We start from the raw sequence: 144,179 nt of genomic DNA on the forward strand, positions 1-144,179 counted from the left end.
GTTAAATTTTTCATGTCTTGCCATAAAATACGGGTTTTATCTCACAGGTAGGAATTTATCAGGTTGAATTGATACATGTACATGTTTTTTAGATTTTACAGTAGAATAGCAATTTATACACGAACACAGGTATATTTCGGAACCAATTTCTTATTTCATCTTATTAGAATCTGTGATTGTTTCACCAGATGACATGTTCTGTTGGCCACTGAAAGGTGTGATGCTGCGATTTAGAATGAGAAATACATAGATTTGGTCTTAGTCTGCATCTTCAGTTCTAGCTCAGGGCTCCTAAAACCCTAGGAATTTCCTCAGTGATGAAAATGACAGTGTCTTTTGCGTTGATGAGGTGGTTCGGGGGCTGCACTTGGGGGTGCGGGTTCCCAGGAGAACCCACCTTGAGATTAGAGGGTTGGAACTTTCAGTCCCACCCTGACCTCTGACATCTGGGAGGGAAGAGGGTCTGGAGGTCAAATTGTTGCCAATAGCCAATGATTTAATCAAACGGGCTTCTGTAGTGAGGTTTCCGTAAACCCTGGAAGGTTGGGAGAGCTTTCGGGGTGGGGAACACGTGGAGATGCAGGGACAGAGGTGTGCCCAGGGGGCGGGGCCACGAGCTTCCTCCCTCTGGCTTTCCTTTTATGACAAGCTGATCATCTAGTAAGCCAAAGGGCTCTTTGCGTTGGTGATCCGCTCTAGCAATTTAATCGGCCCCAAACAGGGAGTTGGGGGAACCTTAGCTCTATTGCCAGCTGGTCAGAAGCACAGGTGACAACCTGGCCTTGCCACTGAGCTCTGACAGCCTTGTAGGACTGAGCCCCACCCTGAGGAATCAGGAGCTAGCTTTGCATAGATGGTGTCAGAATGGAGCTGAACTGGAGGACACCAGGTGGGGTCCTGAGAATTGCTTTGTGGTTGGGGGGGGAACACTCTACATAATACATGGGTGCAGAATTCTTAAAGGGGAAAAATAATCCCTTACCTGCTTCTCTTTAGAGGTCTCTTTGCTGCCCCGATGAGTGGCTCTGGGAGCCTCTAGAGGGCAGCAGAGAACGCTGCTTATTATCTAAGGGGTGGGGGGAGCGGGGGAACGGGGAACAGGGTCTACCCTGGAGGTGCAGCTCAGTACCCTGGCTGTCAGCTGAAGACCCTTCCTGTCCTTCCTGTGTGCAGTCTTGAGTTTATCCCTCCACTCTCCCCTATGTTCGAAGAACTGTCAGGAAAATAGTTGTTTCTAACCTGATAGACATTAAACATTTGCATACTGCAAAATCTGTTCACACATATCCTGTTCAGAAATGTCACCCAGATTTTTCCTGCTAATTCTGGAGGAAGCTGTGTACATTGGTTAAAACAGATAATTGGTAACAGAAGCTGTAATTCTGTACAGAACTATTATAGACAAACTAAGTTGCATCTAGCTCTTGCTGAAAGCTGTCAAATACACGTGAGAAAGCACTGCTTATTCACAAGGAGAAAACTGGAAAGCCCCATGTTTTGCATTAATAAAAAATGCACTTGAATGATTCGTTCTTGCGACTTCTACTCTATCGAAGAGAGGAAATAGTATAGGATAAATTAACAAAACAAAAAAAATCACTGTACAGTCGGGAACTGGAATCCAGTCCCGGCCAAAAACCCAAACTTGCGTCCTGACAAGTCATTGGACCCTTTAGGATCCAGTTTCCTAACCAGTGAAAAGGAGCAGGACCAGACGATTATCTAAAGTTAATCCTTGCCCTCAAATTCCATCATTCCTTGGGTGAGCATTTCAGGGCAGGGATACTATGACTTTGGACTGGACCTTTGGGAATTCTGAGACACTCTGAAGTCTCGGCTGGACTCTTTTTAACAGTCGAGGAACAATGAGTGGATGAGCTGAGAGATTTTAAAGCGAACGCCTACGAAATACACCACTCTGAGGCAGACACCTGGTGAGGACTTTTGACTTAAGCTAAAATCAGAATGACTAGGTCGTATTAGGATGTAAGAGTCTTGCTGTATGTGTTTCTATTCAACATCAGCCCTACAACATTTATCTAAGTACGTTACTCACGTTCAAATCCTCGAATAAAGAGCTGTGTTTTCGATGCACAAAAAAAAGGGGAGAAAATGTACCTCTCTTTCAAGCAGTAATCCTTTTGAAGTGAAAATAACCCCTTAAACACTGAAGACAGCAAGTATCAGTGAGTGTGACATGTAAATGCTTTTATTATTCAATTAAAAAAAAATTGGCGGAAGGGGGAGCAGGGAGGTAATTGAGTTTATTTGTTTCTGGAGGAGATGCTGGGGGTTGAACCCAGGACCTTGTGCGTGCTGAGCATATGCTCTACCACTTGAGCTATAATGTCTTCCCTAATGCTTTTATTATTACTAATAAAACGTATTGCCCACTTTGTGTCAACTTACAAAATATTTCCCATGAAATAAAGAATTCCGTAGCAAGACATGGAAACAACCTAGGTATCCATCAGTGGATAAATGGACAAAGTAAACATGGCATTGCGGGAGGGGATAGCTCAGGGGTAGAGCGTGGGCTTAGCATGCACAAGGTCCTGGGTTCAACCCCCAGTACCTCCGTTTAAAAAAAGAAAAGAATATATATATATTATATATATATATATATATAATATATATATATATATAATGAAATGTTACGTAGTTTATAAAAAGAAGGAAACCCTGCCATTTCCAACAATAGCAACGGACCTTGAGGACCTTACGTGAAGTGAAATTAGCCAGACACAGAAAGACAGCTGCTGCATGATCTCACTTCTAGGTAGAATCTAAGAAAGTTGGACTCACAGAAATAGAGTGGAAGGGTGGTCGCCAGGGGACAGGAGTTGGAAGAAGGGTACAGGTTTTCAGTCATAGGATGAATACGTTCCGGAGACGAATATACAGCATGATGTCCCCAGTGAATGACGTATACTAGAAATAACAGTGTGCAAACTGACATGCTAATTAGCTTGATCGTGGTGCTCATTTCACAAGGTGTACATACACCAAAGCAGCCCAGTGTACACCTCAAATAGGTATAAAATTTCCCTTTCGTGGTTTTCTGCATCACATGAATAAACTTCAATGTAACATTTATGTTTAAATACCTTTTAAAAAAGAATTTTTACATAATTTATTTTCCTTAAACAATAATTTGCTACAATCTTGTTGCAAATTTTTAAAAATTTTAACACTGTATTAACAGAGGTAGAATTCTTTAGGACAATCAAAATCATGGTGTACTTACAATATATTAACATCAAATTGTGTATAAACAGATAATCTGATCCTCTCCTTTGAAATGACACGGAGACCATTGTAACTAAGAGTGAATGCACGCATTTGTTCCTCTGTACGGAGACTCATTATATAATCACAACTGTAATTTGAATCAAGTTAGGATTCCTGAGAAATACCGACCCGTGGGCACACACACACAACAGACACACACACACACACACACCAGCCACACACATTCACAGGCAATTTTTATTTGTCATTTATACATAATAAAGCTGAGAAAAATATTTTTACCAACTTTAAAAATAAAATTTTAAAAATCCCTAAATACTTTCCCTTTTGTGGTTCTCCACATCACATGAATAACCTTCAATATAATTTGTATAGACCCATGATTATAATACAATTATAAAGTTCTGGCAACCATAGCACCGCAACTTGACACTGTGAGCTCACATAGCTTTGACTGTATTAGAACAAATAACGTCACCAAAGACGTTTCCGTTGTCTTGATGCAAAGACCATTACAGTGAAGGCCCAGGATGAGTCGGAGACTGATTCCTCTGCTTCTGAACAGGCAGGGGCCCTGAGTGGGGTAGGCGGGGTCTGTGTCCTGGAAGCAGAGACACAGGAAAGTGCCAGTCTCCCAAAGCAGTCAGAATTCAGACTGAGGTCTGAGCAGAAAGTCTGGAGGGCTGTCAAAGGAGCCCCGTGGGGAACGAGCTCTGTGCGGGACAGACTGGGAGGGAGATGTGTCTGGAGCCCAAGGCCTCTTGCTGGTGCCCAGTGTGTGTGCAATGACGTTTTGCAACATATCTGTTTAATAGTTTTATATCTTCAATTTCAAGTACAGAACAAGATTTACATAGGCGAGTGGTTGCAATTCCTGGATGGACTAATACAGCTGTTTTTTCCTCCAAAGCACAATTTTTTAAGCCTCTTTAGAAAACAGCAAGGGTGGGCTCTCTCAGCAGCATGGAGCAGCAGTAGAATTGTCCGACAGAGATGCAAGTCACCTAGGAGGTGAACTTTTAAATTTAAAAATGTCTAGTAGCCACACTTTAAAAAGTAGAAAGAAACGGGGACATTGGTTTTAATTATATATTTCATTTAACACAATATATCCAAAATACTATCATTTCATCAGGTAGTTCATACAAAAAATTATTAATGAAACATTTATATTCTGTGTTTCATCCTAAGATATGCATTTTCTATCTGCAGCACATCTCAGTGTAGACTAATGTAAAAGATAAACTGAGGCCTGTCAAAAATTCTAAGGTTTATTTGAGCAAAAATGCAGCACCGACCGGAAGTGGTTAGAAGACATCTTCCTAGCTCGGGAGAGAATTTCATGGAGAAAAGGTGGAAGCAAAGTAGAGAAATTGTTGATAGGCTGCAGGCTAAAGGCTAGTTGGCCGACTATGACTGGCTGTCCTCACATTTCAGTGTTCTAACCATGAGGATTTGCAGTGTCAGAGTTTGGGTTGTTTATGTCGACCACCTCCTTGTTTAATTAATGTAACACCAGCCACTTCTCAAGTGCTGGCTGATTACGGGAAGTCAGTGGTTGTCGTTGATACACAGGATGCTCATGGATACAACTGGAAAAAAACTGTAAAAAGCGAATCACCATTTTAGGTATTTGTTTTGTTTCCTCCTTGCCAGCACATTGAGTCCTACTTCGTTATTTATAAAAACAAAACAAGAAAGGTAGATGAATAGTTGAAAGTGGTCATTGAATAAAGGAAAAAAGTGTATTTTTTCATTTTTCAACATTATACTTTCCAATTTTAATTTATAACATGCAGTTTTGAAAAGAGCATTTCTTTTGAACTTAAACACAATTTAAATGGTGATCAGCAGAGTAATAAAGAAAAATGAGTTCTATCTGAGAGATTTTTAGAAAAATATTTAAGGAAAAAGAAATTGGACCTTTTTGTAAGTCGCTAACATTAGCAACCTAAGGTTTTGAGATGACACAGGACCTTACATTTTCACTTGGCAGTTCTTTTGCAATTTCTGCATAAGAAGCAATTACAAAGCACCAGCAGCACTGATTATCTTCTGACAAAGCGAGACCCTTTCTAAAGATCTTGCTCGTCATCACCACCCACGCTCCTTTCTCCTTTTCATCTGTATTCTTGCTGAAGCTTGTTCTTTCCCCCTCGACCCAACCTGCTATTTTTGTACTTTGACAAGAATATTACCAAAGCATTAACTAAAAATGAATACTGCAGAAGACTACCACTAGAAGTTTTGCACACGTATATACACGCAGGATTCTGGAGGGGGAGGGTATAGTTCAGTGCTTAGCATGCATGAGGTCCTGGGTTCAACCCACGGTACCCCCATTAAAAATAAATAAATAAATAAAACTAATTACTGGTCCCACCAAAATAAAAATAATAATTTAAAAAGTCTTAATTTTTTAAAAATTTGTGCTCAACAAAATGTCCCAGAACTGCAGGAACTCTTCAGACTAGCCACAAGACTTTCTCTGTGATTTTACCAAAAAGTTGCTCCTGATGTATGAATTTCTGAGATTTGAAACTCTTTAAATCCAGGTCCTTTCATTTCTTAACACATAAAGCCTTTTTAAAAAGGAGTTCTTTTTAAAAACGGTGTTAACGCTACAATAAAAGTTACAAACCCCTTTTGAAAAATGTACACTTCTTTAAATGCTGTCTGTGCTGTAACTGCTAATGTGAACAGGTTCAGATAAGGGGTGATCAGAATCCCCGCTTTCCCTGAAGCTTATGCCAAAACCCACACCTCCAGGCGGCAACAGGGGGCAATACTACAGTCACTACAGCATGCCCCCATTGCCCAGCATTATTTGAAACATTCTGCATGTGTTTAAACCTTGTAGTAACCCATTGAGAAGATATTCTTATCAGCTACATTTTACTTAAAAGGAAACTGGAGCACAGAAAGTTTGGGTTACTTTCCTAAGGTCAAACAGGGGCCGAGTGGAACAGCCAGTGATTATATGTGGTAACCGGATGCAAAGGTCTGCACTTCCAACCAGCCTGCTCGGCAGCCTCTCAGATTACAGGTACATACACAGAGCGATTGGCCAGTGAGGAACTTCTGCTGTGTGTCTTGACACCAGAGGACTGTCAGTTTTAGCTGGACAGGTGGAGAAGGAGTGAGGGAGGGGGATATGACAGGTGGTTTTGGCCCCGAATCTTATGACCAACGCTGGAGAATAGGGTTTGGAGGCCTGGGGCACAGGCAGGGACCAGAGTAGGTCTAGAGAAGGACATAAGGCAGCAGTCGTGAGGATGGCACCCACGTGGAGGCATGTCCTACTGGTAATTGGCCCCACTATGCAGAAAACCAAATTGGCCTTAGGGTTTCAGGTTGTGAGTTTGCTTAATCCCAGAGTGACCTCTGATGGGCTGGTAAAGTAGAAAAAGAAAGTCATTGTTCTGTTCCCAGAGGCATAGCTGTACCAAATATATATATATATAAAAAGAAAGATTAAAGCTTATTGTCCTCAAGGTTCCACATTCCACTGGCAATGCTCCACCGCAGCGAGCCCCGGGCCCCCAGATCCCTCCTGGCCCACCTGCTGGGGCCATCAGTTTCCCTTAACCATGGTCTCCAGAAGAAAAACGACAATTTATCATGAACTTGAAGAAGTTTTAAACTGTTAGCAATTATTCTTAAAATCAGATCAAATACTCTGTATGCATGTGAACAGACTTCAGCACTCAGGAGCATGTGTGCACTTTCTTTTAAATGGTGTTCTCAAAAAAGAACTTGATTAGCAAAATACACACACACACATATATATATATATATATATATGATGCGTTCATCTTTATATAGGTTCAATATATGTACTCAGTTTGCCTGCTGTAGTAAAATGCCGTCATTTGAGCATAATTTTACAATGTTTTTTAAATTTAAATTCACCTGGACTTCCCCATAAATACCTTCACCCACCCACCCACCAGCACAAGTGTGTATGAAAGTGTGCCGATGTATGAGTGAATGTATTTTAGAGAACTTATACGATGTTACTAACCAGATTCAAGATGACAACTGTGTGTACATGAAGAAACCCAAATCACACTTAGATACAGAGATCTGAATTTGAAAGTCTTGAAAATTTAAGGAGACTCAAAAGCTGGATTTTCCTTTACTTTTTATTTTTCCTTAAATAGAACTAAAATTAATAACAACCTGATTTGTTTGACTGTTAACTAAGTGATAATATATGGACTGGACTTTACTTTTTCATAGAGTTATAAAAGTTGAAAAAGAGATGCTAACGTTCCTTGATCTCTGGGCTCCAAATAAGCAAGTGCAAGGCAGTCCTGCACATACTGCTGTCTGGTGCTGACCCCGGGGTCACAAGTTCTTGGTGACACCCTTGGGACCCCCAGTAAACTCGTGGGCGTGAACACAGACCTCACTGCTCAGCACCTGCTGTGGTGCCGAGTTAAAGGCTTGCTCAGTTTTTGTTGCTATATTTTCCCTCTTCGTTTTAAAGGTACTTGATTAGGAACAATTTGCACTGCATCAGAAATCTGTATTTAACATAGAGACCAAGGGACTAAAAGGCAAAGTGATGTCTTGTCCCCAGCATTTCATTACCTTTAAAAATACGAGATTCACTAGGCTCTCTGCTACCTGGTTGGCAGTTCAATGAATATTTTGTGTATGTTGAATATTTTATACTATTCAGCCTCTTCTTTTTGTCCAAAGCAAAACACCAACCAAGCAGAAACCAATCCAAAAAAGCCAAAACCCCAAATTATGCTGACTTTCATTCTGAAACTAAAGTGTATATTAAAATATCTCAGACATTTAAGTTATCCATGATCTCAAAATTTAAAAATGTGATGAACTGAGTTTGCCAATTTACTTTGTCTTTCCTTGGGAATTTTTACAGATTTTTGCCACAAGCAACCATCAGTTTAAGTGAAAAGATAAAGCCTGTCACCCTCCCAGGTCTCACTGAGTAGTTTAGAAATTACATGTTATTTACATGGCACTGTTGATCTTTATCTACATCTTAATTACTGACTTAAATCAATTATTAGATGACTATCTACTGTATTATGTTAATTGTTCAAAAAATCATCAAATTGTTAAAAATCATTTTTAAAGTTTTGCTACATTTCAAATTAAATCATGAGTTAATCTAGATAACAATAAAAACAAAAGTATCAACTTTTAAACATTTCTACCTTGAATAATATTATTTCCATAACACGAAAGTTCTATTTTTTTCACCATAAGTTATTTATACTGCCAAACTGGACTAAAAACAAATATCTCCATGACACCAAAATATAAAATCTTCACTCATCCTTGGGGTGTTTTCCAAGAAAAGGAGGGCCCTGACTTCTCCAGTGTTTCTTATTATGAAACTGATTTGAGCAACAAAATAAATAATGATAATATTAGATTATAACCCAAAGTATCAAAAACAAAACAAAACAAAACAAAACAAAAACCTTTCTGAATCCATGTTGATTTAAATAAATGGTTAAAAATTATTAAATATATGAGGGATTTAGGACAAGTCTTCCTTATGGAATAATTTTGACAGGAATAATTATGAATGAATTAACTCCTTGGGGATAAAAGGGAGAAATCTGGAGAGTCGGAGTAATAGATCTAAAATGAAATCAAATTAACTAACAAGTACCTGAAACTAACCTATTGCATATTTTCGGCTAGGAGATTTGTTTGCTGTATAAAGTAGCTGGAGCACTTCAGAATAACACTGTGCTACACTCTGTTTAGTATAACAGGAAAGTTACTTTTTCTCAAAATATGCTCAGGGAACAACCCTACACTACACGTGTATTCATAGTATATTTCCCCGTTTATTGACTTTGTTGTATTAGATTGTACACAATTTTGTATTCTCCCCTTTTGGCTCAATATTCATATGTAAGCATTTTTCCGAGTCTTTGAAGGCTTCACCGAGTGGCTGTCGAACTGGTGGGAAATGTCATCTGGTGGGTACGCCCGTGTTGTTCTCATCCAGGTTAGCAGGGCCGGGAGCCCCACTCAGTTAGACGCGGGGGCGGGCTGAGCGGAGACGCGGCCCCCGGGGCCTGGGGGGGGTGTGCGCACCTGCGGGGGCAGCCCTGCTCCCGCGGGGACCGGCTCATGCACGCCCCGGGAGCCCGCAGTCCAGCCGAGGGAGACGGTAAACCCCACATTTAAGATGAAAGTAAGTGAAATGATAGAAGGTGATGCGTTCTGTGGGGGAAAAGATAAACAAACAACAGAAGGAGGAGGAACTGGTGTGCAGAAATGGGGGTGGTGTTGCTTGCAGTCTGAAAATGGGTCAGTGAGAGGTGAGTGAGCAAATCCGTGAATGGTGCCAGGTGATCAGTGCACATATTTAGGGGAGTGCAGCCCAGGGAGGGCACCGACAGGCCTGAACCCTGGGCGGGTTCACGTGACATGCGTCTCAGAAACCGGAAGGATGCTGTGCCCCGAGCAACCAAGCCTTCGGACACGGCCTCGTTTCTTTAGAGAAAGAACTGTCTGTCCCAGGAAGTCTGAGACGGTTCGTAATTACCCCTTAGGTCAACGTGATGGACAGAAACGTGAAGCACCCAGCATACACTGCTACCCTCAAGCATGAACTTTGGGTGCTTTCTGCAGCTGCCTGTTCCCAATTTCCTAGGCATGGTCTTTAAAGATTAATTATTATTTCATTATGTAGCTGATCCGCAATTTATTCATAATCCTTCTCTTGCCGGACATACAGTTTAATTCCAATTTCCATTATAAATAATGCTGCAGTCCTTGCTTATAAATTATTGTCTTTGTCGTATTTGTGGCAGATTTTTTTCCAGTTTCTTGCTTGTTATTGAATGATCTTTATCATATTTTTGACCTACACAATTTTTATGTTGCGAAATATATTATTTTTACCTCTATTATGATTTCTTCTTTGCCTCTCTATATAAAAAGCTTTTAAGCATCTGAGGACTATAGACATATTTTCCTGTATTGCCTTTTACGTTTCATGGTTTCTGCTCTTCTATTCATTTTAATTCATGCTGAGTTTATAATGGTTTGTGGTGAGAAATAAAAAATGAGCTTGTAAAATCCAAATAACTGCCTTTAAAATCAAAGAGCATTTACTCTCCCAATGCTTTGTAAGGCTAATTTATTCCATGTTGATTTTTCACACATAGTGGGGTTTGTTTTAGGGTTATCTAGCTGTACCGTGTGCCTGTTGGCCATTTGTTGACCTAGAACTGAGGTGTTTTTTATTATAATATATTCTTTATAATAATTTTTTAATATTTGGTAAAAATATTAATTAATACATATTAATTACTATGCAGTGTTTCCCCCCCTAATTTTTATTTCCATTCCTTTTGTAATGTTTATTTTGGTTGAACATTTACTGTTAGTATAGGAACCCAAGAGGTGGATTTCTCTTTCTTGTTTTCAGACCTTCCAACAACCTCTGACCATGGAGAGTCATACATCTGTACAGAAGTATTTTATGTGCATTTTTATTTTATTTTATTTGACCGGGATGCCCAGGTCACAGAGATTTCTTTCTTTTACAGCTGCCTGCATCATACCTGTAAGAACATGCATCCCCTGTACAGCATGCAGCTGCGTGTCCTTTCTTTCTCTGAGTCATGTTTAAATATGCCTGTTGTACACATCTTTAAATGAGTCATGCATGCAGTGACGATCGTGCTGCTCCCACGTAGTGGGGGGTAGTTACCTCTTTCTTTCCTTCCTCTTTCTCTCTCTGTCTCAAAACAAGAACAATAAAGTGCATTTTATTTAAGAAAGCTCCTTTTTGGACTCAGGAGGTTAAGGGGACTAGCTTCAAGGTGATTTTGATTTGCTCTTAATAGAGGCAGAAACCTTGCCAGGGCTTTAGAAAGATGTACTGATTTATTCAGACCATTGGAATGGTCACTGACAAAAGTCATGTTTAATTGCATGGTGTACTATGGTTTGTTAGCATATGAAAAATCTGAATGTCATTTAAAGTTGACCTTTGAATCATCCAAGCTGCTCCTTCCTCTTCCTATGGGGTATTTACTTAATGCAGATGCGTAAGAACTCTTAGTTAGAATAATGGATTTGCATAAAAGTTGCCAGATATTATTGTATGGATAGTAACTGACCATATTGTAGAAATTTTTGAGCAACTTTTGTGGGGCTTAATCTTCTTTCTTATTTTCTCATAACCTCAAATTCTGGGAAAAATCTGTCTCAGTTGATTCTAATTGGATTTGCAGATTTGAATCCCTTTTTGTGTGACTTGTGATTCCTGCCATTCTCCAGTTTTTATTCTGATTTTGGATACAGGCGTTCCATTAAGACCACTTTCATTCTTGCTAAGTCTTAGAAGAAAATTTTCTAGCACCTCACATCTAAAAGTAATTACTCACATGCCGACAATCACTTTGCCATCAGAGCTACAAAAGCTGCAGGAAGCTTTCACAATTTTAGTAATGAGATGACTTAGCAGAAGTAACAAAGTCCTTACAGTAGATACATTTTTCCAAAGTCAACCAACCGTTCATTTCTTGCCGGCTAAATGAATTTACTCGTTTTCTGAATGATTTAAAATAACTTTTCTTTCTTTCTTTTTTTTTTTTTCTAGACAGAGTTTTTCATTTACTTTCTTCATGACAAGAAAAATTGTAATTAACCTTGGGGGGGTGACTGCTCACAGAAGAATGGTCAGAACATGAAACATTGGCCAACAATGTGGGGGAGTAAATTCTCATTTAGAACTGGTTTTCCCCCAGGAAGTGTCACACTCACCCTGATTACTCACCACGCCGGAACAACCCAACATTGGCCAGTAGGCGTACTGACTTTAACCTGAGCACCGAGCAGCACGTGCTTCATCGTGTGGAGCGGCGCGGAGCTTAGGTAGGACTCCCGCCCATCCTGCTGACTCTTTGGGCATCACTAGCTCCCCAGCAGCTGACTTTAATTCTCAGGTCCAATCAAAGCTGCACAGGCACCTAATTCCATTTCTGCTGCCACCTCTCCTTGCTGTTCCATAATTTCCTGTTCTCTGGTGCGTCTCAACTTCCATCCTACGAAAATGAGATACCTATGCATATATGTCAGATTGGTCAAAAAAAAACCCCACAAAAATCTCACATTATAATTTGATGGGAAATACAGTATAATGGGGAACTCAATTCTCTTGCTACTGTTTTCTGTATAAAATGCTAGTTTATGTCAGAGATCAATTTGGCAATAGTCAAGGGGGAAAGCATATTCCAAACAATTCCATGAGTTTCACTTCTAATAACCAAAGGAAATGTACACAGAGTTTCACTGCAATATCTTTGCTATAGATAAAATATTGAAATTATGTAAACACAAATTTGGGGAAAAAAATCAGTCAGTCATGGTGCATTTATTGATGTAATTTTGTGTAACAGATCAGCTGGATCTTCATGTTTTAACATGAATACACAGTAAACATGTGACATAAAAAAGCAGGTTTTAGATTAACATATATAGCATGATTAAATACATGTAAAATATGAGGGAAATAGGACGAAATATAATATTAGGTAAATATGAATGGTAGACATATGACTATTTTCTTATTTTCTTAAATTTCAATTTTTCATTATACTTAATAATCAGACAAAAAGAAAAGTGTCAGTTGCATGTACCTCATTTTCTATGTTAACTTCTGTGTAAAGTGTTTAATTATCTTCTTTCGCTACTGATTTATTGTAATGTTTAAGTAATTAAAAATGTGTGCTGAATAAACATTTTACTGTGTTTAGACAAAAAGGAACTAAGTAGAGATTGAAAAATCTGGGAGAAAACTAAACAAAGAAGGCATAACCTTGAAGAATGGGAAAGGTTTCAGAATCTCCCTGAAAAGGAAGGATATTGCTGTTAAAGAGGAGAAGGCGGTGGGGCGTTACTGAGGAACAAATCCTCATGGCAAAGCTGTGGGTCAGAGAAAGAACTGCCCGGATTAGCCGAGAGAAGGAAGTTTAAAATTGATGCTGAATTTGTAAGATGAGTGGATAGCTTACAGAAGGCGAGGGGAAAATAGAAACTCTGAAATCATTTGGGATAAGAGAATGTCACAATATAAGAAATAGGTAAGAAACATCATTGTGCTGTAAGTTGTTGAAAGATGAGTTCCAGGAGACGCTTGTCCAGTTTCAGGAATGAAGGCAGGGTTTGGGGACAAATGACAGAAAGTGAGAAAGGAGAGCAAATATCCGAGGAGAAATGCCAGGATTCTGTGCTTAGAGGTGGAACACTTACTTGGCAGCAACAGCATTGTCAGAAATCCAGAAATAGCAAAATTAAAACCACCAACACAATAAATAGTATTTAGTGAGTATTCAGTGTACAGAGAAGGACAGGTCAAGAACAAGGAGTCTGGGGGGAGGGTACAGCTCCGTGGTAGAGTGTGTGCTTAGCATGCACAAGGTCATGGGTTCATGTGCCTCCATTAAAAAAAGGTTAAACAAATAAACCTGATGACCTGCCCCACCCCCGCCTAAAAAAAAAGAACTGGGAGCTTTACAAGAAATAAGGAAAGTTTCACTTTTGTTCATGAAATAAACCAGCTGAGTTTTGGTTACCTAGTTTAAATGGTTTTGTCTGTTCAGTGAATTCTCCAGTTTAGTTTCCATCTTGTATTTAATTTTAACAGTGTTCATGCTAACGGCATTGAAGACATCTCGTGACTGCCAGGAATAGTTTCTCACGTGCCCCAGTCTCTCTGCACTCAGGATGTGCAGTCACACAGGACAGTTCTGTGGTTTTGCCCACATTTACACTTCACGGGTCATGGAGGGTCTCAGGTGAGTGAGTTCCTGGCCCTACTTCTGGTGCAGCTCTGCCTTATACACTGTTTCTCGTTGCTCAAAAAACCATCCCAAATGGAGGTGCAGGTGCTTGCTATGATTCACAGTACTTGCCATAATTCTCAGTTTGGGTCTGCGCTAAGGATACTCCCATATACTTCTTGAGTTTTCAAAGTAATGTGTCCCTGAGGCTGGAGGAGAGGGTATGAAACCAAGACTGAGTCCTTATTCATTCTTTGTCAGAATTCCTACAGAGATTTCTAAAATTGCATTCCCCATAGAGAGATATTGTGACTGTCCAGTTATTGGCAGCCCATTTGATTGGCCATAGAGCAAGGCCTTTGGCGAATCCCATTAGTCCATAAATTTCCAAACATTATTCTGGAGGTGGATTTCCAAGCATCAGTGTTCCCAGACATGCCCTCTAGAATGGCCATTGTGTGAACTCACTCTTACCTGTGCAACCAAAGTGTTACCATTTGCAGGGTGAAGGGTGGCTGGTTTCCAAACTGACTCATCTTTAATTTCTTTTTCTTTATTTTTTCTCTGTTTATTGAAGTACATAGTTTCAATGTTGTGTCAGTTTCTGGTGTACAGCATCATGTTTCAGTCATACATATACATACATACACTCGTTTTTATATTATTTTTCATTACAAGCTACTACAAGATATTGAATATAGTTCCCTGTGCTACACAATAGGACCTTGTTGTTTATCTGTTTTATATGTATTAGATGGTATCTGCACACCTCAAATTCCCAATTTATCCCTTCCCACCTCCTACCCCCATAACCATAAGTCTGTTTTCTGTGTCTGTGAGTCTGTTTCTGTTTTGTAAATAAGTTCATTTGTGTCTTTTTTTTTTTTAGATTCCACATATAAGTGATATCATATGGCATTTTTCTTTCTCTTTATGACTGACTTCACTTAGTATGATGATCTTCAGGTTCATCCACATTGCTGCAAATGGCATTGTTTTATTCTTTTTTATGGCTGAGTAGTATTCCATTGTATAAATATACCACAACTTCTTTATCCAGTCATCTGTTGATGGACAGTTAGGTTGCTTCCATGTCTTGGCTATTGTAAATAGTGCTGCTGTGACCATTGGGGTGCATGTGTCTTTTTGAATTAGAGTCCCCTCTGGATATATGCCCAGGAGTGGGCTTGCTTGGTCACAGGATATGACTTACACCTTTCAGTGTATCAGCAACTTGCTTTGCTACAGCAGAGAGAGCCATGGCATTTAGACTGATCAGCGATTTTGTCATTGGTTTTAAATGAACAGCTACCACCTGTTTTTGGATTTAATTTTCTTCCTCCCTTCTCCTCCTCCAGAGCTGCCATCAAGTATGCTCCCATAAGAACCACTTCCATTTTCTCAGTTTTCTCAGGATTTCTACTGAGTTGCTCTGTCTTTGCTGGAAAGTCTCTCTGGTACTGCAGTTATTTTGGGGAGTTTGAATTATTTGATGTCTTAGCGACAGGATCTGTCTTCATAGAAGCTCGGTAACAAATAATTAATTCCTTAAAGGATTAGATGTAGTTGCTGCCCCCAGTGACTCCCAGTCCTCAGTGTCCAGTGCTTTGTGCCGAGGTGCAATGTTAGGTTTCTGCCAGACACTCTAATCTGCATACGTCCACTTGATGATCTATCTATCCAAAATGATGTGTGCTTTAATTAAAGTTAAAATATTCAGCGTGGGTGGAAAGTGGGCAATCCTAGAGGTTCTCATTTAGCAGGACAAATTACAATTGAGTGAAAGGTGAAACTGCCCTAGAAAGCTATCAGCCAATGATGGCTATCAGCCAAAGCCATAAATGCACTGCACTTACGGGCTCAGGTGCACGTGGGGTCACGACAACAGGACTTCCCTGCTTTCTCTCCTATCTGCAGCTCCTTGCTAACCCTAATGGCTCCCCTGCAGCTGGGCTGTAGCCCCCCAGTTGTCTGTCTGGTTGTCCGACATGGCCTTCCGCAGCTCCTGGTTCTCATATGGCCCCATCCCTCCGCAACAGGAGATTTATACCAGAGACCCAAACCTTTATTGGCACCTGCCGTGACTTGCCTCAGTGTCGTGTCACTTGAGAGTGACCCACTGCTGGCTTTCATGTCACAAGCCTAGGGCTGCTTGGACCCTCAAGATTCAAATCCCTCAGAAGGATGATTCCATTTTTCTGCAGGTGACAGAAACTCGCTGTCTTCCTACCTTGGTCGATCCCAAATGAAGTAGCATGCCTACCTTTAACATTCTGGAGAATTGGATGCTGAATATGGCAACGAAGTGAAGATTAATGCTCATCCTGAGCATCTTCTCCATTGCCTTGTGTTTACCATCCAATTTTCCACCCTTTGATCGTTTATGCAAAGAAACGAGGACAAAGATTCACAGGCAGTTGATGGTCTTTTCAGCCAAGTCCAACTCTTCCCTGGTCTGTCTGTCACCATCTGTGGTATTTAGACGGTGCATTTAGTAATAAAGAATCAAAAGAAGTAGCCTCGTGAGGGAACACGCTATCTTTCCAAGTTCCCAAGAGAACTTTTGGTGAAAAGATATCCATTTTGTCTGTTTCACATTTGTCTCAATTTTACCTTGTTTTGTGTTTCGTTTTCTTTCCTGGAAGTGTCACTAGCACTTGTGCATAATTAAGCTTGAAAACAACATCTTTAGATTTTCAGAAGTTAGTCTCATGTGGCCGAGAAGGGAATGAGACCCAGTAATGCTAGACAGAATGAATTTGGGGTTAGAATTCTGTGACTTGATGGTTATTTCTTCAATGTGTTTGACAGAATTTCTGGACAATTCATCCTTGATTGAGTATTCTCAGAGACTGAAAGTAGGCTGATTGCATGAGGGGCAATGAGAACATTTCAAGTCTGGAATTTCCTCTCTGGATTAAATAAGAGGAAAAATGATAAACGCTGTGTACTCTCAGTATAGCACAGATTTATCTTTGCTTTCACATTGATTTATTTTAAGTATCCACCTGTCTAGGAAATGGATACAGATCCTACCCTTCCCTTCTAGAACTCTCTAGACAAAAGAAAATAAGTCACGTTGAATTTTCCTGGAAATAAAAATTCTCAGAAATTTTCTAAAGCACAAATTCTATGTATTATTTCCTGCATAGAAGAGTATCTTGTCTCCTCAAATACAGTTCATTGATCAGGTCTAATTTATACAGTTAGTCATAAAGAATATCTTTTACTATTATGCAAATATTCATTTATTAAAGAATAGTTCTGAAATGCCTTCTGAGTGAGCCTCTACTGTCTTAGGGGCTGGGAATTCCATGGTGAAAAAAAAACACAAGATGGTGCTTTTTTCTTTTTTATATATAAATTAATATATATATATATACACTTGGTACAGACACAGACAAGATACCTATGAAGAGATATATATCCACAATGGATTTTATTGAGTCCCCAAAGCTACAATGTAAAGTTACTTAACAGTGAGTTAGTCATGAGTAAATCTGTGGGTATTGTGCAGAGAAAATCAGAAGCCTTTGTCCCTAGTGGACCTCAGCATTCCTCTATGCCATTTTTATTTCCCAGACAATTCTGAGGTGGAGAAGTCCCCTGGGTCATGTCCAGTATCTTCAGGAGGAACAAAATGCAAAGCCAGTAGACATTGGTGAATATATACTCGATAATTTCTATGATCGTAATCACACTGGCCCCACAAAATAGCCCCAGCTGGCCACCGACATCTGCTGTAATAAAGCCAATACAGAAAGTGAATAAATCGTGTTTTTTCCTAAAAAGGAAATTAAATGTTATTAGATTTTAAACTGTAAGCTAATAAGTTAATAACAATGGGTATTATACGAATATGAGTTAATGGCATTATTTTAAGTTTGGTATAACGGTGTGACAGCAATTAATACCTTAAATATCTTAAAATAATATTCACATAAATTATCTCAAAAAAAGAGAGGCAAAAAACGTAACATTTATTTTCAAAAATGTACCTCAAAGACTTTGGGGGATATTAAATCTAGGCAAAATCATAAAACATCCTATAAATTCATTTCTAAGTGTTGCATGTAGATCAGAAATTGTACAACAGGATGGCATTATTAGGTAATTATGTTTTCCACAAACGAATTTCCAAGCAATTTGTGGCTTCAGGTGTCCAAACCATATCTTTTTTAAGCATTTGCAGTATTTCATTAAACTAAAATATAGCACTGCCTTTTTTTTTTAAAGAAGTTTTAAAAATCTACATGCCTTTATTGTTTGCGCCTTTTTGTGGTAAAATGTACATAACATAACATTTCCCATTTTCACCAATTTTAAGCGTGCCGTTCTGCGGCATTACGTACATTACGTTGTTGTGCAACCGTCACCACCACCTCCCGTGCCCAGAACTTTCTCATCTTCCCAAACTGAAACTCTGTCCCCATCAAACACTAACCCTTTACTGCCCCCTCCCCTTGCAACCTCTATCCTACTTTTTGTCTCTATCAATTTGACTCCTGAATCACTCCCTCTGTAAATAGATAATGTTATTAATCCTTTTCTCCCCATCCAAGGCCATTCTTAGGACGATGCTATTTTTGTAACTCATGGCGACGGAGTTCAGGCTTCTGCAAGAACTTTGACGAATGTGTGTGTTTCCTCCCTGATCAAGGGCTCAGCTGCCAGCGTATGATGGCGGTTGCCTGACTCTGGTACCTGCTCCTGTCCCTGACATGCCCTGCTCTAAGATGCAGTCAGAACTGGGAAATCGGCGGTGACGTTTGCTAAGGACCGAGTGACGGAGGAGCGCTAGCAGGCAGTGGTCGCATCGGCAGTGCCAGATTTTGCTTGCCTGGTCTCTTTCAACCCATCTGGGTGGAGCTCTGGGTGGAGTCTGAGAAACCTACGCCAGAACTTCGACCCAGAAAGTGCAACACGCAACAATAGTCCCTTGCCGGGGCGGTGTCGGAGGGGAGGCGGAATGCTGAGTGTGAGTGTGACAGACACAGCCTGTTCTCTGTGAGCGCTTCTGCAAGTTTGCTGGAGGGTGCCCAGGGAGTGGAAAAGTGTCAGATTTAAATGGCAGGTGGATGACAATCTCTATTGATTCTTTTCCTCCACTGATAAGCTAAACCTTAAAGATGAAAATAAAAAATCTGATAGAATATTTTTTAAATTGAGGAACGACTTACCAAGTAGCTCAGACACACTGACTGCTTTCTGCTGTTGGGTAATCTTATAGTTTAAGTCACCATAGTTTATTTCAATGTTCACAAGATTCTCCCTGGGGGTAAAAACAGAGTTAGTCTAGCTCAAGATTGTCAGCACTCCTTTCAATTCCTCTTTGGCAAAAGTAGCATTTATTTTTGGTTCAGATGCTGTTTAACATCAGATTTGAGAAACATCCTTGTATTCAGTACTAATCACAAGAGCTTCGTTTGGAAGGCGTTCGTGTTATGTTGGTATTTAGGGAAAAGAATTTTTCCTCTGATCCAATCATTTTTCTATGCCTCATTCCTGAGAAACTGGAAAAAGACATTAAATGTAAATATCTCCTGAGTATATTAGAATATTTACAAGCATCTGAGTGTGTGTCTCATTTTAATTCAAATCTTGGTCCTGTCCCGTGTTACTTCTGTGACTCCTGCAGAAACCAGGGGGATCTCCTGGGTATCAGCTGTCTTATCTGTAGTCAGGATTTTAGAGCTCTCCAAGACGAAATTAAATAATATATGAAAAGAACTGGCATAGTGCCTGGCAAATATTGGGTGTTCAATAAATGGTAGTCATTTATCTCAAATCATTAATATATTATTTAGGGCAGAGTCTGCTTTCTTACTGTGACCAGAAGAGCTAACCACTGTTTTAAAATGATAACTCTCTGTGCCATCTCATGCACCCTCACAGGAGCCCAGAGTTCCACCTTGAACTTCACTGATATACTGAATTGCCTCTGGTTAGTGCTACTTGGATGTTCAATAGGTATTTCAAATCGAACATATTCCAAGTCAAACTCTTGACATTTCCCGACTTATAATACAATAACACTGCACAGCCAACCCATCCATCAGTAAATATTTGCTTTACCTTCAAAATAAACCAGAATCCAAGCTCCTCTCACCCCACCCACCGCTACCACCTTTGCCTAAGCTTCCATCACCTCTCACTGGATTCCGCAGTAGCTTTCCAGCTGGTCTTCCTGCTTCTGACTTTAAGGTAATCCACCCCACGGATACACACCCTTTGTTCTTCACACAAAAAGCAAAATAATACTCATACAACTTGCAAATCACCTTACTCACCTGCTCAGAACTCCCCAGAGACTTCCCATTATTTGCCAGTGAAACCCCTCCATGGCCCTTATGGGGTTTCCATCGGCCACCACCTCTTCCCAGTGACTCACACCCAGGCAGTCTTGGCCATCACTTCCTCTGCCTCCTGACACACCAACCTCATCCTCAATGAAGAAGGCAGAATGGCAGCTTCAGTGTTCCTCTAGCCATGCACGGGGCGTGCTGTTGGCCTATGACCTCCTTCTGTGTTTGGTTTTCCCTCCTTCTGAAATGTTCTTTCCTCGTGGAGTGCTGAGGCCCCCTTTAGGGAAGCAGCGTTCACAGTGTGGTCGCAGGACCCTAGGGGCCCCATCATCCTTTCTGGAGGGTCACAGGGTCAACGTCATTCTCATAAAATACTAACACATTATTTGAGATTTTCACTAGGCTTGTTGTTTCACGGAAGCTGCAGTAGCCACTTGTTAGACGGAATAGCCTTTCCACAAGAATGAATGAATGACAAACTGTGGTTATTCAGACTTTGGTATCTGGCAGACATTTGCAGCAAAAATGAGCAAAACAGCTCTGTGGCATTGAGGAAAACAACAGATAAGACTTGTAGTCAATGATAAATGTCAAGCTTTGATTTTACACTGCATTTAGAATTTTGGAAAATTTGTGTCTGCTATAATGAGCTCAGCTCCCCACTTTTTAAGGACTTTTATGATAGGATAAGTAATGCTATTAAAATGAAGTGTATATTATATAACAAAGTGGACTGATATTTGGAAAATGTGCCATAGCTCGGAGAATTTTTCGAACGTCCGGTAAATGATGCTCTGCATCACATGTTCGAAGTGCAAGATCAATCAATACAAATACAATTGCGTCTGAACAGTTCACTGATAGGCTTTGACGTTCCAGGGCGGACAGCTTGCAAATGCTCCCCTTCCCTCTCCTCGTTCCCCAAAGAGTTTGGCTGATAAGAAAGTACAGGGTTTCTCCTTTGATACCTGGGAAGATTCCAACCACACGAACTCTGGTCCTCATCCGGGACCACTCACCCAAGCCCTGCCTTATAACCACATGGGAAGGCAAAGCCATCATCCCCTTCTGTCAGACCCACAGAGGTTCTACTTGGGAGCGTGCCCTACTCTTCCCAGAAAGTGTCATTACGGGAGCAATAAATAAAATTTTCATATCCTCTTGATGCACCTTTGGCATCATAAATCTCACTAGTCTAATCAAATTTTGAGTGGATAGTTGGTCCCAGTCCCTGTGGGACAACTGTAAGAAACAAACTGCAATGAACACTGAAGAGAGCACACTCAAGGTTGGATGTGTCATCAAGGAAAAAAATCACAGTTATCCGTAAAGGCTATTAAAACATACCCCCCCTTTCCAGCTACACATCTGTTTGACACAAGCAACTGTTCTCCAACCAAGCAACATAAACCAACAGGTTAAATGCACAAATGAGAATCCAGCTTGCTTCTACTAATTAAGCCAGACTCTGAAGCAGTCAACAACCTTCTGAACCAATACCCCTTCTCTTCCAACATTGATTTTGCCTTGGAAAATGTTACTGTTTGTAAAAAGCTTTCACTTACATTACCATGCAGTACAAGTATTATTGCTATTTTCAGTGAATTAGTCAAGAAAAGAATTTCACAGCTTAAATTTCGAAAATGGCAATTACTGCCACTTACGTCTCACACGAAGAAAAGCTCAGTTGGACTCAGTGATTTTTTTAAGAGTACAAAGTGACCTTGAAGCTAAAAAGTGTGAGAGTATAAATACAGTTGAGTCTGAACAATTCACTGACGTGTTTTGACGTTCCAGGGCTGACAGCTTTCAAATGCCACCTTTCCCTCTCCTCATCCCCGAAGAGTTAGGCCGATAAGAAAGCCTAGGGCTTCCCCCTCAGGCACCTGGTTTAGGGCTTTGCTCGGCTGTCACCTCCCAGGAAGACCTCGCTGGATCATGCTCCTTGGTGCCGAGGACCACCTCCGCCTGACCCGCCTGTACACGCTCACCGTCCATCCTCACCCGGGGGGGAAATGTATCAGGGCAGGGCTTGTGTTTTACGCTGACATGTCTCTAGCTTTGAGAACACCCTGGAGCCCTGACACACAGTAGGCCCTCCCTGCATATTTGTAAAATGGACAAGTAAGGGAACATGTTGAAGATGAAACCAATGAATGAACAGATAAATATTAATCTGTCTTATAAGCCGAGGTGGAAACCAACCAGCTGATGACTTTCAGAGGCAACAATAATTATCATTACGAATAGATCCTATTAGCAAAGTTTCCTGGAATTAGGTGGTGTCAAAATACATCTCAGAAGCATGGCTGCAAATCACTGTCTTGATTATTTACCATTTCAGAAATCAATATCCCCAAATAGAATTAATTCAAAATTTATCATTAATGTGTTTACTTAATTTCTATTGGTTTAACCCTGGGCAACAGGAGAATGTCCTGTCTTTAAGTAGATAATTGGAGGGTATTGTAATATTTGCAAATAATAAAACAGTTTGCCAAAGTGGAAGAACTAATAAAGTTGTCTTAGGAGCCCAGAAATTTTAGTAATATTGCGATCTTTTTGTCCTCCACGGTGCTCCTAATTTGCATGTAAACTGATAATTCTGTTTGATTTCCCTAGCACAAAACTTGTAGCCATTTCCAAGCATTAGTCATTTGTGTTTTTGAGAGAAGAGAATTTCATTCTCTACAAAAACACTGTGACGTGTATTTTCTCAGGCAGGTTACTTGTCCCGTCTACACCTCATGGTGATAGTGAAACTGTTCAGGGTTTTAGCCCAAGAATATTTGTTTATGTCAGGAGAGGCACAATTATGAAATAAATCTGGATTTTAATAAGGATGAGAAAATCAAAGAAAAATAGTTCACTGCGTTTACAAAACAAAAATACTTCTGGGTGCTTGAATGTAACTGCTGTATTTAGGGGAATAAATTTGTTTTGCATAAAGTAAATAATTTTATACAAATTTTACCTAAGAATGTGTTAAATTAAGGCCAAAAATTTTTTAAAGTTCATTTGTTTTGCTAATGAAATTGACCTAAATTCAGCCACAACTGACCGGTCCATTCACTCCCACGTGGCCTGCTTCTGTCAGGCTAAATTCTTATCTTCGTCTTAATGGAATTCAGTCACCGCTGTGTGGGGCTCCGGACTGGTCCTGGTCTGGTGTTGCTTTGTTTCAAATGTTCGCAATGCTAAGATTTTATATCTGCTTTCCTGACAAACTACTTGTATTTTCTGATTTACCACTCTTTGATTTCTGGTCCCCGTGTACAAACTGGTGTTTTAATTTATGTGTGACTTCTAACCACCGGCTCTGACTAGGATCTGGTCACCCTTGAGTCCAGCTGCGCCGATCCACCACCTGCCTAGTGGCTTCCCCTATCCCAACCATGTATGGGCCACACATGTCAGTTACATGATGAGATTAACCAGATAACTACTTCTAATAAAAGTTTTAGGAAAAAACAAGCTATGTTCTCTAGGACCATCTTGTTTCACAATGGATTTCTTTTCTGATTCACCAAAACGTCTCCAACATCACGCCTACATTCTCTGCATGCTAAATAGGAAACTCAGGGGCTCTCTCAGCCAAAAATCACACAATGTGCTCTTCTCAGTCACAGTTAAATAAGGAGTCATACTGTAATAGAGAACAAACCTGACTATATTGGATCTGTTCCTTTAGCTTTAACCACTGTGCCCTGCTTTCTAGGCTTAGCTCTGTACCTTCTGTAAAACAATGTTGCCTTTAGCCTGAAATGTCCAGGAGAGCCTATTCTCAGGGCTCTGAGCTTTAAGGATGTTAGGTCTTAAGCACTTATGTAGCAATGGCAAGTTGCAAAATAGAGAATAACCTCTGTTTTGTTAGAAGTTTACAGGGACATCATGATCTGGCCCACGTGGACGGCTGCAAGAACAAAGAATGCCTGCAGCAAGAAGTTTGCAACAACCAACCACTTGTATTTTTGTATAGAAGGAGCCCATATTCTGACTGGAGCAGGATGGTTCTCCAAGACATTAGTCTGCCATCCTGTCAGTCTGTAAGCTTTCCGAATAAACTCACTATTCCTTGCCCCGACACCTCGTCTCCTGATTTATTGGCCTGTCGTGCAGCGAGCAGAACGAGTTTGGACTTGGCAACAATACTCTAAGTACACCAGTTTCCATATTAAAGTGAAATACAAATAGATATCTGTACTGGAGATCAAAGTGTTAACAAAGATATAATTGTGATTTTTCTACTTTACATCTTTTTATCTGCTAAGTGTTTGAAATGATACCTTAGCAACCTTGTCTTGATGAAAATACTTTTTCTTCCTGATTTGAAAGAATGCTTTACTGTCTAGGCATTTACGCAGGAGAGCGTTTTTAGTTTGTTTGTTTGTCTCATTAAAATAAATACCAGCTTAACACTGGAATCAAAGCATGCTTTCAGAGTTGGAGCCTTGACTGCATAAAAGTAAATCAGCTTTTAATTAGTTAATATACTTTATTATAATAGCTGTAAGTACAAACACCAAATGTACTGTGCTGCTATTTCAGGTTTTCAGCTTGAAAATATAAATAAAATACAAAGAGAAATGTTAAGGTTGCTCCCCGACTTAAAAATAGAGAGTTCTTTATGACGTTTGGTTTGTAATTTCTAAGAGGCATGGTGTAGCAGAAAGAAACCTAACAGAGTCCTCAGTTCATCAAAACTGCCATATGTCTCGGTGGAAATATATTGAGTCGTGGGCTTTGGGCATAAATTCCTTGTGTGAACTACCTTCACAGGATGGTTTCTCAAAATGCCAGGGTCCTCAGTCCCCTCGTCTGTAAAATGAGGCTACTCCATGCTCCGTCTACCTTAAACAGTTCTTAGAAGACTCAACTATAATAATAGACAAGAAAGAGATTTCATGTTTACACAAGTGAACTGATATTAGTCAGCATTATTCCCGGTTGGGCCAAAAAAAGGTAAGATCATAAGCAAATTACTCAGGCTGGCCTCATTTTACCTTTCGCTCAATTCAATTAATTCAATTTTCTACTTTTAGAATTCTAGGCTTCCACCGATCATTCACTAATGTAAGTCATAGCTTCCTTCGGTTGATCAGGATTTCATGTCCCAAGTCTTTGAAAATAAAGAAAATATGTTAATTACAAATAATTTACCAGACTGAAAAAGGTTACCTGATGTAGTCCCAGCTTCGATTCAACTTCCTGGAAAGATGTTTCAAAGCTTGGTGACTTGGAAACATTGAGTAAGAAACAGTAGCAGGGTACTCCGTTTCTTCACAAGGGACAGGGCAGCTGGAATTATGTGTTCCCTTTGTACACAGTCCCTTAACTTCAATGTGGTCTGAAATGAAAATTAACCCAGGAACTCAGAGAAGAGGACTACTCTATTCACAGTGGGCGGAAAGAGCTTTTTAATATTTTGTCATTTCACTTTCAATGCTTAAAACTGTGGTTAACAAGTTCTATCACTACTTTAACAAATGATATTCATATTTTATTTATATTTTAACTTAATACAGCAAAACCTGATTAATGACCAACTTCAGGCTTGTTTTCCAGACTCTATAACATTGCTTCCCCTTCAGGCCCTGACTTTTGTATGTATCCTCTAGTTAGACTACTGGCAAAACCCACCACACTTTACTACACACACACACACGTACACACACACGTACACACACACACGTACACACACATATACACGCACGGATGCACACATACATGTATACATGCACACACATACACGCACACACGTGTACACACATATGTACACAATACACGATATACATGTACACACACAAACGTACATACATGTACACACATACCCAGTACACAATACACATACATATACACACATACACGTATACACATGTACACACATACACACTTTCCTGAGCCCACTATTCCATAATACGTGCATGATTTGTTTCCCCAAACTTCCCCCACAGCCCCCGGCAGGGGTGTGAAATTACAAGAAATTGACAACGTAACTTTACATCAGTGGTCGGTGATAGGACTTACACGTATTCAGCTTGCGAGCTATTAAAACCATAAGATCTCTCCCACCCACACCCGTTCCATGAAATATGTTACCGCCCTTGAAAAGAGCCTGTAAGTCTATTCCTGTGGCCCTGGAGACGTTTTCACGGTGCGTTAGAGCAGCAGGTTTCATAGAAGGGGATATAATATGATTCCATCTCAATGAAATAACCAGGGACCTAAAGTCATAAATATGAAGCTGCATTTGTGGAGAAAATTAGGGCTGAGTATTCTAGAGTGTTAACACTGGTTGAAAGTTAAGAGAGATATAAGCAAAAAAATGCTGTTTAAGAAGGTAAAGGTGGCATGTATGGTTGTGACTCCACTTATGTAAAATTATATCTGTGCACCTAATTATGAAGCACATGTAATGAAATGAAGAGTAAAAGAACAGTCACCTAAGCTGTGACAGTAACTCTCAAAGCGGTGCTACGTCTGCTGACTCCCACGTGACTCTTTCCTATTTGTGACGTCTGCACTAGTCACAACAAGCATGCTTTATTTATGTGATGAGAAAAATCAATGAAGCTATTTTGACTGTAAAGTTTAAATTAAAAAAATTAGAAATAAAACCCAGAGGTCTCTTGCTGTTACTTTGTCACTGCGTACCTTTAATTCAGATGTATCTTGAAATCACAGGGCTTCCTGTTTCGTTTTACTGTCTGTGTCTATGTAAGCTATAGTTGCTAATTTTAAGGACGTTGAAAAATTACCCCTTATAGCCTCTCCTGTTTCATTTCTGAACTATCCACAGTATGATGTAGAGTCTTGTATTGCTCTGAGCAACTTTCATATAAATCCTGAAAATAAAGGAAGAAATGAAGCCACTTACCGAGTACGGGAGACACACAGTTGTAAAACTTTTGCAGGTCACACTCTACCCCGTTTCCTTAAAAATAATAAGTGTAAATATAGACTTTACATTTTATGAAATAAGTGGCATAATGACAAAATACCTTCCATCCATCCATCCATTTATTCTTTTGCAAAAAAAAACCCCGTGAAAACATAACACCCCGCGGAAATCCACACTGAGAGGAAGGATAACCGTGGTTTTTTTTTTACTTCCACGTTTCTTTCCATCTGTATCATTCTAAAATCTTCTTAAGCAGTAATAATAATTTTAAACTGCCCCTAGTTCTGAAATTTAAAATTGCTTTTGAATTTATCATCCCATTCTTTTTCTACTGTAGTCCAATGATGTGGAAATCATCGTTTTACAAATGAAGAAACCCAGGTTCAGAAAGTGGCCTGAGCAGTTAGGGACGAATGTCCTGTTCATTCTGTTCACCTTCCACCCCACGCCCTCTGCTCACTGATTTAAACTGATACGCACTCGCACACCCAGTCGGCTGCATTTCCAGTGGCAGGGTGGGCCAGGGAAGTGCCAACAGTTGTTAAGCACCTGCTGTGGACCTTGAGACAAAATCAGTATGTACCAGAGCTGGGTTTAATCCCGGGCTGACTTTAAAGACTTAGCCTCTGCATCTTTTTATTGATTTTGGGGGTGGGGTGGGAGAGAGGAGGTAATTAGGTTTACTTATTTTTCAGTGGAGGTACTGGGGACTGAACCCAGGACCTCGTGCATACTAAGCACACGCTCTACCTCTGAACTATACCCGCCCGCTGCATCTTCATACAGTATTTGTCCATTGCTATAACCCATGTATCACAGGTTAGCCTCAGTGTGTAGTTAATGGCCCTGAAAATGACCAAAAGAGATCGTCCACTTACAACTTGTGGGTAAGTTCAGTGGACTAAGAGGAAGTGTGCTTTGTGAAGAAGTGAAAAATGAAAAAAATCTACCTCCACCATTGTTGGTAAATAGCTCTCTTTTCCAAAATGTTCCTTCTTTCTTGCAATGGTATTTCCCCCACTACAAAGAAGGATGGAATTCAGGAAATGGCCCATAGCTGAGAGGCTGGCTTTGACAACGTCCTCTACAACGTGTTGGTGGAGATTCTGTAGCGAGTCCGTGTAATAGCTGTAAATCTCAGTTTCCTCACCGGTAAGTTGACTTAGACGGATGCGTGAGGACCAAACCAAATGACACATTGTCCTGAAAACACTTGATCGACCCTGAAGTTTGTGCAAATGTCATGCCTGTGTTTCATACTTTCTCTTGCCTAGTTTCTGGTCCATATTACTCAGCTTTTGTTTTGTAAGAAAGGAGACATTTTAAAAATATAATATCATTTTCCATCTACCAGTTCAGACTTTTCCCCAGTAACTTTGGAAAGATAATTAGGAATGAGGTCACACTGAGGAAACCCTGATAAGCAGCTTTAGCTACTCGAGAGCACCCAGCTGAAAATGTGGAAAATGAGACCTGGGGACCAGCTCAGACAACACAGGGCTCTTTCCTTTTCCAGAAATCTCTACTATGAGTCCATGATGTACAGTCTGCCGGCTGCCATTTGTCAAATGATTGACTTTGCAGCGTAGACTTTCTTAAGCATGGAAAAGAGTTCCATGACACGTTTATCTCCGTGTCTTGGGTTAAGCACCTAGAAGTCAAGAGGGGACGCAGCCGTTGTCTATTTACCAGGAAGCAGGAAGGGGACGCATCCACACAGCTGCTCTATGTGCCGAGCTTTGCATTCCTTCAGGCACCCACAGGTGCTGTATGTCCTGAAATTCTGCAGCTGGATGTGAGGGTTGCATTCTCCCCAAGGGTATTCTTGATGCACTGTCTTAAGACAAAGTCAACACATGGTTGAGGAGATTTTTCTGAGCTCACTCACGCACCTCCTCCCCAAGAAGAGATACACATCTTCACTTTTCTCTCGAAGGTCACTGATTTTTTTTTTTCCAGTTGACTGCATTTGTGTATTTTGCCTACTCTGTTAACCTGAAAATCCCTGGAAGTGAGTCTAATCGTTGGCCTTTAACACACATCCCAACTGCTCTGTGCCTGCAGTGAGTCGATAAAATCAGACCGACTGCTCTAAAAATTAACTCCCACAAGGAAAAGTGGTATCCTTTATGGAAATGATATTTTAGCATCTCACTCAACCCACGCACAAACCAGCAACCAAAATCACAGAGAAAACCCTGCACTGAGGACCTACTGTGTGCCAGGCAGGATGCTTAGCGCTTTCTTCGTGTCATTTCACTTGAATTTCCTGATAGCTGTGAAAGGAAGTACCCCCCACCTCCCAGTGTGCAAATAAACGTCCCCTGCTCCGCAGCCCCCAGTGTGCAGAGAGGAGATGGAAATTCGGGAGGTGAATCGAGGAAGTTACAGGGCAGGGATCTGGCAAGTGGAAACCAGCCAGACACTTCTGACCCCAGAAACCCTGCTCCTCCTGCAGACTTTCTCCTTCTCGAATGCCCCTCTGAGAAAACGCACAGTTCAGCCCCCTGGGCATTTCCTCAGACACTGTCCCTTCCAACTGGAATGACAGTCAAAGTGTAGCTGGACTTGGTGAGGCTGCCAGCGTTCAGTTATATTGTGCATGTGAATTCACTGTTTCATGACATGTGAGCCTCCCTGTAAGGGATCTGAATGGAACTATGGAATTTCTGGGGTGTCAGAAGGCCTGGGAGAAGGGTGTGTCCACGCAGAGGCATTAGGGATGTCCCTCGGGCACTGCGTCTGCAGACGCTCACCTTCACCTGGCGGATGGTCACCCGCGCGTGCGTCCCCACTGGCGACAACAAGCCTAAGCCGTCCAGCTGTGGCACCTTCACGGGCGAATGGATCGCAAAGACGATCCCAGCATCCACAAAACCAAGGGTGGGGTCATCCGTGAATTCCTCCTGAAACCAAAATGTGCTTCTTGTCAAACTGCAAGTAGACGTCAATGCTGCATGATTTTAAGATTGCATGTGGTCATCTCAGGAGAGCACTTGCCTTGCTTAAAATCAGGTATCTCGTATCAGGATGCCATCTCTTTTTATAGGAAAGCGGCGAAAGTTAAACCCCTAAGACATACTTTTCAAGGCTGATTCCCACTTCTAAGCTTGGAAGGTTTCACACGGATGTTTGTCACCTTAGGGGGCAGTCACAATGCACATCATGACTGCTCCTCGCCTGATGTCCCCGGGCCTCTCCTCCCCTGCTTGCCTGCAGTTGCTTCCTCCTTGGCTGTTCTCTTTGCTTCATTTGCTTTACAAAATTATTCACCCCACTTCTTCTCTTTGCAACAAAAATATCTGGTCTTACTTAAAAGGCAATTCATTTTCCCACAAAAGTGAAGACTCACACTACTTCCTTAATGCTTTTATGGGAAAATGAATTTAAGTTTTACAAAACAATTTTTTAAATCATTTTTTAGTTGATTTACAATGTTGTTAGTTTCTGATGTACAGCACAGTGATTCAGTCATACATACATATCAATTCTTTTTCAGTTTCTTTTCCATTATATGTTATTACAAGTTACTGAATGTAGTTGCCTGTGCTCTACAGTAGGGTCTTGTAGTTTATCTAGTTTATATACAGTAGTGTGTCTGCAAACCCCAAAGTCCTAATCTCTCCCTCCCCTCCCATTTCCCCTGGGGAGCCACAAGTTTGTTTTCTATGTCTGCGTATCTGTCTCTGTTTTGTAAATAAATTCATTTGTGCCATTTTTCAGACTCCACATATAGGTGATATTATTTGATGTTTTTTTCTCTGACTTAACTTCATGTAGTATGATAATCTCTAGGTCCATCCACACTGCTACAAATAGCATTATTTCATTCTTTTTATGATTGAGTAGTATTCCATTACATACATACATATATATATATATATGTATGTATGTCACATCTTCTTTATCCAGTCATCTGTTGATGGACATTTGGGTTGTTTCCATTCCTTTTATGCCCAGGAGTGGGATTGCTGGATCACATGGTAGGTCTATTTTCAGTTTTTTAAGGAACCTCCATACTGTCCTCCACAGTGGCTACACCAATTTACTATTTACATATACCAAGATTTTCTATAAACCTTCTGTCAGATGAGCCAATTTAAGACTAAACTTCTGGTGCCTTTGCTATTAGCTGTGATTTCAGGCCACAAGGAGGGGGAGTGGCCTTGCGAATGGGGTGGTTTTTCTTGTCAATGAGTCAACTGCACATGAGATTGCATTTAATAAATATGCTTCATCTTGCATCTGAAACTCCGGACCCTATTTCCCCTGGTCCTGTCATGACCCTCCAAGGAACACTTAACTGGCTAGTCTGGAGAAATATTTCAGTTCTATTTACTTGTGGAATGTTGCGTTGAATTTGCGGATTTTAATTGTATTCTAAAAATATTTGAGAAACTTCAGCTTGTAAAATTAATCATATAAAATTCAAAGTGACCATCTGGCTAATTCTTAAATAACATGAAAATATTGATGAAGTAGACACAGGAGCAGGGTACCTGCACTGCTTCTGAACATGAAGGAAAGTGTCTTGAATGGATGCAGGTGGCAGTTACGAAGCACACCTTAAGAGAGATTCCTGGCATGTAACCAGTGGCTTTGTTCACTAGGATTGGGGAGGTGGGTACCTTGCTGGAATTCAGGGAGGCTAGTTTTATTTCTCATCTTTGCCATCAATTTCTTGTGATTTTGGATACTTCATTCAACAGCATTTCAGACTTTTTGTTTACAAAACCGAATACCTCTAAGTGTGTAATGCTAGAAATGATTGTGCAAGACAGAAGGTAAGAATTAACCTTGGGTGAGAGCTCTACCAGGAACTCCTGAAGCGAACACCACTGCATTCTCAGGTGTCTGGACACATGCTTCCTTAGAACTTCTTGGACCAACGACACACAGAGCTAGGCAAAGTCCAGTAACACAACACTTTTGCAAAGCAAGTTTGTCATCAGCGTTTTGGAGTATGGATCCTAGGACTTGCCAAATGTCTGTGTATGGCTTCTTTCTAAACATATTACCTAAAACCTAAGAATTATTTTTAAAATGCATAAGGTTGTCTTAAATGAACTATGTGCATTCTGATTTAGAAATCTCTAGTTTCCTTGTTTTGTGGCATGAACATTTCCAGAGTCCTAATGATGATAGTAAGTAGTACAGCTAAAACTATCCAGGTTCTGCCTCTCAGTTGTGCCTTTTTAATCTCTAAGCCAGTAGTTTGTTCATCCATAAGACTCTTGGCTAAACTAACAAAAAATGAACTCATGAGAACATCTCCCAAGACAAACGGTTCTGAAACTCCCACACATTGTTCCTGTCCTGAACCCTGGTTCAGTTTAAGAAAATTCAATACCTGATTGATGTTGAAGAGCAAGCTTAAGCCTCTTCCAGAAACTCCCACTTTTCCCTTTGCTTGGAGGTTGTCGCCATGATTAAAAGTAAAACAGTTTCCATATTCAGTGAAGACGTGCACAAAGTCCTCAAATACGAAAATAAACCGAAGAAACTACAATCAGCGGGGTGCTCTGGCCACTTTGGAAGTTTGCATTGCTCTAAAATTCTTTTCTTAATCACAGGGCCTGAAGTGAGAATGAAGAAACAGCAGAAAACACGGCTCACCTGGCCCTTTGGGTTTGTATCCAGTAACAGTTGTTGGGTTTCGTAAGCCACACTTGTCAATCTGTGCAGGAGTATCTAATTGAGACATTTTCATGCACAGATGGCTCCTGAGCAACAGGGGAGTGACCTGCATGGGTCCCTTGTTTTCAATAAATGTGCACTAAGTACTCCCCGATCCGGGGTTGGTTGACTCCTTGGCAGGATATAGACAAATGGATAAGGTTTTCCTTCCAGAAGGACTATCACCAGAGATGTCTGTTCCCTATTTTTCCCTTTCAAACTGCTTGAAAAAGGCAGTATGTCTCACGTGTATGCTATGCCCCTGGTATCATAAGGCTGAACTAATGAAATATAATGAAATATAATCTTTGGTTGATCAAATGCAGACTGATTCTCCATAGGAGTAAACTTTATCTCAGTGTGAAATGGTGCAATGAAGTAGCTTATTATATTGACGGTATTTGAAGAAATATGGAATCCTTACCTCTGGGCCACATGGCTTTCCAAAGAAGTCGCATTCTAACAAAGTGCTCCTGTTGAGATAAAAACCTTTTTTCTTGACGAACTCCGTAATGCTGAAGTTTTGGTGACTTGCGAGAAAATCAATAGCCTCTTTAGAGCCAGTGGAATTGGTACTGATTTCTTGAAGATGAAGGACTTTGGATACAATGTGCCATAAGAAAAAAATAATGCCAAATTTGGTGGCAGCTTCTGTCTGGAACCTATTAGTGGAGATAAAGGCGGTATTTAGAGGACTCTAGCAGACCATGCCTGGACCCCGTCGTCTCTTCCATCTTATCTCCTCATTTATAATACTGTGATAAAAAACAGGTCCCTAAGAGGTCTTTGTCGCCTTCTGTAAACTACCTTGTGTTTCTGCACATTGTTTCATTTGCCTAGAATGCCTCCCAGCCCTTGATCTGGGTACTTCTAAAGGGACCTTCAGGACCCAACATCAAGAGTGGTGGGAATGGGTCACTGCTAAGAATGAGGACTTAGGAGCAGACTTCTAGGTTCAAATCCAAGCTGGACCGGAGGTGGTGACACACATCTACCTTCCTTCTAATCGCCAGTCCTGCTGACTTCGGGTCCAGCCCCAGAAACAGAGGCAGCAGACCTACAAGGACTTCTTTCCAGCCCCTGTGATTTAGTGGGGCTCAGCCCCCATGATACATTCTTTATGCTTTGTCCCTCATGGTGGTTCTGCTCGTCTGATCAAGGCCTGATTTTTACAGCCACTTCACAGGGTGACTTAGTACATATTTTCGTTTCACTGTGACTCAGGGTCCTCATGTGTAAATCTAGTGTATGTTAATATATGGTACACATCATTCCACTGGTAGGTTTTAATATATCCCATCTCAAAATGTTACTTGTATGGTCAAATTATTTTTTTCCAAAACATTTAGAAGAGTGCCTGGAATATGGTGAGTGTAAGGCAAATATTTATTCAATAAATGCCTCTTTATTGTCAAAGTGACTTCTTGGCAGTTAAAGTAGAAGTAGTCCGTTTGCTTAATAAGTACTTTGTTATTTTATTTTGCTGAGCAATTTCTGCCTTGCATTATGTATGGTTCTTTATTTTCATAACTTACATTTCTTTTATTTCTTTTTTATTTTTTTAATTGACGTGTATAGTCAGTTACAGTGTGTCAGTTTCCAGTGTACAGCATAATGTTTCAGTCATCCATATACATACCTGTATTCCTTTTCATACTCTTTTTCATTATAGGTTATTATAAGATATTGAATATAGTTCTCTGTGCTATACAGAAGAAGTTTGGTTTCTTAAATCTATTTTTATATATAGTGGTTAACATTTGCAAATCTCAAACTCCCAAATTTATCCCTTCCCATCCCCTTCCCCCACTAACCATAAGATTGTTTACCATGTCTGTGAGTCTGTTTCTGTTTTGTAGATGAGTTCAGTAGTGTCCTCTTTTTTCTTATTTTAAATTTCACATATGAGTGATATCATATGATATTTTTCTTTCGCTATCTGACTTAACTTCACTTAGAATGACGATCTCCAGCTCCATCCATATTGCTGCAATATTTTATTCTTTGTTATGGCTGAGTAGTATTCCATTGTATAAATACACCACAACTTCTTTATCCATTTGCAAACATTTTCTCCCACTCCATAGGCTGTCATTTTGTTTTGTTTATGGTTTCCTTTGCCGAGCAAAAGCATATAAGTTTATTTAGGTCCCATTTGCTTATTTTTGCTTTTATTTCTATTGCCTGGATAGACTGCCCTGGGAAAACATTGCTAAGATTTGTGTCAGAAAATGTTTCACCTATATTTTCTTCTAGGAGGTTTAGTGTCTTGCCTTATGTTTACGTCTTTAAGCCATTTTGAGTTTATGTAAATCAATGAAGTTAGAACACTCTCTCACACCATACACAAAAATAAACTCAAAAAGGCCCATTTTTAAATCAAGTTGCTTCTTTTCTAATTTTTAAGGTTTAATCACTCTTTGTATGTTCTTGATGAGTTCTTTACCAGATACATCTTTTGCAATTATTTTTCTCATTCTGTGGGTTGTCTTTTCATTCTCTTCAGTTCTGTTGTCTTTAATAATATCCTGGGGCATAAGTTGCTTCAGCGTGTAAGGTAGTTAAATTTGGGCCTTTTCACAGCAGATTTTCAGACCAGTCTTCGAACATTCTTCTGACCCCAGGAGGACTCCTCTTTCTTGGATTCCCACTGTAAAACTAGCTAGGCTGTGGTTTATCTTGTTCTTTTTATGGACTTACTAGCCTCATTTTGGTTGTTTACCATCAACATCTGTGGTGTTTTTGAGAGCACCCTTGGACTTGAGCTTTACAAGTTCTCTGTTACAGGCCAAGGCGAACTTCGCCACGCTCTGTTCTAAGCGGAATTCCCTTAGGGAGAGCCTCATGGCCTGCCTTTCCCTCCAGGCAAAATATTTACAAGGAGGGTTCTGAGCAGGGGTGTGGCATATGGTCTTCTGACTTTGTCTCTCTCAGTGCAGAACCTCCATCCTTGGGCAGGTGGAGATGAGGGTGATTATTTCAACCTACCACACCCTAGATAGAGCTTCTGCCTCATAAGCAGGGGTCCCTTAAGGAAGGGAGCCTCCAGCCGCCTAACTGTACTCGTCTGGAATTCAGCCTCTGCGACACAGAGAGGGATTGGATGGGGAATGTTGGCAGCCTGCATCCGCCAAGGCACAGGGAGCCCTCGACTGGAAACTGGGAGGAGAAGGAGCCCCGTCTTCCTGGTCAAACCCACCTGGAGTGGAGCTTCTGTCACACTGAGACAGAAACGGGGAAGGAAGGAGTGGTTTGTGACTCAAGTTCTGTAGACTCTGCATGTTCTTGTTGCAATTGCATGCATTTTCTTGAGTAAGTATTTCTGCATTCTCTGTATCCCCTGAGGACAATTTCCAGATACTTTAAGTGGTTGTGTATACATGCACACATATATATATGTACACTTTATGATATTCTAATTATTGTAGTAGATATAATAATTTTCTCTTTTTTCTGCTAAATTTTAAAAAGGGTTACCTCCTGTGATAAGAATACTTAGCAGATCGGTCCTCCTAACATTGGAAGTGTGCAGTGCAGTGAAGCTGAGTGTGGGTACAGTGCTCTACAGCACATCTCTAGAACTCATGCGTCCTAATTAACTGAAACTCTGTGCCCTTTGACCAGAAACTCCTTGCTTCCATTACCCTCGGCCCCAGGCCCTGGCAGCCACATTGCACTCTGTGGCGCTATGAATTTGACTATATCCAACACCTCACATAAGTGCAGTCACGCAGTATGTGCATTTCTGTTACTGGCTTATTTAACTTAGCATAACATCCTGAAGGTTGATGCACATGGTCTCATTTTACAGAATTTCCTTTGTTCTAACAGCTGAATACTATTCCACTTTGTGCACATTCGACTTTTCTTTTGTCCATTTGTCTGCCAGTGTGCATGTAGATTGTGTCTAGATCTTAGGCAATGCCTATGGGAGTGTTAATATCTTTTCAAGATCCTGATTTGAATTCTTTTGGATAAAGACTTAGGAGTGAGATTGCTAGATCATATGGTAGATCTATTTTCAATTTCCTAAGGAACCTCCATCCCGCTTTCCGTAGCAGATGCACCATTTTGCATTCCCACCAACAGTGTGCAAGGGTTCCAAGGTTTTTACATCCTCCTCAACATTTGTTGTCCTTTTGTTTTTTTGATAATGGCCGTCTGATAGGTGTGAGGTGATATCTAATTGTGGTGTTGATTTGCATTTTTCTGATGCTTTGTGACCCTGAGCATTTTTTCATATACCTGCTGGCCATTTGTAAGCCTTCTTTGGAACAGTGTCTATTCAAGTCTTGAGTACATTTTAAATTGAGTTCTTAGGAGTTTTGTTTTTGTTTTGTGCTATTGAGTTGTAGGAACTCCTTCTATATTTTGGTGATTAACTTCTAAATGGTTGATTTTTTTAAATAAAATTCACCAATTATGGTTGTTTCTCTGGGAAAAGACCTCTGAGGGCCCTCATACCGCCATTCACAAAATAACACAGGCCTTTCCCTTTAATGAAGGATATTTTCAACGAATCTTTGCTTTTTTTAATGGCTATGGATTCTTTTTTTTTTTTTTTAACACCTTTATTGTGTTATGGTTCCTGTAAACTACACATATTTCAGATGTGTAATCTGATGGATTTTGATAGGTGTATATACACCAATGAAACCACTACCACAATCAAGATAGCTAGCATTTCCATCACTCTAACCAATCTTTGCTTTCGTTAGAACACATACCATTTAAAATACCATGGGGCAATAGCATTGAAACTCTTTAGGGAGGCATTTGATTGACTCTTTGGGACCTTGATATATACCTTGATACATATCTAACGACCACACAAACAAGCTGTAGTATCTAGTGCATATTGAACACCTGTCCAAAGAACTCCCAGGATGGCACAACTGGTGTCTGTATCACCTCATCTCACGGAACAGCAAACGTGTAATGTAGATGACATCATGTCATTTCTTACCTACACAAATTGATGCTTAAAAAGCTGTAATGACTGGCCGATGGTCAAAATAGCCCATTAGTGGTGGATCTGAAGGAAACCACGTCCCTGCCCCAAGGCGCACCTCCTACCTGTGGTTGTTCAAGTTGACCACAGGCGGTTACAAGGCTCTTCATGGAAGATCTCGTGTGGGAAGGCTGCCCTCCCCACAGGAGACCTGGCGCACAGGCAGCAAACTGCACTCTTCTGGAGGGAGCTGTGGTCAAGGCCCCCCAAACAGCAGAGCACTGAACCAAGTGCGTGCACAGGTCACACACCCTGGGAGCTGGCTGTGCTTCTCTTTGAGTAAGTACCTTGTCCCGAACACATCAGAGATCTCATGTCTCCATCCTTTGCACAGCGGTTCCCTCTTGGTCCCCCCTGCACACTGGTCATCCTTTGACACCCAGACTTCCAGGACATAGACAGAGACTGTCCCCTGTCCTCTGTTCTCTCAGAGCCCCTGCACACACCTTGAGTGTAACGAACAGTTACCACACATATCGCCTTGTGATTACTGATATTTCTTTCCTTTTTACTAATTAACAAGCTTTTTAAATGCAAGGATGAAGACTTATACATCTGTGTAACCACAGGGTTTGGTGCTTTGCCTAGCATAAAATTGTGGGAGGAAAGAAAGAAGGAAAAGAGGGAAAATAAAGAAGAAATCAGTCAGCTTCTTTGCCCCTGAATGTGTGTTTTTAAGGACAATATAAGAACTTCAGTAGTCTTATGTATATTAAATATCACATAATAAACTCTATTTCAGTCATCCAAGAAAAGTTATACTAGTGAAGTTATGGAGACTTGTTATTATTGAAAGAGTAGTTTTTACCTGTTTAAATTGCAAAACGTCACAGCCGGGAACTCTATATTTTCCACGTACTGAACCTCCACGGACGTTGTGGTGGGCCAGGTGAAATAGTTGATCAGGCGACCGTAGATCTGCCAGACCAGCAGCAAGACCGAGCCCAGGACCACCGCCAACCAGACCACCTTGCGAATTTTGCTCCGGTTGTGGACAATGTTGTGTACACCATGGAAGGAAGTGGAGGTGGCAAAGTCGTGGTCCAGCTTCTCTCGGTCACTGGGAGATGATAGAGATTTCTCTGAAAGGTAGAGCCTTATCTTTTGCAAGAGTCCTGAGATTTAAAAATAATAAAACAAACAAAAAGGTAATGAGTTAGGAAACCCTAATGCTACATGCGAAAAACAAGACCCACGTAAGTTTAAACATGTTACCCTTTTATGTGCCTGCATGAGGACTCAGAATTCACCTTGAGTTGCATGGCTCATTTGGGGTCAAGAAATAGAAGTGCTGACTGCAGGGGTCTAATGAGAACATGCCGATGCTCTTCAGAGGATGCTTCTTGCTGATGCAAACCTCTTGGCGCCATCGTCTTAATGTGCTGGTGTTTTCGGTTTCAATCAATCCACCCTGAATGGGTTGCTTTCGACAGCTCTTAATCTTTAAAAACTTAGCTTCTGGCCCAGGCACAGTGACATGTGCTACTTTAGCCAATTTTTCAATCTTCCTAAGACTCCGTTTCTCTTCTGTCAGATGGAAGTAACAGCCTCTGCCTCACGAGTTTGTTGTGAATATTAAATGAATGGGTGGGTGGCTTAGCATGTTACCCGGGCCAGGACAGATCCTCAATTCCTATTAGATATTTTGTCACTCTGCTCATTTAGTAGTGATGTGATAAATGGCAAAATACTCAAGGATTTTTAAACACTGTCTAAAATTCTCATCTAAGAGTTGAGTTCTTAATGGTCTCACAAATGCTGGTAACTTGGTGAATTAACTTGTATATCCTTTACTTCAATTCAGAAAGTATTGTTTCTGTCAACTGCTCAGCATGAATGCACTTCTAAAGGGTTTCATTAAATCATCATCTAATATTTCATAAGTCTAGTCAATTAGCTAAAGTTAAGTCATGAGATATATAGTGATACATACAAGATATATACGTTTCCTAAGGGACTCCGTTTCATCTGCAAAGTGCTGGGACGCAGTTACAAATTATATTCTGATTATTTTATAGAGGCTGTACACCAAGCAGGAAATTGTGTGTTAATCTGGTTAGCTTGACTTTGAACTAAGATTTTATACTTGCTCCCCATACTGGGTTCTTAAAAATTTAATTTTTATTTTTTATTGAAGTGTAGTCAATTTACAATGCTAGCTTCAGGTGTACAGCAAAGCGACTCAGTTATACATGTACATACATATGTATTTTTCATATTCTTTTGTATTACATGTTATTACAAAAAACTGAATACAGTTTCCTGTGCTATAAAATAGGCCCTTGTTGTTTATCTATTTTATATACAGTAGTGTGTGTCTGCTAATCGCAAACTCCTAACCCATCCCTCTCAGCTCCTTTCCCTCTTGGTAACCACAGTTTTTCTTCTTTTTTCTGTGAGTCTGGTTCTGGTTTGTAAATAAAATTTGCATATACTGATTTTTAAAAAAAAAAATGAATTAAGAGATATATATGTATAAAGTAACTGCACAGTCCCAGAGCAAAATCAGAAATGTAAGAAAAGTTATGGTTATTATCCATAAGCAAAATAAATTTAATAATGCTCTTTTATGTATAATTTAGCCACTGGCTACAAAGACCTGTGAAGAACTGAGTCTGACAGAAGGCCAACCCGGCCTCTCGGTATCTGACACCCTTCCCACCACAATGGAAGAGTAAATGAGTCATCAGTAATTGATCAGCCAAAGTATGGCTGGTTGGAAGCATTACCCTGAAAATATAGATTTCAAGTTGATCTGTCAAGACCCAGCTCCTTGAATATAAATTTACTCCTTGACGATTACCTTGGCTTTCCCGGCATGTTCTCAATCACTTGCTAAGGGTTTCGAAAGAGTTCTTAAAACAATATTGTTTTAGGTGGAAGGTGAAGAGACAAGGTGATGTGCTGTTGGGGAGATCAGGATTGGTGTAACGCAGAGCCTGCCAGCCTGCGAGCCGGCGACGCCTCACCCTCCCGGCTGGAAGTGTGTACTATGCAATCACAGCCAGTGCTCTGGAACTGAACCCTCTTCTTCACAGAAGCACTTCGGGGAACATGAAACAAGTTCTGCTGTATTTTAAACCGAAAACTGTAGGCACATGATAAATAGAAACCAACAAAACGCAACAAAATAAAACCAAAAGGCAGCCTAGCATGGAGTAACACTGTGAAACTACATACACGCGACTCCCTCGTACACATTACTCTCCTGCTGTTACTCATACTATACCCGAGCAATATCGGAGATCAAATTTCCACAGTGACAAATAGAAGTCCCCTTTCTGTTGCTAATTTCTAGCTTTTAGGGATGCAAATTGTAACTGTTCTGGGGATTTTACCCTTTACCCACCTTCTCCAACATGAGCTTTTGATTTCTCAGTATGCTCCATTTCCAGTTTCAGCAAGCTGGAGTCCTGGTGGTGTAACCAATTTTCGTCAGTAACTGTACTCATTTTGTGACCTTTATATAAAAGACAGCAGTTGAGGTTGTAAAACTGGGGCAATTTAAATGTTTGTGTTGCTGTGTTTTACCTCATAAAACGCATAATCGGCAAACCAAAAATGCGGGCCAAACCAGCTATGGGCATTTATTGACCAAGGAGAAGCTCTCACGGAGGGAAATCAAAAAAACGTAATTAAGGAAATTGGTTTCTCAGAATTAAAGGGACGATTCTTACAAATAATTGTGGTTCTAGAATCACCTCTAATTGACACTCAGCTAACTCACCTGGCAGAAAGTCTCCTTGGTTCTTATCTCTCCTCTCGCTTTGTATCACTTTGAATCAAAATGCAGTTGGAATGGGATTTGGGAGGTAGAGACGTCTTGTCTTTGTTGAAGTTTATAAATGGCAGATGAAGCTGTTTTAAACAGAAATGATAATCGATGAAAATGACAAAATAAAACACCAGAAAATATCTCCTGGCGAAGAAATGAGTGCTGCAAGGATTCAAATTCAATAAAGCACAAATGCTAACCATTTATTCACAGGAACAACTTTTGAGAAATTACTAGAATTCATTGTATTAACAAATAAACTGGAGAATGTACATTATGGTGTCTGAAGGGCGCCATCTCTTGACTCGATTAAGGAATTACATGTATCTCTGCTTGGAGCCTTTTAGAGTTGCTGTGGTCATGTTTTATAGATAACATCGCTACTAACTAGTAACATGGTTATGTGTGTTGCGTATATTTTCTTGGAAACTCAGGACTCTGAGTTAAAACTAGTCTTATATGGAAGCAAACTAAGAGACTTCAAGGGATGTAAGTGAAGGTCTGGAAAGACGTCCCCAACCATCAAGTTACAGATTTCAATCCTACGATGGATGAATTTCTCCCTTAATAAAGATCTCTTCTTCAGGGTTAATTATGACCTTGGTAACAGTCTGAAAACCCGGCATCCTCTCACTCATCTGTCCTCCCTCCCTTCCCTTGCTGGTCCTCCCTTCCTTCTTCTCAGCATCTTTCTGCAGCATTGTGCAGGTGACACAACAGTGTCCTGTCCCGTCACTTACTCACTATTAGAACTTCTTGGGTGGAGTCCTTAGCAGAGTTCAGAGCAGGGCAGGTGGGGACAGGGGTGCCCTGGGGGCGACATCCGGGGAGGGAAATCAAGACAAAGACAGAGAGCCTCGAAAGCTGTATTTTATCCACATCCCAATTTAACCGAGGCTCAGGCGTAAGTAGAAATTTTCTTACCAATGACGTCATGTTTTCTCTTCTCTCTTCTTGACTCTATTACTTCCGTATTAGTGCAAAGAGGGGAAAGAGTGGAACAGGTAGAAAGGAAAGACCGCTCCTTCCTTGTTGGCCTCTGCTAGACAGAGAATGATATTAAAGAGCACCTTGTCTTTGCTCAGTTGTCCTCTCTTCTGTGACTTTCAAACATGGTGCTTGCAGCCCGGTGCTGGCCCTGCTCTGATACCCACCACCTCTCTTCTACTTTGGAATGAATGTCCCGACATCTCTTCTTTTTCTCCTTATCTCCTCAGTTTCAAGCATGCTTCCCGGTCAGCTCCACCCCATTGGCGACTTTTAGTAAATTCAAGCCGCATTTTTGTCTAGCGAGGACACCCCGCCCCGCGTTTGCCTTCCTCGTCCCCGCTGGGACTCAGAGCCCTGCATCCTTGTCATCTCAGGCCCCTAAGATTTCTCATTAAGGACCACAACCTCCCACCTCTTCCTTGTGCCTCCCCCACCCACAGCCCTGGATTTGCACAGTGAGTGCACTTGGCAAAAGACAGATCATCAGATTTCTCCCTTCACCACTCCTTAACGTGCACGCAAACATAAAGGCTGGGGACTCCGTGACAAAACCAAATCCAGTGAGCATCTAGAGAGTTCTGGACAATTGTCACCTACCACCCTTGCCCAAGTAGCACCCACCACAGAAAGCCACTCATGAGTCCTGATTAAATGTAAAAGATGAAGGAAAGAGAGCAGATGGGGAAAACACTTTCTCTGACTTTGCTTTTGAATCCAGAGCATGAGCAACATTAAGAATTTTATGTAGTATCTAGAGACATATATTCTGGTCCAGTGTCCGTTGTACAAACACATTTTTATTCTGTTCTTCAAAAAATCTTATTTTTTTATAAAAATTTTGATCTGATTGAATTAGCATATATCTAAAGATATAAAAAAGGTCCTCTTTAGCTACGACTTTTAAATTCAGCTCTGAATTAAAATTAATAAATTCTTTCTATTTGGGGCAATGCATTAACTGTTAATAGTGATGCAATTTCTTTTTGATTTAGACAGATTTGATAGAGAGTACAGAGTCTGCAAAGAAGACAGGGTAGAGGATACTTCTGCTTTTATTGGAGGTAGACATTTTTCTTAATCATCTTGGAAAGAAAAACAAAGCAAACTCACAACTTAATAAATAAATAATTAGTAATAAATAATAAATAATTCAGTGCTCTTAATAAATAATTCAGTGCTGTCTTACTTTGGGTTTGTAAGAACACAAAATCAGAACTTTTTCTGTTATGTCATAACGATTTTCTGTTATGCTTTGTGGATTAGTGTCGTGTGTTCATGACAATATATAAAATACTTTTTAATAAAATACTAAGTGGAAGAAATTAGCCACTGCATCATATCTATACGAGGCAAATGGTTCACAGATCTGAAATGACAGCATTTAGTGCAGAAAGGGAGCTTGTGTTACTAGAAGTCCGGCCCTTCTGCCACCCCCACTTCACACATTTAACAGCAGAGGAGGCTCAGACAGGAGGAGAAAACATAGAGTCCACGAAGGCAGGGCTCTGCCTGTTTTTGGTTGATCTACCCAACTGGGTAGAAAAATATTTGGCAGATTGGAGGCAGTCAATAAATATTTGTTGATTGAATGAAAAGTTTGTCCTAACCTTGTATTTTTTCATTATGCACACTCTATCATGACATAATAAAATTACTGTAATTTTTCCAAACTTGTATTTTGAAAAGTGCAAACTTACAGAAAGTTGACAAAACTGAGTGATGAACCCCTATATATGCCATACTGTGATTGTCTAATTTTTATTGTTTTCCCACATTTCCTTTGTCTTCACGTCTAAATGAACCATCCTCGTATTGCTTAAGGAAAAGGTTGTCCTCTTATGGAAATATATAAAAATCTCACTCAGAAAACTTAGTTTTGATACAGCACCATTATTTAGCATATATTCCGTACTGAATATTTCCAGATTCTCCTCAATCAAACCTTATGTTTTATGTCCCAATCCAAAATCCCATCAAGGATGTGGACTACACACCCCTGTCATTTCTGTTTATTCACTTTAAATCCAGAACGGTTCCCTAGCCATTAATTTATTCTTGTTTTTTTGTCTTCTCATTACACTGCTATTTTTGAAGACTCCCTGTCAGGCGTTTTGCAGAATGCTCCTTGATTCGGGGTTGTCCGGTTCCTGCGTCATAATCAGGCTCAGGTCAAGTGTCTGAGGTCCCTGGAGAACCATGCAGGCGACGTGTGTCCTCAAGAGGCTGTGACCTCACTTTCCCCTACTGTTGGTAACAGTTAAGTCTTATCTCCTGGCGTAGGTGGTCAGTCTGAGTTCTCCTTTGTAAATGTGCCTTTTCCCTTTTGTAATTAATAAGTAATCATTGTGATTAGAGTATCTTTTTCCCAACCTTTCACCCAGTGATTTTAGCATAAATCACTGAATCCTATCTGAATCAGTAATTGTTATGACCTTCACAAAAGCATGCTATTCTCCATCTTCCTTCTGTATTTTTGTTGGCACTCGTCTGTACAGGGAAATATACCCAAAATGTTATGATAACTCAGAGAGAAAAAAATGTGACAATGAGTGTGTATATGTCCACGAATGACTGAAAAATTGTGCTGAACACTAGAATTTGACACAACATTGTAAAATGATTATAAATCAATAAAAAATGTTATAAAAAAAGAGCTTAACTTCTGATCTCTCTTATTTTTTAAATTAATGAATTATTTTATTAATCTGTACATTAAAACTTATCCCCGTGATTGCTATTTTAAACAGTTCTTTAAATTGGCACCCTTTCTGGAGGGACTAACGGAAATAAGTTTACTGTTTCTACTACTGTCAGATTTTTCACAGTTAGCTATTAAAAGTTCGTAACTCAAAACATGAATCTTAGAGGAAAAGCATTGTTACTTTGATGATATAAACTTGCGATGCTTTCCACTCGAATCATTCAGTTCCAATCACCAAAATACTCAGCTGTGGAAGAGAAGGTCTGGTTTACGATCATTTTAGCGATCAGTTATTTGGGTGGCTATTTATAAAAAGTGGGGTAAAACAACATGCAGACATGCTAACTTTTGGATTTTCCCTTTAAGTAACTCAATTTCCTTCACTATGTTTATTTCATACTTTTTTAGCAGATAATCTAGAAACAAAACTTCTTGAGTCAACACGAAGGTGACCCCCAGACTTTCTGTTTATCCTGTTTCTGAGTGTCTTCAATAAGGTGTTGGACTTGTTAGCCAAACAGAATCGCTCTGATTTGTGTTTTCATGGGCTGACTGAATGAATGTTCATCCTTGGACCTTTAAGTACAGGAAGCAACTGTCTGGTAACACATATGGGAGAAATATACACAGGAAAATGTACATATCTGTAACACCCTCATTAGCGGACGTATATTAAATGAACATCGGATATAGCCTAACTGTTTACACATTCAAAAAGCCCACCCCAGCTGGTGTGTTCAGCCTTCTGAGAATGAAAGCCCTGGGGATCCTGCCTGCGCGCTCCCCGCTCCAGTCTCTGCTGGAACCGGCTATTGGCCGGGGCTGTGGGAGGTTTCTGTTTGCCCTCCTGCTGCCACACCATCAGGGAAACAGCCTCTGTTTAAACACCTCTGCGGTATTCCTCATGGTATTGAAAATGTTCCTGTAATTGGCCTAGGTAGGGGGAAGGACTCCACTAATGCTTAACCTGCAGGCCCCGGAGGTTGCAAAATCCTGTGTCTGCACCGTACATGACACAGTGGGTCAAGGTTGCCGGGAAAGGGTCAAGTTACCCAAACATTCTACTGGCACTTTTATGTTCCTGTCTGTTTTCTCAGCTCTGAACTCTTACCTGTTTGTGCCACAGGACATTTGGGGGAAATGGGCCTGCCTTCCAACTACTTAGAACTTGATTTGCCATCATTTTCCTACCTCTGGGGACTACACTAAAGAAGGATTAGAAGTTGTGTGCTCAGTGCATCTTCCAAAAAGAAAGCGAAGTGAACTCCAAGGTGGCACATGTTTAAGGTGGAACATTCCAGAGGCACAGACCGTCAGAGATCATGTAACGTAAATGACTGAGTTTTCCCATGTGGATTTCACACGCTGCAGTGGGATGAGCAGTGTTCCCCCACACTCAGGTCCCCCCACAGGACCTCAGATGTGACCTTATTTGGAAGCAGAGTCTCTGGCAACGTGATTAGTGAAGTATCTCAAGGTGAAGTAGTCTTGGATTTGGGGTGGGTCCCAAGTCCAGTGACTGCTGTCTTTACAGAGAACAGAGAAGGAGATTTGGACACGGACTTGCAGAGAACACAGCTGTGTGGAGATGGAGGAGCGACTGGAGTGATGCTCTCATTAGTCAGGGAGCTCCGCGAGCCACCAGATGCTGGGAGAAGCTGGGAGAACCTTCCCTGGAGCCTGGGGGAGTGTGGTCCCGGCAGCACCCGCATTTAGGACTTTGGGAGAACTGGAGGAGAATACATTTATTTCTATTGTTGTAAGCCGTCACACTTGGGGTAAATCGGTATAGCAGGAAACGAGGAAACGAGGCCACACACTGGAGGGAAATGAGGTGTATTTTTAACTGAGGTTTTGCTAAAAGCTGTGGGTTTCCTTGGCAACAGAAAGGAATCTGAAGCCTGATGACAGAGTCTAGTTTTCAAAAGTGAGTTTCTGTGGGAGATGGAATTTTTCCGCAGCTCTATGCAGAATACATATGACCATGAGGAAGAGTTCCAGCACAGAGGCAGAAGGTGGCAGAAATAATTCATGAAATCTGTGTCACCACGTAAGGCCCAAATCTTTGTCATGTTTACAGCAGGTCAAAAATCATGGGCAATATTTTTACGCTGTACTTGGGTTTAGCGTTAAATTCCTGGGGATAACTGTCTTCATCCAATGAAGACAGAGTACCTCACGTGGTCCAGACGTGCTTCGAGCTGAATAGGCTGCATCCACGAGCAAGACAGAGATGCTGATTTTGTGGATCTGCTAGTTTGGCAGGAGGGGACAATAAACCTACTCAGCAAGCAGTTACCTGATGAGTTACAGAGTGAAATGTGCTAGAAAAAGAAAAGGAAGTAAAACGTGGCAGGAGAGGTCAAGGGTGCTCAGTCTGAGGAGACGGCATGGATTATGGTAACGAATGAGGTGATCAGTGCAGGCGTCCTTGGGAAGGTGAAATGCAAACAGAGTCTTGAAGGCAGGAAAGGAGTTACTCAAGGAGAGAAGGACGTTCCAGCCACTGCGTAGCTACAGCCAAGGTCCCGGGTGGAAGCTCCTTGCTCCAGGGAGAAAGCAGAGATGAGAAGGCTGGTGGCGGACACACAATGCTGTGCTTGTAGGCCATTGTCAGGATTTCGTCTTTTATGTTTATGAGATAGAGAATTTTCACAAGTCTTTTAAAAAATGAGTGGCATGGTCTAATTTGCATTAATTCTCCCTTAAGGTACAGAGACTTTGTGAGGAGAGGAACAGGTGGTGAGTGGGTGATGGAAAATGTGCAAGATGTTATTAGATTCTTCATACATATTTGAAGGTCGAGCCGAAAGGGTTTCCTTGTGAATTGCACGTGAGTTGTAAGAAAGAGATCAGAGTTGAGGATGATGTGAGGATTTTTGACCTGAGCAACTAGAAGGATGGAATTGCTCCCACTGAGATCAAGAAGGCTTCCTGTAGAGTAGATGTTGTGGACAGGGAAAGCCCAGCTCTGTTCTGGATCTGCTGAGTTTGCAATGTCTACGAGACATCCATGTAGAGATGTTGAGTAGGCATTTGAGGACTGGAGTCTGGAGTTCAGAAAGGAGGTCTGGGCTGGAGATAGACATCGGCAATCAGTGGCAGATGGGTGGTATTTAAGGCCATGAGAATGAGTCACCCAGGCAGGGAGCTTCTCTAGAGAAGATAGGGTGGCCCCCGAATCTCCAATTTTAAAATTTGTGGGGACAGGGAAAGGCCAACAGGGGTGACCAGTGAGAGTGAGATAATCTTGATGCCAAATGAGGAAAGCTAATCCTGCTGAGAGAGTGACAAACTGTGTCAGATGCTGCTGATGGTTCCGGCAAGATGAGGCGTGAACACTGACCCCTGAGTTTAGCAACGCGGCAACTCTAGAGAAGCGATGGGGCTACCATTCCAGTAGTGCCGAGAGAATTCAAGGAGAAAAGATGAGACAGTGCACATCACCAACTCTCTTGGGAACTTTTAGTTTCAGAACAATGAAAACAGTGAAGACACGCAAGGTGTGATGGATAAAAATTCTCATACGTTTCAGAAATAATAGCACGCTTGAAAGCTTACAGGTACCACACACAGGAGTGAGAACGTGAGGATGTGGGAGAAAGAGGGCTTGACAGTTGGAGCAAAGTTTGTGAGGAGTCAGGGTGGATGACGACGGAACATGCATGTGGAGAGGCTGGTAGGACTCTGGTCTGGGCAGCAAGGGGCGGGGACAGAGTGCGTGGGAAGACACGTCAGGAGGGATGGAAGTCAAAACGGAAATACTCCTCTGAGTGTTTCAGATTTCTCAGTGAACATGTGATTAAAATCATCAGCTGAGATTATAAATGGGGCAGGATAGAGAGAGGGGCAGACGGCTGAGAGAGAGGGGTAGAACGGATGGTCTGGGAATGCATCGTCTGATGTTCCCGCAACGTGCACAGACCACCTGAGGTTCAGGGCTGTGATTCTGAAGTGAATCCAGTGGCATGGCACTAGTACTGTAACCCCCAAAAGAAGAGGAAAGACCCCAGCTCTTGTCACACTTGAAAGATACAATTACAGTCAGGAGCCGGTGTATTGTGTAGCGAAAGATTTATTCAGGAAAGGAAAAGTGCACCTGGAAGAACGGGAGGCGGGCTGATCCGAGAGGGGGAAAGGGTGGTTTCTGTCCCCCCCCCCATACCCTGGCTTAGAGGGGGGTCTCTTGCTTGATTGGCAGCTCTTGCCCCTGGAGTGCTCAGCCGTGTTTGCCCCTTGGCGCTTGTCCTTAGCCATGGTGCACGCAGAGAAGCCCGTGGAGGGGGTGGGGCCAAGCCGCGGTGTTCACTATAATACAGTGAGCACTGGGTCATGTGTGCTCAGGTCCTTGTCACCACCGTACAGTTGTGACTGTCGGGTTCTAACCGGTTTCTTGCTGGCACTCGTTTCTTGCTGGAGGCTGGAATAACACCATCTTCTGGACCCTCCTCCCTCTCCTCCTCCTGTCTGCCCGGTGCCCCACTCATCTAACTACCTAAAGTATGCGACACAGTTGTCATTTTAAGTTCTTTTGTAGATGTAAAAAAGGAGAAAGAGGTGAAATTAATTTTAATAATCGATCTTACGAAACAAAATAGTTCAAAGAGTTATTTGGACTGGTAATCAACGTAAGAAGTATTAAGGAGACATTTTTCCATTTTTCTACCAAATTTGGTGTATGTTTCACACTCACATCTCTGTTTGGACCAAACACATTTCACGTGTCCAGTAGCCACAAGTGTCTAACAGCGACTGAGTTGGTGGTGCAGGCGTAGTGACGACTGCAGGAGAGGCTGACTGCGGGAGTGGGTTCAAGATCGTGAGACAGGAAGGAGAGGCTGGGGAACTGGACCGCCAGGCTGCTGGTGGGATCCACAGAACATTTTGAGGGCACACAGAGGAGGGCTTTTGACGAGAATGACAGTAGTCAGGTAGGTGAAGTCACTGAGAAACAGGAGAGGGTGGAGGAGGATTCTGAGCAAAGACCCCTTGAGGAGAAAGGAGGCCTTTAGGAAGAAAGGAAGAAGGGTCTGAAAACAGGAATAAAGAAGTGAGTGGACTGTCCCTCGCTCCCCGTGGTACAGGGCTCGGGGGAGAAAGCGGCACGTTGGAGGGGACTCCTTTGGGGGTGCGTATCCTGGGGGAGGTTTTCAGCAGCGTGAAACCGACCAGTCCAGTGAGACTTACCGGTTTGCTTGCAGCTCTTCGGAAGGGATGTGTCTTTGCTGGGGGGAAAATATCGCATAATAGAAATTGACAAATACACACGTATTTACATTTTTCAGTGGAAGTAAAGAAAGATTTGCCTAAATTTACAATATTAAAGACAACTGATTTCTAGACATGGGAAAATCGAGGGCACGTAAGACCCAGTGACTGGTTCTTTCTGGGAAGTGGAGCCCTGGTAACTTTCATTCTTGGCTTGGTGCCTGCTTGTGCTGATACTGTGTTACAACATGACGTTCTTGTTTGAATAAAGAAAAAGGCAGAGACCTATTCTTTCCTGGAGGTCTTTTAATTTGATAGAACCTCTGTCCTGAAGAAAACATTGGATTTTCAAAAGAATCGCTAAGTGAACGAGATTGTTCTGTGTGTGTGTGTGTGTGTGTGTGTGTGTGTGTGTGTGTGTGTGTTATGTTAAATGTTGAGTTAGGTGATAAGCAAATTTGGACAACCAAGGTGATCAAATAGTCAATAATGAAGGAAAGTCCAGATGTATATCACCTCAAATATGCTGCTTTGATAAAAAAAAAATTACATAAATGTAGAAAAAGCTCCCCATTTTCTGTCTTGAGGCAGGAAACAAATTCTCCTTTTCCTGTATTCAGATCCTTATCAGCCCAGAGAAGTCACCAGAGGAGTCTGCAAACGAACCTGATTCCTCTCACCCTTACCTTCCCAGTTACTGCTTCACATTACCACCGCCAACCCCTCGGTCTTGTCAATTCTTCACACACTACTTGTTTCTTGGTCTAAAAAATGTAAGAGCTGCCTGCTCTGGTTACTTCAAGGCTTCATTCTCTAATGAAGTCTCCCATGTACATGTACAAATCCAGCAACATCTGCGCACTTTTCTCCTCTTGGTCTTTGTCAGTTTCATTTTCAGACCCAGCCAGGGACCCTCAGAGGGTCGAGGGACACGTTTTCCTCCCCGAGGACATTGTCCTGAGCGCTCACTGAACACGAAGCTGAAACCAGCCTCCACCAGGACAAACACATTTCTCAGCCCGGACACCAACGCAGGCGGCTAACACAGAGGGACTCCGTTGGTATAAGGTGTTCGCTCCCTCAAATCAGATATAATTCAACTTAACCAAAAGCTTATAATTGCTGTTCTTTTTCGGTCTGTTTTTACAGAACTGATGATTACAATTCATCAGGTTGGTTACACTCTGTCCACCAGTTTGAACAAATATCGAGATAATAATCTCTCACAGGAGCCAAAGTTAGTTTATTAATGGAAGGCAGGGTGACAGAGTAGAAACAGCATGGTGCTGGCAATGGACCCGCTCAACCACTAACTGGGCGCGTAGCCAGGAGAGGTCGCTAAGGTTCGGCTTCTCCTTCCCCACGGTCAGTGCAATGGTGTTTCATAAAGTCGTCCACGAATTAAACTAAGTAACGCGTCCGCTGCAGGGTGAACTCAATGCACGTTAACAATTACCGTTATGGATTAGCCCATGTTGTCAATTAGGAATCACTTGTACAAGGTTTTTTTTTTTTTGCTGTAAGATTGACAATAATTATAATTACAAGCATATGCTCCTAATTGTTGGATAGAAAGATGTCTTCAATTTTCAAAGTCGTATACAGTCTTCAGTCTTTTTGTTTGTATGTTTGTTTGCTTGCTTTTTAGGGTCATTAAGAAAACCTATTTTTTTAGTGATCAAATCCATCCTGTAATAATATCATTAAACCAAATTCATAGAACTCATAGGGTCTCTCTTGAGTAGGATGAGTAAGTAAGTACCTGCTCCTTGGAGGATGTGAAATCTGCTCTCTGACGCAGAGAGAAAGCAAACACCTGTCAGAGGAATCTTGTAAGTAACAGAGGGTCCGAAGTCACAGGGAATCAGTTCCCTGTGGGCTGACAGCGCTGCGAGAAGACATCACGATAAAGGGAGGATGTCAGTCAGCCTTGAGAACAAAGGACTGCGTTCAGAGATGGTCCTTGTCATTTTGCACCATGTGATGACTTCCTGCGAAGCTGGGTGTTTTACTCGCTGCTGCAAAGGAAACGATGAACTCAGATTTTCCTTCCACGAACATGAGAGACTCCCACTCCTCCAGCGAAGACCCCTGACCCACATGGTCCTCCTGCCTCTGGATGAAAACCCCGCTGCCCCATCACCCGTCCTGGAATGCTGTGTAATCACAGCACGTCTCCTCCCTGTATTTCCTTTGTTTTACACGTTTGACACAGAAAAACTCTTCCACCAAAGATTTCCCAGGTGAGATGTCAAGACTCTGATGAGAGGAAAGCAGTATTTTGGATTTTCAGTACCCGATTCCCCAAATCAGTTCTATTTCATACTAATCCTTTGATATATTTCTGTGGCTTTTTAAAAAGACACTCCAGTCATCCAGCAAATTACAGGGTTTCAGGGGCTGTGTCAGGAGCTGGGGTCAAACACCAGATATTAGAACAAAAGCTGCTCTGAGTACTCTTTTTTTTTTTTTTTTTGATTTTTTGTTTGTTTGTTTGTTTTTGTTTTCATTTTTCTTTATTGAAGTACAGTCAGTTTCCAATGTGGCATCAATTTCTGGTGCACAGCATCATGTACCAGTCAGACATATACACACCTAGATTCACTTCCATATTCTTTTTCGTTATAAGTTACTACAAGGTATTGAATCTAGTTCCCTGGGTCGTACAGTGGGTCCTTGTTGTTAATCCATTTTACCTAGTACTCTTGTCATTTAAGAATTACAAGGATGTCGAGAGCTCTGGGCAGAGACCAGCATATATTTTCTCCTATCTCACAGAACGTTGTTAAAGTCTAAGGGCTGGGAGTTCCAAGGCAGCTGGTGCAGGAGAAAAGGGAAACAGTGAGAGTCTTTGGTTTAAGTTTGGCTCTGTCAGCGGCCCGCATACGCATCCCCGGTTCTCAGGGGACTGACATGCATGAGACAGCCCCAGCAGTGTCTGGCTCAGAGAAGGCGTCACAAACGTCACATACTTATGCTCTCTTTCCCCTTATGGAATTTTCTCCCTCCATGTGTGCAAATCATTTCCCAAATACTCGTCAGTTATTTGAGAATGAGCAATTCAATCTCGGACACAGCAGCATTCAAAATGCACAGAAGACACTCAACTGCACCTGAACAACTTTTATTGAGACGGTGCCCAGTTGTTGACTTCATGACCTGCCTGTGTGCAAGTATGAGCTATAAATGGACAATCCACAGGGCCTGGGCTTCAGAATTTTAAAACAAAGCTCATTGACTTTCTTCATAGGTTATCCCTGTTCATCCCCACGTTTCTAAGCTACCAATAGGTTCCTTCTCTGCCAAATACTTAAGTTTTAAACTTTGTCTTTGACTCTGCTGAACAAAGCATTGTGGGAAGAGGAGGCTGGCTTTTGCCGAAACATCTGTTGCGTCCTTGTTTCCCTGGGGGGTGCTGGGTACAGAAGATTCCAGGAGGTGGACCACAGTACTTGCCTGCAGGAAATACAGCCTAGTGAGTGTGTCAGGCAGAAAACCCAGGGGTAACAAGCAAACGCAATGAGCCTAGGAGTTTGAATACAAAGTCTTGTTGACTCACTGGGGAGAAGGAAGACAGCACTCCACCTGGGGTTACTCCGGAAGGATGGAAAGAAGCCAGAAGTGCTAATTTGAAGAACCAGGAAGACGTCAGTGAGGAGAGGCCGGGAGATCACACCAAGCACCGAGAGTTTGGGAGATTCCAGAATTTCGCCACCATGGTTCAGATTTATTAAGCGATACTTGGGCTGGAAGTGATGGAAATGATAACTGAAAATTACATAAACTGTTGTTCAAGGTGTGGAATCTTGGGTTCTCTGCAAATAAATTATTATGCAGATTTTGTTGAATGTTTAAAGATATAAGTTTATCCTGGAAGCATCAGAATTTGCTTCCCTCTTCCTTTTTAAAGAACAGAACAGACTTATTATCTATTTGAGCATTTTGCAAATTTTCCTCACTCACAAGCTGCCTTTAATAATATTTTATTACTATTAAGTATTACAGTAACAGTAGTAAGATGAACCATATGAAATTGCTGATATTCAACCATTCTGACTTACAAAGCAATAATTTCGTATGATTCAGACTATTACATTTCTAACCTTTTTATCATTGATTTTAGATGATTGATTATGAAGGTGCTTTAAAAGTTATGTAACACATAAAAATTATATACAGTATGTTTTTATACAATTCATACTATATAGATGATATTTAACAATTTCTCACTTATAAATACCATATTAATAAAAAAATTCTATTAAGTTATATAATGAAACCCGTGATCTGGGGACATTTAAAATGACAATATATCGTGTTTGACCTAGGGCAGGAGTGCATATTAAAACATTTATTGGAGTTTCATGACAAATTACACCACCGATAGTGGGCAAAAGTAACTTTTATAACCTTGTGTTTGAAATTGCTACAACTTACATTTAAAATATCAATGAAAATATTTCTATAAAGTTCATGCTTGTTAATAAATAAGAAAAGTAAAGGAGAAAATATGAACTTACCTGTAATCATTTCTCCACAAATACTGCATTCTGTGGACCTGGGTTAAAAAATTTCCCCTGGTCCTTGGCTCCTTCCTGATACTTCTGCTGTGTGAGCCTTGACAGCTCTTTACCTACAAAATGGGTTACTCTGACCTCTTAGCACAGAGAGACTAAAAATATTGGGTATATGAGTAAATATGTATATTTTATGTCTTATTAAAAGGTTGTACTATAAAGTAACATATATTTCTAAAAATTATAAAATGTTTTATAAGTTCACCAAGTCACGTAACAATACAATTCACAATTGTTTACTTCTTTATTTCTACTAAAAAGTAGGATTTCAAAGTATTAAGAATTCTAATTAACATATGTAATTAAAACTCCTAAAATTAAAAAATAAAACATCTTTTTATGCAAAGAAGTTTTTTTAAAAAGTTATAAAGAATGGAAATGCAGTTTATTAAGGGAAATAAAGTGATTTTGACCTAAAACTGATTATTTCTAAATAAGCAAGAAAACAAGGGACAAATAAAATGGACGTAGAAAGTTGTAAAAGGTTTGGGGAAAAAGGAATCTTTAGAAAGGAATTTTATGTTGGCCAATCTGGATAAAATTGGAATAATTTTAATTTAGTAAATGAATTTTAATATCAAGAGTAATCTGGTGCAAAATTAAAATTTGTTTTTCTCTGTGAAAAGAAAGTTTTCTTAGATAATTGGTCTGGTCTTAATGCGAAATTGTAAACAAAGGTTTTCTTTACCTTTAATGCAATCTGTCTAGAAAAACAAAGGTTTTTACAACTAAGAAAGCTTCTATATTTGCCTAGGAAGTCTTAATTGTTCTGTTGGTTAAACGGATAGGTAAGCAATGCTTCACAGTGACCTATGATCTTATTTTACCAAGTGTTTTAAACATTTTTGATATTTTTGACAAACTTCCCCAAATCAAATTCTACTGTCTTTGACTCAGAACTAACTTTGAGATATGTTTCAGAGGGCCTCTGAAATATCTCAAAGATTTGCTCTCTCTACTTATGAAAAGGAGACGTTATCTAGGTTTATTTGCTACCTTAAATTACACGGGCATAATGATCAAATAAGAAGTAGTACTACGCCTTCTCTAGGTGTACACGTGTTTCAGAAATTGTGAAATTCCTAGAAATCTGGTATGTTCTGGTAAAACTGTTATCAGTCTTCATTCTATTTATTATCTCCAAATGTTGTATATCACAGAAATAATAGCCCAGTTTCCTTTGTCAATTGCATTGTACTCAGCTCTTTAACGATGTTATTTTAAGTCTTTTGTCACTTATAGTCAGTTTTGGGTTTACGCTGATTCTTTTACAAATATGTTTCATCTTCAAAGAGATTCATGGAAAGGACTCTGGTACTTACTTTAGAGTACAGTTTTCTGATACACTTTCAGATCATACCATTGAACTGGGTAAGAATCTACAGAACTCTAACGAAGAAACAGATGGCTTAATATAACTGCTAACAAAAGCTAAAGATCAAGAATGAATTCCATAGGACTGAATGGACTGATGAGGATGATTATAATATTTATGAATTTTCATTGTAAACCTTGCCAGTCCATTTGTGTTTTGCTTTTCCAGATTTAAGGAAATCCCTCAAGCTTTCTGTGACTTGCAGCAATTTGATAAAGTATACCTTTGTAAACAAAGATGACACGTTTATCTTTTTCTCCCTACCTGATCCCTTCAGAATTCAGAAACTCTTAGTGATCATTCTTATTTTCATGGCAATATAGCTATTTGCATAAGTTCAATAAAAATCTGTTCTCCTTATATCACAACACAACTAGAAATATTATATTAGCGAGGCTTTGACTGCAGTGTCATATTTGAAAGAGACACGCATAGACTCAGATATGACCAGACAGCTTTAAGGAGCTAAGATCGACTTTATGGAGCCAGTAGAGACTCTTGGAAATATCCACCTGCTACTTTCCTAGCAGCCTAACTAAGTAAGAAAGGTAACTTCCTAGTAGGTGCAGAAAACTCAAGATATTTTGGGGACCTCAAGAAAAGAGATCACCCAGATCTGTAGGCATTACAGGTGAAGTCTGATGGAAAGAACTTGAGTTGTCTTCCCAGCCCTGAGAGGGCTCTAAAATTTCAATCTGAGATTCCTTATGAAAAGTTCCAGCAAAGCAGATTTTAAAAAGCCTATATGGTCAATCATTATTGTTGTTATACATACGTAAATAATCAGGCCAAGCTTTTCTAAGCCAGACTTACTTTGCAAAAAAAATTAGCCTTAATCTGACTATATTTCGTAGAAATGAGGATGATTTGAGAGAGAAAAAGTATGTTTCAGTAATATACCTTTGTGAGTATTACTTGCTATTATTCTTAATTGTCTTTGAGGTTTTGTTGCTCACCTGTAAACTGGACTAGATCCTGATTCTTCTAGTTTCCTCCAATATCTGGCTATAATTCTCCAAACCAACCTTTTTTTTTTTTTACATTTTTTTAATTGAGTTATAGTCATTTTACAATGTGTCAAATTCCAGTGTAGAGCACAATTTTTCAGTTATACATGAACATACATATATTCATTGTCACATTTTGTTTTTGCTGTGAGCCACCACCAGATCTTGTATATATTTCCCTGTGCTATACAGTATAATCTTGTTTATCTATTCTGCTGTCCCTTCCCAATGCCCGCCCCCTTGGCAACCACAAGTTTGTATTCCATGTCTATGAGTCTGCTTTTGTTTTGTATTTATGTTCTTTTTTTTTTTTTTTTTTCAGATTCCACATATGAGCGATCTTGTATGGTATTTTTCTTTCTCTTTCTGGCTTACTTCACTTAGAATGACACTCTCCAGGGACATCCATGTTGCTGCAAATGGCATGTTGTTGTTGTTTTATGGCTGAATAGTATTCTATTGTATAAATATACCACATCAAAGTAACATTTTAAGTTTCTCTCTGTTTTTTTGTAAACTTGGAATCTCTAAGAACTAAAACTGCCATTTTCCCAAAGCCATGCAAACTAAAATTGGGCAATGTGATATAAACTTCAGAGAAATCACCATAACATCTCATGTACAGACAACCTTCCTGCCTCTTGTTGTCTGAGCCCCTCAGAAAGTTTACCTAAACACCCAACGATATCATCAGAGACATTGCAAGAGATGCTTTGACCCTGACATCTAGAAATCTTCATCCAGCTCCCCTCTTGGTACCTAATTGTGCTCAATTACAACTAGTTATACTAATCATTGTTCTATTTTATTGTCTCTTTGTTGTTTTTAAACTGTTTGTGCTTTGTATCTTTTGCTGTTGTATCATGATGCCCTCCACAGGAGTAATGGTAGTTTGGGGTCTGGAGGTGGCTAACCGCTCCTGTAAGATTCCCCCTGATGAAGCATTGTGCCTTTTGAACACCACCTGAGACTCACTTCCTACGTGGCTCCTTGCTGCTCAGTTGTGGGCATAAACTCTCTGAAGGCGTCCCTCTCGCACAACCACTTCCTTCCTCCTCCGTGGGACATGACTCTCTGGAAATGAGCCTTCCCAGTGCCAAGGGAGTTGGTACCAATGACAAATAACCAAATGGTTGATCATCAGTGCTTTGTAATGAAAGACCTTGATCAAAAGAAGGAAATATGGAGGGGAAATCAAAACGGAGCTGGTATTGCTAAGAGAGAGCTCTAAAACGGAGCCCGGAAGCCATCAAGGAAGTGTGAATTATGCACATTAGCCTGGATGGGATCTGACCTTTTGACCACTTATTGTCCTAAGGAAGGCATCCAGAACATCTGCCAGAAACTCAAGATAATTATCAGACACTTACCCTAAAATACCTTGTGACGGTCTGTCTTCTTATCTGGTCCCTGCCCTGAAACAACTCGTGATTCCTTAAGAACAAGCATTTCCTGACTCAAGTCAGAGTCAGTCACCTTCTCACCAGGAAACGTTAACAACTTCAAGGCTTTTTAGTTTTATAAGCCCTTGATACTTCCTCCTTCCCAGGACACTCTCAGTTTTACCCAAACCTATGTCTCCCAGATTGCAGTCCTTAAGACCCCAAATAAACTCTTTTCTCAATTACAGCCTTGTGCATTGTTTTTGGTAGACACTAGTTACCTTAAACCCACACAGAGGAAAGAAACAAACCCTTAATTGATCCATAATTAGCAACATGAGTACCCCTTCCCTTGAAGTCAGCGTCTTTTCTTGGGTCCGGCCATGATAATTACAACTGAGCAAACATTACTTGTTGACGGCTGTTCCAGTCTTATCAAAAAGACTTTGCAAAGCTCCTGGTTGTATGACAAGTTTAAATGCCAGCTAAGGTGTTTATTCCCATCTATGGGAGTGAAGCAAAACATCATCAACAACAAAACAGCAACAAATTACTACTTTATACAACAAATGGCAACTCATCACATCAAATAAATGAAGGAAAATGGATTATTGAATGGCTGCTGTGTTTGGAGAACTTCCTTTGCTTGGAAAGGAAGAATATTTTGGAAAACAAAAAAGTAACTATTTAGCTCCTAAATGTTTTACATCTCATGGTGAACAAGAGCTCGATATATTATTTTGACTTTCTCCAAAGCAGATCCTGAGACAAGGGTTTAAGCAGAGGGAACTTATTTGGGAAATAAGGAGGAAACAGTGAGGAGGTAGCGAGTGTGAGTCAGGAAGGGAAGGGGGAAAAGCCAAAATCGGACTCGTTGTCGAGATCAATGCTGTAGACAACTGGGGATTCCTCCTGGAGATTTCGAGAAGGGTGCAGGGTGCCTTCAGGATTATCTTCTGAAAAATAGGATGCTGGGCCATTTATCCATGAGAACTCCCCTCTTGGGTTCGTGTTTCTGTGTCTGCCACAGTCTTTCACTGTTGAGTAAGAACAACTGGGTTGCAGGGTAGGGTGGGGGACTGCAGCAGTTCCGAGCTTTGAGGGTTATGTGAAGGGGGGAATGGAACGTTCCACAACAGATTACAGGTGCTTCTGTTAGAAATCAACACTGCAATGGCTAAAAGAACGAAGTAAATTCCTGTTGCTTTGTAAATCGAGCCCACCCCCACTGCTTGCTAATTCTCTTTTCTTGTTCTATCTCATGGGTTCACTTCTCTATCTCCTAGTCTTAGAAATCACAAAGTAAGAGCTAGAAACATAGGTTTTTATTTGAAAAAAATCTTAATTTATTTTGGATGTTCTTTTAATACTCTTTTATGACACATCTGAGGGAAAAAAAAGGTCATTGTGTCTCCCAGGTTTTCAGTGTCTTTACTTCTAAAACAGATTAGATGTTTTCTAGGGTTTCTTTCAGAATTGGGCATGATTTGTGCCTTCTAAGCACGCTCATCCACCAGCTCTGCCTGCCGGGTATTCCTTCTGTAATCTGCGTGTACGCAGAGTTGTGTGCGTAAAGAGACATAATGACTTTACAGGATTACCACCAGCCATGCATGTACCCATACATTCTCCCCTTTTTACCTTCTGTAGTGCCCGAGGTTCTCACCCTGAGCTTTGATTCTTTGAGTTTAAGTTTACTTCTAGAAGGTCCATATAACATACCTAGTAGCTAAAATATATTGGGAGCAGTAAACACTATATTGGTTAAATAAATTTTCAATCTGTTTTTACTGTATAGCACAGGGAAATATATTCAAGATCTTGTAGTAGCTCATGGTGAAAAAGAATATGAAAACAAATATATGTATATTTATGTATGACTGAGGAATGGTGCTGTACACCAGAAATTGACACAACATTGTAAACTGACTGTAACTCAATTTAAAATAAAGAAATTTTAAATTTGATAATGAAGAAGAAATTTTCAATATGAGGGGAATATCCGATTGACAAATTGGTGCCCAAGAGGCAACATGTAAGCATCAGCAAGATACTGACCAGACTATCACCAGTCATACATTTCATAATACTTTCTATCGCAAAAATTCATGGGAATACATGTGTTTGAGGGGTTGCGATTGTTACTTATTGTCCTGGCTGAAGGAACCAAATTTTTCCTCATTAACTTATAATTTCCCTGATGCTCTGAATTCAAACCTTTGAGTAATCAGTTCCGGTGTTGCTCAGGCAAGCCAAGGAATTGACAGTACTTAGGAGATCCAAGTGGAATGCTGTTAAAAAGAAAAGAAAGAAAATCTTTTTGCTTCTTAAAATATTTAATTTTTCTAATTCACAGTCAAAAAACATTTCTTTATTTCTTCCACTAGTATGTGGACCATTAAGTGAAGAACAATTCTCACTTGAAAGACTTAATGAGAATAGAATAAAGTATTTAGCTTTATTCTTGTAAACACATATGCCCAATTGAATAACCAAGTGGAGAAGGAGAAGCTATTAAATATTTGCTCTTTCTTAAGGCTCTGGGCCAGGGCACTGCTTCTGCTGCTGACAAACCCCTGTCCTGGGTAGAAGCAACTGCCAGAGGGATCTGTAAAGACCCAAAAGGAATATGAGGGATCTAGGATGTGGTTTAGACGATTTCCTAGGCTTCTTGCGACATTTGCACGTTGTTTCTCCTGCTGCAAGACTGCATGTACACTACAACTTATTGTAGAATCATAAAAATCAGAATTGTAGGTTGGATCAAGATTTTCGAAATTACAGTCCATCTTGAACACGTTCATTTCTTTTGATGGAGAAGTCTATTTGTATAGAAGTTAAATTAATTTCCCACATGCCACAACTAGCCAGTGGTAGAGTCAAGACTTGAAATGAAGCTTCTGACTTCTAATGACTTCGGTAAATTAGACACAGCTCAACAACTTTGGAGCGTGAAGTATGCAGAAGTGCCGTCTCCCCGGTGGGTCCTAACGCATCACAGGGTGGACCCCAAGACGAGGGGTGGCGCCTCTGTCCTGGCCGCCTGGTCCTCAAAGCAACAGGTTAGAACTTAGACCAATGAATAATGCTTTCTGGGAAGACTATGTTAGCACTGACATTGTTTGGAACTGTGGGCATATTATTATTGCTTTCAAATTATCTGCAGACAAAGTAGGATGCCTCCCACTGCCCTGTGAGCAGTACGCCACAGGGGGCCAGTAAATTGTTCATGTCCGTGGAAGTTCCAATGCAACAATTAACTGCCACTAATTATTAGATGAAACTTAGGCCAGAAGAACTGGGAGGATGGGACGGAAATGGGGTTTAAGCACAAATCCTGCCTGTCATATAATGAATTTCTTTCCGCAGAGACATTCAAGTTCAATGATTGCCTTTGGAGTCATAAGAATATCCAAATCTGAGATGGAGAGAATAATTATTTATTTTTTACAAGCTCATCCTCTTATATATGCTAACATTTTGCTACAGGTGTTCTTGGAATAGAATAGTTGACATTTTTTCTATTGATTTAGTTAATGTTTGTTACTTTGCATTTGAAAGCAGAACTTGGCAAGTCAAATATTCAGTTTTGGCTCACGTTTTTAGCAAACAGACTGTCCCAAACACAAATGTGCTCTAAGGTTTACCGAAGTTCAGCCTCTATACCATTTGCAAATGGGCTAAGAGACACAGAAGGATGATTGGCTGGGGCGGGGTCTGCAGGTGCATAAAAGGCAGCTGAGAACATCTGGGAAGGTCAGTGCTGTCACAGTGTCAGAGCTCAGGGCTCCTCCGACTGCGCTGTCACCATGAGTGGCTGCCCATTTTTAGGAAACAACTTTGGGTGAGTATTGCCCTCTGTTTGAAGTATGGCTAAGCTCTTGGGACTGCCAAGAACGAATGCTTTAACTTCTGAATTTCAAGTGCATGGAAAACTGTCACCCTTCTTCCCATGTTTAATAAGCTACTGTAAGAACTTACCAAAGGGGAATTTTTGTGTCTCATCTCGTTAGTTACTGTGCTTTGTCCAGCTTTACTTTTTCCTCCTCTCTTCTCTTATCTGCAGATATGCTTTGAAAAAACTGTCTGTAGAAGGCGGTGAAGATGACCAATCACAAAGCGGTGTGAACAGAGCCAGTAAAGGAGGGCTTATCTATGGGAACTACCTGCACGTAAGTGGCGGCGTCCTCGCCAGGCTAACCGGGCCTTGTAGGCGCTGAATTCAGCTAAATGACATTTTCATATTTGGTGGGTGTTTTTTTTCCCCCCTCAGTCACCAAGTAGTTCTCTGGTCCTAAAGATACCTCTTTTCATACAAACTTATGCTTTCTCAAGTTCTGCTAGAACAACCCAAGAGGCTCATATGGGAAGGGTCACCTGTCCGACAGAAGCACAATAAAAGCAGAGAGTGCGGGATCCGGGCAAGGTGTACTCGTGATAAGATAAAGCGCAGATTACTGGCAGGCGTTGCACAACTTGTTTAAGTAAGACACGGTTGCTAAATCCCAGGCTACATAATGGCAAATGTATCCAGAAAATCTCTCTTTTTAATTCTTTATCATAAAGTAGAAGTGTGGAAGGCACATGCTTTCTTGAAATCATTAGGAGATGAAAGGATGTTACAAAGAGGTATTTGGAGATTATTTTTAAGACGTGAAATGATAGAGCCCTTGATGTCCTTATTGATGGGTTTCTAAGGATGAGCTGAGAAGCAGTGTTAAGATCTCCCAAGAAGGGACTCTTGCAGAGAAGAAAAGAACAGCAGATACACCGGAGGCTAAACAATTTATCAAGATTTCATGATACCTCATGAGATAGAAGGGATGTGATTTCTCAGTGAGTTCACTAGCCTTTGCTAGGGTAGAATCCTCCCAAATATAATTTCTTCTGAAAAGAATAAAAATCATAAAGCCAACTGACGCTTTATGAGGGGACATTCATTGTTTAAAAGACTATAAATGGGTTCCTGAGAATTTGGGATTCAGGGGACTTTTTCAGTATTGTACTGTACTTATTAAAGTTGGTGAAAATCAAGTCGTTCAATTTTAAAATCAGCCCTTTTTGTACTCTTTTTTTCCAGACTTATTGAGCTATAATGGATATATAACATTGCATAAGTTTAAGGTGCATGCATGGTGATTTGATGCATTTATATATTGCAAAGCGATCACCACTGTAGCATTAACTAACATCTGCATCACGTCACGTAATTACCATTTATTTGGGTGTGTGTGTGTGTGTGTGTGTGTGTGGTGAGAACATTTAAGATCTACCCTCTTAGCAACTTTCAAGTAGATAATACATCGGCATTAGCTGTAATCACTATGCTGTACGTTAGATCCGCATAACTGATTCCTCTTGTAACTGGAAGTTTCTACACAACTAGTCTTGCTCTTTTCTTGTTTAAAGCTGGAAAAAGTTCTGAATGCACAGGAACTTCAAAGTGAAATAAAAGGAAATAAAATCCACGATGAACATCTTTTTATCATAACTCATCAAGGTAAGTGGCCCAAAAGGTTAGGCGGTAAGTGCTTGGCGGGCACTTCCCGTCAGTAATGAGGGAAGTTCCAGCCCTTTTAACTGCAAGATGCTGGTGGGGCAAGGGCTCGCCTTTGTTAGCAGCCCTTGAGAATGAACAGTGTGCTGTCAGATAAATTCTCATAGGCCCTCCGTCCGGGATTTAGAACAGTCTTCTTTCTGTTAACTCAATGCTAATTGGATCAGGTAGGACTTTAGTTTTGTCCTAAATCCAAGGGGACTTTCCATCACTCGGAATTCACAAGAATTTGGAAGCTAAGACGTTATTATTTTTCAACTTGGAACTTTAACAAACTATTTTCAAAAACTAGATCACTCAGATTTATTATAGTTGCACATGGCTTGTATAAACCTGGTACTAAACAGAAATATAAATTTTGTCTAAAATGTGTGCTTATGCTCCCCAGACTTCTAACCTCTGGGTAGTGGTTTTTAATGGAGGCGTCCATGATTTTGGAGGTTTAGGAAGTCCCTGAACTCTTTGAAATTGTGTGCAGAATTTCATGAATATCTATCTTACAAAGGTGACCCCCCCAAAACATTAAGATTTACTCTAAGATTGTTCGTGTCAGAAGTGGAAAGTTTGGGGGCCAAGGGCTGTCTTCCTCCTCCTGCTCAAAAAAAAAAAAAAAAGAAAAAAAAAGCTTGTTTGTGTCATAGCACCGTGTTCCGAGGCCCAAGGACTCATGCTAGTCAATGCTCCATTTATAGATGCTTTCTCTCCTTCCCAATTCTTTGTGTCTTTTCCTCAAATGATTGTTTTCCTTACTGTCTGGCTGAAATGATCAACACCTTTGTGTTAAAAAAAAATTTTTAATGGAAAATGATTAGCTTCATGTGTTACTTCTTTTGTTTTTTTTTAAATTTATCTTATTTTTTTGTTGGTGACTCACACCAAGACAAAATTAACAGGGGAGGAATCACAGCAGGGCAGCACAGATTTGGAATTAGAAAAGGGTTTAGAATCCCATTTCTACCATTAAAGATCGTGTAACCTTGGTGAGATTTCTGGACCAGAAATGCTCTCCATTTCCCGATCTATAAAATGGAAAGAATGATTGCACCCCCTCATTCATGGAGTCCTTGTGAAGACGACGTGAGACAACGTGCATGAAGCCCTTAGCCCCAGTTAGAGTAGGCACTAAGCACACAAGGAATGGCAGCTGTCATCACTTGATGGGGGCTTTCTTTCCATCCTTCCGTCAGACACGCGTCAGTGGGTCTTGGGACTTGGCCACACAGTTAAACCTGAAAAATGGATGCATAAACTGATCAAGAAATATTGGATTGGCTCTTTGTCCAAATATGAAAATTAGATCCCCCGAAGTCTCCTTAACTGTAATTTAAAGGCATAGTTTGACTCCCCTAATTAGTACAGAAGCCCGAATAGAATGTGCTGGCCATCGCTAAGATGACTAATCTTCCATGCTCCTCTAATGACTGCATTAGCCATTTAATTCCTCTATTTATAAAATCATCACCCAGTGTTTACATTACACCAGACACTGTGCTGGGAACCAAGGGAAACAGATGAATATGACAGAGTTTTAGACTCTTCAGAAGCTTGTCCCCCTCGTGATAGTCTAAGTCCCCAGAATCAAGAAACTGTCCTCTTCGTTAGGGTAATGAATGCTGATGTCTTGTCTTCCAGATGAAGCTGAGCATCACTTCTGCTCTCGGCACAGCCCCAGCCTGGGCAGTCAGAATCAGTTCATGGGCCATAACCTACAAGACACAAACAATATTTTGTTGAGAGAAATCAACACGATAATAACTAAAGCCTGTAGGTCACGTGCCTGGCGTATTAAACCAGTCAACAAAGGCAGGCTTTTATAACGTTAGTACTAATATTTGCTTGTAGCATAAAATGGGGCCACATTGGGAGTTACTGATTTTTAAATTGCAGTTTTATTTCTCTTTTGATGTGTTAACCATGTCTTTCCTCTCATTGTGGTCAAAAGGCTCCTGTAACTTTCCGGTTGACAATGATTCTCTCATTCCAGCCTATGAGCTCTGGTTTAAGCAGATCCTCTGGGAGCTGGATTCTGTCCGTGAGATCTTTCAGAATGGCCATGTGAGTTGTTATGTCACCATATTCTTTTCATGCTTTTTTGGGGAGAATGTGGAAAATATTATTAATAGTAAACGTTTAATACCAAATGGGGGAATTATTGCTTAATGAGAAAATAAAAAACCCACATTCATGATTACCTTACCCTTGCTTTAAGGTTCCTTTCAAATTTTTGCTTCAAGCCCCTTGATTAAGACTCAACCTTTTCCCTTTCAAAGAAGTTCTTACGAATGACGGTAGATTTCTGGGACAGCTAGTGTAGATTCTCGAATGAACAGGAACCAGAGTTGTATTGCTAGGAATGTTTGCTGTGAGAAGCTGGGAGCAAGGATGAGGAAAGCGAAACAGGAGGAGGAGGTGGAGGAGGGAAGAGACAAGACATGAGGGGCAGAGGAGGGGCCAGAGAGGACCAGGACCGGCAGGAAGGGAGGAAGGCAGAGCCAAGGGTCCGGGGAGGCTCCCACACTGCCCCTCCCAAGCCCGCCTCCTGCTTCCGCCCCTCCCATCCTTGGAGGGCACAGGACACAGGTTGGGTCGTTCCACCCGGAACCCCTGCTCCACTTGAGCGGCTGGGAGAGAGAACGCGGGTCCACAGACCATCCTCCTGTATCTGTGGACAGAGTTCCCACTTACGCCGATGGCAACTTGCAGCCTCAGTAGAGAGCAGACCTCCTCAGTGTTAATCTCACCCAGGAGACCCCACGTGACCTTTATTCCTTAAAGCAAAACTAAGAGACACCTTTACTTTGAAATCAGTGGGAGGCATGTGCCACAATTTCCTTGCTTCCATGTAGTTTTCTATTTTTAAAGGAGAACATGATTTCGACTTTGCAGACATCCCTTGCACACAATTCAGAGTTGCTCTGAGTTCATCATGCATTTAAGGCACATTTTAGTCCCAATGTTCCTCTCTAAAAGACAGAGAAGATCAGTAGGGAGGCACCGTCGTTTACAGTCTAGTTTGTGTCTTCTAGAATTGGGGCTCGATCACTCAGCGCTTCGTGTCTTAACCACCAGGTCAGGGACGAAAGGAACATGCTGAAGGTTGTCACCCGAATGCAACGAGTGGTGGTGATTCTCAAACTCCTGGTCCAGCAGTTCTCCGTCCTGGAGACCATGACGGCCCTGGACTTCAATGACTTCAGGTGAGCACGTGGCTTCGTAAACAGGTGGGGGGGTCGCCACTCCTTTCTGATGGGCGTGAGAAGCCTGTCCTTCTGACACTCTGTCACTAGGAGCACCTGGGAGAGACCACAGGAGCACTGGAGCCGCTGTTGAAGATACTTTATCCCTCACTTTTACCTGGGCACGTAACAAGTTCCATTAATTTCAGTTCATCATGTGTGCCCTGATTTTACCCCAAAAGGGTCTTAGATAACCTATGAAAATGGCTAAAAAGGCTGATAGAATACACACAGCTAAATTTAAATGATTCCAAACTGAAAATGAAAGAGAAACAGGAATGATATTTAAAGAAGCATGTCAGCAAAATTGTCAGTATAAGTTATGGGTCAAGTAGAAATTTTAACTGTATATTTCCAGAATGAGATACACACACACACACACACACACACATATACATATAAAAGTTTTTTTTCATACCAAAGTCTGAGAAGAAATGTTAAGACCGTCAGGTGCTTTTAACAATGTAACAGGCAGGGTCTTCTACACGGTTGAGAATCGAACAGAGAGCAGTCGAATTCCTTTGTAGCATACTTAACAGAGGGACTTCTCAGTGGCAGTGAGAGGAAGGACGTTTGCAAGGGTGTGGGCCCGGGGGCTGGGGGGACAGCCACACCTGTTGAGGGCCTGTTTTGTGCTGGGCCACAGCCCACTCGCCGTGCTTGTAGGATCTCGCTGGTGCTCATAACAGTTCTAGGTGGTGAGATTAATGGCTTGAACTTTTAGGAGAAATTGAAAAATATTTCTAAAGAAGCTTTCAGCACTATCGAATAAAAAATATTGCTCAGTGTTCACCTGCCTTTATCTTAGGAGGCAGTTTAGTACACACAGGTGCATATATGTTTATGTGTGTGTATATACATACATGTAAACACACACACACACACACACACACACACACACACACACATAACCTTTGGCAAACTATACAAACATTCCAACTTTAAGTTGCCGGCAGCCGTGGTGATATTCCAGTAGCTCACTGTCCTCATCTGGGTGAGGTCCCAGCCATGGGGCCAGCTCTACAGACACACGCCTAGGAGAGCAAAACCCACCAGCTCTCCCAACAGAAAGGACTGCTCCAGCGACTAACATACAGTATCCACCATCTCTCCCCGCTTCTGTCCCCTCCCCGCCTGTTCGCATAGAGAGTACTTGTCCCCAGCGTCCGGCTTCCAGAGTCTGCAGTTCCGACTGCTAGAGAACAAGATGGGGGTTCTCCAGAGTCTGAGAGTTCCCTACAACAGGCGACATTACCGCGACAACTTCAGAGGCGCAGACAACGAGCTCCTGCTTAAGTCTGAGCAGGAGCAAACGCTCCTACAGCTGGTGGAGGTACACCTCTGAGGCTTTTTCTTTTATTTATATTTGGGTGGGGGAGGTAATTAGGTTTATTTATTTACCTATTTATTTTTAGAGGAGGTTCTGGGATTGAACCCTGGACCTAGTGCATGCTAAGCACACGCTCTACCACTGGGCTACGCCCGCCCCCTATTTCTAAGGTCTGGTTCGATACCTCAGGTTCACTTAGCTTCTGCTGGACCAGAATTTTAAAGCCCATATCAGAACTGGGTTGCATTCACTGTCATTAAGAATGAATTTATAGAAATTCTTAAACTTGTAAATTCAACTAATTAAAATTTTAAGAACTCCCTTGAGAACTCCAGAAACATTTATATAATCACGTGTTTGTTAATATTTAATAACCTCCTTATGTTATTAAAATAATCCTTTTAAACATTCTTGCTAAGCAACATTTAATTAGCTGATTTTTAAATTGGGTATGCTTATTTATTTAATGAACTTTATTTCTTTAAAATAGTCCATGATTGAAAAGTTCCACAAGTTGTGCATTTTTCTTAATGAAACTAAATTACTAAGATTCTGTTCTTTAGAATTTTCCCCTTTTGTGTCTTAATTATCTCTGGGTCTATAAATAGTCTTGAGGGTTTGTTAATTTGCTTCTACATAAGTAGATTATTAAAGAAGGATCATAGAATCTTTATCCTTCACAAAGACTTCCTTTGCAAGTTAATTTTTTTTTTTATTTTAGTGAATTATACTCTGCTCATGAATCCCCTGGCTATGGTAAATGCAGATTTAGGTGAAGAGAGGTAATACCGTTTAATGACTTACAAAAATAAGGAGAGAAAAAAATCACAAAGCTGATTTCAAAACAAAAATAGGCTAAATAAGAACCCATAGAGATGCATGAATTTGGTTTTATTTTTAGATTAAAAATCTTGTGGAATCTTAAAATAATTGAGAAGGTCATTCATTTCAACATTGCTGTGTATACAACGTCCCTGCATGTGGAAGAGATCACAGCTTCTACATGTCATAATTCCTTCAACTCCTAAGACATAAACTATTTTGGGAGTAAACCAGTATAAAACAGTATTATAAAACCAGTATTAAAACAATGTATAGACACGTTCATAGATTTTCAGGACAAAATTGGGATTTTTGTAATAATATATTTCCTGATAAAGAGTAAATATTGTTAATATGCTTGAAAGGAAAGAGAAAATATTTACACACAAAAAATCCTTAGTGACATATTTCTCAAAACTATGAAAATTTCCTGTTCCAAGTTCATAAATGTTAGTTACAAAGTGTCTTATATATTTTAAATTTTACAATGTATTCACTTGAAAAATATTTATTTAAGGCATGGCTGGAAAGAACCCCAGGCTTAGAGCCACATGGATTTAACTTCTGGGGAAAGTTTGAAAGAAACATTGTCAAAGGCCTGGAAGAAGAATTCACCAGGATTCAGGTAATTATGACACCAAAGTAAACTCGGCTTCCTTCAGAAGTAGTCCTGGGAATTTTATTTCAGCAATTTTCTCTTAATCTGTCATTTTCCTTATAGCATTTTTCTTTTACAAATACACCTGCTTGGTATATTACATGCTTGATTTAATTTTATTTATGAACACTACAAATAAATTAAGGAGTTCATTGTCAACAAGATTTTGTCTTTGAGGAACAGATGAGATTAATAGACCTCTTTTCATTTCTATTGAGAATTTCACCTCATGACCAATTCAAGATAGAAGCGGGCTCACAGAGGACCAGTCAACCCGATGTATTTAGTCCTACAGCTTCCCTTCACTGGTCTGCCTTTGCTGGGTACTTCTTTTTGGCTCTCAGACAATGTCAAGTTTCTGTCACTTAAAAAAAAGTACTGTTGATCCCTCATTTCCCTCAAGTCACAGCCCCTCACCTTTCTTCACGACTACATTTCTTGAAAGGGTTGTTTCAGTGCTGTCTCTCGGGAGGCTGTGTGGGGCAGTATCTAAGGCGCGGACTTGGAAGTCACCCTGCTGGGCTCCAGCCCCACCTTCACTTCCTTACGACCCTGTGACACTGAACGCCCTTCACTTCACTTCCATCACTGGCAAAATAGGAAATAAGAGTGTCTACCTTGCATGATTATTACGGACATCCCACTGGGCTCGCAGCTGTAGAGTGTTTAGGACAGCAGTTGGCATGATTATTCCTTTTTCCTCCCATCGGATTTTCACCTTGACACAGGCTGACCCCATCATTACAAGCAGCCTCCATGTGCACAAACTCAGTGGCCATCTTTCATCTCCATTTTATGTCTCTTCTCCTGGCTTTCAGCATTAACGGCTACTTACACTTCTTGAACCCTCTCCCTCGAGGTTTTGGTACCAGTGCGCCGTCTTCTTCGAGTTTTCTGTCCCCTCATGGGCTTATTTTTCTCTCTCAAACCAGTAAGCGTCGGGGATTCACAGCGCGTGGGCTCAGAGCCTCCGTTTTCTCCCTCTGCCCACTTCCCCTGTGTGAGCTCATGTGTACCCACTGCTTCAGCGTCTGCTTGGACACCAGTGACTCGCAAAGGTTTACCTCTAGCTTAGACAGCTCCTTGAATTTCAGATCATATACGTCACACCTTATTTTCATTGCCTCTTGCTATGCTCAAAAGCACACTGAAAATAACCAGACTTTCAGTTTCCCCTTCTACCTAATCTTTTTTTCTCTCCTTTCTTTTAAATTGACATATAGTCAGTTACAATGTGTCAGTTTCTTGTGTACAGCACCCTTCCACCCATTCTTGAATCAACTTGGTCTTCTCCAAGTTGAAGAACTTTTTCTCCTATCAACCATTTGGTTTAAGACAGACACCCACTTGATCCTTGACACTTCCATCTCTCAGCCACCTCTTCAAGCTAGCACCAAATCCTACTGATTTTACCTACGAAATGGCTCTCGAGTCCCGCCCTTTCCTACCCACCCCCATCAAGGGCCACTCGCCATGGTTGTTTACCTGGACTAGAGTCCCAGCCCCTCATCTGTTCTATGCATCTCCCATTTCAGCTCCGTTCAAATTTATTCTCTGCCCCGAAGTTTGAGTAATGTTTTCAAAATGCAAATCTAATCACATTTGCCTTTTGCATAAAACTCTTGGATGGTTTCCCATTGGTTTCAGGATAAAGATAAAAATTCTTACCATAGTCTATAATGTGTTTCGTGGTCTCGTGTGGTCCAGGTATAATGAATTTCCTTTAAGCTGAATTTAGTTCCTTGAATTTATTACCATCGAGTCTTTTTTGTGTCATCCTCTGGGCTTGGAGTACTCTTCCCCAAGTAACTTCCTCCCAGTCTTCAAGTCTCGGCTCAAGGAAGACTTCAGGAAGGTCTTTGCTGACCTTCTGCTACTGTAAGTTGTTAGGACGCTACACTGCTCCTTTACACCACTGTCCGTGGTTGCAACTTGGTTTAATTTTTCAATGTTTTATTCCCACCGGGCGGAGATCTGGGAAACTCATTTTTGCTCACAACTGTATCTCCATCACATTATGGATAGTGTGATACGTTGATAATGAATAAATGGATAATGAATTGGCCATAGCATCCTTACACATCCTTACTTACCACGCAGCATGGCTGTTCTGATAAACTGAATACAGCTGGGGTGGCTGATTTTTGCTCCCGCCCAAATAAGTGGGTTGTAAGGAGAGCACGTGTTTAGGCAGGCAAATAAGAGTTTCCTTAAATGAATCAATAGGGGTCAAATGAATAAAAACATAACAGTGAAAAACATCTAAGAAATTGTATTCACAGAATACTCTACTGAATATAGAATTTGAACAGAATGACTAGTTTCTGACTAGGAATTCTTAATTTTCCCCACGTAGAATTACTTTATTTTCTTATATTAAATGATCACTGTCTAAAAGTAGATCTTGACTGACCACTTGTTATTACCTTCAGTTTTGCTCACGAGTCCATTTCTCATGATATTTATGGAGAACATTTGAGTTTAACAGATCACATAACCTTAAACAAAAGGACAGAACCGGTGGATATGAGGAAGAGCCCGTCTCGTAAGCCATCATCTCCCAGTTGTAGGGTTAGCTGATGCAGTAAATATTCGAAGTACTCCCTGTCTGCATCCGGTTGGTCCATTCCTCACAAGCAATGTTTCCTAAAAGGAGAATCTATTCTCTCTCTCGGGAATGTCAATGCAGTGTTTCTACCCCTCCCCCAAGGCTAAGGAAGAGTCAGAAGACAAAGAGGAACAAATGGCTGAATTTCAGAAACAGAAAGAGGTGTTACTGTCCTTATTCGATGAGAAGCGTCACGAGCATCTTCTTAGTAAAGGTAGGTGTTCTTATTCCAAGGATCCTTCCCTGGAACGTTACTGTATCAAACCTTCCACAGGGGAAGTAAAATGAATGTTACGTCCCCTGAGAGAATCTGGGAATTTTTTATTTATTATGGAAGTTAAGTATATTCTATATCAGGTTTTCCTAACAAGACATTTAAAGATTTGGAGAATTTAAAGTGTATATATGTAATGATAGTTTCCTGAATTCGAGCTAAGGGATAAAATATTTAAAGTAACATTTGCATTACTTTCTAAAAACATGGAACACTTAATTATTTATGGTGATGATGCCACATTAGTCAGAGTATCTTAATTTACCTATTAAATGAACACTTGCTACATGTCTTGCAGGGGAAAGACGGCTGTCCTACAGAGCACTTCAGGGGGCTTTGATGATCTACTTTTACAGGTAAAAGCAAATCAAAAGAGGGCAAGTCGAAGTTAAAATTGAGGAGTAGATACAGATAATGCATCAAGTATAAGGTTTATAAATTGCAGTCGTAGTTTAAAGAAACTCATTTAGATTTGGGGGAAAGCTTAGAAAAAACTGACATTTCATGAGGGTTTTCTTTTAATTTAAATAACAAAGGTTCAGTTTTATCCTTATAGTGGGCAAAAAAAAAAAAAAATACACACAAATTAATCAAATATCCTTTTGATTAAATTCTGCAAAGTGTCGTGTGACACTGAAAGTCCTGTAGGGCCAAAGTTTAATCAGTCTCAGAAACTCAGCCATGAAATGTGTTCTGTCATTTGACAATGTTGTTAGTCCTATTTTATAAGATGAAAAAGAATGGATGAATAAAAGCTGTTGTTTTACTTATTTGGCAATTTCAAGTCAAATCGCTTCACTGTCTCAAGTGTCTGAGGTGTCCACATACATCCTCCTCCTCCATGTGTAGATCCCATCTTTGTGTTTCAAAAATTAAATGTGTCAAAGCAACAGATAGCATGCTAGTAAAAAGCAAACCCCCCCAGAAAAACAACAAACAAAAACACCCACCAAAACAAACCCCAAACCCTATCTTTATTGGATGTCTTACTTGTATTTAATTTTTTATTTAACTTTTTATTTAAGTTTTTAAAGATTTAATTTTTTTTATTGAGGTACAGTCAGTTTACAATGTTGTGTCAATTTCGAGTTAACTTTTAAATCCTCTCAAATCTGTTTTTCAGAATGGCAGCATAAAAAAACCTTTTGATGCTTTTCCTAAACTCTTAGTAAATATATACCATTCAAGCTCGTGTGTCCTCAGCAGAAAATGTACTGAGTGTTGAAGGCTTAGATGAAAAAAGGAAAACAGCTGTATTAGAGGACACTTTAAGGAGCAGTCTTTGTTTTTATGTTTTACTATCTTTGTCTGGAAGGAGTTTTTGGCTCTTATCAACCAGAAACTCTGAGATAGTGTTCAAGTCTGCCTTTTAATGAGAATGAGTCAGGTATGACTCTGGCTAGCTGCTTCCTGTAAGTCAAGGAATGTTTTAGATTCCTTAATCACGTGCTGTAAGGTGTGTGGTATCCTCTTGGTTTTTGAGGGGAGGAAAGGGAGACTGAGGAGTGAGCCGGAGCTGCTGCAGCCCCTCAGAGGCAAAGGGGACATTTGTTTCCCTTCCAACAGATGATAGAATGCACTATCTTCCTAACACACTGGATTTTCAGGTCTCTTATTGTTATTATCATGATGATTATGATTATTTCTCCTCCAGGGAAGAGCCCAGGTTCCAGGTCCCCTTCCAGCTGCTGACCTCCCTCATGGACGTGGACTCCCTCATGACCAAGTGGAGATGTAAGTCCCCCCTCCTCCCGGACCCCACCATCCTTCTCCCCCACCCAGCCTTCCCTCCCTCATCCCTTCTCCACCCCTTTGTGTGTCTGTCGATTGCTTTGTGCAAAATCAGCTCAGCGACTTCTCTCAGGGCTGACCCATCCCGCACACCCAGCCGGCCCAGCCCCCAGGGTTCATGGGACTTTGAGGTCCATGAAAATGTTTTCAGATAATCAGAAGAAAACAGTAAACCTTAGGTCAAAGAAAATGCTTTAATAGATCATAGAGATTTATTCATTTTGTGTCAATACAATTTTAAAATGTATTTTCAATAGTTTTGGGTTTTTTGTTTTTTTTTTCAAATGGACGAAGTGTATCCTAAAGGCAGAGTGAGGAGGGGCTCATGAAAGTCGCGGTGTTCAGACTAATGTGAGGGTGGCTGGAGTCACGGGCAGGCAGCCCGCGCACCTGCGGGGCCCTTGGGGCGCCACCGCACCTCCCACGCGGCTGGGCGATAAGGTGCGAGCCTGCTCTCGGGAGCAGCAATCACCGCCAGCCCTCGGGTTCAGAGCCACGTGGAATATCCGGCAGAAAATGTCCAGGGACTTAGTCTGTGTGTCTGTCTAGACAACCACGTGTGCATGGTGCACCGGATGCTGGGCAGCAAAGCCGGCACCGGGGGGTCCTCGGGCTACCAGTACCTGCGCTCCACAGTCAGGTAAGCGGGGAGTTCACCTCCGGATCTGGGGGGAGTCCACGTGCATCATCGGGGAACCTCATTTACACTTGCTCCGGCCTGAACTGCTGGGACACACTTCTAGTTGGGTTAAGTATTCCTGTTGGAGCCTTCGGAGGTCATGGTAAAGATCCTTCGCTCAGACGGTCATCGCTTTGGTCCTGTGATGAAAGGCAGGCATGGTACCGAAGGCCGCATGATCTACGCGGATGCGAACGAGTTAATCCAAGGAGAACCGTTCTCAACTCGTTCTGGCTCAAGTCTGGGCAAGACTAAGACAGCTGTCGCTAATTCCACTCATGTCCTCCTGGCCAGACGAATGACACAGCTGAAAAACTGTCCCTTGTTTGCCAATATGACTCTACGTCAGAGCATAAAATCTGCTCCCGTTCACTCCGGACAGTGCCCTTTTCATACTGTTTACAAGGAAAAGAGGTCCACGTGGGCTGAGACCTTAACATGTGCCAGAGAGATTTCTAGGACATCCGTGTCCTTATTTTACTTAGGATCCACAATATTATAAAAATAGATGGATATACGAACAGGGAGACACAGTCGAAAACTGGGAAAACTACAAGGCCCCCTGGGAAAGGGGACTCAGCTGCGGAATAAATTAGATGCGCACATTTGGCCCCCAAATTCTTTACGGTGCGCTGTTTTCATCCCTGCCCTTACTACCAGGTTGACCACGTTATGCACAGGCGGCATTCTCATCATTTTTATACACTGTCACTTTCCCTGGATATACTCTGCAAGCGTGAGACGCAGATGACCGTTGGCACAAAAGGAGCCACACCTCTGGGCGGTGGGGGTGATGAACACAGACGGCGTCCCTAGGGTGTCTCCGCCCCGTTAAATCTCCCCGGAGGCCTGGCCGGACCTTAGATTTTATTTTCCAGAGTTAGAAACCCAAACACACACTGCGGTTTAGACAACTTGTCCCAGGTGACGTCAGGTGAGGTGTAAGGGACAGAGCGAAATTTGAATCCAATTTTGACTCCAAAGACAAGTGTTCTTCCGCTATAAAACTGCCAAGAGTTGACTGACAAAGACAAAAGCAACTTTAAATGTGACACTTTTTATAAATCTAAGATGGCATTTCAATTTTTTAATGCCTTTGCATTATTAATAAACAGCTTCTTTACAGGTGGGACATATTTTCCAACAAACAACTAGGAACACTGATGCTTTACATTTAATTTTTTGCACACCATCCTTTAAAAGTGAGAAATTGAGGACACACCTTTATCTTTACGAAGGTGGCATGACAATAAAACAACTCTGGGTTCTAATCTGTAACAGCCTGACCCAGATCACTGAAACATGTAATATTGTTTTATGAGTGTGACCTTTGGATGTGGACTAAAAATGAAGCAAATTAAAACTAATACTATTTGATATACACAACATGTAACATATAATACAGAATGTAACATTGAATGTTAGAGCAAAATAATAATTATTTGAGAAATTTTACCATATTCCATGCCAGTAAGTCTAAAACATCTGTATACATGTGTTTTTCCAGTGACAGGTACAAGGTATTTGTAGATTTATTTAATCTTTCGACGTATCTGGTTCCCCGACACTGGATTCCGAAGATGAACCCAATTGTTCATAAGTTCCTTTACACGGCTGAGTACTGTGACAGCTCCTACTTCAGCAGCGATGAATCAGACTAAAACCACCTGCAGAAATCTATGAAGAACACCGATTTCTCAGTCTGTGGTTTTTTCATTTTCTATGAATTTTCATGAATATAGAGTCCTAATGTGATATATGTACATACATAGTTGAGCACTGTGGTGCTCTGATTCAATCCTAGGAATAATTTTATTGCCTAGGATTTGAAGGGAGGATATGAGACTAAGCATTAAGATAAGAAATTAACCCAGTTAAATTGTAACTTATACATAGAGTGTTTCCCTATTAAAAACTTAATGTCTCGGATACACACTTTAATGTAACCATTTAATGTAATTATCATCTCATTGTTTCATACTTTATAAGCTTGTAAACTTCAGCTATTTCAAATATTTTATGCAATAAAATGTGCATCCTGTACAGAGGCTTATTCAATTAACAGTTTTAAATAATAAAAATTAGTCTTTTGACATACGATCTTTTGGAAACATTGCTTGTGTATGTTAGGACTTGATGCTCACGACAGAAATCTATCTGAAACTAACCTGGGGGCGGGGGGAGGGATTTACTGGACAATGACGCCACCAGCTCCGAGAACTGGGAGGCCCCTGGGGAGCTCTGAGCCCACAGGGATGGACTCAGTTCCTGGAGAATGGCACTCCTAGAACTTTGAGGACCCTCTGTCTCCCCTCTTCTTTTCTGCAGGTGTTGGCTTTCTTCATCCCTGTGGTACACGGGCTCCTCCCTCAGGCTGGGTGCCCGCTCCCAGCACCTCTGGACCCCCACAAGGGAAAGTGCTTGTCCCAGCCCCAGGGCTCAGGGTCTGGGAGGCAGAGCCACCCTAACGCACAGCAGAATTGAGGGAGCAAGGAATGTTTTTTCCAGAAGAACGGAGAGGTAGACAGACTAGACAATGATCCAGTTCATTTGTAGTAAAGAGAGTTAGACTGAGAGTTTAGATCAGACATGAGTTTCATTCTTCTCTTTCTAGCTTGGTCCGGCAATCCTTAGTTAAATTTCTGTTATGAGGGGAGTACAAAATCTCATCAAAAAGGCTGGAGTGTTCACCAGCCTTGCTCTGGGGTGATTATCTACGGCAAGCAGCAAGTTCTTGGTGGAACCGAGCTATTCTTTGGTCTCAATCACAAGTTTTTCTTATGGGTCACATTGTCTAATTCGTCTCTAAATGATATATAATTGCTTTTGCCTACATGGCTTTGGGGGTGTGTGTGTGTACGTACATGTACAAAGAGTGCAATGGGGGTTAAGCTGAAAAATACAGGGACAAGTAACATGGGGGCTAAAGGCAATCACTTTGAAATAAGTCAGCAAACTTGAGAGCAAACCATCTATTAATTTTCTGCTTTGGTACAAACCACCAACTTAAGCCCCAGTCTCCTACCGGTATAATGAGAATAAACATACTTACCTCATCATCTTTGTTTTTACTGCATTCTGTTGATATTTATTTTGTAGTTGGCTTTATTCCTTTGATAACGTACGTTTAAAAAGCTAAAGATCGAATCTGTTCTTAGAAACAATAATTAGTACATATATGAAAACTAAAAAAATGTGCAGTGTGCTGTGTATACGTATTTACATGCAATATAATGTGTATGTGCAGTTGTACTGTAATAATTCTACATAATAAAACTGGAAAAAAGATAGAAAGACAGACACATATATGTCTATATTTATAATCTATTATTTCATACTATAGTTTTATAGTTTGCCTTTGTTTTAAAATAAACTAAGCTAACACACACACAGAAATAATGAAGAAATATGTTAATGGATGTTCTGTCACCAAGATGCCTTGAGATCTTGGAATAAATGCCATTATTCAAGGCTTATTCTTTTAATAATTAAGACTAAATAATTTGATTTAGCTATTTTTATCTATGTTTCTTGGTGCAACTATATAGTTGCAAGAGTTTTTTTATCCCCCCAAATGATGTAGCAGTGATTCTTAATGTAAATGTCAAAACAATTTATAATCCCAGTTAGTAATCTTGCCCACATTTAATTTTGCTTCTAATCCTGGCAATCGACTTCAGATAATTCTTAAGTGACTCACAGCACCACTGTAAGGCTGCCTACCTCAGGACTCACTTGGAGACCCCTGTGAAATCACACCCATGAACGTCTCGGTTATCTTCATTCTTACTCCCAATCATGATGGGAAGATTTCACTGCTTTCCTCTTAGCCTCGCTGGGTGAACGTCACACGCCTTCTATGGCTGGAGCACAGCATATGCCCGCACCGAACACTATCGCTATTGAGGCTGGGGAAGAGGGCAGGGCTTCTTCTTGAAAGCTCCTTTAAAAGAGTTGCTATGTTATCTTTCGGGCATGGGAGCCGCTGAATGGTCTAAAACAGAGGAATAACCATGATAATGGTGTCTTTTAGAAATGCAAGTCCAGGGGACATCTAGCAGACGGAGTGTAACACCCATCGGAATCACCTGGAGGGCTTACAAAACAAAGAGCTCTCAGTGCTCTCAGTCCTGGTCTGGGGGCTGTGCCTGGAGACCTTCTGGACTGAGGGACGCACCTTTAGCAGGGAGAATATACAGCAGCGGAGGTGAAAGGCACTGAAGAAGGAACGTGCCCCGAGGAAGGGACAGGAGAGACAGAAAGGGGGCAGGTGACTGAGGGGTGGCTGAGGTACGGCTGACCTGACATGGTATCGAAGAGTTCCCTCAATTTTACCGATTCAGTGATGACATCACGTTGATACTGTTGGACTAGATGGAGACACCAGGAGGTGCAGGAGTTTTTGTTGTTGTTGTTTATTTGTTTGTTTGTTTTGTGGAAGTTAAGGGAGAAGGGAAGGTTAAGGTGTCTATGGAGAAAACCAAAAATTAAATATATGGATTCGGAGCTGAGAAAACTCTTGTGTGAATGTAAAGCACGTTAACACTGTGTTCACAAAATGTCAGCCCTACACTTGTGGACAGAGGCTTCTTAACCCAACGTCAAATGCAGGTTGTTTTATTATAAATGTCTTCAGAATCCAGAAGAGCTGAGAGGTAGGACACACCTTGTAATTAAAAATATCTATCGCTTGTAAAAGACTACCAGAAAAGAGTTCATATTTTACAGAAATCAGTAAATTAACACAAACTAGACCAACCAAGACATAGTTCCTTTTCGGCATACTTGGATAAGGAGAACATTCACCAAATTGTATATCAATTTGTCATTCTGGAACATCTCCAAACCTGAGTCAACACACGCTCTTTTAAAATTGCTTTCAGTTGGTGTAAAGAAAAGAAATACAGTGTTTGCTTTTGCTTTTCTTTCTCTAATAAGAGGACTGATAAATAAAGGCCAACAGTGAGAGAAAAAATGGGATGTTCTCAATTGTTTTTTCAGCGGTTGTTGCAACCTTCACAACTTTGCTTCTAAGATGGTCTACATTGGAACGCAACCATGAGTTTTAGAGGAGAGATACGTGTACGTGTATTACTTGATACAACCTTCTTACAGTCGTGCACATGGTACCATTTGCACCTATATTCCAGAAGAGAGCTTTTCATGCTCTGCGTTCCTACACAGCCACACAGGTGACAAAGAAGCGACAGATGGACATCAGGAACCCAGGACCAGGGGACAGCCAAAGGGAGCATCAAAAGCTCCTTTAAGATGGGACTCTGGGGAGAACTGGGAAAACAGAGGCTGGGAAACTCACATATTGGCTGACACCCCAGATTAATGAGATTGAACTTTGAAAGGGGTGGTGCCTCCAAGTGGTGCAGGAACAACTGAGTGAGGTCCTGAGGTGGACAAAGGCTTGGAGAGATGGAGCCAAATAAATGCTTATGAAATGGAAATGGAAAGTAAACAATGAGCCCCTCTTTAGCCAGGGGGGCCAGACCACCAGGAAAATTGAGAGGTTTCACAGTCAAGAGAAAGAGAAACAGTGAGAAATACGGGCAGACACGCTGTTCTTCAGTCCAGGGAGAACAAAGGAGGAAATAAGATCTATTGGACTCCTACTGGCAGGGAAAAGTTCCAAACAGCATTCTGTCTCTGAGGCAAAGCTACGCAAGACTTTCCTGTCTCATGGCGGCCATACTGGTCATCTAATTTCAGTCGGGCTGGCTGCTTCTCTTCAAAGTGGCTTTGTTTTTTGCTTCTTTCTACGTGATCTCTGCACAGGCCAAGGGGGAAGCACCGTCTGTTGGGGTAAAACAACTGGCATTTGAAAATTCTTAAGAGATTTCACCTCGGAGGGCCGCGCATGCAACTGTGAGAGGCACACATCCTTCAAGGCTGGCTGTTCTCATGTACATGGGCGGTTGGGGCTGGCGACTGTATTCCATGAGGAAAAGAAGTTCTTGTCACCTCTCCAATCCTACCGCAAGTATGCCACTAAAAATAAACAAACAGCCAACCAAAGCAATCGTCAAACGAAACCAGGTAACAGCCCCTTCAAAGCGAGGAGACCTAAAATATCCCCAATCTGACCTTCCTCCGAGGAGGAAACCTTCCCACAGACTTGCTCCCCGGACGAGATGCTGGCGTTCTCCCTACCGACCCGGGCTGTCCCTCTCTCCGTGAGAAGAGAACACCCTACAAGTCAGTTTGAATGCTGCGAGGTTCTAGAACCTTCGGTGGGTAGTTGTTAAGCCCAGGAGGCCAAAAACGCCGAGAATGAAGCGCCACACCTCACCATGAACCTCCAGGTTGGCAGCCGTCTCTCGAACTCACACGAACACAGCAGAAACAGAATCCGCAATGCCTAAGAGGAGAAGAAATGGTCGGTACCGCCCTGTTCTTCCTCACCCGCCTTTCAAGCGGCAAATTGAAACCGCTTTCATTTAGGTTCAGAAAGAGTTAATATCTACCAAGAAAGTAATCTGCTGGTTACAACCACCTGTCAGTGTAAACACGGCAACCTCAGAAGCAGGTATTAGAAGAGATGCCTCATATTTTTGTTTCAAGAAACTACCAAAGAAACAAACAAACAACTTATTAACCGAACAGGTGAATGTATCTGAAATGTATCGCACTATATCTATATATATATATATTGCTTAGAGGCAGTAAAATTATTTTTAGGATTATTTTAAATACAATTTGAAGATTCATATTCTAAGATTTGGAGTCTAATAAACTTTCAATAAATTACCAGCCTGCTACCGTTTTCTTAGCACAAAAGAATGCAGACCTCAGCATCACGGTGGAAGTGATTAAACATCCAGTCTGAAGACAGGATTTCACTGTGATTAGCTGTGTCTTTGAAATCTCTCAGGGCCATTGTGTATAAGAGTAATGTGATCACCATCAGAGATTTAACTTAAGGAAAGGATTTGAGTTCCTGTGTAAGTACTAATCAACCAGGCAGGAGATGGAGACTGAAACCGGGAAATGGGTGGAGAGGAGAAATTATCTGAACTCACCCTTTGTAGCTAGGGGCCGGGGAAGAGGCTGTGGACTTAACTGAGGCGATAATGAGCCTGAATTATATTCTTGCAACTCTCCCGCCAGGGCTGTGAAGGCGGCTGCCCTCAGCCCAGAACCGGCACTGCAGGCGCACGGGAGACAACTGTAACCCAGACCCTGCGCCAACCAAAGCTTCAGTCCTCGACGGTGACCACATCACTTTTATGGACAGTGGCGCAAGGCAGATGGGATTCCATGGCCCCAAGAGATTTCAGAGACACAGTCAATCACAGTGAAGTCCTGTCTTGGAGAAGGATGCTGATCGCTTCCGCCCTGCTACTGGGGTCTGTGTCCTTTCGTGCTGAGGTAAGCTGTGGCTAGTGGCAGGGGGTTCAAGGAGTGGCAACATCAATTCATCTGCATTTTCTGATGATGTCAACCCCCCAGTGATGCTGAAAAGTCAAGGCCTGATTGGGTTGCTGGCTGAAAGATTCCTAGGATGTTGACTCCTTTCAACACATATTTTATGGAACATGTTTTACTGGGGTGATGGGACAGGCCATGTATTAAATTGCATGGATTCCACTTTATCGAACAATTGGGCAGTCCTCACCTGACTGAATCAAAACATAAACTCTCAAATTTTTCCATAAGTCTCTTCTATCATAAATATCGCCATCTGGAGTGTTGTAAAGTTTTTAAAAGTTGTATACATGTTAGAGCTAACGAGAAATTAAATGCTTTCTCTCATACACAATATAGTTTTGAGTCCAGCCTGATTTGGAAAATATGCTATTTTCTAGATCAAAAGTTTTAGAATACAGTTTGAGTACAGATTTTAGAATATGCTGAAAAGACATAAATAGCTATTTTTAACTTGGCTTGTTGTTAATTAACAAAAAAATGTTGTTATTCAATAAAAGAGCATGTTTGCTATTGGCTTAAGCCTCTCTATTCCAGTGGGTGCTTGGCTAGAAGTTTGTAGGTGACAAGGGGCATATTAAACCAGAAACAATCTGAATGTTCAGATTTTCATCCATTTTGATACAAAGAAAAAGTGATTCTTGATGATCCTAACTAGGTATTATCATACATAAAAGAATGGAAAATCATACAGTTATATAAAGCAAATTTGGAACTCGGAGACATTTTTGGAGAAGTTCAGCCCCCCAAGTCGAGTACTTTTCTCGTTTTCAAAGTAGTTCACTTTGGTAAATTATTACTGTATCTTACAGTGGTTTGCTCATTATATTGGTTTTTTACTACAGTCCCTCCCCTCTTTTAAAACAGGAATATGTGCAGTAGTGTCTTTTTTTTAAACATGATTTTAGTTTTATCAGTTGGCTAAAGGATGAAGGTTATTACTGTGAAGGTGACTTGGGTACCCTGGGCACACAAGATGGACTGGACAGGTTTGTGATTTTCATATACTCCAAGTCCCTTCCTTGACACTCAGCCTGGAGTGTACCATGTAAATTCATGACTCACCACAAACGTTACCTCCCATTTTAACGTGGGCATAGCCGTCAACTCCCCACGAACTTCCCCATGAGTTCCGCACAATCCAATATGGAGGACTTCCTACAAAACACAGAACAGTAACAAACCCCAGAGAATATATTTGTGGTAAAAGAATGCTTATTTAAAGTTTGGTTTTGGAAAAGTATAGTGACTCTAAGAAAAAGATAAAAAAAAATTTAACTTATGCCAAATTTAGCTAAGTAAACACGAGCTGTGCTTAGAGTCACAAGCCAATCAATGGAAAATATGTTTGAATTTGTTTCCTTGATATGGTTACTGCACAAAATAAACACACACACACATTTCCAGGGAATTTGAAAAAGGAAAAAAAATTAATCGTTAGATAAATACAACATGCACTTTATTTTCCCAACAGTTATTCTAAATGCTCCAGATTGAGAAGGCACATTATTTACATCAAGAATTTAGGACCAGTTTAACAAGGCATCCACCAAAGTTGATTGGGGGAACCCACAGGTGTTTTTTCCTGCAGGTCTAGTGAAAAGGTGCATCTGCTAATCCCAAACTCCTAATTTATCCCTCCTTGCCCTTTTCCCCTTGGTAACCATTACTATATGTAAAATACACTATTGTATATAAAATAGATAAACAACAAGGACCTACTGTACAACACAGGGAACTGTATTCAATTTCTTGTAATAACCTATAACGAAAAGAATCTGAAAAGAAAATATATATGTATGTGTATGTATAACTGAATTGCTTTGCTGTACATCTGAAACTAACATTGTAAATCAACTACACTTCAATAAAAAAATTTTTTTAAAAGAAACCAAAAAAAAAAAAAAACAGAAAAAAGAAAAACTGTAAGGTTATGAGGACTTAGCTATAACCTAAGTTATAGGTTATATCTATATAGGGCCAATTTCAGCATTTTAAAGGATAGCAACCACTTGTCAAACTGCAGGTCAAGCTGGAAAGCAGCCATCAAGTCTTGTTAGCACTCACCTGTTCGGTCAAAGCCAGTCACGAGAACGGCGTGATTCGCCTCCCCGCTGGAGCAGTGATGCTGTATGATGCCGCCCAGGTAATCCTGCCAGCTCACTGCATCCACTATCACTATCAGGGGGCCTGAGGTAAGGAGCACTTTTGCCATTTCGTCTTCTTGGTCACTACCAAAAGAGGAAATGTTGGGTTAAGAAGTTTCATTTTCAAGGTAAAAATATTTTATCAAAGTGATCTATTTAATCTGAACATGGTTAGGTTTGGTGGCAATTACCAAGACTTAAATGATGGAGGCTAAAAAAAGTCTGTAAGGTTGGCAGTCCAGGGTGGCTGTGGGAGTCCAGAACACCAGAAACCCAGCTGGTTGTATATGAGGTTTCCATTCTCCAGGTCAATTCATGGTCCACAATGGCTGCTGGAGCTCCAGCCATTTCACATGTATTTCAGACAGCAGAAAGTGGAAAAGGAAGTGCTGCATCCCTGCTGAGATCCCAGAAACGATCCCACTTTCTGTATGTATCTGCATGGGTCTCAGTGGCTACGACTCAGACAGATGGCCACGTCTAGCTTCAAGGAAGATGGGAAACAAAGTTTTGGCTACAAAGTACCCAGCTGCAACATGGGGATTCTTTAATAAGGAAAATGGAAAGCCTGGATGTGTGGAGATATCTCGCCATCTCTGCCACACCAGGAAGAACTGCGAGACCAGCCAACTTAAGTTAGTGAACATCAAATAAAGAAATTACAGGGAAGGGTTACCCAAAAGAGGTGAATAAAATCACGGGGTAGAGAATGCTAAGATGCCACAGAACTAGGAGCAGGTTGTGAAGATGGCAAGAGATACAGTTACTGCTTTCCCACGCGGACTTGTACTGATAAAGTCTGACATTACACAGTACTCCGCCTTCATGGATCTTACAGGGACATGATTAGGCCATTAATTTACATTTTTAAAGGTCAGCTATGTGGGTGCAGGACACTGAAACCAAGTGACTGATATTTCAGGCCGTTAAGATAGCATTTGGGAGTTTATGGCTGCAGCAAACCATGGCGAATTAGTGGCTTGAAGAGTGAGTAATCCCTCATCATGCCAGCCAGAGATTAGCTTCCATCAAGGGGATATTCTGTCCACAGATGAGGAAAAAAACACAAGTGCAAAACAGTGGAATTTACTGAAATAGAAACCACACATTCACTCGAAACATTTACTCATGTTACCTGTTAACGTGAAGATCTGTTTTTGAAGATCTGTAAGTAGGCATTTCTAACTGTCTTGTTACAACAAGGTAGTGAATAGAGTTCCCTGTGCTGTACGGTAGGGCCTTGTTGTTCAGCTACTTTATACACAGTAGTGTGTGTCTGCTAATCCCCAACTCCAAACTTAACCCTTCCCAGCCAAACGTGGGGACTTCTTAGGGGCCTCTCCTGTCTAACCAAAGGCCGGGTGACTCCTGTTTCAAGCCCAGTGCAGCGACTGCTGCCTTGTCTCCCTCCTCCTTCCCTCCCTCTCTCACTGTCTCTCTCACTCACACCAATCCCTTTTCTCTTGTTTCTTCCTAATATTTTCCAATTTGCTACTCAGGACAAGGGACTCCCTGAGTCTTTTCTCATGACATTTTGAAGAGCTGGCTCCTTTGTCTGCACACGCCTCACCTAGATTCTCCAGGAACTCACTTTCCCATTTAGAAAGTGCGTTACCTTCACCCTCAAAGGAGGTGTGGACCAGTGTGCTCAGTGACTGCACATCCATCATGCGTTCTGTGTGTCCTGCCCTCTCGGAACCGAGGTGCCTGGTACATGGTCCCTCGTCTCCCTGAGAGCCCCTCCTGCAGATGGGAGCCGTGTGGACCAACAGCCCGTGCCCTGACTCACAGATGGTTATTCAGAGGGTCCATTTTGGACAAGGACCCAGTCTCACCCTGGACTTCTTTCAGACCCATAGGGAGACACCAACTGGACCAAGAGTACATTCAGTGAGCATCAGGGCAGTCTGTCACCTTAGCTGGATTTAATTTAATCTATTTTCTCTGTTTTAAAAGACTGTGCAAAGCTCTGTTCATCTTTTTTTTAAGAGAAGCCAGGAGTTGGGTGAATCTTCCTCTGTCCTTGTCACCCTGAGCACCTATTTTGCACCACATGCAATGGTCATAAAGGACCCCTAGCCACTTGGAGTTCTCATGTGCTGTTAAAGCATTTTCTAGTGTTTATTTTCCCTGAGCCTGTCCAGAGTCACCGTGACCTTCAGGTTCCCACCGCGGTCCTCTTCCTCTCCAGTCCCCCTGACCCCTGCATCGTCTCATGCTTCTGGGTGCATGACCTCGTTGACCCCTCAGCATGCTCTCCCCACTCGGCCCTGGGAGGAGAACTTCAGTTTACGCCTTTCTCCCAGCTGGTGACTTGAAAGATGCCAGCAATACAGGGGGCTCTTGGTAAGCAGACTGCCTGGCATTAGCTAGTGTCCACACAAAGTGATTTTTGTTGATTCAAGAGTAAGATTGAAACATGCTAAGGGTAACCGGGACACTTAAATTTGGAAAGAGATGTAAATGTCAATTATGCCTTAAACTGGATTTAAATGTGTGACTTTAAGTTTGCTATTTCTATTTGTAATGACCCATGGGAAAATAATTAGATTGCATTTAAGAAACGGCATCTCTAGAACTCTGTGGTGATCACCAATTCGTCTCCAGTAAAAAGTCGGTTTTAAAACAATTAAGGGTACGCAGTGATGCAGTCAATCAAGTTATTAATTCCAAACAGTCTACAGAAAATAAATTAAGAAACACGGAGAAGAACACAACAGAAGAAGACACATACCTGAAGTTGTACGCGGAATAACCTTTGATTGAAAATCCAGAATGTGAAGCTGGAAAGTAGCGGCACAGGCCGTTTTGGGCTGTAAACGGGTATTCCAAGTCGCTCACCAGCTTTACTTGCATCTAAAGGAAAACAATCACCGCACATATCCTCCGTCACAAGGCTGCTTTAAAAATGAAACAGAACTTGTTACAACGTGTGAAGTAAGATTCTGCTTGGCCACATTCGTCATGTGGGTATTCCTGGAGTTATTAACATCTTATAAAGTCAAGCTTTCGGTGTTTTTTGTGGACGTCCTAGGTAATTAACCTCGATGTCTTTCTTTGTCCTTTGCTCCTGTTTCTCCTGAGCCTCGTTTTCCTAGGACCTCCGATCTACTGATCAGGTGCAACAGTGTCACCCATGCCCGCCGGCCACCACTGAGGCTCACTCCACCCCACAAGCATCCTTCTCTCCACCTCCCTCTGCCCCTGCGTCTGGCGTGGACCACGAAGTTCAGAGCTGTCCAGCCAGCATCCTCCCCTCCAAACGCTGGGCTTACGGGAGTGAGGGGCGCACTACGCGCTGCCGCCCGTGACACACAGAGCAGCTCCTGGTGTGTGGGGACGTGAACACAGTGGGTGCGTGGGGAAGGATGTTGGTGTGGAGGACCCTGTCTACACAACCTACTAGCACCCTCTCTGTGGTCTCGCCCAGTTGACGCTGAATCCCGGAGGATGTCACAGAGTGTACCTGGGTAAAGCCCCCGGAGACGAGGAGGGGAGAGGGCCAGGGTGCATTTCGGTCTCAGCTACTGGCTTGGCAACAGGACCTCACCTCTCAGGGCTCATTTCCACATCTCCATAAAGAGCTGCGCGTTTCGCTGATCTCCAGTGCCCCTTTTAACCTCAATTTTCAGAACCTTAACCTTAACATTAACCTTAATCAGAAATCCTATGGAGCTGAATAATCATACACCCTCATCTTTCTGGGTCATTATGCATTATTATATATCTGCAAAAAAGCATTTATTAAGCAATGTTAAATAATTTTCTGAAAACAGACTTCAGGTAAGATTTTCACATTTTGATTTCTCCATGGCTGACCTGCCCAGAAGTGATTCTTTTTTTTTTTTTTTTCATTTTTTTTCCTGCTGTAGAATATCATAATCTAATGTTTTTATTTGTTTTTAAAATTAAAAAAAATTATTTATTTTATTTTTTGCAGGAGAGAGGGAGGTAATTAGGTTTATTTATTTACTTATTTTTAGAGGAGGTACTGGGGATTGAACACAGGACCTCGTGCATGCTAACCATGCGCTCTACCACTGAGCTATACCCTCCCCGTTTTTAAAATTTTTAAAATTGAAGTATAGTCAATTTACAGTGTTGTGTTAGTTTCTGGTGTACAGCATAGTGATTCAGTTATACATATATATTCCTTTTCATATTCTTTTTCATTATAAGCTATTACAAGGTATCAAATATAGTTCCCTGTGCTGTACAGTAGGACCTTGTTGTTCATTTTATATATAGTAGTGTGTATGTGCTAATCCCAAACTCACACTTACATGTGGAGAACTATGAAACGCTGATTAAGGAAATCAGAGAAAACTTAAAGACATGGAAGGATATCCCACACTGTTGGGTTGGAAGAATCAATATTGTTAAAATGGCCACACTGCCACTACAGATTTAACACGATCCCCATCAAATCACCCAGGACAAGTTTCACAGAACTAGGACACATAATCCTAAAATTTACATGGAATCGCAGAAGACCCAGAACTACCAAAGCGACTTGTCCTTAAACCTTGTGATGAACTCCAGCTTGGCTCATCTACGTTTCCGAACCTGAAAACACTACTTTGTATGTGAGAGTGAACTGTCTTGAGTTCGGAGCAGACGTGCAACAGGCAGTTTAAAAAAGCAGGCACCTTACTGAGCCAGTTCAGGGCGCTGAGCGTGGACCCTCCGCTGCAGCCGTAGTTGTCGTAGGAACAGTCGATGACCTGCTGGACACTCAGGGCCTCCAGAGGCTGCCCCGCCCTGGCGCGCGCGGACTCGGCGGCCGCCACCACGCTGAAAGCCCAGCAGCCGCCGCACTGCGGCCGGGGAAACAGAGCGGTGCCCGTCAGCCAGATGCCCCCCAGACCTAGCTCACCGCATCTCTAGACGTCCCGCGTGAGCGAGCCGAGTCAAGCGAGCGGGGTCTGGAGGCCGGCAGAGCACAGATGCTGACCCTGGAGATTTTCCAATGGAAAAAAGAAAAGAAAACCAAATTCTCTTAGAAGCATCAAAATCTAGTCACAAATGAAAGGTACATGGGGGGTGTCGCTATTGCAAGTCGGACAACGCAAAATCAAAGTGAGTTTTAGAGACTGGGGAAACACTTGGACTGGAGGTCTTTTCAAAAATGGATCAGGTCACTGAACAGGTGGCCTCTGTCCTGAAGAAGTGTACCCCCCACCGCCCCCTCCAGGCGTCACCCTGACACTGCTGCTGTGCGGTTCACCAGCTCCCCCGGGGGCGGGAGGAGAGCGAGGCGGGGGTGAGGCTGCAGGTGCCCGCGGGGCAGTCCTTATCTGACGGACACAGGGCTCCGTGAACGAGTTTTCAGTCTATCCAGTTGCTAGCGCGGGCACATCATGAACGCATCGAAACGTCCCAGCAGTGGAAACCCATACGGATCCTTCCTCCCTGAAATACTGGCTGACGAGTTTCCTGATGTTGGATCTGGTAATTCGGACAAACAAGACCAGAAGAATAAAGTGCTGGTCCTGGAAGCAAGGGGGGAGGTGGAGGAAACGTCCTTGGGATTTCATGCAAGAATGAAGGGTCACAGAGAAGGCAGGGATGAGGGCAGAACCGACTTAACCCCACATGCTGCAGGAAAGGAGGGGCACCTGGCCGTCTCTGTGGAGTGAAGTTCTGAGCGGCTTCAAGTAGTCTTACGTACTGTGTGTCTGTCCCCGGAGCAGAGCAAGACCTCCACTCAGGGACTCCACTGCAGGGTCTCCGCCCCTTGAGCAATGTCAGTGCAGACCCTGACACCAAAGTGATGGCTAGTGTTAGGTCACCTCCCCAGAGCCACCCAGGAGGGCCTTCCTCTAGTAAAGGGATTTCTAGTTAAAAGTTCCCCTTCCACACAACGTAGGCACTTCTGGATGGTTTCAGACTCCCACACATTTGATAATGAATCCAATAATAAAGCAAATGATTTGGTGGTGGCATTGAATGCACAACATTCAGTACAGAACCTGAGACATAAAAAAGGATCATCCCAACGAGACGGAAGCGCCGGCTTCAGGACACGGGCCTCACGAGAGGAGGCTGAACGACCCATTGAAGTTCCCAATGCAGACAAGTTGAGACCACGTCCCTGTGTCCAGGGACCGACTTCCCGCAGCACTAGACACTCCGTGTGCCTGGCGGGGGCACAGAGCACGCACATCAGCCCTCCACCAGCTGTCAGCGCAGGGGGCTCACCACCGGGGAGGCGCACACCCACCTACACCCTTTTTTTCTTCCATTTTTAAAAACAGAAGTATAGTCAGTTACAATGTGTCAATTTCTGGTGCACAGCATCGTGATTCAGTCATATGTGTACATGCATATATTCTTTTTCATTATAGGTTACTGTAAGATGCTGAATCTAGTTCCCTGTGCTACACAGTATAAACTTGTTGCTTATCTAGTTTATATGTAGTAGTTAGTATCTGCAAATCTCAAACTCCCGATTTCAGAGACTCTTCACAAGGACTCACAAGCTGCAGCCCCTCCCGCCCCCACCCCCACAGGCTCGCTCTCCAGGGTAAAAGGCTGCATTTATTGCTGTGCGGATTCACTTCTTTATCGCTTACCACGTGTAAAACTGCCCTGCCACTTGGATTACTTTCCTGTGTTTTCTTTAAAGCGTCATGCAGTTTTTCGGCGCTGTACCCTGACTTCACTTCTCCTGCAATCCTTATTGCAGGATTTTGTACAGTGGGCGATTTTTTAGGAACATTTATGTCACATTATAGCAGGACTGACTGCATCTTAAAGGATCACAGATAAAATGTGTGTGATCCTGCCCGGGTGGGGCTGGGGCTAAGTTTTCTGATGGCGCTCAAGGAATGAGCACCCAAGGGCTCAGGGCACTCTGGTGGTGAAGGTATTTGATTTCAGGTGACTTTTTCGGTGTGGTTCTCTTTTTGAACTACTTGTGCATTTAGCAGTCAAGTCTGCCTCCCCCAGCCCTCTGTCGGCGGGTCTGCAGAAGGCTCGGTGGCCTGGCACAGCTACGGGGCAGTGTCCCCGTGTCAGTGCAGGAAACAGCCAGCAAGGCTCGCCTCAGAATACAGGCAGGACCTTGACATCTGCTCCTTCCAGCAGGATTCTCCTTTCACTGTCACTTTTTGCTGATGGGGTGTGATTTTTACCTACGGAAATGCAAGTCTCATTGAACTTGACCTCAAAGGTGACCTCCCATGCTGAGATGATTAGAAAAGAAAAAAAAAATCTTAAAACATACCGCCTGCTGGTTTCTCACTTGTGTTACAACATGCTTGTCCCTCCAGTCAAATCTTAGCGGCAAAGACACGTTAGGGATGGCTTTCTGCACGTCTGCTGGGTATCTGGGAAATCTGGAAGCTCTGCTTCTTAAATAAATGGCTGGATATAAACATGGAAAAGACAATCAACATTATATTATAGAAGTTCTTTCTGGAGGAACTTTTCTACAGAAGCAATAAAGTTGCTAATGAAATCTGCCATTTGTGCTTTTCTATAACATGAGATGGATTAGCTGAAAACTACAAGAAATACAAATTTCCATAATAGGATTGGAGCTGTCACATGAAATGACTTGTTTGATAGAAACAGGTCAATATAAAACTGACTATAATTGACATTACCTGCTTCATCATAACCCATGGAACCATGGTGTCTTGAATAGAAATAGCAGAGAAACCTGGGGAAGGGATAAGCTGTTGTCCCTCACAGCCACAGGGAAGTGTCCGTATTCATAATATTTAGATCTGGAGCAGTAATTTGAAGAGTGTGGCCATGAATTTATTTTCCTGTCAGCACCTGTACATGCTTGACACTTACTGTTTAATAAATGTTAATGTTACTCAATTCACCAGATTCACAACTGAACAATTCTCAAAAACTAAGGGCTTAAGTTAAAGTCAGGAACCCAACCATCTAATAGCACCACCATCGCACCACACCTTTAAACTCTTCAGGAAACAAATAAGAAAACTGGTTTATTCCGTAGACGGCAGTGGAGTTTTCACGAGGAAATAAAGAATTCAAATATCGATGTCTGTTAAGGCTTTCCTAAAAGGGGGAAAAAAAAACACGCTGATTTATATCACTTGTTAACTTTCCAGAGCCATTTGTGTGTAACTGACTTGGAGATACTTTTCAGATGTAAAAGTCAAAGCCTGATTTATTTCCTGCAAGTCACAGTAAAAGATTATATAAAATAATCAGATTACATTTATAAATGTTTTGTATTAAAAATACTGTCTGATTTCAGGAATAATTTTTGAGGCTGGGAAAGGTATGTCTTAACCATTTATAATTCTCTTCACCAAGCATGCTGAAACATTAAATATATATTTATTTAATGTAGTGAGAAAAATAAAATAAACTGCAAATAAACACTAGACACTAATGGAAGTTGTCCCCAGTGGACACTCCTGTGATCAAACAATTATGAATCTGGAACAGGTTGTCATTTTTATCTTTGGGTTTCCCAGCACAATGAATAAAGTATGAAAAAAAAAATGAATGAATAAATAAATCTGATTCCACCTGAGCTGTATAGTGCTCCCTAGTTCATTTATGGTAAAAAGGCTTGGGGAAAGACACTCATCCTTGAAATGGCCCAGGAAGATCGTCTGGTTTGTCTGTCCCAAGGGAAAAATTGGACCATTGTTTACGGATTTCTCAGCTTTGAGTTTTGTGACAATTCCCTTAGGCTTGTGTTTTATACAGACGTGTCCCAATGTCCTAACACTGACCAACTGCGTGGGTCAATGAAACTTCAGGACACCCCTGCTGGGTAAGTTCCAACTCCAGCTCTTCCACATTGGCTTGTGCACCTGTGTGTCGGTCTCAGAAGCCTGTGAGCAGAATGAGGGCCAGGCTGGTGTGTCTCATCACCACTGAGCTCCCTGCACTCAGTGCATCCTGGCGCGACAGACTTAGTAATACATACATGATTGCACTGTGTAAGCCTCGTGCCCTTGATAGCTTTAAGCTGTATTTTTTTTCCTATGTATATACATTCTTTTGCAGATTATTTTCCATTGTAGGTAATTACAAGATATTGAATACAGTTCCCTGAGCTCTACAGTAGGTCTTTGTTGCTTATTTATTTTATACACGGTAGTGTGTATCTGTTAATCTCAAACTCCTAATTTCTCCCTCCCCCAATCTCCTTTCTCCTTTGGGAACCATAAATTTGCTTTGTATGTCTGTAAGTCTATTTCTAGTCTGTAGATAAGTTCATTTGTATCTTTTTTTTTTAGATTAAACATATAAACGATATCATACGGCGTTTGTCTTTCTCTGTCTGACTTTACTTAGAATGATGATCTCCAGGTCCATCTATTTTGCTGTAAATGACAATAAGCTGTTTATTTTTAAGTAAATTATTAATGAGACTTGTCATAATCTTATTTTTTCCTCATTAAGCATGCCTGGAAAGGTTGCTAATTGATGAAATAATCAATAGTTATCAAGTTTTCCACATTTAAAAATAACCTTGATGAAGCAAGGCTTTGAATATAATTTGGAAAGGAGATGTATACATATAAAAACAGAGCTGGTATGAGGAGGCCACGTAACAGACACAAGCCAGCAACTGCAAACTGCTGAGGATTTCAGAGGACTCATTCATTCTGTAGTATTTACTGGCATCTTTGCGAGTGGAGCGATGGGGGAGGCACTGGGAATGCAGGGCCTTGATAATGCCCAGGGGAGCACGTGGAGTCAGGAGAATGGGCTCCCAGGCCTCCACCCGCAGGGGCTTAACCGCTGTGTCTGAATCACACGACTGCACGAAGCGGGCCGGGGTCCCCACCTGCTGCACCCAGCTGGTGACTAAGCCCGGCCTGTTCGGGGAGACGCAGGTTTGTGGCTGGTGAGCTCCCATTGTCTCCCCTCTTCCTGCAGCTCGGGGCAGCCCTGCACCCAGACACTCTCCCCACTACTCCTGTGATGAAGAAGAAAGGAAGGAAAAAGAAAGAGGAGACATGTCAAGGACCAATATCAGGAGTGGGAGAAGGGCTACTGCAGATGCTTCTGGCACTAGAAGAATAATCTTTTGACAACTTTATGCCAATAAGATTCATAACCTGTATGAAATGGACCAAGTCCCTGGAAGACCCAAATGACCAGATCTGGATACCCAAGAAATAGGAAACTTGAACAGCTTTTTAGCAATGAGAGGCTCTACATTCCTCGTTGAAAATCATCCCACAAAGAAAACTCCAGGCCCTGATGGTTTCATGAGTGAATGTTACCCAATTAAAAAAGAAATAATGCCAATCATACACACATTCTTTGAGAAAATAAGAAGAAGAGAATCCTTTGCAACTTCTTTTATGCGATTAGTATAATCCTGATTTCAAAACCAGACCAGGACATCTCGGTGAAAGAGAATGACACCTCAGTGGCCCTCATGACTACAGATGTAAAATCCTTAGCAAAATATTAGCAAATCAAATGCAACAACTTATAAAAAGACAATACATCATGGCCCAGAGAGGTCCATTAAAAAATCTACGTAGGTTTAACATCTGAAAATCACCAACATCATACGCTATGCTGATGGAATAAAAGAGGGAGAAAAACCATATGATATTTTCAATAGATGCAGAAAAAGACCCTTGACGTAATTCACAATCCTTTCATGATAAAACGTCAGCAGTGAATGAAAGGACACTCCTTCAGCCTGACTGAGGGAATCTGTGAAATGCCTGTTTCAACCAGAGGCCAGCTTCCAGAAGAATCCCATTTGTGAATTTCCATGTGACTCAGGTGCAGTGACTTCTGTCATTTTATGGCTGTCACCAGCCTGTGCCAAGACTGCTTGATATTTATAATGTCACTTGTTGGCAAGAGAAAAATCCTCTGAACTCCTAGGGGCTCTACCCACCTGTCTCCCCACCTCTCAGCTCTACCTCCTTCTTTCAACTCTGCAAGACCATTAATAATATTTAAAGTACTCCCTCGAAGAATTCTGAGCAAAGCATAATTCTCTCATATGTCTACACACACACACACGGTGGATTTCTTTATTCTCTTAAATTTGTAACTAACCAAAACATCTTACCACATAAACAGATACCACATTGCTGTGTGATCTCTGGCTATATACTCAACCTCTCTGGGCTTTATTGTCTTTGTTTGCAAATGGGGCAATACTGACCCGGCAGAGTGTGAGTATTAAATAAGATAATGTTTAGAAAACACATATGACAGTGTCTAATATAAAAATGCTCAATTAAATACTGTCATGTTCTACCTTTTCCCTCTTTAAACACAGAACTTTTGGAGGATAGAAAATGTCATTCATAGATGATGTTTTCACATTTTCTTAGGTTAATGTGGAGCAAATCTGTCTCACGGAATCAGATATTACCAGGGATCTACTGAAAGTAATAGACTGCTTTCATAGTAAAATAAAATTATCAGGATATCCAAGAACATTTCGTCTCCTATTTGCTGTGACAACAGGACTCTAGTTATGTCTCCATAATGGTGGTTTTGGATCACTTAAATCTCAAAAAGTCCTGTATCTCGCTTCTGGAAATCACTATTCTTTCGAGTGACTTTCTGGTCTAATTCCATTCTAGTGGCGAGGACAGGTTTCCACAGACACACCACACCCTGTCCATCTAGGCTGAGATCCTGCTAACATCCTTGGTCACAGAACCAATCAGCACACGCGCTCAATACAAGGCAACGGAGGCTGGAACACCAGTCAACTACACAGGAAACGGCCCTAAGGCCAAACAAGATTTTAAATAAGAAACTGACCCTTCATTTTGTTTATGAAAAAAGAAGTGTACGGTTTTGAGGGATATACAGGAAACCTATCATTTGCTAGCTTTGAAAGGCACAGACGTGTGAAAAACAGGTGGCTCACTTAGAACTGATAAATCAAAACAAACTTTCAACAGATCTGTGGACAAATAATCATCTTCACATATTTTTGTTTGGTTTGGTCTTAACCGGATGAGTTACAGTAAGACACACCAGATTCCTGCCTGGAAGGGGAGTCAGGGCCAAAGAACCTAAGGAAATTATCCTACGACTGTAAAATGAGAGAAAACGTGTCCTTCTGACAGTAATATGTACCGTACACCCTAAGTCTCTCTAATCAAAACCATACCTTAAGGCCCTGAACCTAAAGCTACCTTTATCATGCCTTCTAAAGCCAGCCCTCCTTCTGAAAGCTGGAATCTCATGTACTCAGAGTTGCCTGTGTGTGTGCGTGTGTGCGTGTGTCTGTGTGCGCACACACACACACGCTTAAGGAGTCACATATTCCAACTAATGATTAAATGTCAGATGTTTCTGAGTGGTCTCTCCTGCATCTAATCTGCTGCTTTGCTGGCCCAGCTGGGATATTTCATTAATTCTCTACAATTCTTACAAATCCATAAACAGAAAGGAGGGACCTTGTTTGCTCAAAACAAGAAACCAAGAGAACTGTTTCAGTCTGAGAAGGATAAACGATAACTCAGTAAGAGACCTGGCCAATCTCACAGAGAGATCAGGCGGGAGTTTTAAAATTCCTGAGAAACTGACCTTTTTCCCAGATGACTGGAAAGCGCCTCCTCTTCCCTGGGCATCTTAATTTCCCTAACTTTCCAATTATTGGTAACAATAATTAGGAGTTGTTCTCTGTGTCGGGTGAGTTGAGAGGAAAATGACCATCCTCAAAACGAAGTAAGAGTAAAATTCCCCCCGTGGGGGGGGGGGTAGGAGGGGGGGGGTAGGAGGTGGGGGGGGGGGTCTCAGCTATCTGTTGGTCCTTAACACCACCTCTTGAAGAAGAACCAGTTCAGTCTTATTCACAGACTGCCACTAAGTGAGAGTAAATTAAACAGTGCATTTTCTTCCTGCAGGTGCTCAACTGTTTCTAAAGGAATAAGCAAATCCTTTAAGACCAAATTGCCTTTGGCTCTAAAATGAAATTTTTCAGCTGTTGGGTACCCTAAATATGCAGGATTGAAGGGATTGCTAAACTGAATGCAAGCAGTTTTCTTAGGTGCTTTATATGAATTAAGTTAACACCGTACCAGGCAGTTGCTAATATTGCTCCAGTTCACAGATGCCTGAACTGAGGCATGGATAGGAAATGTGTCTTAGGTCGCACAGCTGGGATCTAGAGGAAGGTGTGGTTATTCAGCCAGCAGGAAATCCTCAGACGAGATAGAAACTTTCCTGGGCTGCACATCAGTATTTTTGAGCTGAGAAGGCAGTGAGAATTTGATTTATCTTCCCCTCTGGTATCTGGGTTTTCTTCCAACAGTGGTGATTTGCTATGCACTTAGCCGTCTGGTGTGTGCCTGGGATGTGCCCCCGGTACGGCCGGGATAAGCTGCATATTGAAATCACCGAGAAGCAAGCATGGTTTGTAAGATCACTTCCTGCCTGGCACGCTCAGCCCCAAATCTCTCACTTCTGCTTCTCAGACTTTCTCTTAGAGTCCTCAGTGGCAGGTTCCGAGGTTTGGTGGAGAAGAAATCATACATTTTACAAACAGATTTAAAGATTCAAAACGTTCTCCTGGTCGCTGCTTTTAGTTCCTGGAAGTTGCGGGTAAGTCCAGGAACGAGCAAAAAGTAAAAAGTTTGTGTTGGAGTGCTGCTGAGACGTTCTTAGGAGTCTTGGGAGCCGTAAACCTTAGATGGCGATGTTCATCTGACCACACGGCAGTGTGCTGGCCAGCACTCCTGGGCAGTCGATAATCCAAATATCACAGGCTGCCGTTGGGGAAAACAGTATTAGAATAAAATAATTTTTTTCAAAGGATGTACTTCTATAAATTACCACTTTGGAAAAGTTCCCTAGACAAAGCATTTTTTGTATGTTCTGCTGGAATCTGTATAAAAATAGTGTGCACACATATCTAACATGCAAAGTGAAATAAGAAAAGTACAGTCATTTAGTATTTGTGTGTGTGCGTGCAAATAAAGATTGAATTAAAAAGTTGCCCTTTGGCGAACTGCCTAAAACAGCCTGGTTTGCTAGTACCCGTCTTCACATTCTCCTGTTTGCTGGAAAATGGATTATAGTTCCGTGTTTAAACATAACAATCTCCATATACGAGGCTATAACTTCTTCGAGGTTAGCACATGCCTTATTCTCCACTGAATCAGTCAGGAAACCTAGCCCATCTCCTTATACAGAGTAAATGTCAAAGTAATGGATAAACGGTGGACAGGTGAACAAATGAATGATAAATTCTGGCCCGAGACCTCAAGGCTATGATGCATTTTCATTTTGGGAGTGCGCGCGTGAAGCTAGAGCCAGGAGAAATCACCACTCGAACAACAGTACCTTACGTCACATTCACCTCTTAATCTTTCTGGTAGATAGAAATGGTGCTTTCAAGCATCCTTGGATAAAGTCTTTCTGGAGGAAACCACCACGACTGTAAGGCGCTGTGTCTAGCAAGCACCTGTGGCCCATTAGTTATGCTCATTCACTGTAAAATGCTATCATCTTCTATTGAGACCTAAAGAAACGTGCCTAGAAGTTTTTCTTTTTGAAAAAAATGTAGCATGTAACATCACGGAGAGAATTCATAAGGTGAAACTCCTGAAACATTATGCAGGAGTCACACGTGTATTAGCACGTAGACACTCCACCTTTTATGGCCCATTGTTGGGTCTGTGGTCTCCAAAGGGATAAGAGGACCACCTGCCCTGTGGTCCAGCCATGAGCATCTCTGAGCATCTGTGCACAGGTTGTACCACAAAGGCAAACAGGCCTGATCCAACAGCTCTGGTCACTTCCAAGGAGTAAAGAGCAGAGGGAGGGGCCGCTGTCCCTCCTGCCACATCGGGTATCCTGTGAGGCAGCCTACAATCATCCAGGAGGAGCCTGGGCTTCACCCCACAACAATGCGATGGTGGTTTGTGGGCAAATGTAACAGATGCCGCGCAACTTCCAACGTAAGGGCTCTTCCTGGGGAACTTAGGAAAATAAAGAAGCCGCGGAGGACAAAAACCTGCCACCAATCTCTGAACCCAGGGCCAGGAGAAACAGGCTGATCAATCATACACTTGCTCCAACTGTGTCCGCAGTGCAATTCCCGGAATACTGTTTTCCACACCTTGCTTCAGACAGCCGCTGCTCACCACCCCACCTGCACAGCTGACGGGAGCTCTCAGCCATCCCGAAATAGGTCACCGACATCCGAGGGCGACAGTGCCAGGCCCTCAGTATGTGTCTACACTCTCCCTATTGCCGGTCGATTCTCCCCCGCTCCACACAGATCACTTTATAACTCTGCTTTAAGTTTTAAACTTCTTTTTTTTCCATGTTAACTTGACTGTGGAGCAAATTTTCTAGATTCTGTTCATCGTTTTCCCCTGATAGGTAAACAGTCTCAGCCTAACCGATTCATAATCTGACATTATGAGTTAAAGAGACCTTAACGTGTAGAGTTACACTGAGTTTCAGGCTCAGCGCGCATCCTGCCAGGAAGATGCTCGTGGGTACCCAGCAAGCAACACTCTTTCTGCCTTGACCCACGACCAGCTTTCCCACCTAGGTCCAAACAGCCATCGAGGTTCAAACTCAAGTTTCCAGTGACTGCAGACAAGAACCCTAAAAACTCTCCTTTCCTGGGGCCTCCGTCTGGTGAAGCAAACTCCCACTAAAAGCAAATGCTTTGAACACCTTTTCAGACTTTTTCAACTCGAGGTTTTTCAATGTACGGAGAACCCCTGACCCTCTGTCCTCCTCCACTTAAAACCTTCCATTCCCCCCACATATACCCTGAAGTTCTCCTGAGAAGACTTGTCTTTCTAGACACTCATCTCCTGGGACTGGCCTCCTCACAGGCCCAGTATGAGTAATTACCGCATATAAGTACCTACATATACATTTATAAATAGTATAAATTATATACATTTAAAATATACATTCATTACACTGGCCTCCAATCCTCAAACATTATTTTTGTGAGGCGTATGGCGTGCTTTCATTTCTGCAGTCAATGAACACACCACCAGTGCAGGTGAGAGCATTCTCCCCCTGAGGGCTTTGCTTCACCACCATCTGCAACCAGCCTCAAGGCAGGAGTAGAGTCCAGGATAGAAACTGTTCTCCAGCAATTGTACCAGTGCTTCTGGTTTTGAAAGCTACTGGAACACAAGACCAATAAAATGGAGATGAAAATACACGGCTTGGTTTAAAGAAGAGGAGACGGGATCAGGGAAGGCTGGCCCCTTCTAACCACTGGAGCTGCAGGGCAGAGCAGGGAGCTCGAGGGTCCCATGAGAAAGCTCATGAACATACCAGGAAAAGTAATAACTACAATTCCGATAAGTTGCAGCGTTCTGGATTAGGCATGAATGGATTTTCCTTGATAACGAATGAAACCACAATCACGACATCTCATGAGTTAAAAAATTATTAAATAGTACCAGAGACACAGAACACAGGACTCTAAATCACGATCTTTTGCAGTTTCCTTGGTTTCAGGAAAAGCCTTATATTTATACCCAGCTAACTGGTCTGTTCCTGGGTCTTAAAACTTGGTGGAATCTGAAATGATGAATGAAGCCTTTTAAAAATGATCTGAGAAGGAGATAAAACTCCTCTGCCTTCTGTAAATCAGTCTCCACCGAGTCAGGTGAGCTTCGAAGGTGGTGCACTAATTCCCGGAGCCCGCGTTCAGGAAAATCACCAATGGGTAGGATTCTCCGAGTTTGCTAAATGCACGCTTCGTTGATAAAATTCGGATTACAGAAGGTTACCAGCGCCCCCTTCCGGGAGAAGGACGCCAGGTGCCCTCCGCCCGTTTCTGGTTCCCGTAACCTCAAGGTGGACAGTTCAGGAGGGCGGGGAGGACGCCTAGCGGTGTGTCCTCCCATCAGGAACACCCGGGACGCATCCAGTGCTCGCCTGGGGCGCATCACACAAACCCACAGCCACACGTCTCTCCTGAGGACCGATCTGCGGGCCGGCACAGGCCTGGGGCGGAGCGACCCCTGGCACCCGGGGCGGAGGGGGAAGTTCGCGCGTCCGCCCAGTCCAGAAACCCGGGTGCGTCCTCAGACTGCGCTCGGGGACCTTCCGCCCCGCCCCGCCCCGCCCGGCCCGTACAGGAAGGGACAGGCGACCCTGGGGGTGGCGCTCGGGGACCCTCCGCCCCGCCCAGCCCAGACGGGACGGGCAGACGACCCTTGCTCCCTCCACCCCCCAGCCCAGACCCCGAACAGGGCTGCGCGGTACCCGGAAGGCGGCCGGAGGGTGGCGGCCCCGCGGCGGGGTCGGGGTCGCGGTCTGGGCGCCGGGGCCGCAGCAGCAGCAGCAGCAGCAGCAGAGCAACCAGAGGTGCCTCAGCTCCATCCCGCCTCAGCCATTTCCTCTTTCGGTTCCCGGGCTCCTCCCCGCGGCGGGGCGGGGCGAGGGGCCGGGGACTGGGAGGTTGTGGGGGCTCGGGGCGGGGGCGGGGCCGGGGCGGGGAGTGGGGGGCGGGGCCGGGGGCGGGCCCAGGGCAGGGTGGCGGGGCCGGGGGTGGGGTGGAGTCCGGTTCGGGGTCGGGGGTCCGTGCGTCCGGGGGCTGGGCCGGATAAACACTCGTATTGCTGATTTTCTCAGCATTGTTCTAAGCACCTTACAAGTATTACCTTTATTCCATCCTCGTTAACAAATCCTTCAGTGGATAGTATTATCGTTGTTTCCATCGTACACATGAGGAAACTGAGACACAGAAAAGGTAAGGTGCGCGCTCAAGGCCGTGCATCTGACAATGGTGGTCTCGGGTTTGGACTGAGATGGAGTCTGGCTCCAGTCTGGGCTTGCGGCCTCTCCAGGTCTGCATCCTCACTTTTATATGCTTTATGAAATTCTGCAGTTTCTGAAATAGGCATTATTAATTCATTATCAGTGAGCACTAGGATTGCATGAGATGTAAACTTTAAACAACCAGCTAAAGATAGTCAAATAACCTGGAACGTGCGCTGAGAAAGATGCTAGTGTTAAACTGGGGAAGTATTTGTATGGCTATTAATTTTATAAGAGGTTAGTTCTTTAATGATTGCTTTTTACAATACGAAGAATTTTCTATCCTGACATAACCTCATGACTGCAGGATTTCACACTTGTCCCTCACCTCTGATCCTTACAACAACTCTCAAGGCAGAATCATCATCCTTACTCTGCAGTTGAAGAAACTGACTTGCGGTGATTAAGGAACGCACTTGAGAGCCTATGTAGTCAGACTTCAGAGCCCAGACTGGGCTCAGTCACTCCAAGGAACACCTGCGGTTGTTTCTTCTCATTATTTTTATTTTGTGTTGGTTTTTCTTTATCAACAATATCCTTTGTAGTCCACTGTGAGCTTTCTATGTTCTGATACGATTTACAGGAAAGTGTGACACTCAGTAACGCAGTTGAGTCATTGTGCTACCTCCGAATTGAAGAGCTTTTTTTTCCCTTTTAATATGTTTCTCTCTATATTATGGGAGAGAATCCTATTCCTCCAGGCAATTAATCAGCTAGTGTCTGGACTGGAATATTTGATTATCTTTGGTTTTGGATATTACAGGGATATTTTTATTACTGCCACAAAATCCACCTCTCATCTCCTTTGTGAATGTTGTTGCTAACTGGATTCATGTTGTTGTTGAAGTCATCTTGACTTCTTATATTGGCCACATTTCATCAGAACTACATAAATCCTGAATGAGAAAATATGTTACATACATTTCTGGGTACAAGACTTTCCAATTTCCTTTAAGGCTGAAGCAGAGAAATGCTGTCTGAACAGCCACTGCTGATGGCAGGATTTGTGAGGCTTTAGAAGTAGCTCATTCCAGTTTCCCAGCTGGAGGGCGGTGCATCAGGGGCCGCCAGACATGCGCAAAACAAAGAACTAGGTGGTGCCTCCACCAGCCAGCTTCCAACCAGGAGGGAAAATGTCACCGGTGAAAAGCCCTGCGTTACACCTCCTTTCTCCAACAGGCACTGGGACAAGATGCCCCCGGAAACACCTGAAACCAGACTGGTTTCTGTAGAAACCTCGATCCATTTTTGTTCTGCTGACATTTGAATAAATGTAAACAGAGGAATGCACACACTGTGGATGGAGACAGCTAGTGGGTTTATCTTAGAACCATTACTAACCACTCATAGCAAAATAGTAGTTCTCTTCTCATAGACTTAGATTATTCCAGTCAAGTATTTCAGAAATCTGGGATTTGTAGGCAAAAACAACACATTTCACATGGCAATAATATTTTGCAGGAGCCTAAAACTCCCTTTCTCTCTCGTGTAATCATTTTAAATAGCAGAGATGTGCCCTTTTCAGGATCTAAGAAAATAATTCCAGTGTCCTTTATTCTCAGAATGTCACTAATTCTAATGTAAATTCTGTTTTAATACCACTCCATTCCCTTAATTCAGGTGGAGCCTGAAACAATTACATGCCTTTTGACTTCTACTGCCTGTGCAAAAAATCACATTATCTCAAAGATGAGATGTAAGAAAAAAAGAAGACTTGCAGGAAGAGGCAGGCATATAAAAAGACCCATCTTCAAGTGGAATTTGCATAAATGAGGGTGACTCATCCTGGTTATGAATCTAACTTTACACGCAACAATTACAGGGAACTCTATAACTCAGGAACCCTATGAAAATGAGAACTACTTGCAGCCAAACTCCGGAGGCAGGTGGTTGCAGAATGATTTCATTTCATTGCTTTGAAGGATTGCTTGGTTTAAATGATTTTTAATTGATCACTATTTTGTTTTACAAATTAATAATGTATTAATGACATATGATATCGAATATTTTTATATGTTCTTTGCCATCTATTTATCTTCTTTGGTGAGGTGTCTGTTAAAGTCTTTGCTCCATTTTCTATGGGGGTTGTTTATATTCTTATTGCTGAGTTTTAAGAGCTCTTTGTATATTTTGAATAGCAGTTCTTTATCAGATGTGTCTTTTTCAAATACTTTCTTCCGGTCCGTGGCTTGTCTTCTCATTCTCTTGCCAGGGTCTTTTACATTTTAACGAAGTCCAGCTTACGATTTCTTTCTTTCATAGTTCGTGCATTTTGGTATTGTGTTTTAAAACGTCACAACCACACTGGGGTCGTGTAGGTCTTCTCCTATGCAATATTTAGGAGTTTTACAGTTTTACTTTTTACATTCAGGTCTATACCCACCTTGTGAAGGGTGTAAGGTCTGTGTCGAGATTCATTATGTTATACATGGATGTCCAGCTGTTCCAACATCATTGGCTGCAGAGATTATCTTTGCTCCATTGTATCGCCTTTACTTATTTGTCAGAGATCAGTTGATTATATCTATGTGGGTCTGTTTCTGGGGTTTCTATTCTGTTCCGTTAAGCTATTTGTCTGTTCCTTCACTGATACCTCACTGTCCTGATTATTGCAACTGCACACTAAGTCTTAAAGTCAGGCCGGGTGGGTCTGGGGCTTTTTTTCTCTCCTTCAATGTCATGAGGGCTCTTCTGAGTCTTCTGCCTCTCTGTCTAAACTCTAGAATCAGGTTGTCAGTATCCACAAATTAACTTGCTGGGCTTTTGATTGGGATTCTGTTGAATTCACAGATCAAGTTGGGAAGAACTGACATCTTGACCATACTGAGTCTTCCTGTCCATCAACATGGAATATTTTCACATTTATTTAGTTCTTCTTTGTTATCTTTCATCAGAGTTTTGTGGTTTTCCTTATACAGATCCTGTACGAACTTTCTTGGACTTCGATTGCTAAGTATTTCTGTTTTGGGGGTTGCTGATGTCAATGACATGTTTTTAAATTCCACTTGGTCATGATTGGTATCTGGAAAAGAGACTGACTTTATTATATTAACCTTATATCTTGCAACCTCAATATGATCACTCCCTAGTTCCAGGAGTTTTTTGGTTGATTCTTTCTGATTTTCTGCATTGATGAATCTGTCATATGTGAACAAAGACAGTTTATGTCTTCTCTCCCAATCTGCATAACTTTCATTCCCTTTTCTTGTCTTATTGCTTTAGCTAGGACTTCATGTACAACGTTGAAGAGCAGTGCTGAGAAGGAATATCTTTACCTTATTCCTGATGATCACTATTTTTATACCATATTTGTGCACTGCAGTCTTTTAGGTCATCCTTGGGCTAAGACCCTAAATAATGCCACAGTGGGTGTGACATACATAGTGAATAACACACAGCCTTGGATTTGGATAAACATGGGTTCTGACACTTGTTTGCTTATTGTCTGTGTGACCTTAAGAGACTATGTATCTTTCTCGATTATATTGTGTATAAATTAGAAATAATTTCTAGTTCTGGTGTCATTATGAGGATTAGAGATAATGGATAAAACATGCTTGAGCACAGAAGTTGACTCATCTTAGTGGCTGTAATTGCTTGGCTGTAATATCTCCCTTTGGGACAAGATTCAGAACCAACATTTGTAGACTGTACTGTCTTTATGTTAAATACTTAGGCAAAAATCACTTCGTGTTTGAAGACAGTAGCTCTCCACTGTCTGTTTTGCATCTTAATGACCTTCCTTACTGATCTCAACAGTGGACTCACAGTCATATAATTTAAGAGCTACTGTCATCATCATCAGGGGAATAAGGTAATTTCCTAATGACTAACTTGTTTAGGTTTTGTAAATACAGCTGTAACTTCAGCTTAGATATTCCCCCTGACCCAGCATATTTGGAGAATTTTTGTTTAAGTTTCTATTTCTTCACTTACAGATGTTTATGGAAATAGAGTTGTTGGAATTTGAAATAGAAAATCGAGGTAACGTGATTTCTGCGTGGACTGTGGGAAGAGGGAATGTTATATGAAGTTCAATCACTAGCTTGCTCTGTCTGTGCGATGCATTAAAAGGATCTAACGGCACCTGATCTGTCATTGAGTTATTCTGGACCAAGATAACACTGTTAACCTCAAGCCTTAGGCAGGTGGTTGAGAAATAACTGAAGAAGTTAAATGAAGCTTAATTAAACACATATCCTCCTACCGTGGGGCTTTCTGAAACTCAACCCACACAGTCAAGGAGTGACTATATTATTAAACAAAGCAGGCTGAAGATGAAGATGATTTGAACCCAAGACGTTTTAGGATCACTAGGTTCATGGGATGTGCAGCACATACATATCTAGAGTCTAATCTCTTTAGTTTGCAGAAGAGACATTTCCTAATGAGATGGAGAGCTCCTAAAATTTACATAGCCAGCCCCTGGAGAGCAGAGCTTAACATGTTGATTGCTTCTGTCATTCTTCTAAGATCCTGTGCTGCTGCTCTGAGTGGACATGCCCTCCCACTTTTAAACTGTGCTTTTTTCTTTTTTGCAACTTGAAACACACCCACTGATGATCTGCCTTATGCAGTCATAAAATAGAGCTATAAACCTGAAAAAAAAAAAAAAAACCAACCCGTCTGCACAGAATTCTTAACAGATCATTTTGCACTTGCCAAGGATAAGGTTTGAATTGTTGAGAAAATCAGTATTCAATGGTGGGTGTAAGATGTTCAGTCTCTATTGATTCACATCACAGTTGGTTAGTACTGAATGTTAGCTATTACAGCGGTATTGTACCACTAGCAATAGGCTACGTAATTCAAAAATAAGTTAACATTTTTGAGTTCTTATTTTCATAGTAGGCAATGCATTTCTAGTTTCCATCCATATTATCTCATCATATTTTCAAGAATTCTTTGTCCATTTCCTTGTCAATGTCCCCTGAAATAACAGAAGGTTAGAAAATTAGCGTTTGTAAAGATAAAATGATTGGATAAAGAGTGAATGATGAAATGGTGAAACGGTTTGAGCTAGCAGACAGACCAATTCCCATTTATTTACTGTGACTCCCTGGCATTTCCCCCGAGGGTGTTTTAGGGTCTATATCTGAAAAATACTGTATCAAAGCAACCCATCTTTGAAAAGTTACATGAGATGCAGTACGTGAAGTACCATCCTGCCTGGCACTTAGCTAGTGCTGGTTAACGTGAACTCACATTAGTATTTGTGTCATTATTCCTACATGAGAATTTTGCATCACGGTGAATGGATAAGACCTTGACACTTTCACTGGATAGGTGATCCAAACTGATTTTGTTTTTATTTATGAATTTTAACTTCAAGTGTAGGATTTCACTTGCTGTTCATTAAAACAAAAACTTACTTACTGGTTTTAGTAAATGTGTGACGGTTCGAGTCTGACCACATGAGGGCAGCATGGCACCTTTTAAGACAGGGATGGAGTGGTGGGGGGTGAAAGCAGTATTAAAGCTATGGAAATCACAGGTACAAAATTAAAGAAGACTAGAAGGCTCCATAATGATTCTCTAATCCAGACTTCCATCTTACAGTTAGGGGAACTGGGTTTGAAGAGGCCAGTTAGCAAGTCCCCCGTTACACAATGATGTCTGTGGATGGTGGCAGAGAAACACCCCACAGCACCAACAGCAGAACGGTTACAGCATCACCAGAGCACGTAAGTGCTCCGAGACTTTGTATTATGCACTAATCGTGTGTGTGGCAGCATCGTAGAGGAAACTGAATATTTCTGTTAATGAATTAGCCTCAGGAATGGTCCTTTCTGGAGAAACAGAAAAATAAAAAGGAAGAGTCTCATTTCCAGAAGACGTGTGTGCTTGGAGGCAGGAGACCGAACCATGTGACTTCTCAAGGTTGTCATTAATATTTTGCTCACAGCCTTGTGCCTGTGCGTTGCCTTGGAACTGCATCATCGACTCCACGAAGCAGGAGCTAGCCAAGGAAGGGTACTCTTCTGTTTTGCCTAGGAAATTTCCCCCTTTTTTTTAACCCACTTTTTCTCCACATCCCACTTTCAGCCACAGAGGTACACAAACACACACAAACAGCCAGAAACATGCAAAAAATCCATCCCTGTGGCCTTATCATCGTGGGGACGCCTGTAGGGGGAGAGTTGCTTTAACTTGGCACCCACAGTCTTCATCACACTTACCCCCTTCCCCAGCCTGGTGAGTAAGCACATGTCCTGCTGTCCCCACGTCCCTGTCCTCCCTCATATCTGTACCTCTTTGCCATTCCTTCTCTCCTCCTCACTACCGTGCCATGGCATTAACCCGTCAGCCTTGAACTTTGCACACTGTGATGCTTAATTTTATGCATCAGCTTGCCTGGTCCACAGGGGTCCCGGACGCCTGGTGAAACATGGTTCTGGGTGTTTCCATGAGGGTGTTTTTGGGTGACATTAACATTTACATCAGTAGGCTGGGGAAAGCAGATTGTCCTCCGTGATGTGGGTGGGCCCCATGCAATCAGTTGAAGGCTGAACAACAAGATCAGAACAAAATATCTCATCCTCCCAAGTAGAGAAGAATTCCTCCTGCCCGATCTTCTTCAACCTGGGATGATGGCTTTCTTTCAACTCACGCTCAGCCTGAAACCCTGGCCCTCCCTGGACCTGAAGCCAGACAGCCTTCGGAACAGAATGTCACCAGCAGCTCTCCTGGGTCTCAGGTCTTTGGATTTCAGTGGACTTACCCTGCAGATCTTGGGATTTTTGTGTGAGTCAGTTCCTTGTAATCAATCAATCCATGAGTATGTCATATTGGTTCTGTTTCTCCGGAGAACCTTGAACGGTACAGACACTTTGGTTCTCTTCGATATATTTTCAGATGAAACCAGAATGTCATTTGTACAACAATTTGCTCGTTAGGATTATTCACTAACTTAATAAATTACCTATTAAACATGAAATGCCTACCTTACGCCGGCACTAACCTTGAGTCCTCAGTAAGTGTCACAGATTTTTGGCATTTAGTGGGGATTTAACAAGAATGTGTTGATGAATGAATATGTAAATTCAATTACTTATCTTTTGAAGGGATTTTTGATTCTGTCAGAGAGCTGGCATTTTTCTTTCCGTCTACATGTGGGTGTCTCACAGCACAAAGGCAGTACTTATATTTTGGTTGCTAGGATACTTCTTTGTCCAGCCACAAGCTGTGCATATTATAGGTCTGGGCTGAAGGATGGAACAGGTGCCGAGAATGATTCACTCAGAATAAAGAGGCTTAAGATAACAGTGTCAGTTGTCAGTCAATGTTAGATCATTAGATTTTTAATTTAATGTCTTAAAGTCTATAATGGGACCTTGACAGCATAGACTCTGACATGTTACAGGTAAGACAAATGCGACCCTTAAGAGCGGCTCATGCGGCAAGTTGGTGTGGTTAGTAAATGAGAGGGTGATTACTAGAAATAAGATCCCCAAAGACCCAGTCCTCGCTGCTCCCTCACAAGCAAACAGCTTCTCTCTTGGCCTGTATCCAGCACCCCCTGGCAATCACCACCCCAGCAAACCACCACCATCTGTGTCAAAGCTCCCCTGGTGACCTGCCCCCCATGAGGAGCCCCCCCGGGCACCATGCTCCCCCTTGCTCACTGGGCATCAGCATCTTTTCCTTCTGTTCCTGGGTCTCGCGGACCCACACATCTGTCCACGCACTGGGATCCTGTCTTCTCCTCTGAGCCTAGAGGTCTCTCCTCCTCAACCCCCACATTGCTGGAGATCCACAGTGTCCCTTTCTCCCTTTAGACTTCAGCCCAGGTGTCCTCCCTGACCTCCGTGATCCAGGCAGCACACGTACTGGGGGTCATCTTCAACCCCACTTCTCAGCTTATTCTTCACGAAACATTAAACTCTCCAAAAATATGCTGTCTTTTCAATTAGTTTTGCTCTTTCTCTGTATCCCTGGCAGTAAATATCTGCAAACTACAGACAAATCTCCAGGAAGGCAGAAATCTATTTTGTTGATTTTTGTGTTTTATGGAGTGTTCAGTGCTCTGTATGTGCTAGACCATCATGGGATGTTCTTTGAAATGATGGACTCTGGTTCAGTGAGAAGAGCAATCTGAAAATGTAGTTCATCAGCTTGACTCCCGCATCAGAGGCTCACCTGCAAACACGGTTCAAGACTAAATAATCAAGTAAAACTTCAAAAGTTTAGTGCTGTCTAAATCAGAAACTGCATTATTTGAATGAATTTGTTAAATCTGTATGGCATTTTTACACTTTGAAATGGGAGGGATTGCATGTGTGTGACTTTGGGATTAGTTTTGAATAGAAGATATGTGTGTCTTTAATTAACACAGATAATGTTGGGACCTTGTCTCAGACATTTAGTGTCACCTGAGTAGGATTACATGAGGCACACTCTGCCATCGTTTGAGTGAGGGTCTCAAGAAATCAAATACAGGAATACGCATCATGTAAAAAGTATGTCCACTGACAGATGACTGGATAAAGAAGCTGTGGTAAATTTATACAATGGAATACTACTCAGCCATAAAAAAGAATAAAATAAAGACATTTGCAGCAATATGGATGGACCTGGAGATCATCATTCTAAGTGAAGCCAGGAAAAGAAAGAAAAATACTATGTGATATCACTCCTATGTGGAATCTAGAAAAAGAGGACACTAATGAACTTATCTACAAAACGGAAACAGACTCACAGACATAGTGAGCAACCTTATGGTTACTAGGGAAATGGGGGTGAAAAGGGATAAATTTGAGAGTTTGAGATTTGCAAATGTTAGCCACTATATATAAAAATGGACTTTAGAAAACCAAATTTGCTCTGTATAACACAGGGACCTATATTCAATATCTTGTAATAATGTTTAATGAAGAAGAATATGAAAATGAGTATATGAATGCATATGCATGACTGGGACACTGTGCTGTACACCAGAAATGGACACATTATAACTGACTGTACTTTAATTAAAAAAAAAAGTAATTGTAAGTCTTAATGACAGGCAAGAATAAAAACGTAAACTGTCTTATTCTACCACATTTCATGATTTCTCTGGTATTCAGGAAACCCAACAGCTTATATTTAATCTTTGCTTCAAATAAAAATGAAATGTATAAAATCGAGTTGCAATTTTTCTTTAAATGTTATTAATAGTCTAACTTCATGATGCATTTTGATTGATTGGTGACTCGCCGGCTTTGAGAGTCAACGTCCTTGGTTGGAAGTTGGATGAGCCAAAGGCAGGACGCGCTCGAGGCTGGGGTCGGGTTCTGGGTGCCGGGTACTGACGCGGGAGGCCGCACAGCGGGAACATGGACCCAGGCTGGGTGAGCAGAAACGGAGGATCCGGTAAGAGTGAAGATCGGAGGCAGAGGCCAGATCTAAACCCACAAGAAATGCTGTTTGGGGAATTGTTGCCAAAAGACTAAGCCCGATGGAGGTGGAGCGGGCGCTGCACACCCGAGTCAGGAGCGCATTCCGGATGGTGCGGAGCACGAGGACCTCGCAGGTGCGGAGCCGCCCTGGGGCTGGGGGTGGGCTGAGTCGTCCTGATAACGCAGTTAAATTGCCCCATTCTGACTTTTCCCCAAGTTGGGGAGCTGCTGCTTCTTCAGCCTGGATCTTGGAAGGAAGACAGGACCAGTCTGAAGCTTGCGATCCAGTCTGGCTTGGAAAAAAGGCGAGCCCAAGTGAGGTCAGCCCAACAGCAGAGCCCCACCAACATGTGAACGTGGAAGGGGATTGTTTTGGGTGATGCTTGCCCTAGTGTGCTTCCAGCAGAAACCTGACTAATTTACCCACTGGTGAATGGTTATGGTTAGTAAAATGGTGCGTTTACTGAACAGAGGATACAATGATTAACTGGAAAATACACCTAGAAATTGAAAAATTATATCCAGTTTAACTGACAAAAAGTGGATCATCACTATTTGTTTGTATTTTAAATAGCCTGCTGGATCTCGTTAGGACGACTCCAATAATTTACCTCCAGCTATGTCTACACAGCCCAGTTGTCTGGACTTTGAGCAGTTGTGTCTCTGTCCTTAGGGCAGAAATCAATTGTGGGGCAAGATTCTATTTAGGGAAGGACAGACAGTTAACCTGCACCAGGACCCTGGTGTCTGTACACTGGGAATTTCCAAACTGGATTTTCCCAGTGAGCATTTCCGACAAACGCCATGTTACCATGTGGACTGAACCGTGTGTCCCGTGTGCAGATGACGCACAGACCTGCTGATCCTGCTCGGGTGGAACGCCTGTGGTTACTCCTCTGCATTGTGACCGAGCGGTCCCATACACTGTGCCCCTGCCTTTCTTTCTAGAAGTGGGTCTGTGACAAACAAGGAAAGAAATGCAGTGATAGTCTCAGCCCTAAGGGCATGTGTGCTCCCAACAAAGCTACGTCTGAGGTATTTGTTTGTTTGTAAGTCATTAGCGTATTTATTTATGTATATGGTTGCTTTAAAAAAATTTTTTTCCTATTTAATTTTAAACATCGTGAAGTTAGGGGCCATTGCTTTCATGGAGGCTTTTCATGGGGCATCCTAGAAGGTTTTCAATACACATTTTGTCCCAGGAAAGACTGGATTTCTGGTTTAAGAAGTGTCCAGGTTGGGGAGAAGTGAATCTATTTCAGGCATTTTTCTTTTCTGGTGCATGTCTGGCATGATGAACTTCCTGATATGAAATTCCAAAGAAAGGACTAAGGCTCAGGGCCTTTTGATTTCATATAAGTGGCCCCCACTCGAGCATCCCGAGACCCCGGCTTTCCTGGTGGACGCCTCTGGCAGACACAGCGTGGTCGGGCTGCCCGCTGTCACCCATGTCCTTGCTGGGGGAGCACCCACGTTGCCCTGGGGGTCCTTCTCCAGGAGGATCCGGGAGGGCCGGCTGCTTCCCATCTCCACGGGGCGAAGGTGCTGACCACCCGCCGACGGTCATCAGCTTGGGCGAGGGCGACCATTCTGGGGGTGAGACCTGAGGGGTGGTCTGCAGGGCTTCTGGCAAAGGGCTTCTTGATCTTAAAAAACTCACAAGACTGAGCCCGTCCTCTGCCTTAGATACAGTCAGGTGGGGAGGGAATCCCTGCAGCTGCTCTTCCCTCTGGCAGAGGGGAGACCGATGGCCTGAGGGTTAAGGAATCGGGCTTTGGAGTGAGTGCCGGCTTCCAGTCCCATCTCTGCCACTGGCTGGCCACGAGGGCTCCTGCCAGGTGGGGAGTCCCTCAGGGCTTCCTTTCCCTTCTCTGGAAAATGGGTGAGAGTGAATATTTGGAGGATAAATGAGCATCTCAAGTCCCCTCTTGTGAAAAACAAGAATAATGAGAGGTCTCCCTCGTAGGACCCTTATGAGGATTACACGAAGCAACGCAGGTAAAAGGCGCTTAGACTGAAGCTGGTGCGCGGGTGGTGTCAACAAACGCTAGCTGGAAGCAAAGCGTCAGCGCAGGGGGCAGGCCCCGGCGGGCCCCAGCAAGCAGAGCGGAGGCCCGCTTGTACTGCGTGTGGAGCTGCCAGCGCCTTGAGACGCTTTTTCACCAGATTTTTAAAGCTGATGTCATGACCTGGGCCACTACAATCAGGGTGTTCCCTGCCTTCCAGTGAAAATCATCTGGATGACATGGATTGCCCGTCAGTGCAGAGGGAGTGGACCTGGTGTTCCGTCACACCTGAGAGGCTGCTACCATGGGCTTCTCTGTCCACGTCAGTTTAGACCCTGCTCAGGAAGAAGGGAGAAACTTACGCATACTGAACACTCTACTTCCACTGGGGTGAATTTTAACTCAGCCCCCAGCATTTAAACGCTCTTCACCTCAGTGACCGACGGAGCTGATCGCAAGTCCAGGCACAGTTCTGAATGCGGACCCTGTGAATCATCCCAGCATCACACAGGGCTTTAAAGGGCTTCATCTTGGGCTAAAGCAGCAGTGAAAGCTCTGCATGTTGGCTTTCTTCCAAATCCAGCTCCCAAGGCTAAAATTCTCAAGTCCAGAACATGCACTGTTTAATTACCTGACGACTACTGAGTCTCGTTTGAGAAAACACAGTTTGATCGATGGGTCCAGCTGTGGCCCCCGTGCGTGAATTTTCCGATCACTTTAAGATGCTGGCTCCGCAGCTGTCATCTGGAACTTTAACATGCACTTGCACAAAGCTGCTTTACAGGCTTGTCTCCATCCATGAGAGAGGGACGGCGTTTCTCAGGGAAACTTCAATATACAATTTGTTACATATCCTAGCGATGCTATCATCAGTGTTAATGTTTTTGTTTTTCTTAAATGTCCAGATTCTTGTAAATGAACAGTTTAGAATGGAGTGACCTCAGGACAGGTTTTGCCCAGTAAAGGACTGTTTGCTGAAGTCCTGTTTTTCTCCTGCTGACACAGTGATGCTTCTGACAGCTAGGATGGTGGAATGGGATTCCAGATTCTTCCATTCCCACAATTTGATTAGGGAAACCATCGGAGGAAGGGCCAGTCCACTGTCGTCCTCACCAGGGCTCTTGGAGTGATCAGGATTGTTGAAGGAAGGGCTGGAAGCGGGGAGACTGGCTCCTCATTGGGTTGGGGAGGTTTGGGGACGATGAGGCAGCAGGTCTAAGCTTGTCTCTGAGCAATCTCTGATTGTGCTTAGGGCACATTCATTGCGTTCTTACCATCTTCCATCAAACCCACCTGCGCCGCCCCTCCGAGATGTAGTGGGAAGGAGATGTAGTTGCGATGGCAACTTTAGTGAGAAGAGGGACCTAGGGTTTTCAAATGGCCAAGCAGAGAATAACATGTGTTTTATACAACATCATTTTCAATAATGCTTTCTTGTCAATTGAAGTCTAGTCGATTTACAATGCTGTGTTAATTTCAGGTGTACAGCACAGAAATTCAGTTATATATTTATGTTCTTTTTCATATTCTTTTCCATTATAGGGTATTACAAGGTACTGAATATAGTTCCCTGTGCTGTACGGTAGAAACTTCTTGTTTACCTATTTTCAATAATGCTTTCTCATATCCTTTCTTTGTTGGGCTCCAGTGACCGGCATAATCCCAAAGTCTGCAGGAATAAAGGCAATCTCAGTGTAAGAAGGGCATCTTGATGTCTAACTCTGAGGAAACAGATCATTTATGTGCTTTCAAGGTCACCCTTTCCATTGCCAGTCAAAAGGAGAGCAGAATAATCATTTAGTTGGAAATGTCTGTTTTGACATTACAGGGAGGTGAAGAGATTTCTCTCTGAACTCTATAAACGTTAACAACATGGCCTGTTCTGTAGAAGTGTTTCTTTCTCTTCTTTTTCCTTTAAGGACATTCTACTCTAAACCCACTCAGGTGTGTTTAGCATGGGAACAATTCATGACTTTGACTTCCATTAAGTTCCCTGTGAATGCTTCTGCTGGTTTTGATAACACTGAGAAAGAGAAGAATTAAGTATCTGGAAAGTGCAGCAATATACTCCTTATAGGGAGCATTTAGATATTTTTGTTGGGAGGTTATTCCACACAAAGTAGAAAATCCTCACAGCATTCAGTGTTATTTATCCCCGTAAAACATACTGACTTTGATTTTCTTTAGCAGAACTGAATTTCCCAAGCGTACGTCCTTCTGTGCAAGGGGGTTTCCACCCCTGCACGTAGCGCTAAACAATAATGACTTCAGTTCTTTCGGTTCAGAGAGAATTTTCTTGTTTTTTGCTGTTTTTCAGGTCCAAAGTCAAAGATGTGAACTTGTTCGTCTTCTTTATTGGTTTGTGGGACAGCCACCCAGCGGAGCGTCGCTGAGACTGATCGTGCGAGGAGCCCTGGTCCAAGGGAGAAAGGAATGAATGGTCACCGCTGTAAAGCAAAGGGTCAGGTGGACACCGGGTGGCGTCTGGCTGGTTGCTCTGAGTTTGGAGTCATGGTGATTATTGCGGGAATTATTGCAGGAGTGGATGAACTGGACTTTGCAAAGCTGTATATGTAACTTCCGTTTTATTTCAGGGTGTGTAATGAAGGGGTGGGGAGAATTCTCAAATCTAGGTACAAAATAGCAAAGCTTAGGAGTATTATTGATAATTTCTATTTTTTATAAACCTTCTGGCTATGATTCACCATTTTAATGTTAGGATTTTTCTTAACAAACTAAAGGAAAACCACAGGGAATATATATATATATATTTTTTTTTAAACAAAAGAGCCCTAATCTACTTCACTCTGACAGTGATTTGCATTTAATGTGTGGGACTGTTTGTTTTTACATTCTTACCTAAGATGCCGAATTTTTTTTTTTTGTCCCTTGCACATGAGAGGAATTTTTCATAATTTGTGTGATATATAAAAGTCTTCCTAGTCTCTATGCATTTAATGGTCAGTTGGTGCTACATTTATTTGTCCTTGTTTATAGCATCTTTTGAAATGTCCTGTGCACCATATAAGAAACCACTTTCTCTTCTAGTTGGTTGATCACAGAAAACAAAAACAAAAACAAAAACACAAAAAACCAGGGATTGAAAATACAAAAATATTGAGATGTCAAAGATAGACTAATAGAGAAGCAACGTTTATCTCGTGAGTTCTAGAAGAAGAGACAAATGGAAATAGAGAATTGACATTAGAAGAAATGATAGACACTTTTTCAGACTGATAAATAAATAACTCCTTAGATTGTAGAAGTAACTTAAGTCCTGATAATCAACTAGGCACTGAGATTCACTGTAGAGACTGCAGAACCACAGAGATGAACAGAAATATATTAAAATGAGCAAAAATAAATCACATATTATAAACAATAAACCACAGGAATCAGAATTTGACAGTAAATTTCACACTGGCCAAAACTGAGTGAAGGGAAAAAAAATATGACCTTGAAAACACTGAGAGGACATAACCATCAACCTAAATTATCCTTCCACAGTGAGGGTAAAATAAAGATATTTAACGTAAGGGTTAATCTTTATGACTCATAGAATTTTGCTGAAATGATAAACGAAGTTTATCAGGAAAGAAATGGGACCCAGAAAAAGGCTACAGTGAAAAAAAATTTAGAAAGAAGATGTGGGTAAATAGATAGAAAACATTACATAGTATATGTAATTTCCATATAATATATATGGAAAATATAATAATAATTTAATGATGATAAATAAAAATTGAGGATTTTAAAGATGAGAAGAAACTAATACACCAGGCAAATTTTACCACAGAAGATAGATCAAAATATTTTAATTTTTATTATTAATACAGACATATTAATTAACACTCACCTTTATTAAGAAAAACATGCACATACAAATTTAAGGGTAACCAATAATGGGTTCTTAAACCTAGCTGGAGAGAAGGTGAGTGGACTGGAAGACACATTCAATGATCTTATTTAGAATGCGGTACAAAGACGAAGCCTATGTGAAATGGAAAGAAAGTTTAAGATACAGAGAGGTTTTAGAAAGTCTAACATGCCACTAACTGAAATTCCAAAAAAGAACAGGAGAGAAGCCTTTGGAAGGTGTACCGAGAGTATATTAGAGGTGATAAAAGGTTATGATCTGTAGACTTAAGAAGTCAAATAAATAAAAGCGTTTTTGTATTGTGTGAGGCTGTATGATCATTCCCAAACATTTTCCACTCCTTCTTATGGAGACGAGGTATTTTCCACCCAGTTACTGTTGAGCCTGATGATGTAGCTTGCTTAATGAAAAGAAAGTGGCAGTGCCACGGGTCCCTGCCGGGCTGAAGCCCTGAGAGCGAGCATGCGTTTTGTCAGGGTTTCCTCCTCTTCCTGCCGTGATGCTGGAAATGCCCCAAGTCAGGGCTCATCTCTCAGCCTAGATGCAGACAAATGGAGATACGGGGCAAAGCCACGCTCAGCCCACAACGGACACGTAGCACGGATGACATAAACTTCTGTTGCGCTCATCTTCGGGTACGACCCTTTAAGTCTTTCAACGTGCAGTTTAAGCTAGCTGAGCAGTTCTCAGTGGGGAATGATTTTACCCCCGGGGGGTACTTGTCAATGTCTGGGTGCACTTCTGGTTGGAGGAAGGCTGTGGTCATGCCGCTAATCACCGTACAAGCTACGGGGCAGCCTCCGCAAGAGAGCTACCCAACCCAAACGTCAGTGGTGCCCAGCTTGAGAACCCCTGATGAGCCTACCTCCTGGTCATGGTCCCCAGACACGCTGCAGGAGACGGCACATCACCAAAGACACGGCGTCCTTAATGGGAACCACCGAGAACTGACTGACTACAACCCAAGAACCAACAGTTGGACCATCAGCTGATTTTTCAGTGGAAACCAGAAGGCCACGGAACACCACTTCAAACTGCTGAAAGAAAATGACGGTAAACATAGAACGGTGTAATCAGCAAGGCTATATTTTAGACATGAGAGCCAAATAGTGGCATTTTTATGTAAACAAAACTAAGACATTTGCTGCAAGCAGACCTTAAGTACAGAGTATACCCCAGCCTCCCACTACCCTAAAAGTCATTCTAGTGGAGCGGTCTGACATGCAGAACGCAGTGGGGAAACAAAGAAGCAAATGTGGGGGTGCATTTCCACAGACTGAGTATATACAACAATATCTCACTGAATCAAAAATGAAGATGAAGTTGAAATACTTGATAACTATCAAGTGAAAATCAGAGTTAAATTTCCCAAGGTCCGTGTATCATTTGAAGTTTCGTATAGCTTAGTATAGAAATTAAAATTTCTAAGGTCTCCGAGTCTTAAAATATATAAAATTGACCTTGGCAGAAACTTACAAGAGAAACTGACAAATCTCCAGTCATCTTGGATTTTTGCTAGCACATGAGTTCATGCCACTCTTCACATCCAACGTCCTCACTGATGAGAATGCAAAGCAAGGCTTGGAAATACTAAAAAGCAAGGCAGGCTTCTGTTCACTTCCATATTACAAGATTTTTCAACCCAGGGACAAAAATTGGACTAACATCTAGATGGAAAACTGTTAAATACATACATACCTGAAAATATAAGAAAGAGGACTTTGCAAATTCACGTGTTTGTATGATCCCTGAGTCAGAGTCTGGCTACAGTGTGGGTTGGTACTGAAACGATTGTCTCTAAGATTAACGGTTTTATTGTATTCATTGGTAATGGGCAGTCACAAGATAAAAATAGTATTTTAACTTATTTTCTATTATGTGACCCAATGAATGTAACATCCATTATTTAAAAGGAACATTATTAGATATACCAATTACATGCAAAACAAACGGAAATTAAAAACCACTTTTTTCATTCATTCACTATATACAACACTCTACGGTTCAGCCGAAGGTGAGCAACAGCCAGACAGAGTTAAAGATTAAACTGAGAATTGTGATGCATAGTTTTTTAATTTTAATACTGAGGTCTGTGGAGAAAAGATAGACAGCAAATTAAAATTGTAGACAGAATATTAAACATGTAATCCCTGAAAGACAAAATTGGTTTCACAGAGCATGTTAGTGCCGAGGTTAATGAGAATTTGTTGGACTGGTTTCATCTGTGAAAGTAAGAGCTTCCATATGTTTCTTTCATGCTTTGTTTATTTTCCCAAGGCACAGATATTGCCTGCCTGCTAAATGGGCACATTAGTAAGTAGCTATTTTTCTCAGACATGGTCTCAATGAATTTTGTGACCAGTAATAGCTGGACATACTGATCATTATTTCCATGTTTTAGTGCAATATAAAAAAAGAAACAAATGAAAAAAAACTATTTTCTTCCATATCTTGAGAAAATTAAAGTAGAAAAAAATTCATGTTATCTGTATTTAACTTAGTCATCACTTTCTGAAATATTCCCCATGTTTTTCTAAGTTTCATTTCGGAAGGTGTTCTGCACATAATAGGATCACTCAGTATCATAAATTACTATCTCACAGTTTCTTTTTACATTTAATTTGTGTCAACTCTTCAAAGTGAACCCTGGATTGCTTCAACAGCTCTAGTTACAAATGCTTGCACTTCTAACGCTGTCTTCTGAAAATTGAACTGTAAAAGTTTGTTGTTGTCAAAGGGGTAAATGAATGAGGATTGGCAGAAAAAGAAAACGTAATCATAATAATAATTTAAAAAAATTTTTCAGGCTTTACCATGAACTGTACGAGTAATTTACAAGTAATTTAAAACTCATCCAATCCTTGCCAAATCCAACATACCATACTGTGATTAAGCTCACTGTGTAAACTGGGAAATGTGTAATAAAAACTTTGGCTTCAGTCCAAAGAGAAGTCTGGTGACCCTAGTGACGAGGAAGTAATCCCCAAAGCCCTGAAATTTCCTGGGGGACCAGGGTCCTGTCCTGACTCGTGGTGGGCCTTGGAGACCACGCTGGATCGTTATGCTAATGAGGTGACTCTCATTATTCTAATGAGGTGGTTCATTATGCTAATGAGGAAGACCGACCAGGTGACTAGAGGGATAGGGCTTTGGGCTCACCTTCCTGGAAGAGGGGAACTGGAGACTGAATTTAATCAGCCACACCCACATCGTGAAACCCCAGTAAAACTGCATACTGAGCTCTGGTGAGGGTCTTGGGCTGGAGATGCTCTGTGCACAGCCCTGCGGACAAGGGAGCCTCATAATTGTTACCCCCAGATTCCCATTCGGTGCATCTCTTACTTTGGTTTGTCATTTGTGTCCTTTGGCCACAGTAAAACTGCAACAGCAATTGTATATAATAGTAGGAATATGAATGCTAAGTGTATATGACTTTTCTGAGTTCTGTGAGTTTTCTAACAAATTATCATTCCAGAAGGTGGCTGGGAGAACCCCCAAACTGATGGTCACCTCATCCAGAATGGGAGGGGTCCCGGGGACCCTCAACCTCCCAGCGGGTGTGTGAAGAGAGGGCAGTTCCGTGCGGACTGTTCCCTCAGACTTTGCTGTTTGGCGCCCTCACTGCAGACTTGGGCAGACTCGACCGTCAGGAGGGCTGTGTCTTTAGCCCCGAGTTGGGCTGACTCTGGGTGGGAAACAAAGCCTTCATTTGCTATTTTAGCTAATTTGCTCAAAATCCTGCAGTAAACGTGTGGAGAATTTGGTACCCGGATCCCAGCAGTGTGTTCTTTTTCCTTCTAGGTTACCACAAGGTACTGAATACAGTTCCCCGGACTACACAGTAAGAAATTGTTGCAACGCGGTAAACTGACTATACTTCAATTAAAAAAGAAAAAGTGTTCAGCGTAGGAGTGTGACCGAGCTATACGCCCTCTGGCATGAAACTGACGCATGTGTCCTAACACAGTGAATCAGCAAAGACACACACAGGGAGCTCTGACATCAGCCCCTCCTCGGGGACCTGGTTCTGAGCCTCAGCCATTTTTTCCCAGGGATCCGCATGCATCTTCCTCTGTGTGTCTGGTGACTCGCACCAACCAGGTCAGCTTTCACTCCAGGACTTCTATAAACGCATCATAGCATTTGAGATCCAATGATGTTCTCTGAGTCTTTACCTCTGGATTGCTGAGGAACAATGTGCTTTGCTCTCTTTTGTTCATAAAACACTGGCGGTGGTTGGGGGCGGTGACAGCTTTCTCACCTGCGTCCTGAGCACACTTCTCGGTATCTGTGTTCCCTCTGTGGCTGCATTTTCTCTGCAGAATCTGAGAGCTATTTTTATCATGTGGTAATGAGAAGAGGAACTAAAAGCATTGGGGACCCTTTATGCTGAAGGTCCCAATGGAAAATAGATTTTCTCCTCATTGTAGGATGAAAACTGTCATGTACAACTACAGAAAATATTGCATGGTTTCTCCACCTGATGATGACTACATTACAGAAGTGTGAGCAGTCCAGCTTCCACCCCGAGGGTGACACTACCATGTGTAATGTGGGTGCGGGCGTGTGCAAATGTGGAACAGAATAAAAGGCATAATGGTGTTCACCGCAATGCTATGCAGATTTTAAATGCACTAAATCTGTTTTCTAGATAATCATACATTGCATTTTTTCAATCCACTTAGTTACTCTAATAAAAGTAGTATCTTATAATTTTATACATTTTCTTAATTTTAAGGTTTTCTCACCATTTTTATTTTAAGTGCTTATGGTTTGCTCCTCTTTGCTTGATTAGGTTGCTCAGTGGCTTGTTGATTCTGTTTTCTTCCAAGACCTCGATTTCAGACCTGTGTGTCTGTTCTGTTTCTTTATTTGCTTCCAAACTCGTTGATTACCGGTTTTAATTTATCAGTCCCTCTCTTCTCCCTCTTTTGGTCTCATTATTGTCTTGTTCTCACTTTTTTCCGTGCATGTTTCTCCTTGGAGCGCCCTGCTCAGGTTGGCTCGTTCCTAGGACCCCAGCTGCTCTCACACCGTGCGTTTCCCCTGCGCTCCCCGAGGAGTCAAGCCTAGTTGCAGACTGGGCTGCAGTTTTCAGATTAGCTCCCTGAACTTTCTGCACCAAGTGGAGAGCCCTCAATCTGAGGATTGCTACCTATGGGTGGGCTTGCGTCTTAACACTGTTCGAGGTGTGCTTGCCTTTCCTGCTTCCTTCCCCGTGGTGGCTCACACCCGGCCAGATTTTTGCGGTCTTGCTGGCTCAGCCCGTCCACCTGCATATGGAGGTCCTGGGAGAAACCTTGCTGTTACTCATTTCCCCTGGATGTAACCTGTCTGTAGGATTCATTCATTGGTCATTCACTTTCCTTTTTTTGTATTTTTGCAGGGGGAGAATTAGGGATCTTCAAAGACTATAAAATTGCCTCCATCTTCTTTTGACTTATTTTTTTAATGAGCACTCTGGCTGCTAAACCAGTGAGGATGCAAGTCAGGAATGGCACCTGGGTACCAGTTGCAGGGCTACCATGGTGGTCCAGGTGGGAGAGGCTGGTGGCTTGGACACTTTGAAGGTTTGTTCAGAGAAAGCCTCTCTCAAGGACCAACTTTTGAGCTGAAGCCAGAAGGAGGAGAGGAGGCATGTGAAGAGACAGGAAGAGAGCCTCCCAGACATCTGCTGGGCCAGGTGGGAAGGGTGGGTGGGAGCATGAGCTGCAGAGACCGTGATTCAGGGAAGGACGAGAGAAGGAGGGAAAGGCCAGCCCCCGCCTGTCCTTGGAAACCCTCTCAGGGGTTTGAGACGCTAGGAAGTCATCCAGGTCACAGACTGGAGCACACGTGTGAGACAATGTCATAGGAGCAGAAGGGGAGGAGGGCCGACCGAGGCAGCAGGATCTCACTGTTGCATCAGAGGGAAAAAATGATCTAATCTGATCTGAGGATTAATCTAAGTCTTTTCTGGAAAAAAAAAATTTTATACCTTGAAGGAGAAGTGCTATTTCAGTAGATGGGAAGAGAGGGAGCCAGCACTTTCCACACTTTTTTAGACTGAGAAAAACTAGTTCCAATGAAAAGTGTGCTGGTTTAGTAAAGTTCACCCCGTAAGTACTCTCCCACCCTAAATAATCTCCCCCAAAGCGAAATTAGGGCATGCTAAATTAGCCTCCGCCTGGTTTTATTCTCATGGATGGTATAGGAGCCTCTCAGGAAAACTCTGATGCCAACCGTCCTGTTTTATTTTGAGAACTCACTTGTATGAACAGCAGAGGGGAAATCAGTTAAGTTTTCAAAGAAGCAGAAGTACCACGTTTGCTCTGGGGCCCCGTTCCCCCGTGAGAAGCCCGAGTACTTGGTGGGGGTCTTAACCACGTTTCACTGGCATAGAATCTAACGATAATTATGGTTCATAGAAAACATCTTCAACTAATACGTGTGCACAGTGCTTTACATACATCGCCTCACACATCACGGCGACCCTTGGAAACAGGTCATATTCTTATGTCCACTTTACAGATGTGTCCACTGAAGCTCAGTGAGGTTCAGGCTACATTCAGCAACGTCCCTCTGTGAAATTCCAGCTGACCCTCGAAGCCAAGGCGCTGGTTCCTGTACCCCACAGAGATGAAGTCTCTGTTTCACTGACATTTCAGAGCACCCTGCCTTGGAAGCTGTGTGCTGTCAGCATTTTTAACCAGATATTTAAAGACCTATTTGACCTCTTTTCTTAGGACAAATTTCATTTTCTGGCTCTTTGAAACACGGCAGACGTTGCTCCCAAATAAATAAATATAGCATAAACACCACCAGAACTGTGTTTTCAAGGGCTAATTTAAGCTTTTTGTAAGTGCGTTTGATTTTAGGACAGATCATTCTGTGATGCAAATAAAGTTCAGCTCTGCTGTGTCCTTGTTTAAAAGCTAGCCGCGTGCCTTTTTCCCAGGAGCCTGCGCGTGGTGGGGTTTGTTTCGTCGCTTTCAGATTACTTGATCAACAGCCTGCAGCACAAAACTCAATTTCATCCCCTGTGAAAACGTTCGGGCTAATGGTTTCAGACTTTGTTGCTCAATTTATCTGCCTCTTAGAAGGAGTCATTAAGTGGAAGAAACCCGCTTTGGGAAACAAGGAGTTTTTCATTTGCTGGTAGAGGCATTTTCTTTATAAAGGCATCATTAATCACATAGTTAAACCACTAATTAAAAATGTTTTACTTTGACTTGCTTTATTTTCCTGAACTACACTAAGCACCAGTCTGTCATGTGTAGGCAGGTAATGACCGAAGACCTCTGTGTCCCGTCTGTCGTTAAAGATTAATACTAACCCTGTGTTGCATTTCTCTTGTCACATGCGCCTGGTGTGTCAGTGTGTGTGTGTGTGTGTGTGTGTGTGTGTGTGTGTGTGTGTGTGTGTGTGTGTGTGTGTGTGTGTCTGTGTCTGCCTGCTAGCAAGAAAGAAGCCGCTCAGGCACAGGGGTGAGAGATTTTCCACCAGCAAAGAAATCACCGTTCACAATGTATCAACCCTGGAAGGCAGCTGCCTACATTTATAAAATGTATCAAATGTAAGTATTTACCTTGCAGTTGCTGTGAATTCGTTCTTATCTCTGTTGGCGTCTTTTTCGCGGCTTTCAATGAAAAGAGTTAATGTCTATACTTTCCATTACACATGGGTTGTGTTTCGAAGGAACGAATATGTTCTAGCTCCTTAAAAAGGATTTACTAAAAGTAAATATTTGGAGCATTACTGAAAGATAAAAAGCAGGATGTTTTGGTGGAAAAGCAATAGGTCGGGAAGCAAAGAGTCTTCTGTTTTCTTTCCAATCTGCCACTAACTTGCTCTATAATGCAGATCCCAGAAACTCTTGGGGCTTGAACTTTCCATAGTTGCAAAATGACAAAGTTAAAGCTCGCAATTTTTTATTTTCTTCTACATCTTGTGTACCATGATGTCAAACTATCTTTTTGTGTTTAGATGAAGAAACCAAGTTTCTAAGAATACAGAATGTATTTTCTTCCCTCACCTACCTTGCCATTTTACAATCTTTTATATTCTGTTGTTTGATTAGAAGGTTCTGAACCACTGGGTAAAGGTCTTATCTTGAATGAAGAAAATAATAAAAAATGATAAATGCCTTGGTATTGCCTATTTTTATTTTTTTTCCAAAAGGTAGAAAGCAATTGTGCTGTGTTGAATGTCTTGCATAAGCTAAACCTGAAGACAAAGTCATTACTGTTCCCTCCGTGTGGTGTCACGTGCTGGGGTTGATAAAACTTGGCATTTGCTAGCGTGGTTTATGTACTTCCAGGGAGAATCTTGTTCTTACTCTCTTTTTTGCCTGTCAAAACAGAGCAGTAGAGAAATGTAACTGAAGGTATCAGTAGACCACCCACCTTGCTCTAACTTATTTGAAAACGTTTTCTATTTTAAGTTTAGGAGGTTGATAGCTTGCCTGTCATTTGTGGTGCTGATAAAAGAAACCACAGCAACCAGCGCCACGGGCAGCGAAGTGGGGCATCCTACACCACAATGCACCGCAGTCATTTACCTGGTGGTCTTCCTGTGCTTTTTTCCTTCCTGAGAAAGCCAAATGTAGTGTAACGAGTATGAGTTTTGGACTCGAGCTGGTCCTGGTTGGGCAACTTGGGCAACTTGGGCGTTATTAAATCCTGGTCATCTAATTGTCACCACTGTGAAATAGGGACAGTAGTGCCTACTTCAAAGGTGCGTGTGATGTTCGGTGAAACGCCATCACTGTTTCTACTGTACCCATCATCAACTGTTGTTTCCCAGGCGTGGAAGTGAGGACTGAGAAAAGCAGGGTCCTTATCCCAGTGGGTCTTATATTCCTGCAAGTTATAAAGAGATGCATATACAGTGCCTTGAAGTGAGAGTTACCAGACACACATTGTATTTATTTAAAAAAATTTTTTTTTAATAGAAGTACTTGGGACTGAACCCAGGACTTCCTGCATGCTAGGCATGGGCTTTATCACTGAGCTATGTCCTCCCCCATTTCCTTCTTTCAACCACCAATTTGCTCTCCATTTCTATAATTTTGTCATTTCCAGAATATTATATTAATGTAATCATACAACATGTAACCTTTTGGTACTGGCTGTATTCATTCAGCATATTTCTCTGAAGATTTATTGAGATTGATGTGTATGTCAGCAGATTTTTCCTTTTTGATTGCTAAGTAGTATTCCATGGTATTGACATACCATAGTGTTTTATTAACTGTTCTCCCACTGAAGATGGTTGTTCCCAGTTTTGGGCTGTTATGAATCAAGCTGCTGTGAATATCTGTGTCAAGGTTTTGTGCACAAAATGTAAGTCTTCATTTCTCTTGATAAATGACCAAGGGTGGGATTGCTGGGTTGCATGGTGGTTGCATATAACATTTATTTCCATTTTTACAGACACAATCCATAAAGTAACACCTCAATGCTGGAGATCATGCAGGGAAGCCTTTTGTAAGTTGAATTACTGTTCATAAATTAAATCACATTTTCCATATAATAGCATGGCTGTGTATTTTGGAAAATGAAGAATGAAGAAAAATGTCTACATTAGTAAAAATTATTCTGCAGTTATTAGCTTTATTCCACAGTTCCCTAATTGCTAGCTTTGGTATGTATATTGGATTTTTAATGGACAGCCTCAAATGCGTTTCTACAGCAAGTGTCCCTTTCACAAGAGACAGAGTTAACAATGTGCCCCTCTGTCACTCCTTGACCTTTCTGACAATTGGTTATTATCCTGTCCCCAGGTATAATGTTTTCATAATCCGGTACTGACAATAGGCTTAGATATTTAAGTTTTGCTCTATTTGGATTCCAGCAAAACTTCTCTTTCTTTTTCTCTGCATTGCTTATCATCAAAGAGCAAGAAGCTATTTCAACACAAAGACATTTGGGAAGACGAGGAAGACCAATGAAATACTCACGGTTCTCGGGTGGTCACACTGTTTGCATATTACCACTCCTTGACGCAACTGCAAGGTCACAGACCTAACGTAATTCTTTATACAAATCAAACACTTGACTTAAACAAACTTTTTCCCCCCTAAATTATCTAATAGATACAGGTTTAAGGAAAGTATTGTTCTGATTCCTTTGACTAAAGGGTTTATGTGTTTTTTTAACTCTCTAGATTGAAGTAGACTTTTCAGTGTGTGCCGCTCAGTTTTTTTCTTTAATATGCAGAAATATATTTCACAGAGTTGCACAAATTTATTCTAATTAGGAAGTCTGACTCAAACACTATTTAAAAATGTGATACATGTTAATGCCTTCAGATAAATTTGATTTATTAACTGCTTACCTTGCACTTTTTGAAAAGGACAAATTCATTCATCTGTTGAAAGTTTTATTATAACCTATGAAATCACTGTAATTAGGTATAAAAATCTCTAAAGAAAAGTACACGGAATTAGTGCCTGAGTGAGATTTCCATTATATACAAAATGCTCACAGCACGTCACCCGTGAAGTTTCCGCCTGACTCGCTGGTGTGAATGTCTGTGTGCAAGGCTGGAGCAAAACATTTCTGATCTATGATCATATCATTCTAATATAATAGCTCTCTGCTGTGTCAAGGTGTTTGATCCAATGGGAATTACATTAACCGACAGTAGAAACGAAAATCATTATTTGCCAGGCAATCTAAAGAGAACACTTGCGTTGTTTTGCTGAGAATGCGCTTTGAACTTAGTAACTGTTAATCTTTCGAAAAGTAAGAAATGATAATTGTACTCTGATCAATCAAATACTATTAGGTTTCCCTACTGAATAGGTTTCTACGGGTCTGTGTGTGGAGAGACTCGAGGAAAAGATGCTTTGGACCACCAGTTAAGGGCATTTCCCCCAAATCCTAGCAGGTGAGTTGAGCCATGCGTGATTATCAGGAATACTTTAGCTTAAGACCCAGTGCAAAGCTGACCAGAACCTCCTCACTCCCTTTCCCGAGACCATCACAGGAGCCACCTTCAGGAGAGGACACCTGGAACAGGGAGGAACAAATCTGACTCTGTATTAGATCTGTTCCTCTAGCTCTAACCCTGGGCTCTGTTTCCTGGGCTCAGTCATGCTGCTTCTGCACCTTTTGTTAAAGAATGTTACCTAGAGCCTGAAACACACAGGAAAACCAATCCTCAAGGCTCTGACCTTTAAGGGTATAACACTTTTCCATTCATATAGAGATAAAAAGTTGCAGAATAGAGAATAATATTTGTCTTGTTGGAGGTTTATAGGGACATCATGATCTGACCCACGTGGACAGCTGCAAGAACAAAGGATTCTGACCTCAAGAAACTTGCAACAACCAACCACACCCCCTCCCCTTTTTAGTATTCTGACTTGGGGAAGATGGTTCTCTAGGACATTAGTCCCCCATCTTCTTGGTCTGTCAGCTTTCCAAATAAAGTCATTATTCCTTGTCTCAACACCTCATCTCCCGATTGATTGACCTGTTGTGTGGTGAGCAGAATGAGTTTGGACTCAGGAACAATTCTGCAAGAAATCTGTATTTTCTCATGAACAGTAAATGCTGCTTTCATTAAGTGTTAAACAATTCAATGATATTTTTAAATAGTGGTCTCTTATCTGATTCTGTGAGATGCTGGTTTGGTGTAGTCAAGTTTGGATTTTATTAGGCAATTAGATCTTTAGGACGACTGTATGCTTAATGAAACCATAATGCATTTACTGAATAAAATGAATCCTGCCTGTGTCAGTCTCCGATATTTAGTACTTGGATTGAAAGGTGCTGGATTTTTTTTATTGATAGATCTAAAAGACAATTTAAAAATTCATGTGGTGTACTGCAGAAAGACTCATAAAACTGACATTCCCAATTCATTATACAGAGTCTCTGAGTCATATCGTAAACCTGAGTTGTAATTTGACAGTAGAAAATTTCATCACATATTGGGGCCCCACCATACGTGACTAGCATCTCAAGCAATTATCTCTTACACTGAAAATATGACAATTTTACAGAATGCTATGTTTATTACTGAGTTTCCAAGGGAATTATTTTGGTTAAAAAAGAAAAATAAGGAAGAAAGGAAGGAAGGGAGGGAGGGAGGAAGGAAGGAAGGAAGGAGTGAAGGAAGGAAGGAAGGAGTGAAGGAAGGAAGGAAGGAGTGAAGGAAGGAAGGAGTGAAGGAAGGAAGGGAAAAGAAAGATGAATAGAATCCACCTGATTGTCTCTGTGGTTACCACATGGAGGCCCAAGAACAGTAGACTCTGGGACCACATGGCTCAGTGTTAACAGTTGTTTAGTCGCTCTTTTGGCAAATTATGTTACTATCAAGAAATGCCTTCTGATGAATGGTTTTCAACTCCAGAGAACAGGGACATCACAGTATATTGACAAAAATCAGTATTTTACTAGATTCACTGAATTCTAAATCTATGAATATTTTCATCCTTGGCATTATGTTCTTTAAAAAATGTTTTCAGGGATGAAATAACATAAAAACATAAGTTTTTGTGTCAGCACCATCTTTCATCTCCTTTTCTTCTCACCTACCTTTCTGTGTGTCCTGAACGAGATGCTGAGTCCAGCGAAGTCTTAATTATTATAGCATTTTATGTATCATTGTAGAAAATAACACATTGCCCACTTTTTTTTAATAAACATATAAACATGTCAGATATGCTAATGTACACATTTTGAATGAGGTCATCCATTTTTGAAAATTAAATAAAGCTTTTTTTTTCAGAATTCATGAAACAAGTACATGAGCAAGCCGCCCTAAATAAGTAGGTAAAGTAATTTTGAAAAGAGTATTTGTTGTGTTTTATTTTCTAACACTGTAAGAGCCACAATAACCTTTGCTGTATATACTGTTAAATGATTTATTAGTAAACTCATCTCTTTGCCAAACCCAATGACAGGGAAAAATCGAGCATCAATTATTATCTGAAATGTTGGTTTTTAGTTTGGGAACTGCATGAAGAATGCTACCAAGGGGACAGTCGGCCCCTGTCATCTCGGACCATGCTGGTTTGCCCCTGTCGTCCTGGTGTAATTATTAATGGTGCCTCCTTTCACTCTTAGAGTGAGTGTCCTGGTTTGTGGTAATAACTTATATTGTCACCTTAGTCATGACCCATTCTTCTGATTTTAAAAGATAAAAATTTTCCAAAGTGACATCTGGATAGACGGCAAAAGAATTTCTTTCCCAGACATTTATAAATATTAGTTGTTCATAGCTGCACAAGACACAGGGAGGGCAATTGACCTTGGTCGTTCCAGAAACCAACAGGATTATAATTATTAACAAGGCCAAGTTTTTATTCTTAATCACAGGTTTCCTCTGGAAATTCATGTCACCCTCAAAATCACTTAACCATTAAAAGGGCACTTTGGATAATGAAGATCTGTTGAGTCTTACTCTGAAAGGGTGTGAACACACACACTATAGCCTTTGCTTCTGACAAAGGAACTTGAGTTTAGATCCATTGCAGTCTGCTAACAAAGGACCTTAGAGGAGCAAGTTCTTCAGAAGTGCTGGGTTCATTTCCTTATTTTCTGAAGAGTTGATCCAGATTGAGGGTCTTCAAAGGTGGGTGTGCTGACCACTGCTGACCAGCACGAGGTGCTCGCCAGTCTGTGGCATCATGCAAGAGAGTAAAATCCTTCTTTCTGGAGTTGAATTTATTCAATGCAGGCATTCATGTTTTACTCTGAGATAAGACAAGCTCAATAGATTTTGATGTGGCACTAGTGTTAGGAAATTGGTACATTTCTTAGATCCTGTTAACCGATACATTGTATCAAATGTAGCTAAATGGCATGTGCTAACTCAAAGGAAGAGTTACGTAAAACAGATACGAGGGCTCGGTAAACCTTGTGCATCAGTGGTTGTCACTAGTGCCATTAGGATGGACAGAGATCGGTCACCCCATCTTTATGCTTTGAATGAACGTATTCCCATTGGTTCTAATTATGTTCCATGGAAATTGATGGCACATGAGAATATTGAACCCCAGTGAATATAAGACCTGATTATGCATTAGGATGTGTGGAAATTCAATAACTCAGAACGACTACTGCTCCAAAGCTGCCTTGTACTAGAGTTAGAGGCAGAGCCTTGGAAAGGAGGTAATAAATGTGTTTTCCACGGGGAAAGGCGTTTCTTTTGGTGAATGCCCAGGTGTGCTCTTGGAACTCAGAACAAAATTTCCTATGATTTGCTTCCTTTCATCCTATGATTGTTCTTGTAGGACTGTTGGAATAAACAGTGTAGCCCCACAGGAGACCATCTCACCGGCTTTAAAGAGAAAGATAAGAGGGCTGGGAAAAAAAAAGGAGAAAAGCTTTTATAGAACCAGAGGAAGCAACTTCAATACTCAGCCTGGCATCAAAGCCATGGAAGGCATGAAAGACATAGTATGAGTTCTGTTAATAGTAAATTGCCGTAGAAAGGTGGGGAAAAATGCCCTGGAGGAAGGAGAATTGGTATATTATGAACATTATCATTAAGTCTACTCCAGTTCTTGATGCTAATTTCTAGTCCAGCATCCATTCTGAACAGAGAAAAGAGGTTAAAAAGGGGGGGGGGGATGATCATCCTTTTGTCTGAGAAAAAATGTTGGTGAACAAAGAAACCCGGACAACATGCACATCCTCGGGAGCTCAGCTCACAGCACGTTTACTGACTAAACTATGAATTAATGCACGTTTACTGAGCACCCAGCCTACAAACCGAGAAGCTGTTGATCCCGGATGCTTCTAGGGAAGGTTACTGTCCAGGGACAGACTGAGGAGCAGTTTGGAGCAACGTGAGATCACGTTACTCGGGTGAGGTCCACGTCCTCGTCCTGAGTAGGGAGAGTGTTTGATTAAATATTCCACGGAGAGGAGTCATTCCTTAGAGAAAACTGCATGGGGGAAGTGGAATTTGAGCCAAGTTATGAACAACAACAGCAAAAAAGGTTTGGACTGAATTCAGGCGGAGGAGGAAAGGCATCTGAAGGAGAAGAAACTGTGAAGTGAGTCCGTGAAGCTGGCGTGATAACACTGACCCTAGGAGACCGGAAGGAAAGTGGCCCAATTCGAGTAGGTGATGCTCTCCTCTAGACAGCCTTTCTTTGTTTGGTAAGTTTATAAATGCGAAAAAAAAAAATCTAGAAAATAGAATAGTGCGCTCTGAAGAGGAAATACTCCCAAACTGTCCCGTCCACGACTTGTTCCCAACTTGTGGCCTGTTTTGAGTTTGCTTGTGAGATGCTTTCAATGCCTTTATGAGTATTCTCTCTGTCTTATATGTTTATACACATATCATTGTATTATTTTCTGTTTTTTAACTTTAAAAAAAATAGTTAACAACGTGGAATAGTTATATTTTCCCATCGTTTACCTTGTACCTTTTAACAGCTGCCTGATAGTCTTTCCTATCAATACATCATAATCAGGCAACCTGTATCCCATTGATAAACACTCAGCTTGTATCTGAGATTTTTCCAGTACAAACAACTTTAGGAGGAGTGAAATAAATGCACTGTGTGTTTACACACAATCAAACCATGTCTGTATACTCTTAGATGTGGAATTGATAAATCAAGGCAAAGTCCATTTACAAACATAACAGATACTGCTGGTCACCCCCCGTATTATTCCAAAGTGTCACCCCATCAATGGGGTTGGAGAAGAAGGCGGCTAGAGACTCAGACGAGACCAAGTACAGTCAGGATGTCAGCTGGATAAGAAGCTGGGAGACTGCTGAGAAAATCTCTTCAATCTCTTTTCATTGATTCTATTGCTGCAAAACCAGCCTCTGTACCCTGAAAACCGAGTTGAGACTCAGAGGCAGAGTTTGGGGAAAATCAGAAAAGAACAGCTTTCCTGTTTTGTCAGGCAGAGGTGGGTCACAGCAGGCGCACGCCTTAGGGACTGTGAATCCATCCTGGGGTTGAGGTCCTGAGGTTTTATAGAAAACTGGATGGAACAGAAAAGGTGACAACAACCAGGGCACTTTCCAGGGTGCTGCTACATTCCCCTTAACCTGGATGAATCTTTCTGGCATCGGGAGGAACTCCGGAGGGTCTGTGCACTTTTCTGAGATTATCGGTCCATCGCCTCCTTCCTGGAGCACAGCCTCTGGATTGAAGCTATGCTCAGAGAAGAAGGGATGCGGAGGGCAGAGTGTGACGGCAGGGAGTCAGTCTGTTAGTTTGTTTTCTACTCCTTTGGACCCAAGTCTGTCATAAGCAACAGCCAATAAGAGCCACGCTGGCATCTCTGGAAATGTTTTTTCTACTTGCTCATAAACTTGTCCTTGACATGAGAAATTGTGAACCCAAACTGGGCAGAGAGGTGGGGGTCCCTGGATCGGGGGGTGGTCCCGCAGGGATGGTGTCGGTCATGGTGACCTGGGCGCTTGGGTTCACCGACTTCACAGACTCCACACCAGTGATCCAGCCTCACCGGAGACAAAACTGAGCATCTTCCCCGCTGCTCTGGCCCCAGCCTCTGGCCTCTTAGCTGAGTGTTTTCAGGCGAGTAATCATCCCTCCAGTTTGCAATCTTAAACAACAAGCTCTGTAAAATCATCCAAGAGGGAAACCAGAGTAACTGAGAAGGTGCTCTCGTTCTGATTCTGAGGAAATTTTGGTTTGGATAATTTTGAGGCTACATCAATCAACTCACCAACCAAACAGAAGCACCGCCGTAGAGGACGCGGAAAGAGGGGCGGAAAGGAGGGGAGCCTTGTAGGTCAGATCTCCTTTTCACTTGGATGAACTTCAAAGAAATGTGGTTTCTATGCGCGAAATAAAAGACTGTTGATAGTTGGCATAAGAGAAAAGGTCAGACTAAACTGTGAAAACAGAATCGAGAATACAAAAGAGGAAAATGACAAAATCTCTCAGAATTCAGAGCAAGAGACAAAGGACTGAAAACAAACAGGAGTGTGTTTTACGTGAAGGGAAGGCAACACTGTTGCCAACTACATGCCTACCCAAACGATTACTTGGTTTTCCGTAAGAAAAAGTGCAAACTTTGGAACAAGACAAATATTAAAAGACCTAAGCAGCAGGAGGGCAAATTCTGAATATGGACCTCTAGTTACAGATCTAAAGAATTCAAAAGGTACCAGACAAAGAAGAGTTCAAAAGGTACCAAGGCGGTGAGGAAAGTGCGTTAAAGAAAAAAGCTCGACTTATCTTTATAAAAGTCTTTTACTGGAAGAACAATAAATCTCATATGATTTTTGGTAGAAAGATAAGTTAAAGAGAAAAGAAAAATTGTTACGAATGAATAAAATCAGACTATTATCAGACATGATCCTGAGTCTCAGAAGAAACAGCGAAAGCATGAAATGGCAGGACCAAAAAAAAAAAAAAAAAAAAAGATAAAAAATCCAAACACAGTAACAGCACTTGAGTGAAGGACAGAATTTGTCTTTCTCTGTCTGACTTATTTCAGTTAGCATAGTGCCCTCAAGTGCATCTATGTTTTGCACATGGCTGGGTTTGTGGGATGGAAAAACCAAAAAATAAAAACCACCAAATTCATAGAAAAAGGGATTAGATTTGTGGTCACCAGAGGTGGGAACTGGTGGCCGAAAGGCACAAATTCCCAGCTGTAAGGTAAACGAGTCCTGGGGCTGTAACGTACCGCAAGGTGACTGCGACTAGTGGAGGATACATTTAAAACTTGCTAAGGGAGTAAATCCTAACAATTCTTATCACAAAAAAGATTTTTTTTCCTCTTTCTTTGCAAGGAGCTGTATGAAAAGGTGGATGTTAACTAAACTTATTGTGATGACCCATTTGCCAAGTATGTAAATCAAGTCCTTACGCATTAAGCTTATCTGGTGCTGTAGGTCAATTACATCTTAATAAACTGAAAGAAAAAAAATAAAGGGCAGGAAGGGGCAATTTGTAGAAAAATGTATGACAGAGAGAAATGCAGACCTCTCAGATAAAGACAGGGCTTCAAACACAGTGCCGACCAAAGTTAAAAAGTACTATTTTCAATACCATGTTGACAATTGTTAAGTCTATGGCAGTGTCCAGTGTTTTAAAAACGTCACACAACAATCATGCAATGGAAGGGCGCTGTTAGGGTCGCACAGATTCACTTCCTTCTCCTTCTGAGGACTGAGCTCTGATGCTCCTTTGGGGAGGCCCCCTCTGCCTCCTCTCAGCCTGTAAATTTGGAGGGAACTGACAGCCCAGAAGGACAGGGTTGGTTCAGAGATTGGCAGAGTCTACGTCAGACCAGGTGAGGTCCAAGTGCCAGGACTTCCGTTAACAAACTCAAGGGAAACTGGCCGCTCTGCCGTGTTCAGTGCTGCAACAGCGTGGCTCTGAGGTCACCGGGAGTTGGTGGGGGGGAGGGTGGATGAGGGGTCAGCACAGGCAGACGGGGGTGCAGCAAACAACTGAGAACTGGCAAAGCCAACTGGTGGCTTGTGGTGGCCTGGTTTTAGCTCAGAACGAAGACACACCTGAAGTCACTTAAAAGTAAAAGCAGGCAGACCTGTAAAACCCTGGGGTTGTGTGAGCCAATGAATTCGCCAACGAGCTTGTTTCTCACTTACAACAGAAAGGGTCTTAACCGATGTGCTTAGGTGCCCTCAACCCGAGAATTCTAGGAATTTATACCCAAGTCTAAGACTAACAGGTGTGTGTGTGTGTGTGTCTGTCTGTGTGTGTGCACACGTGCGTGTGTGTTCAGCACAGGGATAGTTTTATGATAAATTAAAATCGGGTTTACTGACTAGACAGCATAGCCAGAAAGCAGAGGAAAACTTGGTGTTTTAAAGTGACAGCAGAAAGGGTATGTGACTGACGACGTGATTGCAAAAGCAGCCTTTTAGGATGTTGTAAGTCTAGGACTGACGCCTCCAGCTCAGGTCGCCAGATCACTGGCCTTGCTCTATTCAAACTATACTTGGAATGGAGGTAGACAACCAGGTCCTACTGTAGAGCACAGGGAACTCTGTTCAATACCTTGTAATAACCTGTAGTGAAAAAGAATATGAGCATGAATATGCATGTGATTGAGTCACTGTGCTGCACACCAGAAGTTAACACAACATTGTAAACCGACTATACGTCAATAAAAAATAAATAAGTTAAAAAAAAGTAAATTATATCTGGAGTTTGGGTAGCTTTGAGGCCGACAGCAGATTTTTCCCACCCTTTCTTTGTCCCCAATGGAAGTGTTGCCCTCTCTGGTCTCTCTGGGTGGGACACAGCTGAGAACAGGTGTGGAGTTTGGATGGAGACCTCGGACCTGGTTAGCTACTTCTATCCTTGGTAGGTGCCTCTGACTAATGGGACTGTGGGATTTTCAATAATTTTCATTTTATTCACTCACGTTTTCCATATCTTGTTCAATAAGGATTAGTCAGAGAGACAGGATAAGACCCAAGATGATGGCTTTGTCAGGAGGTTCCCAAAGGTGACGGTCGTGGGGCTCCAAGGAAAGGCTGAGGCATGGAAATGAGGCACACGTCACGTGGGATGAAGCTGAGAGCATCACGGACCCTCCACTGAGTGGATGCTCAAAGTGGAAATTCTAACAGGAGAGGCCGAGCACTCCAGAGGGGGGGGAAATACAGGTGAGGATTTGAAGGTCTGAGTAAAGATCTGAGCAGCTGGCCTCATAACGCGATGGTGGAACAGTAAGAGACAGGACACACAGTGGTTGCCAGCAAGGCCCCGAGGAAGCTAGATAGCTAGGAGTTTTAGGAAATCTAGTTCTTGGGTTCCTCATCTTAATCTGCTCCTAACTTATCTCTTAAAAGGCAGAACCTCTTATCAAAGCAACTTCCAGTTTTTACAATTAAACAGGAAGGGAATTCATAAATGGGTCAAGAATTCATCCCCTGATAAGACAACCGTTATCCTCGACAGAACATCAAAATTGGTTTCATGAAATTCCTTCAGTGCAAAGAATAATAAAACAGCCAAATGCAAACTGTTCTTTATCCTTGTCTGTAAGAGATTCTTGGATCTTCCAAAAAAAAAAAAAAATACAAATAAGATAATTGCAACTGTCGAATAGCAGGTTTAAAGTTGATTATTCTTCATCATTATCAAGATTTGTCTGTTAGAAAGCAAAACGCTACACTTTCTGACAGTTTAGTGTGTGTTTTAATGCATTCTTTCTTTACCAGATTGGCAAAGGAAACAAATGATTTATTGTTTTAGCTGTTTTTGTCATTTAAAAATTATTACTAAAAGATGTTAGTTTAAATGTCTTTGAATAAAGGAAATGATTTTATGGCTCTTCTTCATTTCAGCAAATTAAATTAAGCCCTTATTAGTGAAGGGGCAAAACCCACAAAGGGAGCAGCAAGACCTCCCAGGCAGGGCCATGGCCTTCCCACTTTTGCACTTCTGTAAAACAGCTTGCTTCTAGGAAAATGAAACTTACCTGTAAAATTCTATTGGTCCCCAAAAGCTCACTCCTGATTGGTCCATTTCTTACCCTTCATTTGCATATGGCGTGAACTTAATTGAAACCTAAACTCCTATAAAAGCCTGTGTAAACGTACAGATGGGGTCCAGAGCTTGGAGTCTTCAACTCTCCTGGGCCTGCTGGCATAGTAAACCCTCCGAGTGTGAGGGTCTCTTGGTGTCTTGAGGGGATTCAGGTTGCTGTAACATTAGTTTGGGAAACAGAGGATTGTGAGAAAGACATGCCAGTGACCACAGCCTCATCAACATTTTGTTTGTGTTCTTGTAATTTATTTTTCTTTTCCAGTTAATTCATTACTATCTAAAGAAAGAAGGGGGCAAAATAAGAGTTCCTTAAAGCTCAAACACATGAACTTCTTTTTGTTTGTTTCTTTTGTCAAGGTCATTATCAGTCTCAGACCCACAGATTGTATTAAAGTTCTATAAAAGTAGAGGAATAGATTTTGTAAGAAAAAAGAGCATTTTTAGGGTCAGTTTAGTCTTCTTTCAGTTTTGATTTACTATAAATATAAGATGAAACTTTGAGTATGAGTCTTTGAGCCTGAGTCTATAAATGTAGAGAAACAGATCTTATAAGGAAAATGGCACTTTTAAAGCTCAGCTTAGGCAAAAAAAAAGAAGAAAAAAGTTTTGATTTACTATAATTATAAGAGGAAACTTTGAGCATGAGTCAGTGATGAAACTCAAAGTTCCCCCTGGCAAGTGTCTTTCTGCCCTGTTAGTTTAATACACTTATTTTTTATTTTTCCTATGACTTAAAAAAAACCTCTTTTTTTAAACTGGATTAAAATCTACATAATGTATGGAACCATTTTAAAGGAAACAGTTCAATGGCATTGATATACCCACAATGGTGTACAACCACCATCCCTGTCTAGTCCCAAAATATTTCTATGCCTTCAAAATTACTCTATGTCCATTAAATTACTCCCCACTCTCTGGTAACCATGGTAACCACCAACCTTCACCTGTCTCTCTGGCTTTAGCTATGTCGGATATTTCGTAATGTTATGTATTGATACTTTGTGTTTGGCTTTCCGCACTTAGCATAGTGTTCTCAAAGCTCATCTATTTGTAGAATGCAATAGGACTTCACTTCTCCTTATAACCAAGCGATATTCCATTGTTTGTGTCTATGACAATCTGTTTATCTGCTAATCCATCCATGTGCATTTGGTTGCTTCCACCTTTTAGCCACTGTAAATAGAGCCACAGTGGACATGTGTGTCTTTTCATCTGTCTGAGTACCTGTTTTAAATTTTTGGCTTACATACCTAGGAGTCAAATGGCTGGGTCACATGGTACTGTGTTTAAACTTTTGAGGAATTGCCAACTGTTTTCCACAGCAATTCAACCATTTTATTTTCCTACCAGCCATGTGCAAGGCTTTTAACTCATCTACATCCTTGCCAAGATTTGTTATTTTTCATTTGATTCCAAATCTCCCGGTGGATGTGAGTGGCACTTCATTGTGGTTTTAGTTTGCATTTCTGTGATGATTAATGATGTTGAGTCTCTTTCCATATACTTTTTGGCCATTTGTATATTTTATTTGAAGAAATGTCTATTTAGGCCCTTTTGGATCATTGTATTATTTCTTTTGACCATTTTAAAAATCAGGTTGCCTTTTTCTTATTGAGCTATAGGAGTTCTTTAGGAGATAAGTGACTTGCAAACATTTTTCCCTTTCTATAGGTTTTATTTTTCTCTTTATCAATAACAGCTTTAATGAACAAGTTTTTAATTTTAATGAAATTTGATGTATCTACTTTTTATTGATCCTAATGCTGTTCTTGACATATCTAAGAATTCACTGCCAAATCCAAGTCACAAAGATTTACTGGTGTATTGTTTTTCTAAGAGATTTATGGTTTTAGCTCTTGTATTTAGGTTATTGGTATATTTTGAGTTAATTTTTGTGTATTGTGTATGGTAGGGGTAGCCTAAGGCTATCCATTTGTCCTCGCATCATTTTTTGAATTGTCACTATCCCTCAACATTGATCTTAACACCTTGTCAAAAATCAATTGGCTTTAGACAACTGGTTTTATTTCTGGACTCTCAGTTCTATTCCAGTGTTTCTGAGCTGACACTACATTGCTTTGATTACTGTAGCTTTGTGGTAAGTTTTGAAATGGAGAAGGGTGAGATCTTCAAGTTTGTTCTGTTTTCGTTTTTTTTTTTTTTTTTTTTTTTTTGGCTATTTGAGGTTTCTTACAAATTCTATATGAATGCCTTTTATTTATTTTTCTTGACTAATTTCTCTGTCTAGAACTTCCAGACAATGTTGAATAGCAGTGGAGGTGAGCATTTTTGTTTTTCTGTGTCAATTGAAATGAGCATTTATTTCTCCTTCATTTTATTCATGTATCACATTGATGGGTATTCTTATGTTGAACCAACTTTGCATTACTGAGATAAATGCCACTGGCTCATGGTGTATAATCCTTTTAATATGTTGTTGAATTTGTTTTGCTAATATTTTGATGAGGATTTTTGCATCTATATTCATAAGAGATATTGATCTTCTTCAGAAATTAGTTCCATAATTCTTTAAGGTAAATTCTAAGGAATGATTATGAGAATATAAAAAGCCTCATTAAAAACTAGTCAAAGATTATGAACAGACAGTTCACAAAAAAGGAAATAGAAATAAATCTTTAATAAAATCCCACATTAATCCTCAATTATGATGATGAGGGATGAAAAGTCAGCCTTTATCAAGATACCATTTTTTAACCATCATATTGACATGGTTCTCAAATTGAAATACTCTCTATTGATGAAAGAGGGGAGCAGTTGCACTTTCCACAGACAAGTGATGTTAATAATTTCTTGTGTACAATTCAGAGAATGTATATGCAAAAAACGCAAAACATAAATGTCTGATCTTTTTAAGCAAGTGATATAATGTTATTTACACTAACTTATCTTGCTTTGTCGCTCAGTGTAGGGGAAATCCTATTATATAGCAGCGTAATTAGATCTAGGTCTCCTTTTTAATGATTGTATCTTAAGTTTTGTATTCATGTATTATAATTTATTTTCTCAGTTCTCATTAATTTCATTTGTGTTTTGAATTAAAAGCAATTTCTTAAAATTAAGTTGGATCCTAATTTTATAGTGAAAATGATCTCAGAAATAAAGATAAAAACATATTTTAATAATGCAGGGTTAGTGTATTAATCAAATCTAGGGAAGACTAATACATTTCTCATATTGAAGCTATGGATCAGTCACAAAGAAAAGGTCGACAGATCCAAATTTTATACAATTCATTATTTTACAAAAAATTTTGAATGACATTAAAAAAAACCCCAACATTGTGGGGTGGATATAGCTCATTGGTAGAGCAGATGCTTAGCATACATTACATCCTAGGTTCAATCCTCAGTGACTCCATTTAAAAAAAGAGAGACATTTTAAAAAATCCGATATTTCCAAGAATAATTCTTGGATGCATTTAGAAGCATAGTAACATTTGGGCAATGTTATATCAAAATTTTAAGTAAATGAATTAGACCTAGGTTACTTAAATGACTCGGTGACATTTATAAGACATCCAAGTTCCTAAGAGATGAGTGAACAGAGTGCATTTCCCAAAAGAAGAAATACTTACAGTAGACACACATTAACTTTAGTAGCAATGAAAAATACAAATTAAATTATGTCAGACCAACAACAGGAAACAATATGAAGCCAACAAATGTGATTAGTGTCATACTCAGAAACAGTGACAGCCTCCATGATGCATTACAGAGGAACTGAATACACAACTACCATCGTCAGTGATAACAAATAAATATATATTCTTACAAGGTCTGGGAGACAAAAGGCAAAAATAAAAGTAGTTATTCTATGATGTGTTTATGTGTAATTATTTTACATCTTTAAGCATTGAAATTGTGTAATTTTAAAAAATAATAAGAAGAAACACTTAGGAATGAAGTTCTGTCTTCTCTTTAAAGCATCAGCATTCTGTAACAGTGACGTCTCTGTTCTATCTCTATGTTCTGAGATTTGTCAACGGGCAGTATTCTGTCTGATGTCACGAAGCCTTTCTAATTCATCTTCGTGGTCTCAGCACTTCACAGAGTGCCAGTGTATGAGAAATTCAAAATACACAGGTACTAAACACAGGGAAACTGACAAACTTGCCAGCTGAAAAAAGAATCTGTTAATCCTTTGGTCCCTAGGCGCCGTGAGGAATATTTAGGGAGAATAAATTAAATGTAGAGCTTTTCAGAGGCTGAGTGATTTCCATTTTGGAAAAATCCTTGAATATTAATAGAAAGTAAAGAAAAACCAAAACAGAAGACACTATGTGTTTTATGGTGTGTTCGTTGGCTAGGGCTGCCAAAACAAAATACCACAGGCTGCTTCATTTTAAACAGTTAAAATCGTTTAATTGTATTGAACAATCCGAGTTTATTTTCCTGCAGCAGTGGAGGCCGAAGGCCAAGATCAAGGTGTCCTCAGATTTCATACCACCTGAGGCCTCTCTCCTTGGCTTGCAGGCGGCCACCTTCTCACTGTGCCCACACGGCCTTTCCTCTGTGGCCGCACATCGCTGCTGTCTCTTCCTCGTCTTATAAGGACACTAGCTGTGCTGGTCTAGGGTTCCATCCTCCGGACCTCACTTAGCCTTAATTACCACCTGAAACACCCTATCTCCAAATACAGTCACACCGGGGGCCAGGTCTTCAACGTATGGTTTTTTGTGGGGAACACAATTCCGACCACAACATGCAGCATATTTAAATCTGACATTGAAGAAACGATCATTTTCAGGAGCCCATTTTCTAAAGCTGTAACAAACATTTATTTATTATAACTTTGCTTGAAGTTATAGATCTCAAGCTAACGTCTCAGGATCTTTGTGAACAGAAGTCCAGGCCAAATGGCCACTCTGCCCCCCCCACTCTCCTTGGATCTCCCTGGATGAGTGGTACCCAGCCTCTGAAGTTCCACTGAGGAGGCCGGGGGACACACTCAGGACGTGTGGAGGAGGACCTGGCACCTTTCGATGGAACGTGGGCGATGGGAGACAGGAGGTGGGGGGGACCCGAGCAGATAAGTGACCCTCCATTTTCTCTTTGGTGAACCACACTGAGAGAGCAGCACCCCAGGGCCCTCTGGGAAGTCCTACCAGGGGTTTCACGTTGCACAATGTCGAGTCAGTGCCTCTCTGTCCCTGGAGCTTCATGGATGGTCGTTGGCGCAGCCAGTGCGGTAACTCGTTGCC

At 41.6% G+C, this 144,179-nt stretch overlaps 3 protein-coding genes across 12 annotated transcripts; 1 reads left to right on the plus strand and 2 right to left on the minus strand.

The window, feature by feature from the left end:
• Positions 1 to 17,594: 17,594 nt before the first annotated feature.
• ASIC5 (acid sensing ion channel subunit family member 5) lies at positions 17,595 to 41,327 on the minus strand. The gene is made up of 10 exons (XM_010994278.3): positions 41,288 to 41,327; positions 38,747 to 39,053; positions 33,352 to 33,589; positions 32,602 to 32,727; positions 30,008 to 30,157; positions 28,941 to 29,088; positions 27,228 to 27,284; positions 25,529 to 25,697; positions 19,226 to 19,317; positions 17,595 to 17,785 (listed from the first exon to the last, which is right to left on the minus strand). Exons 1-10 carry the CDS (start codon positions 41,325 to 41,327, stop codon positions 17,595 to 17,597), a joined length of 1,518 nt encoding a protein of 505 aa, XP_010992580.3.
• A 21,435-nt stretch (positions 41,328 to 62,762) lies between these two features.
• On the plus strand, positions 62,763 to 77,569 carry TDO2 (tryptophan 2,3-dioxygenase). The gene is made up of 12 exons (XM_064493976.1): positions 62,763 to 62,797; positions 63,020 to 63,125; positions 64,363 to 64,453; positions 66,495 to 66,565; positions 67,580 to 67,707; positions 68,893 to 69,079; positions 70,416 to 70,523; positions 73,267 to 73,378; positions 73,737 to 73,794; positions 75,093 to 75,172; positions 75,779 to 75,869; positions 77,416 to 77,569. Exons 1-12 carry the CDS (start codon positions 62,763 to 62,765, stop codon positions 77,567 to 77,569), a joined length of 1,221 nt encoding a protein of 406 aa, XP_064350046.1.
• Positions 75,414 to 102,834, minus strand: CTSO (cathepsin O). 10 transcript variants are annotated; one of them, XR_010380865.1, is made up of 11 exons: positions 102,683 to 102,834; positions 93,421 to 93,529; positions 92,721 to 92,860; positions 90,142 to 90,309; positions 88,227 to 88,348; positions 85,413 to 85,576; positions 84,411 to 84,503; positions 82,210 to 82,278; positions 81,763 to 81,908; positions 77,365 to 77,585; positions 75,414 to 76,929 (listed from the first exon to the last, which is right to left on the minus strand). XR_010380865.1 is itself a non-coding variant. In XM_064485805.1 (9 exons), the coding sequence occupies exons 1-8, from the start codon at positions 102,797 to 102,799 to the stop codon at positions 82,244 to 82,246; spliced, it is 936 nt and encodes a 311-aa protein (XP_064341875.1). In that variant the 5' UTR covers positions 102,800 to 102,834; the 3' UTR covers positions 80,510 to 81,714; positions 82,210 to 82,243. The 10 variants fall into 10 exon arrangements, 9 of the variants coding, with proteins under 9 accessions (XP_064341875.1, XP_064341794.1, XP_064341854.1 ...); XM_064485805.1 differs by lacking the exons at positions 75,414 to 76,929; positions 77,365 to 77,585; positions 81,763 to 81,908 and adding an exon at positions 80,510 to 81,714 and having other exon boundaries at positions 84,423 to 84,503; XM_064485724.1 differs by lacking the exons at positions 75,414 to 76,929; positions 77,365 to 77,585 and having other exon boundaries at positions 80,510 to 81,908; positions 84,423 to 84,503.
• Positions 102,835 to 144,179: the final 41,345 nt, after the last annotated feature.

This window comes from Camelus dromedarius, chromosome 1, assembly GCF_036321535.1.
Source record: "Camelus dromedarius isolate mCamDro1 chromosome 1, mCamDro1.pat, whole genome shotgun sequence".
In the NCBI taxonomy this organism is placed as follows: Eukaryota; Metazoa; Chordata; class Mammalia; order Artiodactyla; family Camelidae; genus Camelus; species Camelus dromedarius.

Bases quoted from the DNA above. Each gene is read 5' to 3' on its own strand.
- ASIC5 (XM_010994278.3), bottom strand. From the start codon at position 41,327: ATGGAGCATACTGAGAAATCAAAAGCTCATGTTGGAGAAG. The intron at 39,054-41,287 runs GTGGGTAAAGGG...TTTAAATCTCAG, and splicing joins AAAAGCTCATGTTGGAGAAG to GACTCTTGCAAAAGATAAGG. The intron at 19,318-25,528 runs GTAACCTTTTTC...TTTTACCCCCAG, and splicing joins CGAAGCTGGGACTACATCAG to GGAGAATCTTGTGAACATTG.
- TDO2 (XM_064493976.1), top strand. From the start codon at position 62,763: ATGAGTGGCTGCCCATTTTTAGGAAACAACTTTGG. The intron at 67,708-68,892 runs GTGAGCACGTGG...CTGTTCGCATAG, and splicing joins CTGGACTTCAATGACTTCAG to AGAGTACTTGTCCCCAGCGT. The intron at 73,379-73,736 runs GTAGGTGTTCTT...CATGTCTTGCAG, and splicing joins CGAGCATCTTCTTAGTAAAG to GGGAAAGACGGCTGTCCTAC.
- CTSO (XM_031463713.2), bottom strand. From the start codon at position 102,799: ATGGAGCTGAGGCACCTCTGGTTGCTCTGCTGCTGCTGCTGCTGCTGC. The intron at 90,310-92,720 runs GTATGTTTTAAG...CCCCGGCCGCAG, and splicing joins AAGTGAGAAACCAGCAGGCG to TGCGGCGGCTGCTGGGCTTT. The intron at 85,577-88,226 runs GTATGTGTCTTC...CTCTTTTGGTAG, and splicing joins TATTCCGCGTACAACTTCAG to TGACCAAGAAGACGAAATGG.